The sequence below is a fragment of the Danio rerio genome, chromosome 18 (genome assembly GCF_049306965.1).
Source record: "Danio rerio strain Tuebingen ecotype United States chromosome 18, GRCz12tu, whole genome shotgun sequence".
In the NCBI taxonomy this organism is placed as follows: domain Eukaryota; kingdom Metazoa; phylum Chordata; class Actinopteri; order Cypriniformes; family Danionidae; genus Danio; species Danio rerio.
The window spans coordinates 19349141-19493319 of NC_133193.1; the positions used below are offsets into that span (position 1 = coordinate 19349141).

Genomic DNA, 144179 nt, shown 5'->3' on the forward strand with positions numbered 1-144179 from the left:
AAAAAAAATAAAAAAAATACACGAACGGAATTTAAAAACCCGAGGAAAGAGGAATGATTTATTGATAAATATCACAAGGTCTGGTGGGGATACTTTAGTCTGTCTCTGTCTCTCCCTCCATCTCCGGCTGTCATCCCCTGCTCTCCGATAAAGAGAGTTTGAGAGCTTTTCATTTGAGAACACCCCCCTCCCCCTTTTCTCTTTCCTCAGTGCCGACACATTGTCTCAAATCCAAAAAATTCATTATTTTTATACTCCCTCTCCTACCCAAAGCGTGAAAGTTGGTAGTCATGGATTTTTCTTTTTTTTTTTCCCTCTTTTTTTTTTTTAATTCCTCACTCAGGATTAGTTCTTAATCGAATCAGCTATTTTCACAGCCAATTCACCGCACACTCTTGGGTAAAGCCTTTCAGCCAATCGTTTGACTGCTGTTTCCCTTCTGTCCTCTCCCTCAGTGTTTGTTCAGGCCAATAAGCTGCAGCAGCACATCTTTGCCGTCCACGGACAGGAGGACAAGATATATGACTGCTCCCAGTGTCCGCAGAAGTTCTTCTTCCAAACTGAGCTCCAGGTGAGTAAAAGGCAATGCATGGCAGTTCAACAAACGCATGGCACAGTATGAGCCCAACGATTATGTTTGTCACACAGGTGGCAGTTGAGTACTTTTACTGCCCATTGGTACATTTTAATGCCCCTGAAACTGGTACATTACGTGTTCTACTCAAAAAGCTATTTTTACTGTGACTCATTTGTACATGTTACATATAGTTATAAAGATTAATCATCATTTTGTAAAAAAAAAAATATATATATATATATATATATATATATATATATATATATATATATATATATATATATATATATATATATATATATATATATTATTTCTGACCTAAAAAAAAAGAAATGCTGTTTTCCCAGAATTCCAACTTGAAGATTTTCCAATGAGGTAAATTGGTGGATAAAAACTGGGTCACACTTTATTTTGATGGTCTGTTTGTTGAATTTAAGTTACATTGCATCTACATGCCAACTACTTCTCATTAGATTACAAGTTGACATTTACTTGCAAAGTTTCTTATAGTCGATTAAATGTCTGTTAAAGGAGCAGTATCAACAGTATTAAGCAGACAGTCTACTAATGCACCATCAAAATAAAGTGTTACCTAGTTTTTTACTTCATTAATGGTGCTAAAATAATTTTGTCTTTAATTTATTTGCTTCAATTAAAGTCATTGATGTAGTGATTTTCTTTGTAGCTGTTTGGTTTGATTCGTGACTTCTTTCAACATGAGAACGAGTCTACTAATACTCAAATGGACCATTAAAATAAAGTGCACAAATTTCATGTTTCTGTTATGATTTTGTATAAATCATAATCATTTTTACTTGCATTTGGTAATTTTATTATGCAATAAGTCCAAATGAGACCAAAGAAGAATACAAAAAATACACATTAATTCTTTCCTAAACATTGACTGAATTTATCTCAATGGTTTATGAACTAGTGTTTTCATTTTTTTTATTGTAGAGGCCACTATTACACACTTTCTAAAATGGCACAGAATCTCTAAACCCAAAATAAGCAAAGAAGCATCACAAACAAGTAATAGAAACATTACATCAATCAAAACTGCCTGCATTATCGAAAGAAACCCACACTTTTAGGGGTGTTGACTATCTAACTTAATATTTTCGCTCATAATTCTATGTACTTTAACTGCCTCACCAAGTAAAAAATGTTGTATTGGATTTCCTAACTGCAAATGTCGCTAGTTAACACATTCAATGCAACCCCAATGGTTGGGTCGGTTTATGGTAAAAGTACCGGAATTAATTCAAATACTGTGAAAATCAGAAAATATGAAGTGTAAGACAAGAAATTATTTAAAAATTATCAAAACAAAACATTTTTGAATACTAAATCATCTTTATTTTTTGAAGTATGCCATAAAATATTTCAAATTCTCATTTAACACGTTTTCTTGTGATTAACGTCATTCTTTCAATGACTTTAACAGTCATTATTCAAAACAGTCCAAATATGGTCAACCATTTGGTAGAGCAGGTAGTTTAAATGGTTAAAGTGATAGCCTAGAATCTATGTGTATCTTTGTTGACTATTGGGCTGTCATTGCCCAATCAAAATCAAGTATTTCAAAAAGCAACTTATTTATTTTATCCGTCAACTGTACAATGAATGCTATTGTAGTAGCAAAATGCATTTCTGCTTTGTGATGTTCAGGAATATAGTGGGATTCTGTAGTCGATCTCAGTTAGCCCTGATAGACACAGATGTGACACAGATCACAGCTAATAAGGGAATTAAAGGAGAAAACAAGGTGCATCCTCAAGCCAGTAACGATTAGACCCATTACTCTGCAAATCAATCACACCACCTGCTGTGACTGCTGGAACTCACATTTATCCACACGCACACACACAAGCATCGTCAGGGCACACAATTGGGAATGCTGTCCCAGGCCCACTCTCACTCACATTTGCAATGAATATACAAAAACAGACTGTCAACTATTGACACTGTGTACTTGAACACACACACACACACACACACACACACACACACAGACACTAAAGTACAATGATTCAAAGTTAGGTTTTAGGAAAGCAAATGTAAATGAATATATGTAATGCAAGCTACAGTATAATCCAAGCAAATATGTTAAGTAAAGTGAAAAAATGAATTATTGTTAGTCAAAAATAAAATAATTTTGTATGTCATTTGGTCATTTTAGAATATAAATGTTTAATATTTTATTGTTTCCTAATTTTGATGATAATTTTGTAGAGGTTTCTTGCAGGTTTGTGTGCATTTAAGGTCACCTTTATTTTTTTCTCACATTTTATATAATATAATTTCTCACTGAGTCTCAAAAATAATTTATTTTTAAAAGCCCATTCTGCTCTGATTGGTCGGATTGGCCAGTCTGTTGTTATGCAGTGAATGTCGGAAATGAAATTCATGATATGAATATGTACAGACTGTAGAGCAGTAACAATGGCGTTGATTTTACAATATCGGTTTGAGATGGAGTCAAATAATAAAACCTTAAAAGGTCAAGTTGAGAAACCCAAACCTCAGCTGCTTGAGCAGGACATTTCGCAGAGGATAATAACCAATAATACTCGTTTCTGTTGAAATTATGGACACAATGGCCAATCAAAGATTAGTCACAGCATTTAGATTAGTCACCACTGAAAATGCTGCCATTTTATTGCGTTTATGTGCACTCATTGACAACACTAATAAGCTACAAATTAAATACACTTAAAGAGGAAGTGAAGCAGTCAGTCAAGTTGATATTATTTTGTAAATTAGTTTCTACTTTAATGAACATATATTAATGAAAATATATTAAACAAACTTGATAAAAAAAAAAAACATTTAGAAGAAAATGGCATGTTGTACTATAGTTTTTAGAGCTAAGGCGCAATCATCTTGAAATATCGCTGTGTTTAACGTCAAAGAGTTGGATCCATTCCCTCAGCTAAACAGATACACTAGAAAATCATGTACTGAACACTGAGACTTTTCAGCCTAATTTAACCCCAGGCATGAAGTTGTTGGTTTGGGGCTGGTGCAAATACTACCATTAAAGTTTTGTCTAGTATATAACTATATATATATATTCTATTTTTCTTTCCTTTTTTTCCATTTTAATGATTGATTGTTTGATGCACTTTGGTCCACACTCTGTATTACGATGCCTGCCTGTATATCTGGGTTTCAACCATGTTTTCATCGAGGTTCGTTGCTGACGTAATGGGGGGTGGGTACTTTCAATTTTCACTTATACAGCCCTCACTTCTTTTCATGTTCAATTCAAGATTGGTGGAGATTTTCACATGGCAGGTTTTTACATCCTTCGTACATGTTGAGAAATCGAGTTATTTGACTTGATATGAAAATATGTCTTGACATAATCCACAAAGAAAAGCGTGAAGACATGTGCTTTAATCGTTGCATTAGTCTGAATGTAAATCCCCTCGTCAGGCAGCGCTGGATCAGTGTGAGAGAGTGGACCAAAGTGCATCAAACGAAAGCTATTAAAAAAGAAAAATTGAAATTGTGTATATATTAGACACAACTTTGATGCTTGTATTTGCACCAGCTCTGCGATGCACATCCACAACTTTATGCATTGGGTTAAATTAGGCTTTGCAGTGTCCGTTTTTAATCCTTTACTTCCACTGAATCTGTTCAGCTGAGGGAATGGAACCTACCCCATGATGTCAGACACAGCAACATTCCAAGATGGCGGCACCCTAGCTTTAAAAGCTACAGTGAAACGTGGCCGTTTTTTTTTTTTTTTTTCATTGATCGAGTTTGTTTAACATATTTGGATTAACGTGGAAACCAATTTACAAAATATTGTGAACTTGACTGTTTCACTTCCACTTTAATGGTTGGCCAAAGTAGACATTATTCATGGACTTTTCATTTTTATTGAAGCAGACAAATGTTTATTTGTTCTACTTTGACCTTTTTACAACTTGGCAGGGCTTTTACATTTACAAACAGCTACATTACACACTGCATGAAAGATTATATTTGAAAAAGCATAAGTACCTTTACTGCAGTTGAGAACAACTCTAACACTACGTACTGTATAGGAAGAAGTATACACTAATCACAGTTCAGATGGCCCTGAACAGAGATACCATATAGACAACTGTATGCCCTACAGGTTCACGCTCAAGTTCACAGCACAATCTGATGTCTGACAGCTCATCAAAAGCTGTTTGCCTACTGTAACAATAACACATTTTTCCACTTGACATTTTTCCTTTCCAGATTCTTTCTTTCTTTCTTTCTTTCTTTCTTTCTTTCTTTCTTTCTTTCTTTCTTTCTTTCTTCTGTCTGTTTCTCTTTGTTTCTTCTACTGTGAAAGGTACAATCTCTCTCTCTTTTTCTCTCTTTTACTGAAGCCTTTATCTGAGTTCCCTGAGGGATGCCCTGAACCCCTCCACTCAGAGACTGACACACTCACACACACATAGACATTAGTGAGGAAGCACTGCCACACACGTTTACAAAGTGCTGCCACACACTGTACACTTTTTGCTGTAACTTTTCTTTATACAGTAGGTATAACACCGTCAGACCAAATGTCTTTTGTCTTTTCAAACTAGCAACAATTCAGGCTTTCTGGCATTACCAATAAACTAAAAAGATTGATATTTGGGTAATTTATCTATGCTAATCTCAGTGTTAACATGAATCATTTATTTTTTGACGCATTTAAATATAAACACCCCCTTAATTGACTGTTTGGTAGCAAATACAGCCTGCTTCTTTATTGGCCAGGAGTTTTGTGTCTTCATCGCCCAACAAAAAGATGTTTTTGTATAGAAATACAGACATTCCTGGTGGCTGTGGTTTGGTTTTAAGCACCTCTGGATGTTTCTGACCCATGGTAATGATTCCCAGTGGATGCAGGCATGGCAGAGCACTGAGACACATCTGCTGACTCAAGTTTAGCTAGAGATATCACAGAGCTGTGAGGTGAAAAATAGTATCAATTTAAGCAGCAACTCAAATGCAGACGTCTCAGCCAAGCCTAAGGGCCAGTCAGGATTTAAATCTCACATACACACACACACACACATTCCTCCCACGCTGTCCCTTCTAAAGGAATAGAACTAAATGTACTGGTTTAAAAAGTTGCTGCTAACTGGTTGATTTCCTCCAAGGACTTGTCTTTAGTGGTGCAACTCTACACTGTTATAGTGTCAGCCCTGTATACAAGGTACTTGAAGGATTTTTACAACACATTTTAGAGTTTGTCTTGATATTCTTGGTATGGAGGAAACAGTACTGGAGAGGATAAAATGTATTAGTTTGAGATTTATAATTGTAATTGTGTGCTTTAAAATAATCTTCCAAGATTCCCAAAAATTCATTCCCAGTAAATAATTCATTTCCAGTTTTTTTTCCTTTAATTGTAAACTAGATATTATGCAATACAATCTGACCCAATCCTGACTCAAAACTTCAGACACCCAATCCTGACAGGAAAATGATTCTGAGGTCCATTGTACCCTGTTTATACAGCAGATCTACAGGTGTGAGTGTGAATCCTGCTTAGAGCATTTCCTTTTCCCCATTTCCCCAAATTCTCCATTTAAGTGGCCAAACATACTTAAAATGTCCACTAAGAACAGTTATGTTAATGTACTAGGTCAGTGGCAGTATATGAAGGCGATTGTTTCCCTCTTGGTTTCTCTCTCTCTGTGCTGATTATGGGGCAGACAGATTGAGTAGGGGCCAGACTGTGAATAACTCACCCCACAGTGGCTGCCACGGGCCGCTGGGGTCAGCTGCATTCTGCCCTCGCCCAAGTTACATTCATCTTCGTGAGCTATGGGCCACCATCCCTGCAGCCCCCTCCAGTGCCCGCCTGTGAGTGTTGGTGGGTGGGTCTTTATAAGTAGCAGGGTGTGAGGTTAATAGCTTACTCAGGTCCATGACTTAATATTTTAGGGGCTTGGGGGTGTGACCTAAATCTCCTGCATGGTTCAAACACCCCACCCCTCCACATGAGCCCCCGGCCGTGGTGTGACAGTGATATAAGGCCGGCGGCGCTGGGCATATGGCCGGTCAGTCCATTTAGCAGCAGGGGGAGCACTGGACCCTGTCGGTCACTGTCTGCCTCACCCTGAGGCTGGCCAACCGAGGTACTCGCACCAGCCCATGGCTCAGCGGGAGCACCCCATCATCCCATCCGCTCCACCCCCCGCATTCACTCCGGGCCTACCTCAGAGGTGATGCCGAAGAGGAATAGAGCAGTCAGATGTACAGACAGCTCCATTCCAGTGTCCGCGTTTTACCCTGCTCCTGCCCAGGTGAAATGAGACTTGAACATACGTGTACGATGTTAACAAGACTGAATGGATGGACGGGCATGGCCTATGTGCCCTAGCCAGCATGGCCTCCCATTGCGGCCCCACTCTGAGTTAATCCTCGCTATCCCAAGAGTTTTCACAAGACACGTTACTGTATCATCCCCCGCTCCCTTATGGCAAACTTTGTTTCCATCCTTTATCTTGTCTCTAATTCTTTCTCTCGTTCGTACTCCCACCAACTCCCTCCCTTCCTCAAACTGTTTCCAACTCTCTCTCTCTTTCTCTCTCTCTCTCTCATTCGCCTTTTTATGTCTCTCATTCTTTCTCCCTTTCCCATTTTCTTTTTTTCCTGGCTCCCAGAAGAGCCAGCCCCCATGCATATTTTAGCCCCTCTGTGTTGCCCCCACCCACCCCTCTCTCCCCGTCTCCCTCTTTCCTTTCTGCCTCTCCCTGGTGCCCCATAAATAGTGCAGATGTAAGCTGGTAAATAAGTGATGCTTCGCCCCGATCAGCGCAGCTAGACCCACTCTGCTGGATCCTCCACTCCTTTGTTAGAAACTTCAGAGACTTTTTGTGTGAGCAAGTGTGTGTGTGTGTGTGTAGATTTTCTTTCAGTTGTTATTTTGTTTCCCCAGGTGAACTCCCAACCGCCCACCCTTCGGCCCTTCCATAGGCACTGCTGTCACTCTCTGACAGCGCGCCTCATTTTTACACACTGTCGGTTCTGATTGAGCCCTCCAGGGGGCGCCGCATTCCCCCCACGCCCTGTATCCCTTCCCCGCTGGCATGTATGCACACACGTGGGTGTACGGTATTTCCTTTAGCACTGGTTAATATTTAACTGTACTCAGCAGTTTGGATGGATGGGTGAGTGAGTGTGAGAGTGTGTATGAATGCGGGAAGGAGGGGGGTCTTTGCACTTGTTTGTTTGTTGATGCCTCCTTGTCTCCCCCCCTTGACATTGCCAAAGTGTTGAATATTTGAGGGCTGCAAGTTCTCATACAGCACTGAGTGGAGTGATGTAAGGGGGCGGCAGTCATTCGGGCGTACACGCTCACTTGCTTTCTTACACATTTTCCTTTTTTTTTTTAACAGAGCTAGAGGAAAGCTTGTATGATTTTATGACTACAGTTCGGATTCTGTTTCGCACATATTGGAGACAACCTCTACTGTTATTGATTATATTCTGGTTTTTGTTCAGATTCCTAAACCTCTTATATAGGTTTGGAGTCCGAAAGAAAGAAAGAATGAAAGAAAGAAAGAAAGAAAGAAAGAAAGAAAAAAGAAAGAAAGAAAGAAAGAAAGAAAGAAAGAAAGAAAGAAAGGTTTTTTGACCTAAAAATCTGCATATTAACATGATTTCTTAAGGAATATATGACACTGGAAATTTTAGCGATTGTTACCAAATTCCATTTGTCAGTTGTGAGAATATACATATTTATTAACTCTATTTAAAAATGTAAAAAAATTATATTCAACACAAAGTTGTTATCAAAATAAATTCAGCCTTGATAAGCATTAGGGACTTTTTATCAAAAACATTATGCAAATCTTACTATCCCCAAAACATGTTTGAATTATACTTGTGGTGGTAGCCGGATTAAAATAAGACTACTTTTTTTTTACCCACATCACATAAATAGTTAACTATATTAGACAAACAGTACATAAATAGATTTTTTATAATATTTTTATTTATTAAGAAACTGCTTTTCTTTTTAATGGGTTTAAGTTGAAAAATAAAGAAATCCACCATTTATTTTACTCTTATGCTATTCAGGAGTCATGTGCACCTACTGACAGGTAAAATCTGCTTCTCTCTAACGTTGTCTCTCATTCAAGTTTAGGTTGCTTTACTGCTTCACAGCATTTTGTACAGTATTGTCAAAGCATTTTAGATGTATAAAATATGCATTATATTAATAATCAAATTAATAAAATATACAGCAAATGATAACTAATTTAAATAAAAAAGGAATAAAATAAGAAAATATCTCAAAAAATGATAATAATTACATAAATAAAACATGTAGAAATCAGTTAGTTAGCCATCTTTAAAGGTTAACAAATATTTTGCAGCCAATTTAGATCTAATTTTGTCCTCTCCGACTGTTTAGTTAAGTTTTTCTGAGTCAATTAGATTACAAAATGAATTATTTAACATTTCTCTCATGGCTGTGCACATATATTTGATGACAACTTTAGAAAGCGAAAGCAAAAACAAGTCTTGCACGCACAGTAGCTACGAAATGGGTAAACGAGACACGATTTTCCACTACTTAGTGGAATGTTTGGTTATATTGGGTGGATAAAAAAATATATGTATCAAATTGTGTCACTAAATATACATGGGCGACCGTTAATATACCTGGGCCGAATCTATTTGTGGCAAGCACTGATAAAATGTAGACAAAAAAAATTATTATTATAACTTGTTGTATACCATACTGACAATTTTTTTCTTTCTGGTGAGTAAAAATGTGATCGATTGACCAATACTTGGACTGGTAAAAAATCTGAGATCCAGAGTAATATAGACGACATGTATTTATGTTTTGTAGTAGTTATAAACCACACAGAAAAGAAAAAAAAAGACGCTAATGACACCTTAGCAACAAATGAATCTCTAAAAACATCCAGCTGAGTCATTTTGTTAAAAATATAAGATGAAACGAAAATGAATATTATTAAATGAGGCGATGATCACATTTTTCCTCATGTAGTCTACATTAAGAAAATCAAGCAGTTAGCAAGTGTAGCATCTCTGAAAACATGCACAAAATCTGTTCCATTGTATGTCATATTAGATTTCTAATGTACGTGGAGAGGTTGTCTGGTGTGCTTTGAATCTGGTTTTGTGTGCTGTAGATATTGATATAGGTTTCTATTGTGATGCTCAATTTTATTAGTGCCAGTGTGTGTGTGTGTGTGTGTCCCAGCTGCCCTTGCGTCTGGAGTGGCAGTGTACGTTATTAGAATGGGGATCTGGGGGACTCTCTTCAGAGCCCTAACCCCAACACACACACACATGCCTACAGCTCCTCAAATCCACCTTACCTGCTACTGATTGGCTGGCTCGTCAAGAGGTCGTCAGGGGACTGCAGTATAGTGTCTCCAGCTAAGGCTATGAGCCCTGTGTTTAGAGCAGCTCCCTCTCCTAGACCACAACATCACTGAATCTGCAACCACAAGCTGACATGAAGAGTCCTAGGCCTCGGAACTCTCTGATGGCTTTAGTGCTGGGATATAAGAGCGTGGCAAATAGCGGGAACGCAGCCAAGGGATGATAATGAACTAATGAAACTACCGGCTAATGCATTTCTGGTTATCTAAATATGTAGGTAGTCGGTGAACCAAATGGGAAATGTGGAAATGTGTCATGGTGTTACCGACTTGCATTGCCACACAGTTTCCGATGAAAATTCTCCAGGCGGTGGGCATTCGAGTAAACTAGAATCGGAGGGGACATGTTTAAGTTGTTTACCTGTTTGCATTTGTTTTGTTGCTTTGCCCTTGCTGAGACGAAGATTCAAACAAAGCTCCGGCCTGGCGAATTCAAATCAAAAACACTCACCATGGGGCAGCACTAATCTTCAGAGTAAATCAACACATTCACATTCATTTATTACAACGTGGGACACCGGCGTCGGGCCTCGAGCGCGCACGTGCGCGTTTATGTCGAGATAAAAATGAAGTAAATGCCTTTTTGCAAATTTTCCAGCTAACCCACCCACACTCCTGATTCTGTCACGAAATACCCCTGCTTAGAACAATCTATAAAGTGGAGGAAGGAAGGGAGGAGGACGTGGAGGGAGAGAGAACTTCAGCGGGATGGCACATAGGGAGATATGGTGTCTGCGCTAAATTAAATAATTTGGGGACTGGCATGAGAGGGAGAGAGGGAGGGGGTAAGAAAGAGCGAGGGGGAAAAAAAGAGAAAGATGTGTCCACTGGGATCACTATAAAGCGTTTTCTCATATCCGTCTCTCATGGTAGCCTGTTCCTTTAACGCACAGACAGAGCGAAGGATGTGTAGCGACGCAACATGAGAGAAAAACGAGCTGAAATGAAAATGTGAAGACAACAGAAGAAGGAGGGGGTGTGTACGGCACATGCCCCAGTCAGATATGACAGTTGAGCAGGGTTGTGCTGTGGCGCTACAGCTCTGCGCTGCGTGGTGTGTGTTGTTGTCTCGCGTGCGGGTTGCCAGCTCGGGACTGGAACTGTCGTGGCTGTGACAGTGACGTATGAGTATAAGCGCTGTCGGTGAGACGACTCTCGCTGCTCCACACTCTCAACGCTCGACGCACACGCGCGCGCATGCACACTGAGCGCAGCTGTGATCTGGAGGGTTTGGGAACTGTGGATACTTCACTCTGTTTGCCTCGCTCATTAACATAGCATAACAGATGAGAAGACTTTATCTTAAAGGAGTAGTTCACCCAGAAAGTACGACTCTGTCATTATTTGCTCCCTCATGCCGCTCCAAACTTGTGTGGCTTTCTAGACCAGGATCAGGGATCACTGAGTAGGGATCAGGATCAGTGTATGGACAAAATGCTTTAAAACAGGTTTCAAGTTATCACAGAACAAAGTCATGTAAGTTTGGTGAGACAAGAGGCCACAATTAGTTCACATTTATTTAGATTTTTCAGACCTCTAACTTTCTGTTCAATCTCAGGTTTATATATGACTTAATAGACTCTTTCAGGGTTGTTCATTAAAAATAAATAAATACTGTCTATATATGCCAACATAGACTCACTCTCATGGTCTTCCAGACCTGCATGACCTTCTTTCCTCTGGAAAACAGAAGACACTTTGAAAGAAAGATTATTTCAAATGCAACTTTTCCAACTGACTTTGTTTGGGGGAAATTGATATTTTGTGTTCTTCAGAATAAAGTCTGTCAGATGTGTTTGAAACAATATAAGAATCAAACTGAAGTCAGACTGAATTGGAAAACTTGTTAAGTTTTTTTAGCACAGAGATTTGTAAAAACAAATCTACAGATTTATACCGAATGATTTTAGACTGTAGCAGCTAAATTTTAGAGCAACACTTACAATTAAAACACTTTTATTTAAGCCTTATAATGCAAATCCAAATTACAACCACTTGGTAAACTTGCTTGGTAAACAAAGCTACAGTAGTTGTACATCCACTAAAGACAGATAATATTACTTTACATGTACAGTACGACACTGTGGTGCAGTGGTTAGCGCTGTCACCTCACAGCAAGAAAGTTTCTGGTTAAAGTCCCGGCTGGGTCAGGGAGCATTTCTGTGTGGAGTTTGCATGTTCTCACCCTGTTCTCGTGGGTCTCCTCCGGGTGCTTGGCTTTCCCCCACAGTCCAAAGACATACGGTACAGGTGAAATGAATAAACTAATCTTGCCTTATGTATGTTTGTGAATGAGTGTGCATGGATGTTTCCCAGTGCTGGAAGGGTATCCGCTGTGTAAAACATAAGCTGGATAAGTTGGTGGTTCATTCCGCTATGGCAACCCTTGATGAATAAAGGAACTAAGCCAAAAAAGAATGATAAAACGTATAGTACATCATCAAAAAAATATGCATTCTATTCAATAAAATTACTGAATTATTAGAAACTGGTGGTTCATTCCGCTGTGGCGACCCTTTATAAAGCAGGGATTAAGACAAAGGAAAGTGAGTGGGGACGTGAACATTTTTAAATTAATAGAAAAACTCAATAAAAGTATATTTGCACTCATTTAGATTAGTACAATGGTCTCAAACTCAATTCCTGGAGGGCTGCAGCTCTGCAAAGTTTAGCTCCAACCACCTCCAACTCACACCTGCTGAATAGTCCATTGTAGTCATCAACACCTTGATAGGGTTGGAGCAAAACTGTGCAGAGCTGTGGCACTCCAGGAATTGAGTTTGAGACTCATGCATTAGTACATATAGTGCATCCCAAATCACATACTTATACACTATTCTATGCCATTTTGTAGTATAAATAGTGTAAGTAGTGCGTTCACTCTGAAAACTCTAAAAATAAAAAGTGCACTTTAATTACCCGGATGATGCACTCATTCAGCCATTAAAAAGAAGTGTGGAATGTTGGACACTTCACGCACTCAATGGTCGCAGCTTTGCTCACGTAGAGCTACAGTATGGGGTGCACATGTTGGATAACTATTTATTTTGCATTGTGAAAGCAAAATTTTCCCATAAGAATGTTTATAGCGCCTCCCGCTGGCGATTATCACGTCAGGTATTATTTGGTATTTTGGTCATTTATTTCACTAATTCGGTAACTGTCAAACGTCATCAGGAAAACTGTTTGAATTTCCGCTTTGTACAAAAACATTGGTGTTCCATTTGTGACGACACTACATACATATACTGTTTAGTGTGTAAGTGCATGAGTGCAAAGTGTGCCATTTGGGATGCAGCTATAGATTGAATGATGGGCTCAAAAATTAGTTTTAATGCGAACTCCATGTGGACTTACCTATCACTTAAGACCAAAGCGGTCAGTTTATGTGTTTGTTTAATTTCATTTAAATGAATTAGTTAAGTTCATTAACATTTATTTTCACTTATTTTAAATTAGATTTAGATTGTCATCATGATATATTTTAGCCTTTCATCTCTGACAGATCACACACGGCAGGACAGATCTTGTAAAATGGCAATAAAGAACAACAAAAAAGCTTTGGTTTCACATGCAAATGGCCTTCACAAGGATAAAAAGAAGTGTAAAATGTGGCCTTTTTCAAAAGTTACCTCCTCACTCATTCTCTGCCTTGCTCTCTTTTCTCTCAATACACAGACACTGGTAGGGGTCTCTCTCAACCTGACACTTTGGTTCAGCAGCTGGAGTCTGACAGCACACTCTATAAATCACACAGCTCTGACAGCACACCTCACACACTCTCCTATTCTCTTTTCCTCCTCGCTCGCGCTCACACTCGGCCTGCTAGGCTCACATATCGTTGTGACAACAAAGTGTTGACGTTGACTGGCTGTAGATAACACACACTAGCCCTCTCTCTCTTTCTCTCTGCACGGCGCAGCGTTCACCGCGTAATGCATTTTTTCGCTCTGTCTTAGTTTAGGGCTGCTTTGGAGTCAAAACCTCCTCCCTGAGGGGAAGCAGGGAGGGTTTTAGTGAGGCTATGACATGGAAAGAGAGTGTGTTGTACTCTGAGTGCATCTCTGAGTGGCAGAACACAGCTAGCGTAGCGTAGCCTAGTGTTAGCCTAGCGCAGTGCTATCACCCATGACACGGCTCTAGTGAGGCCACCGAGCTCATCTAACATTCGAACCTCTACACTCCACAGATCTCGCCAAAGACACAAGCGTGTGTGCATGCATGCGTGTGTTGTTTTCTTTATGTCTAGGTGTTGTTGTTTTGATGCTCACAGAATTTGTGAGATTTAGTATTCTTAGAAAAGAAAGAACAACATGTTCGTTTTTTCTAAACGCACAAACTTCCAAATGATCTCTCTTAACTACTTAGTCAATGTGAAATTGTAGATTTGACTTTGTTTATTGGCACTAAACAGCAGAAAATCATAGAACACTGAAAGTCAAATTGACTGAATCAGTAATCTTACAGAAATCAAATTTAAACCTGAAAATAAACTTAAATCTGTGCAAATAATTTAACTGATCATATCAATTAACCAATCTTGACCAATCAGTTTTGGTCTTGACAGTTCAATACATTTTAAACAGTACTGTACTCTATTATTATAGATTTATTTTATTATTAACACAGAGAAGGATAAAATCATTGGACATTGATATTTATTTATTCATTCATTCATGCATTCATTTTCCTTCGACTTAGTCCCTTTATTCATCAGGGGTCATCACAGTGGAATGAACTGCCAACTTATCCAGCATATGTTTTACATAGCGGATTCCCTTCCAGCTGCAACCCAATACTGGGAAACATACACTACAGCTAATTTAGTTTTTTAAATTTACCTTCAGCACATTTGTTTGGACTGTGGGGGAAACCGAAGCACCCTGAGGAAACCCATGCAAACACAGGAGAACATGCAAACTTCACACAGAAATGCCAACTGACCCCGCCGTGACTTAAACCAGCAACTCTCTTGCTGTAAGGCAACAGTGCTAACCACTAAGCCATTGTATCGCTTTACATTTATTTATCAGGAATTTATAGAATTATTAATATATTTGCTGTATTGATTTTATAAAAAAAAGAAAGAGTAGAAACCATAATGATGTGAAATTATAATTACGAATCTTAAATTATGATTTTAAATATTTAAATATTCTATAATATGCTGCATATTTTAGTCAGTTGTTTGGTCAGTTTTTATAGTTATTAGTTATAATTATTGTATATTATATTAGTTATTATAGTTAATATTATTATTATGGTTATCAATGCATTTGCTCTTCAGTATTTGGACTTCAACAATATAATTTAAATCACAGTGAATTGAAATTAACTGAACTTAAACTCTGAAAACTGGACTGACACTGTTTCAATTAACTAAACTTTTATGTTAAGCTGCTTTAACAATCTACATTGTAAAAGCGATATAGAAAAAAAGACGAATTGAATTGAATTAGCATTATTATTATGCTGTATATATGATCAATATGTCATGACTAGGGCCAGACACAATCTTTGGACTTTTGTAAAAATCTGCAGATTTATGTGGAAAGATTTTGTGAGTATCATAAGTGAAAACTTAATACATGAAATAAAAAATAATAACATTTTAACCTGTTATTTAATGTGTACAATGCAAATTCAATTAGATCCACTTGTTTGGTAAACAAAGCAAGTCTCAAATAATATATCTACTATAAGACAAAAAATATTACTTTACAAACTGTATTGTACATAAATAATATGAACATTTCAATGTTACTCTAATCATATCACAATATTAATTAAATAGTTTAAAAAAAAAATAAATATAAATTTACTAACATTAATAATACATACCATTAAATACATCGACTCAATGATGGGCTAAAAATCTGCAGATTTCTGCGCGCGCAAATTCCATGTGGGCCTAGTCATGACAAACTATTTTGTTAATTTAAAATAGTAAAACATGTTAATAATATTTCAATGGGTTATATGCACAAGGACTTTTAATTTCCAGTAAGTCAGCTCAAACACTTCTGGTGAACTGTCATGCCATTAGAAAAATCACCACGTTTACAATTTGTTTCTTTAAAAATCAATGACCTTCCATGCCTGATTGATATACATATAAAGTGGGTCTCAGAATGGACAAGACCTCAACTTTTAAGACAGTGACAAATGTTTTACAGTGAGTAATCTTAAAAGCAGCTATGGTTCTTGTTGTACAGATACTGTAAATGTTTTTTCAGGATTTTATGGTTGAATGATTTATTTTTTTTATTGAAGTAAAATGGTAAGGTTTCATCTGTATGCTAGTCTTATGTTGCTGTTTGATGCCTGCAGAATGTGTCAAATGTTATATTAAAGACAGCCGACAGCTTATGTTGACTTTTAGAGCCAGCGCTAGTAGTCTATTACTGAAGATTACATCATCATGTTGCTTATGTACATCATCACTGTATAATTAATCCCCTGTACATTTAGTATTCATTTGGCAACCTGGTGCTTGACAGAAGCATACCAGTGTTGGATATACAGTATGTATGAGTGTAAACAGTGCTTGTGTGGTGGCATTGAATTTGCACGCGTGTGTGTGTGTGTATGATGAATGTGAGAGGCCACTCTGGAGCATAGGGGTCAGTGGAGGTCAGTCATAGTGAAATCTCTCCCTTCGCACCTTTCAGAGAGAACAAAACGCCAATACTGATTTTGACTGATATCACCTGCATTTTCTTCTCTGTGATGCTCGAGAAATAAACTATGTCCATATTAGACTGGGGGGTTTGTGTGAGCTTTAAGTTGCACACAGGAAAATGAAGACCTGTTTAAATTGCACATATGAATATTAAGTTTAAAATGGTTTTAGACTTACAACACTATATTTTAGCGAATTTAGGACTTTTTACGGTTTAAATATTTATTTTTGAAATTTTAAGACATTTTAAGATTTTTTTGTCCTGTATAAAGTCTAAAATTTAGCTCATAATGGTCTTAAAGGCTCTAATAGTCCTTTGTAAAAAAAAAATTGTAAATTCAGGGTTGTATTTTGTTCCATAACAGCCCTTCCCACCGAAATAAATTAACAAACAAACTAAATTCTAGTAAAAAAAAACAATTACAACACAGAGAAAAGAAAAAAAACCTTTACAGTATTGTATACATTTGCAGTCAGACAATATCAATTGTACAAATAATTTAAATAAATTATTACCTACATCATAATACAAATCAATAATCCCTATATTAAATATTTTATTTTCTCTCATTTCAAATAAACCAGATCGCAGATCTTCATTGAAGCTTTGGGTGGGGCTGCCGATTTCCTCTCATTTAATATTCTTCTTGCAAATAAAGTAGCGAAGTCAGTAATATTTTTCTCTTTATTTGTTAATGATGTTCAGGTACACCCAAAATGACTGTTTTCACATTATTATTATTATTATTATTATTATAACTACTATTATTTATATACATATGGAAAAAATCTGCCTTGTCACTTTTACACCGATCACACACGTCATCAATATCAGAATATACAGTTGAAATCAGAATTATTAAAAATTAGATTATTTAAAAAAAAAATTGTATTAAATATTTCCCAAATGATGTTTAACAGAGCAAGGACATTTTCCCAGTGTGTCTGATAATATCTTTTCTTCTGGAGAAGGTCTTATTTGTTTTATTTTGGCTAGAATGTTCAAAAGATCAAAATTATTAGCTCCTTGAAGATATTTTTTTTTTCCGATATTCCACAGAACAAACTATTGTTATTTTACAGTAACTTGCCTAATTACCCTAACCTGTCTCATTTACCTAGTTAAGCATTTAAATGTCATTTTAAGCTGGATAGTAGTGTCTTGAAAAATATCTAATAAAATATTATTTACTATAATCATGGCAAAGATAAAATAAATACATTATTTGAAACAAGTTATTAAAACTATTGTTTAAAAATGTGTTGAAATTTTTTTTCTCTGTTAAACAGAAATTGGGGGAAAAATAAACCGGGGGGCTTATAATTCTGACTTCAACTGTATTTTAGAGTTGACACTTGTTGTAATAGACCTGATGAATAATTTTAAATTGTATAAGGTTGAGGTGTGCGCAGGTAGTGGATCTATTTATATTACTCAAAGCCTCGTCCCATGTTTCATCAGGTTTTTCAGTTCCAATGTCCTTTACCCATTCTGCAAATATTTTCATATCCATTATTAATTGTACATTATGGCTATTACAGTGATCTGTATAATTCAGTTAATTAAAAACCTACTGTTTATATAGGTCATTAATAGGCCCACACGAAATCACACAATCATTTAGTCTGTCTATTTATTTACTTGTGTAAATGCGTAACTATATTTGAGTTTTATAATTAATTTCAGTAATATTATTGACTGATATGAAAATGTGCATTTGATTTATATGCAACACAGTTTGTAAAGTAATATTTTCTGTCTTTTAGTAGATATATTATATGAGAGACTTGCTTTGTTTACCATATAAATGGATCTAATTGGATTTGCATTTTAAACATAAATAGAAGTTAAAAATATAATTTTTTAATTTCATATATTAAGTTTTTAGTTACTTTATTTTCAAAATCATTCTGCATAAAGCTGCAGATTTTGTACAAAATTCTCAGCAGAAATAGCAAATAACAACCTTAATCATTGATGACTGAATTATACAAATTACTTTTGTAACCATTATACACAATTAATAATGAACTAAATAACTATTTAGATATAAATTAAAAACGATATAATTATTTATGCTACTTAAAGCAATTTTGAATTGTAATCTTTTACATTTTTTCACTAAAATTGATAGTAATCAGAACAACATTTTTATTAGTGTGATTTAAATGTACATTTTCAGCATCCTTACTCCAGACTTCAGTGTCACATGATCCTTCAATGTTGATTCACATCTGCTGACTGGAAATGTAGCTTTGAATCACACTAATAGTCACACTATTGTTTAGTTATTTGTAAAAAACAAAACTATTCAAAAGAAAGCACTTAATTTAAATAGATTTATTTTACTATATTAATATTTTGTATTATATTTTCCTTATTAAAATAAATGCTGCTTTGGTACTGTAATCTTCTGAGCTGTAGTCTACTCCTCTTTATTTCTTACTCAATGAGGTAACTGGGTCATCTGTCATAAGCAAATTTATGTTTTCATTTTGGTTCATTCAGATTTACACACACGCCTCCAGAAAGAGCAGAGCAGCCGGACAGTGACATAGGGTGTAGTTCACTTCAGTACGACAGGACGTAGTTGCAGGGAAGCTGCTAAATTCGGGCACAGGCAGTCTCTGGGTGGAGAATGGTGTGAGTAGGTGGGATGAGGGAATCCAGGGGCAGGGCAGGGGGGCATTTATTTGTAGCATACTCCCAAGTGAGTTTCCTGTCTCTGGGAGGTGAGAGCTGGGAGCATATGAAGCTTTAAGACAGCCCATCTGCTAGTCTCCGGCCATTGGAAGACTGTCAAGCAGCTCTAAAAATAAGCTACTCTAAAGTGCACCAGGCGGCAAAGGTGATTTTTCATTTTGTGTTAAAAACGGAGCAGAGAGGGACAGACTCGCGTCCTAAGAGCAAAGCGGCACTGGCAACCCTTCCACCACCTCACACACACACACACACACACACACACACACACTCGATCCCTCTCTCTCCCCTGCTTCTGACAACTTTACTCTCTCTTTCTCTCTATCTCATTCATGCTCCTTTTCTTTCCTAACCTTCTTTTCATATTATTATTCTTTCTATCAGCTCCAGGATTTCCTCTTCTTGTCTGTGTTTAGCTGCATAGACAGCAGACAGACGCAGCAGAGAGCACTTTAGAAAACCCATAGCACTGAGACACACTGTCTGTTCATTTGTGTCTGTGTGTGTAAGACTAAACTGTAGTGCCCATTGGCTCTTTTCCATTTTATATTATATTATATTATATTATATTATATTATATTATATTATATTATATTATATTATATTATATTATATTATATTATATTATATAGAGAGAGGGCGAAGCAGTGGTACAGTAGGTAGTGCTGTCGCCTCACAGCAAGAAGGTCGCTGGTTCAAGCCTAGGCTTAGTTGGCGTTTCTGTGTGGAGTTTGCATGTTCTCCCTGCGTTCGCGTGGGTTTCCTCCGGGTGCTCCGGTTTCCCCCACAGTCCAAAGACATGCGGTACAGGTGAATTGGGTAGGCTAAATTGTCCGTAGTGTATGAATGTGTGTGTGAATGTGTGTGTGGATGTTTCCCAGTTATGGGTTGCGGCTGGAAGGGCATGCGTTACGTAAAAACTTGCTGGATAAGTTGGCGGTTCATTTGGCTGTGGCGACCCCTTTTTAATAAAGGAACTAAGCCAACAAGAAAATGAATAAATGAATGAATTATAGAGAGAGAGATAATGTATGAGAGAGGGAGAGAGAGTGAGGGGGGAGGGATTTTTAGTCACAATCAGTTAGTATAATATAATAGAATTATAATATTAATAATTATTTCTACATAAATATCATTGAAAAACATTTTTAAAAGTTAATAATTAATAATCTTATAAAAAATTAATTGATTAATAGTAAAATCACTTACTGTTTTACTCAAAATACATCTTGTTAAATTATATATATATATATATTAGATTTATATAAATATAAAAAAATATCTTTATAAGTGATATATACATGTATCATGTATCTTTCTTTATGTGCATTCCCAGAGGGCCAATTTACTCTCATCTGTATGGAGCTAATAATATGCCAAAACTATTTGAATTTAAATTGTGTTCATTTGAATTATTGAAATTGTAATTTAATAAATCAGATTTATTACATTTTTATATACCGTTAATATAAAAACTTTTTTTAATTTGAATTTCATAACATCTGAAATTTAAGACAACTGAATATTTCAAGGCTGAATTTTCATTCCTTCATTCATTTTCTTTTCGGCTTAGTCCCTTCATTATTCCGGGGTCGCCACAGCTGAATCAACCACTAACTTATCCAGCATAATTTTACACCGTGGATGCCCTTCCAGCCGCAACCCATCCACACACTCATCCACATACACTACAGACAATTTAGCCTACCCAATTCACCTGTACAGCATGTCTTTGGTCTGTGGGGGAAACCGGAGCATCCGGAGGAAACCCACGCGAATGCAGGGAGAACATGCAAACTCCACACAGAAACACCAACTGACTCAGCCGAGACTTGAACCAGCGACCTTCTTGCTGTGAGGCGACAGCACTACCTACTGCACCACTGCGTAACCCAAGAATGAATTTTTTAGATGAATTTTCAAACTTTTCAGACTTTTTGTTCTGAATTCATAGACTGCAGATATCCAGTTTGTAAAAACACAGTTTCAAATTTTCAAGATGAAGAAATTCAGAACATCAAATTCAATATCTTAAAATTCAAGCAAAAAATTCAGCAGAAAGTAGGTCAGGGGTCATCTACAGGGAAGAGTAGACGATCACCGAAAAGTCAAACTAAGCATTTTGGCCAATCACAGAGCTGCGTGAGTTTCATTGTGTATGTGATGCTCAGGAGGACACAATTCTTCTGCAAACTGACTATCGAGGGTGAGCTATTTTGAGTAGCTAATTTAGGTGTGATTAATCAGATTTATTCAATTACAATTGTCAATATTTAAAATGAACACAATTTAAATTCAGATTGTTTTGGCAAATTATTAGCTCCATAGATCTGAGCTCATCTCATAGTCATCATCAGTAATGCCAAAGAATCCTGTTACAAAAGAAACAGTTTACTGTCAGAATGGCCACCCTCTCCAAAACACTCTTCCCTCTCTTTTTCTCTCTCTCTCTTTCTCTCTCTCTGTTCGCTCTTGCAGAACGAGCCAACACATTAGAGTTTCACTGACACTGCACTGTCCCCAGGGGGCAGCACGGAGCCTGGAGCCAGGGGCCCTGCGGCACACACACGCTCACACACACCAACAGCCCTGATTGAAAGTGACATGACAGCCGCTCGGTCCGGCTGTATGTGCATGCTCTGTGTGTGAAAGAGGCTGTGTAGGGAAACGTAGATTTGATTTTCCTTTATCTTTATCTCCCCTCCGCTTCACCCCCCCCTTCTCTCTCCTCCTCCTCCCCCTCGGTGAGTGCAGCAGTCTCGCAGTCACTGCATCAGTAATGTGACTGGGCCATATTTCCCAGGAGTGCACAGCTCCGCAGGATTTAGCCTCTCTTTTATAACCAGTTTAGGAAAACAATGACAGCGTAGATATTGACTGAGCTTGCAGGGGCTGTTCTGCCCGGTGCACAGCCTCCCCCCGCTCCGTCGCCAAGCCAAGGGGGGAACTGGAATGGAGGCTGTTCTGTGCATTACGCTATGCCCTCCTCACGTCACACTATGCACATCACAAATAAAACTACTAAAACCACACTTGAAATCGCCAGGAAGTTGTCGCGTTTCTGTTGCAACAAAGGCTTATGTTTTGTTCGCTATAGTCACAAGCTCAAGTCCTCATACCACACTATTCGCTTGTTGAGTCCGACCTCACAAATCTGAGTTCAAATACTCTATCAGATGTCAGAATCAAAGCAAATGGTACTAATGCTTACTGTGTGCTGCAATACTATTGAAAATCATAATCATAATGTTTATATCTATGTCTAATCTCAGATGGTCAGACGGTGATTCATCTTTTATAAATCATTAAAATAATGGTGTGTGGAATGCAGCATGTCCAGAGACTGATTTAATGTGAAATGACTAAACAGTAATATTAAATGGATATTATGAGTTTTTTCAGTTGATCTGAATAGAGGCTTGGACCTGGAAACAGTTTTCTATATTTTATAACTTAAAGGGATAGTTCACCCGAAAATGTTAATATTTAATCACCCTCAAGTGTAGGACTGGGTGATTTGGCCTAAAATCAAAATAATTAAACATTTTAACTCGATTACGATTAATGATTATTTTATTTATTAATTAATTTATTTATTTGTTTTGCCCCTTATAGTTTACAGAGAAGTTTTGTAAATTAAATATACTCACATATTACAAGTGAGGGATTTTTGAATGGTGCATTACCTGATTTAAAAATATTTAAAGGAAACACACATCATCTATTATCTATGATTATTTATTGAACATCAACACTGAACAACTGAAATTAAAACAACCATTGCCTGAAACCAACAGTCACTTTTTTTTTTATTAACTTCCACTTTTGGAAACCAAATTAATTATTTTTAATGCATCACAGTGGTGCAGTGGGTAGCAAAATCGCCTCACAGCAAGAATGTCACTGGTTCAAGCCCCAGCTAGATCAGTTGGCATTTCTGTGTGGAGTTTGCATGTTCTCCCCGTGTTCGCATGGGTTTCTTCCGGGTACAGTGAAAAGACGTGCTGTATAGGTGAATTGGGTTGGCTAAATTGTCTGTAGTGTATGAGTGAATGAGTGTGAATGGAAGTTTCCCAGTGATGGGTTACAGCTGGAAGGGCATCTGCTGCATAAAAGATATGCTGGATAAGTTTTCGGTTCATTCCGCTGTGGCAACCCCAGATTAATAAAAGGACTAAGCCGAAAAGAAAATGAATGAATGAATAAACTATAAAATAAGCAGCATTGCTTCTAAATTAAGTAACTCTTGTATATCCTGTAAATAATATTTTAAGCAGTGCATTTCTTGAATCTTCTGTAAACAAAGATTTTATTCATTTTTTTCTTTTCGGCTTACTCCCTTTATTACTCCGGGTTCGCCACAGCGGAATGAACCACCAACTCATCCAGTATATGCTTTACACAGCGGATGCCCTTCCAGCTGCAACCCATCTCTGGGAATCATCCATAAACACTCATTCACACACATACTCTACGGACAACTTAGCCTACCCAATTCACCTGTACCGCATGTCTTTGGACTGTGGGGGAAACCGGAGCACCTGGAGGAAACCCACACGAATGCAGGGAGAACATGAAAACTCCAGAAACGCCAACTGACCCAGCCAAGGCTTGAACCAGCGACCTTCTTGCTGTGAGACAACAGCACTACCTACTGCACCACCGCATCACCACAAAGATTTTAATGGAAATAAAAATGTTATTGTAATAGAAAATATGCCGTCTCTGGTGCAGCTTTCAATCATCATCAATGTAGTGCAAATGTACGACGTGTAGTTACATTTTTTTTTGAGAGGTGAACCGCCCGAAGGCTACACCGGACCATACCCGCCCGTGCATTTGATGTAGAAGTATAAAGTAGCCTTAATAAAGCAAGGTCATGTGACTCTAGATGCGTTAGGGAAAATAATTGTAGAAATTGACCTAGAAAAATTTGATCGATTATAGATTCTGAATGTTGATTTCGATTACTTTTTGATTAATTGCTCAGCCCTACTCAAGTGGTTCCGTACACGTTTTTTTTTTTCTGCTCAACACAAAAGAAGATATTTTAAAGAAAGATGAAATCCTGAAACCATTTACTTCCATAGAAAAACAATTACTATGAAAGTCAATGGTTTCCAGCTTTCTTCAAAATATCTTCTTTAGAACTCATAAAGGTTTAAAACAAGGATGGGATTAATGTTTGAGTGAGTTATCTTTTAATGCAGTAGTGTGCACTAATACAGACAGTTTATAGTAATAGCACATCCAGTCGCAGCTCTACCACGACAGTTTAAACAGTCAGTGTTGCCCACCTCTCTTGCTCTAACTTCCCCCTTCAAGAATATATCAATTACAGCTGCATTGCACTGATGTCATATTGCGAGTCATTATCAGATTCAGAGACACACACTATTCTGGCGATCGATCGCCTGCGGCTTAATCAATAGTGCTGCCCCCGACGACGCGCTCGGATGAAGAGAACAAACTGCGACCGGCCTGAAAATGTGTTTGTTCCAACACACTGATTAACTAATTTAAACAAGTGTTGCTGGTTTGATCGCCCACACATCAGCTGCCATCTTTCAAGAGAGATATCGGAGCGATGGAAATAGATGTGTTGGGGGGTGTGTTTTTGTGTGCACTGGGCAGCTGAAGTGCGACAGTGTGTTGTGTTTCTGAGTGTGTGTGATTAGACAGAGCAGATGTATGAGACCGCAGTGGCTCGTATATGCTGGAGATCATGAAATAACCCGAGCGGTGGATGTTGATTGTGTCTAGTGGCCATGTGTGTGTGGGGAGCCAGAGCGCATGTCTTTTGTTTTAGTGAAGGATCCGTGTGTGTGTGTGTGTGTGTTTGAAGGAGGTTGTGTACTGTATGTTGGGTCAGGCTCCCCGCACCCCTCCACTCCTGCTGTGCAGTTTCCATCAGGCCACTGCAGTGCTGGTGTAACCCTAGACCCCAGGGAACAACACTGCCTCTGTCCCTCCACCTCCAAATCAATACAGCTCCACACAACCCTGACAACCTGGGGGAAACCATACACACACACACTCCCAATCTTGACACAAATGTGTAGACGCATATAAACTTGATCTTCATGCATTATTTGCGAGAAGAAATAAAGATGCAACAGTAGAGTAGACAGATGCACATTATTGAACACAATTGTTTTCCACCATATGTGACCCTGGATCTGGGTTAATTTTTGGGAGCCAAATAACAATTCATTTTTTTGCCATATAACATTGTATTAGTCAAAATGATTTTTTTATGATTTTTATGATTATTTAGGACAGAAATCATTAGTATATTAAGTATTGGTTATGTTCCATTGAGATATTTAGTGCATTTATTTATTTTTATTATTTTTATTATTGCTAAAAAAAAAATTTTTTTTTTCCCTTTGAGATGTACCTCGACCAATTATTGTCCTGTCCCAACAAACCATATGTCAATGGAAAGCTTACTTATTTAGAGACCATATAAATCAAAATGAAGTTAGACTTAAATGTATACATGTTTTATCATTGGTTTTTTACTGGGACGCGGTGGTGCAGTAGGTCGTGCTGTCGCTTCACAGCAAGAAGGTCGCTGGTTCGAGCCTCAGCTGAGGCTGTTGGCATTTCTGTATGGAGTTTGCATGTTCTTCCCGTGTTCACATGGGTTTCCCCCGTGTGCTCCGGTTTCCCCCACAAGTCCAAAGATATGCGGTACAGGTGAATTGGGTAAGCCAAATTGCCCATAGTGTATGTATGTATGTGTGCAAATGAGTGTGTATGGGTTTCCCAGTGATGGGTTACGGCTGGAAGGGCATCCGCTGTGTAAAACATATGCTGGCAAAGTTGGCGGTTCATTCCGCTGTGGCCACCCCAGATTAATAAAGGGACTGAGCTGAAAAGAAAATGAATGAATGAATGGTTTAATTATACACTACCTTCCAAAATCTTGTCAGAAAGTTTTAGGTTGTCTTCTTGTTGATCATTTGGTATCAATAGTGGCTTTTATGGAAGGCAAATGCCTCTGGATAACACTTTTTTTTTGACTGAAATAAAATATGATCATACCTAGATTTTTAATTATTTATTTAGGACAGTAAGGTCTGACTTTGCTTAGACAAAGTCACCTAGCAGAAATAATGTACAGTATAGAATATAAAGTTATGGTGCAGTGGAAAAATAATTAATTTTGTGTATGACTCCCATGAGCTTGGACAACTGTATCCATCTCTGCAATGACTCAAATAACTTATTAATAAAGTCATCTAGATTGGCAAAGAAAGCGTTCTTGCAGGACTCCCAGAGTTCATCAAGATTCTTTGAATTCATCTTCAGTGTCTCCATCATCTTACCTCAGACGTGCTCAATAATGTTCATGTCTGGTGACTCGACTGGCCAAACCTGGAGCACCTTGACCTTCTTTGCTTTCAAGAACTTTAATTTTTTAACTTTTATTTGTTGATCTTACAACTGGGATCGACGACAAGACTTTTGTCAGGCAGTGTATATCTTTACAGGACTTTTTTTGGTTGGTTTTATAGTGGTTGGTGTTAAAGTATAACGTACAAATGAAAGAAAGTGATTTGACACAAAACTGGCAGTGTTTTAGCGAATCCAAGTCCCAGTATTCACCAATCAAAACCTAAAAAAATCTGTCTTGTAGTGTGAAATACTTAATTCGTCATTTAGGACGCATAAACTTGATCAGCAGCAGTATCGAATGAATTGAAATGAAATGACTTGAGATTATTATTACTGTTATTAGTGTTGTTATTGTTTTTGTTGTTACCATCATCAGCCTAAATGAAAAGATAGGCGACCCAGATGTTAATTTGGTCTCACGTAGAGCTGTGGCATCAGCTATATTACGACAGTGGCTGAGCTGCGTTTGGCTCTGCGGCAGGTGAGGATTGACTTTGGCTTTGTGGGGAATAACTGATAATTGATTGAGCAGCAGCATATTCTTGGGGACTCGGCTAAGGCAGGTTTGGGTAAATTGGGTCGTTAGTTGCTCCTGACATGTGCGCATGTGACAGTGCGGGCAGGTACGCCGTATTGACTCATTGCTCATTGTCATGTGAGTCCCAGGATCGTTTCACCGTGCCGTTGCTTTTTCCTGTTCCGTTTTGTTGTAATTCCAATATGTGAAACAGGTGCTTGGTGATGAGGACAAATGATTTGCAATATGTTTGGGTTTTGTCCGATGTGCACCTCCGTCTCGTTCTCCTCTCCAGAGCTCAGAGCGAGATATAGACAAGGCTGGCCTCTGCTGGCAGGGGAACAGCAGCGCAGGCAGCGTCACGCTAAAGAAGAAGTGCTTTGCTCTCATAATGGGGTCAGTGGCTCCCAGAGAGATGCGTCTCCTCGCTCAAGAGCCCTCCTTGTGTGCGTCTCCTCTCTGTTCCATGCAGGAGGGGCGGAAAAGAGAGAGAGAACGGGATGGAAAGAGAAGGAGGACGCGAGACGCACATTCCCTGACAGGCTGCCATTGATTCGGTCTGGGGTTTTAAGACCCAGTGGTTTGGCCTTCCTCAGATAGAACTGCCCATCCCCTTCTTTCAGCAGCAATCATTTGCAAAATATGTGCACTATGATAAGAGGCTGAAGAATAAGTATTTATCAACCAAAAACCATGTTTAATCCTTCAGATTTGTCTCCCCCTATTCCGATTTTTTTTATCAGGGCATAAAAACCACAGCCTATCTCTCTTGGAGAGATTAATCTGGGAAAGGAGCTTTGAGAGGGAAAGTGGGATGATTGCCGGCTCTTCTCTGGGAATTGGGTTTATGGTCCAGGGAAAAGCATGCGGAAAAGCAGAGCTGCCGAGAGACAGCAGCAACACAATAACCATTTAGCCTGTGCATATCTGCTCCTGTTCAAGCCCTCACGCAACGGCTGATTGATCTGTTTACATGATCACGCTTTTAGGTCATTGTTCCTCCTCTTTCCACCATTATGGCTTTCTTTTGTGCGCATCTGTTTTTGTAGCGGTTATAGAATAATCTCTTTTAAAAAATTATTTTGGTCCTTTTAAAATGCTTTTGGTCCTTTACAATGAAAAGGTTGAGAAGATGCATTTGCACAGTTTTTATTGTATAAATCTATCAAATTAATAAACACATTTTTAAGAATGTTTTATATATGAAGAGTTTAGATGCAAAAACCTTTAAGTATCGCCAGAAATTTCAATCGAAAATGAGCATTAATCTTGGCGTCTTTTGTTTATGTTGAATTATTTCACTTTGAAGACTTTGAAAAGAACTTATTATTTTCCATAAAAGTGAAATTACTCACCCTACACACAGGAGCTTGATAAAATGCTCATTTTTGAATGAAATTTCAGACAGCGTTTAGAAGTTTTTGCATCTGAACTCTTCATACATAACATTATATTTTGCGTGTCAAAATCAGAATGTACCCATAGCTAACTCACAGAAGCATAGTGATAAAAATGTCTTTCTACAATCACACAATAAACATTTATCAATATATTAGTATACACATATTTACAGTTGAAGTCGGAATGAAACCCCCTGAGGTATTAGCCCCCCTGTTTTTTCTTTCCCCAATTTCTGTTTTATGGAGAGAAGATGATTTTTCCAACACATTTCTAAACATAATCGTTTAATAACTCATTTCTAATAACTAATTTATTTTATCTTTGCCATGATGACAGTAAATAATATTTGACTAAATATTTTTCAAGACATTTCTATACAACTTAAAGTGACATTTAAAGGCTTAACTAGGGTAATTAGGTCAACTAGGCAGGTTAGGGTAATTAGGCAAGTTATTGTATACAATGGTTTGTTTTGTAGACAATCAAAAAATAAATAGCTTAAAGCAGCTAATATTTTTTACTTTAAAATGTTTTTTATTTAATTTAAAACTGCTTTTATTCTAGCTGAAGTAAAACAAATAAAACTTTCTCCAGAAGAAAAAAATATTATCATACATACCGTGAAAAATCCCTTGCTCTGTTAAACATCATTTGGGAAATATTCAAAAAAAGAAAAAAAAATTCCAAAGGGGGCTAATAATTCTGACTTAAACTGTACATGTATAATATTTATTCATTTCATTATATATATATAGCTGTTTGGTTTGCTTCATGACTTCCCGCAACATGAGAATGATTCTAATGTGCTCTATAGATGTTCTACAAACTGATGATGACTTCTGCTTCTGGGAACCCAAAAATATAAATGTCCATCTAAGATTCTCCACACACAAGCGCAAAAAATGGTTATTTTAGGAAAACTTCACTGCGAGGTTTCATGGAGGACTCCGAATGGTTATTTCATGGTATTGTCTTTAAAAACATCCTCCTTTTTAAACAGTGTAACGTGTTGTTTTTGTCTCCTACTTTTCTCCTTCTCTTCAATACAGAGAGCCTTGATATGTGATTATAAATGTATGTTCCATTCTCACGAGTCCATATAGTAGGAGCGCCTCATAACACAATGCCGCGATTTAAAAGATTCATAAACATGCGTGTAAGACTCCAGCATAAACAAATCAGCGCACTCGAAATCAAACGCAGGGCCAATGTTGTGTTTTTCCGCCCGGTACAAAAGTGTGGGTGGATGAATGGGTTCGCCAGTGCACACGTGCCCAATATTTAATGGGAGGGTGTGGAGAAGAAAGAAACGGCGAAGAAAGGAAGGTGTTCGCTCATGGCTTCAGAGCTTGAACTCCTCTGTCAAAGTGGGACTGCTAGCCTTGAGATGGATGGACAGGCCTGGTGGGTAAATGGAAAGAGAGATGGATAGAGGGAGAGAGCGAAGGAGACGGGTGGAGGTGTGGGCACGTAGCTTATTATTTCTCTCCTCATGTGTTCTCTTCTGTTCCCCTGCAGAACCACACACTGAGCCAGCACGCACAGTGAGACCGGGCCCCGCAGGACTCCCGGTTCAGCCTAGAACCCCGACCCAGGCCCGGTGGGGGAGGAACATTTCAACATCACAGCCAATCAAAGTGTCATTTGCTACTCACATGTAAAACTCTAACGATTCCGCCACCAGGCGCAGCTATTACGAACGGTGGGGAATGAATATTAATGGGATATGCTATTAAAAAAGAAAAGGAGAGGAAAAAAATAGGAGATGGAGAGAAAAAGGTATTCTACGTGCAGTATTTTTTATCGTCCCTTCTTCCCGGTTGTGTGTTCCTTATTTTCTCCCCGTTCTTTTTTGGTTTTTCTTGATTTTTTTTGTTTGTTTGTTTTGGTTTGGTTTTTGGGGGGAGAGGACTAAAGATGAAAAAAACAAGGAAAAGACACCCTCTGCCTGATTTTAATCTCTAGAAATACATATCTTGTCCTCTGTTGCTTCATGTATCAAACCTTCATACGTGCCAATTTAGTTCTTTTCAATGCATATATCCTTTTTGTTTGTTGATTTATTTGTACCATTTATTTCTTGCAGTAAATAGGTACTTGTGCTGTGCTGTGATTGCTTGCCAGTCGTAATATTTTTCCTTTCTATTATTATTGTTATATATTTTCTTTTTCTAATTACAGTAAAAAAAGACAAAAAACATATAAAGAAGAAAAAAAAGCTAAAAAACATAATGGTTTTGATCGGATTTTCCAGTACATGGGCCTTATGGATGTTGTAAAAATGAATATCATTGATTTCAGTGCAACTGGATGATGTCTGCTTTTTAAATGTGAATTAACCAGATTGCAATAAACTAGTACAGTTGAAAATAAACAAATAAATAAATCATGAATAAAGGGAATCTGTGCATCTGAAGTGAGTGTTCTTTCAAAGCGCGGATAAAGCGTATTGAAGCGGCTGAACTCCTCCGAGTGGCTGCGTTCCCTTGATGCCCTGTGAGCTCTATTCTTCTTGTCATGCTTTCTATTTAACAATAAATATCAGCCTGCTACAGTAATGCTGCTCATAAAACATACAATGTGCATGGGGGGAAAAACTTCTAATGACAAGGATGAAAACTATTGGACGGAGGTTTATTTTTACATTTAGAGATTCAGTCAATAAATCATGCTGACTATTTCAATGTGGTGATGTCATTGGCCTATGAACATTTCACGCTTGTTATCAAATTATTTCATAACTATAACAAGAGGCAATTCAATCGTAACTTCATGTTAAAACAGCCACCATAACAATATTTATTAATAAGTGGCTCTTTTTGGATTCTCGAAAGCGATAGAAATTAAAAATGTAAAACAGGAAATATGTTGGGACCATTGTTTTTGTTTACATCCCTCAAAATGGTCTATATGCAAGTGGATATGCTTATAGATGATAATGTGTCAAGCAGTTCTATAATAAATATTGTAAACATTACATTTCATCTGCCAAATGGGGAGTAAGTTCATATTGGATCACTATACCCAGCAAACAATTTTGAGTTTAATAGACGTCTAATAGATATATAAACTTAGACAGCTTGGCTAAAACAAGGCTTACCTTGGGCTGTCAGTGAAAATCTAGTAGACATCTAAGAATAGCCCAAAACTAGACTAGTTGTCGGTTAGGCACTTCATATGTGTAGTCATTCATCTCTGTTTATTTAATGACTAGTTTTGGCCTATTCTTAGACGTCTTTTTTTATTTTCACTGACAGTGCAAATTTAGCCTTGTTTTAACCAGGATTACTATGTTTAGACATTTATTATGCATCTATTAGACATCTTTTAAACACAAAAAAGTGACTTTTGCTGTTTGTTCAAACGACTTATTTAAATTGAGCTGAATTTTTTTTTTTTTTTTTGGGTCAACTTAATTATTTTATGTTCAGTCCACTTAAATTTGTAAAAAACAACAAATACTTTAACTTAATTTCTTCATGCTGTTATACAAATCAATTATGTGGAAGCAATTTTTACTGATTTTATAGGAACATCTAAAACAGGGTGTCTGCGGGGTCTTAAAGAGTATTAAAAGTTGATAAATCTATGTAGAGAAATTTAAGTCCCTAAAAAAGTATTTTAAAAAGTCTTAAATGCTATTTTGCAATGTATTAAATTTGATATCATTTTTGATTATGCAATGTATGGTTGTATGCTAAAGTTTGCCTGAATTTAATCTGTAAATATCTGGATGCTGTGTAATTTATACAATCAAAAAAAATCCTGCTAGATTTGACATCATGCTGCTTTGTTTACTGCAGTAACCAAGGCAACGCCATTATTTCTGCAGTTTTATAAGTGCCAACCTGCTGAATTAGCTAGATTAAATGGATTTTTATTCAGTATATGAATAATGTTTTAGTTTTGGATTCGTTTCTTACATTAATATTAAGTAAACGTACTGTAAATTTAAAATCTTGACAGTGTTTCCAGTTGAAACCTAATGTGGTTATAAAGTCTTAAAGTGTATGGAAAGTGTCTTTAAAAAGGTCTTAAAGCAAAAGAAAGCAGGTGAATACCGAATGAGAGGATGATCACTGGCGTGCACAGGTGATGGGATGAGCATCTCTTTATGTGAAGTTAACAAGTGTTCTGGGACCTTTAGCCCGGTCAGATTACTGTGCATTGTTTTAGATACATGAGAATAATTCTTTTTTTTTTTTAAGAAAAGTTTTGTTGAATTAAAATGTGCATGTATACAGCTGTGTTTTGGTTGTTTTGACACTTTATTTAAAATTTATGGCTAACATAATAATTGTTTTTTTATAAAAAAATATTTATTAATTTATGGTGTGGTCAGAGATAAATTTGGTAAATCCTTAATTTTGAGCTCTGAAAAGTCATGTGAGCTCATACTCTCAAAAAAATTACTAATTGGCTGAACTCAATTTAATTGAGGGCAGGATTTCCATCCTATAACTTTTTTAGCTAAAAAAAATAAATAACTGTTTACACAAATAAATGCAATTGAGTTGGTCCAACATGAATTTAGCAAATAAAAGTTAAAAAACATTTGTATTTTTATTGATCTCAAAGCTCTGATAATATGTTTGTCTATCATGTGTCGTACATTTTGAAGTCTCTTAGTTTTATTTGAAGTTATCCTAAATGAACTAAAAGAGACATATTTCATGACTTGCATATACAGTTGATTGAGACTGATCTCAGAACTCGCTTTAGGACAATTATTGCTGAGCAACAAACTGCATTTTTGCTAATAAACCTGCCAACACCCAAAGCATGGCTGCTTCTGCAAGGTGATAATCTCAAAATTTAAAGCACTACTTGAACATCTTCTAAATCTTCAAACTTAAGTGAAGATAAAAAGTCTCTAACTAACAAGTCTTTCTATTTGCTTTAAACATCTCAGATGACTTTAATTGTCAACATTTCCTTCTCTTAATTTAATTCCATGCATTGCAAAGCATGCTGGGAACTACAATTTCTCTTACCAGGTAGCTGAACCAACACGATTTCTACCTGTTGTCACAACATAAAATGCTTTTATTAACATAATGGTTTACAAATCTAAGGGGACTGAACATGAAACAAAGAAATTTGCCAATGAAGTAACAAGGATTGTGTTGTTGTTGCTCATTTTAAACATGTAGCTTGAACAAGCAGCAGTAATCATTTCTTTGAGTATACACAACACAGAAAAAGTTAAATGAGTGTGGACACAACAGAAAATCTAAATCAAGTCATGTCAAAGTCACATTTTATACATATAAAATATATTTCCCAACAACAAAATTGTGGCTAGTGAAAATGGCGAGTGGCTAGTAAGGTTGGAAATCTACTAGCCACAGTGGCTGGTGATCAAAAAGTTCATGCCAAGCCCTGTTAATCATGAATACAAACAGTGACTGCATTAAGTCAAACGAGTTCAATTTGATTTAAAAATCATGTAAAAATGGCACCGTGTACGGTGGTGCAGTGGGTAGCACTATCACCTCACAGCGAGATGGTCACTGGTTCGAGCCCAGGCTGGGTCAGATGGCATTTCTGTGTGGAGTTTGCATGTTCTCCATGCGTTCGCGTGGGTTAAAAAAAAAAAAAAAAACGGAAAGAAGGAAAATCTGATTGATAGTGTCAACCTAAACAAAGACTACACATTTCCCTCAAAATTTTGTGTTGTGATGTAAATAATGAAAAACTGAGTGCTGATGGCCGGATGATTTAATGTTTGTGACTTGGGGAAATAAGCACAGAAACGTCTATTTAAAGTGGTCTTTCTTCTTTCAGCGGTGCAGTTTCTGCTTTAATTGCATCCATGTGTTTAAGCAGCTGGTTCGGCCGCTGAGTCTCATAACTTGAGCCGGACAGAAGGTCGGTGCTGTTCCCAGAAATCAGCCATCGGAACGCATCGATACACTACGGGCCCCTGAGGGCCTCTGAACCTGTTCGCTTTGGGAAAAGGGGTTCAGCACACCATCTGAGTAACTCCTAAATACTCCAAAATTGGACTTCATGAACCATCCATACTATCTGATCTTATTGAATCTCACCCTTAACTAGGGCTTCAGTTGTTTTAATATTCATGGACCTCACAGTTGTCTCAAACATGTGGATTTTGCAGTGGTTAGCACTGCTACCTCACAGCAAGAAGGTCGCTGGTTTGAACGCATTCATTTTTGCGTGGAGTTTGCATGTTCTCCCCATGTTGGGTTTGATAAAACTAAAACTGGCCGTATGTATGTGTGTGAATGAGTGTGTATGAATGTTTCCCAGTACTGGGTTGCAGCTGGAAGGGCATCTGCTGTGTAAAACGTATGCTGAATAAGTTTTCGGTTCATTCTGCTGTGGTGACCCCTGATGAATAAAGGGAAAAAGTCGAAGGAAATGAATGATTGAATATTAGCAGCCAATGACTATCAAAGTACAAGGTTGTTTACAGTCAATTAAATAGTGCTAATAATGCTTAAAGTCATACTTGAATGTAATTTCAGAGAGAATATTAAAAGTAGAGTGTTAAACAATATAGAGACCTTGTCACAAGTTGCCACTGAAGAATTGTGCGAATATAAAACTAACATCACCTCAATGTGGATTTTAAGGGTAAATGGAGATTTCTACATGAGGCCAAAGAAATGTCTGGCAGAAATAGAATCAGTCACCATTCAGTGAGTTTATTTTCCATGAGATGAAAGTGAACAGTTCTGCCTTGAGTAAATGATGACGTTATGTTTGCATTGGAGGAACTGTTTATACTTCTTAGAGGTAGCATATTTATAGACATGGGGGCGTTCTTGTTGTGTGTTTAATGCGTATGAATCATTGATTCATGTTCTGTATTTGGTGCAGATGAATAGTGTTTCAGTGTTATGTAAATGTAGTGTGTAAAAGGTATAGTCAATTATAAGCAATTGTAAAAATTGTGTTTTGTATTAATTATTATAATATTCGAGATATGTGTTATGTTAGCAAACCAGTTAAACTGTCTGTCATTCCTGAATATTGTCAGTCTTTACAACATCACAAAACACACGATAAAAGAAAAGATTTTCTATAGTACACTAATTAATATATAATTATACCCTACTGAAAAAAAAAGGCTGGTTGGCTGGTTTTAGCTGGTCAACCAGGCTGGTTTTAGAGGGGTTTTGGCCACTTCCAGGCTGGTTTCCAGCCATTTCCAGCCTGGTCTTAGCTGGTCAGGCTGGGAGATGATCAGCCAAAACCAGCTATGTCCAGCTTTAACCAGGCTGGTCAAGCTGGTTTTAGATGGTTTTAGCTGGTCACTTTCCAGCCTGACCAGCTAACACCAGGCTGGAAACCAGCCCGGAAGTGGCCAAAACCCCTCTAAAACCAGCCTGGTTGACCAGCTAAAACCAGCCAACCAGCCTAGGCCAGTTTAAGCAGTTTTTTTTCATCAGATTCAGGGTAATTACATTAAATTTCCATTTTACAGCATTATATAGGATAATGCTTGACAGATTTGTTTCCAAACAACATGTAAGCAACGTGTATGATGTATACAATTAATATGTTTGCGACAGCTTTAAGCTATTTGTGGAGTTTGTTTGAAATATTTATAAATCATTGTCCATGCCTGTGATCGCCGGTACATAATCAAACAGACACTTGAACATGAGATAGCATGATTATCTTATCTATTTCTTATCAACAGGTAGCACAGTAGTCATGTGTACTCGTATAATTTCACTAGAGGCGTTTGTGTCTTATCAGCGTCTCGAGCACTACGATAGACTCGCATGAGATGTTAGGGACCGTTGGTAAAACCCCAGACATGATTCGCTGACATTAAGGGGCGACGCCAGTATAATCCTACAGATTTTGTAATGTACATTTGATTAAACATCAAAAATCGTTTTGTTGATTATGATAATTCTTAGATAAGAGTAGCCGGTGATCAAAATGGCTTTTTCCTCTCACACTATAAACGCGTCTTTTACGACGGTCCCTAAGATCAGAGCACAGCAGCAGGCAGAGGAAAAGTTTTGCGAATATTCACTTTATTCAGGCTGTCGGACAGTTTAAAGAGCTGCTCAGAGTCCCCGCCGGGAGCAATATTATCTATCATTTGCCTCATGAGATGAAACAAGGTAAATAATAATTATCGAGGTATGTTTGTTTATTATAGCGGAGTGGTAGACAGGCAGTTCGTGCGTATTTTAGTTCCGGGTGTGTTTCGCTGAAGTAGGAACCTCAGTGGGTTTACCAAGAAAGGTGTGTCATTCACCGCTAAACCTGAACCCCTGTGTATTAATTACTAAATGCACGATACAGGGTCATTATTAATGCATTTTCTCTGAAAACTGGCCATCATAAGGGACCATGGCGGCGGCGTTACTGTCAGAGACGGAGATCAGGCATCGGTCTATGGCGGAGGAGGATCCGAACGGGAATGAGCACGGGGCGGCCGCGCGCAGCACCGCACCTCGCTGGGGACCACAGCACGCCGGGGCCCGACAGCTCGCCAAGCTGTACTCTCCGGGTAAGACGAGCACGTCAGCTGTCATTACACACATCTGTGTCAATGTGAATGATCCTTCTACTACTGCACACGGCAGCGTCTACGGGCCAGACTAAGGCCAGGAAAGCACACACACACATCCAAAAGTTGCTTGTAGTCTTATGTGTAGAGGTCAGTTTGAGATCAATATCATGTGACAGCTCCATCAACATAATGTATTGAATGTTGGTGATTGTTTAACATTGAGCTGCGTGTATATGACCCCGTTTATGGGTTGCATGTGTTGTGCATGTGCTACTTTGTAAAACTTGTAATTGCAGCTGTCAGGGCAAAGTGTTCAGAATAAGAGGATCATTTTATAACACTTCAAGGAACTCAAGATTTAACGCTTTGTCACTGTCATATTTTTAACACTTTGTCACTGTCATATTTTTCTAATTTTCCATTTTTATTATTATTTTTTAAAAGTTAATGATATATTTAGCAGGAATAGAATCAGTCAATGCATGTATTTCCATTAAGTGAAGGTGGACAGTTCTGCCCTGAGTAAATGATGAGTGGTGTTGCACACTTTATGCTTTCCTGTGCAAAAGTGGTATATTTTTAGATATGGGGGCTGTCATGTTTTGTGTTTAGTACAAATGAATCATAGCTTCCGTGTCTGTATTTGGTGCATATGAGCAATGGCTCTTTTTTCTTAAATGCAAAATTGTACGTTTTGGTGTTATTTTCAAGTTTGTAAAAGTCATGGACATATATAGACGATTCTAGATGATTTTTATTTTAATTTGGAGATATCCCCCAAATTAAAAAAAATGTAATAAAATTGTTGGTTTAATTCTAAGAATCAGTTACTGATATAAAGATGAAATTGTTCTCCGTGAAATATATGAAATGATATTGATAAAACATTACAGTATGGTCCCATCAATAAAATGTTGTTAATGCATTATTTATTTATGAGGAATTCATTTGTTATTTGATATTGATATTTGATATACATGATATTTAATAATCTTTGTAAATGCTGATTTAATAAAAAGAAAATGTTAACTAAACCTCACTGGTAAAGGAAGTACAGATACACTATTAAAATATGAATCCAGCTTTCCCTGAGCAAAAGTAGTACAGTACTTTTATTTTTAAGGATGTAAAATAAAAAAATGGTTATAAAAGTAAAGATTGGCGATGAATCATATATTTATTCCTAAAATCACTGGACAGACTAGATTATTATTATTATTATTATTATTATTATTATTATAACCTTTATTTTACCAGGTAAGTCACATTGAGATTAAAAATCTCTTTTACAAGAGTGTCCTGGCCAAAATTAGGCAGTATACATGTCACATGGGTCTAACAGACAACAAACAATTGACAGTTAACATGAATCACACTGTTCAATCTGTTTCAATTTCTAAATCATTTATTCTCTTTTTTTTATTGAAAGCATTTACTGAAATAAATTCTTTAAACTGCAACTTTGTTTGTAGATTGTTCCTTGCAAAAGGTGCTGCATATTTAAAACCCTTTTTCCCTATCTCAGTCTGCACTTTAGGAACAGACACTAAATAAATATTCTGTGACCAAAGACCATAGCTAAGGGCTTTTTACAAATGTAAATCTGTAGATATGATGAGAGTAAACCCAATATAGATTTTTAAACAAAGATATGCCAATGCTTGAACCTACAAGTAGAAATTAGAACTATATAGAGCAGTGGTTCTCCAACTTTTTTTTATGTAGTACCACCTCAAAAAATTATTGTTTCTCCTAGTACCACCATAATAGGCACTATTGAAATACAGTAGCACACAATGAAACAGCAACAGCACTGCACAGTTGAAAAAATTAGGCAGATTAATTCCTATTACTAATACTATTTATTATTGTCAGCCACTTTAAACATTATAAATAGTTTGAACATTAACACTGTACTCTACTTATGTGTAAAAATAAAATGTTAATATTTACATTAAAATGTGCTTTTAAAAGTTAAAAATAAAAGGTTACTGTTCTTTAAAAGTAAAAAAAAAACTCCTGTACTCAAATGTAAAGTATTAACATATACTGTAGTAGCCTATTCATCAACACCTGGAAATGTTGCCTATACCTCAGAAATGTAGGCGATATGTCTTAATATTCATACATAAATAATTTTTGATAAATTTTGAAATATATGTAGCATGTACATATGACATATTTGATTCCTCCGCGTAACACTGGAAGGAAGCATGCATACCACTAGTGATGCTTGTACCACAGTTTGAGAACCACTGATAAAAAGCATACATTGAGTATGTTTTTATTTTAATACCAACATCTTTTACACACAATTAAAATTAGGATACTCATAAGTCAAGTGTGCAAGAGAGTCAAATAATCTTAAAGAGTACCTATGATGAAAATCATCTTTTGTGAGAAGTTTGGGCAGTACTGTGAGTAGGTATAGTGTTTCCACAGTCATAATCGAGTGATATAAACTCAACAGGTCTTTTTTTAATTTATTTTTAATTAATTAATGTATTTTTTTCAATTTCCTGACATTAAAATAGGATCCAAATCTCTCCCATTTTGAGGCCCACTGCAAGGCGACGTAGGAGTGCGGTTTTCCTGCCCACCAAATTGATTGACAGCCGTGTATTAACATGTCTCCGTATTAACACGTATACTTGTATCAACAAGACATGACGTCAGAAAGCAACTGGGATTAAAAGATCTGTTTATCTCTCTGTGATCATCAATCATCATCAAATGTGATCAAGAACGAGCTTTACAAGTTTAAAATATTTTTAAAACAGTGCATGTTTGCAATGAATTACAGCGATTTTACCGTCTTTACTTTATCACCACAGCCGCATGTCAGTACAATTATAAAAGGAGACGCTTCAATCCTTGTTTGTGGATGTTAAACCAGGTTTATTTTGTAGATGAACATAACGAATATCCATACAGCAGTGGATATTAAAGTGCATCCTGTCACATTTGCGTGCAAAAACAGTGCAATATTAAACAGGTGCGCTGTGTCTTTGCATGTGTGCAAACTTTATGTGTGACTCATCATTGCAGAAAGGCTTGAATTTACTCCACAACAAATACATCAAATAATCATTGGGAAAGTTCCTACTGTATTATTTTCACAAACGTTACTTGAGATCTGCTTCCTTCATGTCTGTCACTGTGCTGTTTATCTGGCGCAGCAGGAGACTGAGACACAGTCTGACAGACATGTGGGAACGGTGGGTGGGGAGAACTATCAATAAAGGCACAGGCCACAAAAACAGCTACATAATGTTCAGAGCAGAAAAGTCTAATATTCTGAAAGGTATAATAAGTAATCTGATGGGTGTTTTGAGCTGAAACTTTGCACATTCTGGAGAAACAAAAGACTCATCTTAAATCTTAAAAAAGGGGTAAAATAGGTGCCCTTTATAATCTGATCACGTATATATTCAATATGAAAATTAATATAGTTTGGACAAAATAAAAGGCTATAATCTCATATAATGCTCTATCTTTCATTTCGTGATGTCACAAAACTCATTGGTAATACTTTTTAACGCAGTTAGAAACATGAAATATCTTGCATTTTATTTAGCAATATTTAATTTTATATATCAGACATTTTTTAGAAAGTGTTTATATACTTTATTATTGTTTTAATATTTTTAAGTTTAGTCAAACATCTAAATAAAGGGAGAAATATGTTCATATATGATTGAGTACATTCTATAATGTAAGTCCTTTACATGTGACCAACTATTAATTGGTTGAATGAAATATTAAGTGATTGAATATCTTGCTATATGGCGTTATCAAGACAAATCAGTGAGATGACTTGTTTCATGTAATGAGATTTGTGTCATATCGCCCAGTCCTTCTCTCTGTGATGCATTGTGTTATTATTTATATTCTTTATTTGACTGGTGAGAAGTCAGAAACAGGCCACCAAATAAACAAATGAGTGTGTGCTTTATTTTTTTTCTTCATTCCAGTTTTGGCTTAATGGAAAGCCGCTCCATCTCTGCACATCATGAGCCGGAGATCAGCAGCGTTAGGAAAAGCCTTTAACCCCCAATCCAACCCAACCCCACTACAACACACCACAACACTCACTCGCCGGTCAACCACTATACTCTATCAGCAGACCCAGGTTCATCATGCCATGGGATGCTTGTAGTTTTGTAGCCGCAATTAAAACTACATTGATTTAACTCCGAATGCTATTAAGAATGATAATGACCACTCCATTTTCTCTGGCAATGCACCCAGCGCGTCAAGCATATGCTACCGCTGGCGCGTCCAGCATGTAAATTACTTGGCCATGTTGCGAACATCTGAGAGAAGTTTTGCGAGGTTAATAACATAATGTTGTGGTGCATCTCTCTGTGAACGAGAGGTTGGGTGGAATTGTGGATGGGATTTTTTCGGATGAGCTCAGCTGAGTTTAGTATCCACCAGCTGTGAGGTGCATGTCAGTGAGGCTTATCTGTGGGATTCTCAAGGAAACTATGCTGGGATTGTTGTTTTGCTTGTGCTGTGGGTTACATGCTGTTTGCTGCTGTAATTACCACACTTTTAAAGTTTATCGTCCATGACATACTGGATTTTGGTTGGGTGGGAAAAGAATATTTTGTAGTAATTATAATGAATTGTTAGGCTGCACAATATTTCATTTCAGCATCGATATGGCAATGTGATCATTCGCAATAGTCAAATCGCAGGATATATGCAAAGTTGAGTTTGTATTATAATTGATCATTTGCATGTGTTTTTGATACATGTGTTCATATAATGATTTTAAAAACATTCGTGTATAAGGAAGTGTTCCTTTTTTGACCTTAACTGGATAAATTTTATTGAATTAGTTTTATTAATCAGTTACTGTACTTGAATACTGTTAGACTCGGAAAACGATAAAACACTTTATTTCAGTTGTATCTTTTTCTTGATTGTGTTTATAGATTGTTATGCATGAAGATACACACAACACATGCAAATACAGAAAGGCACTGCAAATAGCACAGACCACAATAAAAATGCTTCGGGTTCCTATAAATTTTTTTTTATTGTTTATTATATTTTATGGAGATGCAAATGGTAAAGATAAATTCATCAACCTCTGACTAAACGTGTGCATGAAAATACTCACAACACATGCAAATACAGTAACTTACTGCAAATAGCACAGACCACAACGAATATGTGTCAGGGGACCCCAAATATTTTATAGATTGTTTATTATATTTTATGGAGATACACTCCCACTGCAGAACCATCCCAGTCAATCAAATAAAATAAATTATTTCCAAATAAGGATATGAAATCTTTTATGAAGGTAAAAATGTATTCATATTACAATATATATCACAATGTTAATATTTTTTCAATAATGTGCAGCCCTAATCAATTGCATCAAATATAAACTGGTATTCTTAAGGCAATTCTGGACTTTATTTACACTAATGCATTTATAATATTTAATATGCATTCAGACTTTGAGGTCACTGACATTCGTTTTCAGCTTGCCTTTCATCTTATCTTACCAATGATGCCTTTATTTGATAAAATTAATTAAAAAATTAATTAATAAAAAAAAAACCCGTTGTATTATAAAATATAGTTTCAGTTTTTAACTTTTAACTAGGTGTCAGTGTCACATGATCCTTCAGAAATGTGATGTATCGTCACCTTGGAATTATAAGGTTCTATCTGCATTCTGAATGATTTTGAGATAATGAGCTTTAATGTTTTTGCATTCCATAGCAAACAGTAAATGTGTAACATTGTTATTTATTTTTTTAAATAAAAAGTCTTAAAATGTAAACAACTTATAAAAAAACATCCCATAATGTAATTAAGTTGTCGTTAAATCAGTAAGAATGTCAATAACTCAATTTTGACAAAAATGTCAGCTAGAACCTTATAAATCTAAGGTGACGATTAATACAGTTGAAGTCAGAATTATTAGCCCCCCTTTGATTTATTAATTTTTTTTCTTTTAAAAATGTTTCCCAAATTTAATTTAACAGAGCAACGAAAGTTCCACAGTATGTCTGATAATATTTTTTCTACTGCAGAAAGTCTTTATTTGTTTTATTTTGGCTAGAACAAAATCAGTTTTAAATTTTTTAAACACCATTTTAAGGTCAAAATTATTAGCCGCTTTAAGCTAAATTTTTTTTTGACTGTCTACAGAACAAACCATCAATATACAATAACTTGCCTAATTACCCTAACCTGTCTAGTTAACCTAGTTAAGCCTTTAAATGTCACTTTAAGCTGTATAGAAGTGTCTTGAAAAAAAATCTAGTCAAATATTATTTACTTTCATTATGGCAAAGATAGAATAAATCAGTTATTAGAAATGCGTTGTTAAAACTATTATATTTAAAAATGTGTTGAAGAAATCTTCACTCTATTAAACAGAAATTGGGGGCAAAAATAAACGGGCTCTAATAATTCAGGGGGCTAATAATTCTGACTTCAACTGTATAGGGGTACAAGCGAGATGTTTGTGAAAAGTGTGTGTATTCATTTATATTAATTCTTATAAATAAAGTTATAGGAATTGGTTGTCTTTCATTTTTAAAATAATGTTGCCACAGAGCGGTGTCATGTGCTCTCAAAATGGTGATGACTCATGCTGGAATCAAACCCTTTCTGTTGCCATTCCTGAATCTTTAAGTACAACACATCGCCCAAAAATGCTCTTGTCCACCACAAAACCTTGTATATTTGATTTAATTCAATACTTTATCCACGAAAAGTCTTGAAATCCAATGGTAGGTTTCCTCGAGAGATGACTTCTGACGGAATTTAGCTTGCTTGAACTGATGCTGAACCGCGGTCCATCTGGAAAGGCCACAGAGAGCAAAGGGTTGAGCCACAGAATATAATGTCAAGGATGCTAAAAGCAGACGCTCCGGAGGCCTGTCTGAGGGTGGTTTGTGCTCGTGCGAGTCTGATATGAGGTGTGCGGGAATGGCGTTTGGAAGTGTTGAGGCTTACTGGTGAAAAGGGATTGATGAGGCTTCAGTCTGCTCAATGAAGCCTCCGGCTCATTACTGTAACCCCAGGACAGCGAAACAGCTGGACGCCTCTCCCCGCCATATGTCTGCGTGTCATGCACCACTGACTGCTCTTTGTGCTTCTTATCCCACTTTACAGATTCACCGCAAAGTAAACAGGATTTACAGGCTACTTTCTGTTTCCCCCATCGCCTCAGCCAGCCGCCATGCTCTGGTTGCCGGGGTGCTTGCCGCGTGTGTGTGTGTTTGAGAGAAAAAGAGATCAATATAGTATTACATTGCAAGATCTAGTTTCCTATGCAGTCAGCGGTCTTGACTCCAATCGGTTAAGTCCGCTTCTTATTTGTGGCAGGCTGATGTCTTGACTACAGAAAAGCTTGAGCTGTGCGGAGAGAGGAATATAGAGGCTGTAAATGGCTAGACTGCATGATAGACACACTGACCTACAAGTGCGACTGTGATTTAAGCTTATCAGCTGTCAAACACTGCTATATTTATTTATGGTAGCAATCCTGCAGATAAGCCAGCAATGTGTCAACATTGCACACCAAGAGCGATGCTTTCCTTTTGTGTCGAAATTCGTTCCACTGTAACAGTCCACTCGAAGATACATTCCTGATATACAAGCACTTTTATGTTTGATGAGGATTTTTTTTATTTATTCCTCCAGGCTTTGAAGTTAAATTAAAAATATGTGTTTTAAATGAAACACACATATTTATATTTAATCTTGCTGCATGGAAACAAAGCTGTATTCACAAGGAACAGGACTGATACAGTGAATTGAGGCAATAGCTACTATGTGTATTTTTGCTGATCCACTTTTCTTCATTGCACATTGTTTTATTAGTTGTTAGAAGAAGAATAAAAGGTAATATCTATATGCAGATTTGCTTTATCGTTTTAGCAGTACTGGTTAATGTTAAAACAGTTGAAATGGTTACCAGAATGGCAAGAGAACAACAGTTAAAATGTAGTTGATCGTAGAAATGTGGGTGTTTGCACAAGCTTCAGAGTTTACCTCTATTTCCAAGTCATGCCATGTTTGTTTATATAACATAGCACCTTATGCTGTAGATTGCTTAATAATAGGCAGGTAATAAGCCAGTAGTTTTATAGCATGGATTAATGCTGCTTGATTTTAAGTTATTAACTGATCATTAGTAGTTATAAAGTATGATCTTATTCTGCATTCTCTAATCCTACCCAAAACCTAAACCAAACTTCTACCTCACTAACTATTAATAAACAGCTAATTTGCCATTTATTAAGCTAGGAGTGTTAGTTAATGGTTTGTTAATACTGTGAATTGTGACCTAAACTAAAGTGTAACCCAGTATTGCTTTAGGTAACACTTCATAATTACTCACTATGAATCATTTATTGAGTATTAGCAAATAGTTGATTCATTATTTATTAAGCATTAACTCATACATATCAATACATTAATAGATGTTAGCTACAAATGCTGTACTTAAAAGCACATGTATAATGTACTTTATGATTGTATTTTCATACTTTGTTTAATAATTTATTTTTCATTGCAAAATTAAATGTTATTTACTCACCAGTTATTTAGGACTAGTTGGTGTTTTTTTTTAATCATTCAGATTGCATAAGTAAATAAATAATAAACTATTTAAATTAGAAACTATACTGTACATCTTATTTATCTGGCATATATTAATAGTCACTTTGTATGTTAATAAATGCTTTACTACCTCAACTTCAGTTTTGTGAATTTTTATGCTTTTGTAAATCCCTTATAAATGACTACTAAAAAATCTAATTACTGTAAATTGCTGAGTAACAGGAGTGTCGAAATATAAAATTAGATAAAACAACAATATAATAATTTAACTATATTATATATGATACAACATTTGAGTGTTATTTAGCGATGTTTAAAGTAGTTTTATTTTAGAAAAGATTGCACATATTTATTGTTAATTTGATACTGTTTTATTTGTGTATCTTTAATTGACTAGAAATGAATAAAGTTGTTTGTTTTCTATTTTTTCCTTTTTAGTATATAACCAAGCCTCTAATTGTCATTTATAAGGAATTTCTAAAGCATAAATAGTCCTCGCTTTAAATTAGGTCACAAAACTGGATGAATTTAAGCATTTATTAAAACACAAAGTAACTATTAATATAAGCCTGAATAAGATGTTCATTTGAATAGTTTATTATTCATTTACTTACACATTCTGAACAATCTTTAAAAAAACACCAATTATTCCTATATAACTGGTTTGTGAACGTGCCACCTCTTAGCATATTCAGTTTAATATATACACTTTAGTACTTCTCCTTTTCTATCTCTTTCAATTTTTCTTTTTTTTTTCCTTTTTCTTTTCATTATTTATTTGACGTAATACACCATGCTGCCAACCTCGACCTTCGGTACTGACCTGTTTATATGCTTAATTTGTAAAATGAATGCACATCACATATTGTTTATGTGCATCACATACTGTGTGTTGCACAATATGTGGGTTATAATGTGATTTATTTTTATTTTTTAGTCAATTTTGTACTGTTAATTGTTTTTGTTTATAAACTTGCACAAAAATCTATTTAATGTTAAAAAATGGTTTGTACATAATACTTAATTCAGAAACGGAAAAGGAATCAGTAACAAAGTATGAAGACACAGTCATTAAGCACATTAAACGTGTTTATAAGTCAAGAATACAACATTTGTAGATTTGGTTATAAACTACTAACATCTATTAATGTAGAGTTTAACAAATAATGAATCAGCTATTTGCTAATGCTTAATAAATGATTCATAGTGTGTAGTTATAAAGTGTTACCTTGCTTTCTTTCAAAACATTCCATTAATCTAAAAACAGTCTAACAATTTTTTGAGGTCCAAGTTGTTAGTTCTGACAGGGTGTTTGCAGGGTCTGAAAAAGTAGTAAAAGTTGATTAATCAATTATGGGAAAATTAGGGCCCTTTAAAAGTATTAAAAAGTCTTAATCGGGTTTTTACAAGTTCTTAAATTTTGTTTGTCCAAAGTATTTGACTTCAAAAAAGCATAAATATATATATTTATTTTCTTAGTTCCACACGATTGATTTGGGCTGAGTGTGTCTGTAATGCTCCTCTTTCTGAGTGATGTCATGTTATTTGCGACAATTGTGGGAAGGTGTTGTGACGCTCTCCGCATGTAGCGATACCATAGAGCGAAACAGACGGCAAAATGGGAAAATGTAAGTTTGCGTACTCCTGGTTTTAGTAAGACGAGTTCAAACTGTGGTTGAAGCCAGTCGCTGAAAACAATGGCACAATTTATTCTTTCAAGCTGGGTTTCTTCCGAGCTTATCTTCCGAGTTCTGTTGCATGGGTGCTCCATTGATTTATTTAACTACAACTGTTTATTAAGTTAAAGTTTTGATACCGATTAGAACTTGAAGTGGTGGAGTCTTTAAATATTCTGAGAAGGTCTTTAAAAAGTCTTAAAAAGGTATTGATATTACCTTTAGGATTCCTGCATATACTCTGATCCCGAATACACTGCATGGAGCAGCTGCTACAGTGGTTGCATCAAAACCCTTAAGTTTTCAAACTGAAGGTCTGGGCACTAAAGTTATACAAAGAGTTCTAATGTGAGGATTTAGTTGCAAATGTGCCTCTGTCAATGATGTCTGACCTGTTTCCTGACCAAATGTTTGTTTTCCTCTCACTTTAAGTGGTGACATCTTGACCCTGATCAATCTGAGGTCATATGGTGGCCTTGGAGATGGAAATATACTAAAGACGTTCACGCTGAGTGCCTTTTCTTTGCAACTGCTTTGTCCAAGTGACCTTATGCTCTGTGCACTTATCTCTCTATCATGTTAATCTAATCTGACTGACTCTGAATGCGATCTGCCATTGATTCATTCACCCGTTTCGTTTCATTCATAGATGTTGGGAAAGGGAAAGTGGCTGTAATCAGTGTTTCACTGTTAGTTCTGTTTATCCAAAAGTCTCTTAAGCTGCAAACCAAAATAACAATTATGTTTTATAAGGGATCGTGTGAGATTTAAAAACTGGGGAAATGATTGCGGAAAAGTTTGACTTTGCATGACAGAAATACAATTTCATTAATAACTGAATGCAGTGCTTCCTACATGATTGACATATACTTGCAGTGTAGTTGGATTGAAGCACACCTTGTACCCACGGCACATGGTTGCCTACAAGTGACAAAAAAATGACTATTAACAATATTTTTTATTTATTATGACACTGTTTCTTTTCAATGAGTGGAAGGTTTTTTTTTAAAGACTGTTAAAATAGAAAAAGAAATCCAGTATTTGTTTTACGTTTATTCTATTCAGGAGCCATGTGCACCCACTGAAAGGTAAAATCTGCTGCTGACATTTTGTACAGTTTTGTCAAAGTATGTTAGATATGTAAAAAATATGTAAAATATCAACATCATCAAATAAAATTTTGATGAATTAAACCATCTATGGAATAAAAATCTTTAAAAAGTGTAATAGTTACAAGAATAAAAAGTGTAGATTATTTAATTATGGCAAATGCGTCAACTCTATCCTGCCCACAGTTGAATGCTGCTGCAAGGCTTTTAACCGGTACCAAAAAATATGACCACATCACACCAGTTTTACGCTCTTTGCACTGGTTGCCTGTGCACTATCGTGTCATTTTTAAAATTCTTCTCCTATTTTTTAAATCACTAAATGTCCTGGCTCCTTCCTACCTGTCAGACCTGTTGACTGAACATCAGCCTGGTCGGTCTCTTCGGTCATCTAACCAGAGACCTTTATACATCCCAAAGTCGAGGCTGAATTGCAGGGGTGACCGGGCTTTTGCTGTAGCTGGTCCTAGATTGTGGAATGTTCTGCCCCTTTGTATTCGGTCTATATCATCTCTGTATGTTTATTTTATTTTAAATGTAGGTTGAAAACTCACCTTTTGGATTTGGCATTTTATCAGTGAGAATTGTTTGTTTTTAGCTGTAATAACTATCAGTGAGAATTTTTTTGTTTTAGCTATAATTTTAAACGTTTTCTTTGTGATTTGTTTTGTTCAGCACATTGGTTAACCTTTTGTTGTGTATAATAGTGCTATATAAATAAAATTGACATTGACATTTGACATATGAGTTAATTAGCCTTTTTTTATCGGTGTACATATATTTTGCAGCAAGTTTAGATGTCATTTCATCCTCTCTGAATAAATAGAAAAGTTTATTTGAGTCGTTTAGATCAAAGAATTAATCAGGGATGTGATTCTTCCGTATGAATATGGATTTTACATATTTTCCGAGCTCAATGGGGCAGCCCATTATACATTTGCGTAAAGTTTTATTATTTTTTTTAACAGGAATTTCAGGGATGTAATTGTAGACCTACCTAGGCTACTCTGTATATAACAATGATATTTTGTAGTCCTATAATTTGTCGCTGACAATTGCTTTGAATAGGTGTGCTGCTGTGCACTTTTTCTGCGCTCACCTTTGCATGTCATGACCACGTGCGCTGTATTTACATTTTAAATACAGCTGCAGGACCCACATTTGTTATTATTCTCTGCAAGTCATCTGTTCTTAAGTCTTCATTAATTCAGTGCTACAGCCTATAACACCTCAAATTCCTGAAAGTGTCATAAGGTTGGATGATGCTACAAATTTATAAAAAATACATTTTATAATTATTTAAAGCTATTAAAAACAGGGACTAAGCCTAATTTTTTATTTCAGGGTGGCATTTTAAAGTATATTAGGCTGCTCATTTCAGCTGGACGTAATATTTTTACAGTTGGAATTGTTGACTGACTAGTAGTTTATTTATCACATTGGAGAGTCGACTAAATTATAGGGAACGTTATATTCTGTGGACACAAGAGAACTATGTTAGTGATGCCAGAAAGCGAAAACAAAAACCAAAATCCGGACATTCTAGGAAATTTAGAAACCCTGGATGGACACATTTTTAAGTCTCAAAAGCGCACATCTCTGCAGAACATGTGAGATTGTCTGTGGGGGAGTGTTGACAGTTCTCACACACACAACTAGGAGTAGGAAACATGTAGGGCTAGAGGAGATTTTCCACTGGTTAATCGATTGTGGATGTTTGGCTATTGAATACAAAAAAAGTGTAAAAAGATGATAATAATGAAAAAATAAATGTCATTAAATATACAGGGGCCGCAGTTAATATACCTGAGCGGTCCACCCAAGTAAAGTCTAAAGATGGGAAGCACTAAAATGAATGTAATCTTGGTAAGCAGAAAAGAAGCTTCTTTGAATAAATCTCACCGACCCCAAAGTTTTGTGCTACTTCACATTAGTGTATCTCCCATAATATTGTATAATCAACTGTCCTAAAATACCAAAATAACTTCTTTTTTTGTTTAAGTAGAGTAAAATCTCCCCAATCGCTTGGTTTGGCCTTTATTATATAATTAATGTATCTTGTACTGTGTTCTGTAGCTTGTAAGCTGTGACCCTTTGTGTCTGCTTATCTGATCTTGGTAAATGTAGCCGTGTCTTTTACTTCACCCTCACACACTGGCATGGTAATCTCATAGCAGAATATCTCATCACACCCCATGTTAATAGTGAGCAGGCAATAGAGGTATTGCAACATTTGCATGTAGAAACGTATAGTTCTACAAGAGCCTTGGCAACAAAAGGAAGCCGTTGATGTTTCCGCTTGTAGGTGAGTGCTCCGGTGAGTGGCACAGGGCCAAAGGTGTGTGTTACAGTACAAAGAGTAGACCAGGCCGAGGAGTAGAATGAGACACCGGACACGTCTGCTTGACACTGAGCATAACCCTGCCTTCAGTTCTGCCACTGTTTTACACATCCTAAACAAACCAACAGTCTTACTCTGTTCAGCTCTTCATTCTGATGAAGGTATTCTCAATAGTAAGAGCATGTGCTTCTAATATACTGTAGATGCATTGGGAAAGAGTTTAGAATGATTCAACATCAGTAATATTTCTTCAACACAAAATCAGCATTAAATGATTCATCATGGATCAAGTGAAACTGGAGTAACGATGCTGAAAATTCATCTTTAAATGACAGGCTTAAATAGTTTATATTTTATCTGTGTGTGTCCGCGTGCATTTAAAGTATGACTTATTTTGCCATACAGTGAAGAATATATTATTGTTATTGGGGCTGTCAAACTCCCAATAAATAGGAGGAAAAAAGAATATTTGATGACTGTTGCAGTGTACTCAGTCTATTCTTAAACATACAGTAACATTAGATGTCGTAGAAAGCAGCTATGAAAATGTCATGTGTACATTTGAATATTCATGGATAGTCTGCTTGGGTTTTGACAGACTATGGTGCTAATCCCTAGTCATTCACTTCCACTTTATGAAAAATGGCACCTTTGCAGTCTGCTAAACTTCATTTGTGTTAAGCACAAGTTTGCTTTACAAGTATTGAAAGTGAAGCCAAAACATTTTAGAGCCCCCTGGTGGCTGGCTGCACTATAGGAGATAAAGCCACCCTAAATCTCTCCACCCCCTCACTCACACCACTGTCCTCCATTACAGACATCATATATTCTTCAAAATATGTTATTTTATTCTCTGTGTAAAAAGAAACTCAAAGTTTTGGTACTATTTGAGAGTCAGTAAATGGGCTATATGCACATAAACTTTTCATTTTAGCCAAGCAGCCTCAGGACTTGTGGTGAACTGTCTTTTCATTACAAAATCGCAAAGTTTAAGGTTTGATTTCTTTAAAGGTTGGTGATCTTCACTGCCTGATATATATACGATATGAAGTGGGTCTCAAACTAGACGAGAAGCACTGCAGTAAATTCTTTTTCCCCCCGCCATGTCTTTAAAATATGACAGTTTATTTTACCCCAGTTTTCAATGGAGTTTCTCATCTGCTGATCCTGAAGCCTGGTTTATACTCAACACGTCCGCTTGTTCGCTTAAGTGCGCACGGTGAATGTGACGTCATCGCAGAGTTTGTGGATGTTTGCTTTGGGTGTGCGCGACATGATTTCAGTTGCCGGTGCGCACAGCATTTTTTGAGACTCGAGCTAACACGGTGTGCGTGGCACCATGTTTGATTTGAATTGAATATGAACCACTCTGAAGAGATTTTGTCTGAAACAGAACGACTGTACAGACATCTTTATGATCCCTGATCATAGAAATAGCCAGATGAGCAATAATTCTTGGCTAGAAATAGCAACAACCTTGGGAAAGAAGAAAGTTTTTGTTAAAAGGTTTGGAAATACCTGAGGGATAAGTTTAAGGTCAGTTTCTTTTGACCGCCCTCTGTCGTTTTAAAGAAAATCACAACAACGATTGCGGCAAGTATAAAAGCCTTGTCCCTTACGTGAGGTGCGCGCGCAGTCAGTGAAGGTACACAATGCTGTGCCAGGCGAAAGTATAAATCCAGCTTGACGGCGCTAGCAGTTAACAGTCTTTCATCTCGCTTTACGCTTGAACAACTAAATGAATGCTTAAGTCTATTCAACTGAATGTATTGTAATTACATTACATTATTGATGCTGTAAAAGGAACCTTATGACATTGAAAATAGCCACATAAAGCTTTCACCGGAGGTTTATCATTGGCTGAAAAACTCTAGCTGTGCATAGAGCCTATTTTAGGAAACTTTCATGTTTTGAGGGTTAAGTTTTTCTTTGTCACACTTGTAAAGTTGTATGAAATCCAGTTCAGAGCTTATTGTTAGGCGTTTGCTTGAAACCAAAATAACCAACCCGAACTCCTTTTCCCCAAGAAGCAGCAAAACATGTCAGACTTTCCTGAGTGTCGGTTTGTAAATTACACCCGGGTTCTTGCAGATTCTGTCCTCTCTGTGGCAAACTGCAGACTCTGGCTAATGGTCTGTGCAGCCTGATGACCGCAGTTTTTCTTGCTAAAGCTGCTGGATGCAGCTTTCACTGATTTAGAAAGCTGAACACCTCTGGGTGCACAGCTTCTCTAATCTCATAGTCACCTTCTGACTGCAGAACTATTGCATTTCTAACTTGATTTCTCCTGAAGTTCACTCACACCGGTCCAATCAAACACTTAAAGTTGCTTAGCCGTGTAATCTTACTACACCCGACCCACTGTCAGGCCAACACTGCCCCCTGGCAGCACCAGATTCCAATCTTTACTGCGTTTTCTTTTCGGTCTACATGTGCTTTGGAGTCCCCTTACTCGGTGGAGCCTGACCTGCTGTATAATTCATCCCACCTTCCTGATGAACTCCAGCCACATTGACCCTGATGTTCCCAGCGAGTGCTTCTGGCTCTCCAATGCTGACCCAGAGGTCAAAAGGTCATAAGTTCAAGGTTTTGAATGGTAAGCTTATGGCCGTACACTTGAGCAGATCTTCTGACCCCAATGACCTGGGTCGCACCGGAATCAGACGGTCAGTTTGAGACGTAAAACGCCTTGTGTTGTTCACTGCGCCACTCTGTCCAGCATGAACCGCACACCGGCAGCGTAAACAAAAGCCAAGTGGGCTCTCGAGGGGAAAGAAAGAGAGAAGAAAAGAGAGGGAAACGGAGAGACGAGGAGGAGGGGAACCTGGCTACCTGCAACCTCTCCTGCTGGGCTTCTCAATTATACACACACCAGGGCAGCTAAATGCATTAGGACCTCAGCTGTATACACCATACAAAAGCGGATTCGCTCACACACACACACACACACTCACACGTGATGGAGAGAGAAAGCAGTGGGGATGAGGGGGGGTCAAATGCGGCATGATGTTAACAGTGTACACGAAAAATAGTCTCTTTTGCATGCCTACACGCACATAGAAGCGTGCCAGGGCGCCCAAATACATTTGGACTGGAACCACACAGCCTGTTATTAATATTTGATGGAGTTCTCCATCAGCTTTCTGTGTGAATTCAGGTGGTTTGTGGCAGTTGGGGACAGAGACAGTGGGTGAGCCGTATAATTACTATTATCTAAATTCCATTTCTGAACGCGGCCCTTCCCGCGCCGTCCTCAATCAGCGCTGTATTTAGTATGGAGTTCTCGGTGAAGTGGCTCCGCTGTGAATTTTCAATATTTAAAATCCACTCTCTGCATTTTAATCCCTATCTCCCTTATTAATGAATTTCAATCTAAAGGCCATAAACCTGCTTAACACTTTGAGTTCCCAAGGTCAGCGGCCCAGATTTGAGTTTTTTTGTAGTGAAGATGTGAGAAACATGAGTTTTGGTTTACTCTTCAACGTGTTTCGTTCAGTCTGTCCTGGTTGATTACGAACAACCTCTCGCCGTGACCTTCAGCACTATCCACTCTGGAGATTTAGAGATATTAAAAGGTATTTGTGTGTGTGTGTGTGTGTGTGTGTGTGTGTGTGTGTGTGTGTGTGTGTGTGTGTGTGTGTGTGTGTGTGTGTGTGTGTGTGTGTGTGTGGGGGGGGGGGGGTGGTCTCAGGGGTCTTTCCTAAGTCTGTCATCTGTGGCCCTTATCAGGGTCAATCTGACTGGATGCACACACAGAAATGCATGAATGTTTCTACCTACCATTCTCTTGAAAAATAACCATTATGAATGGGAACAGAGAATGAGTTCCTCTGAAGATTGGCAAAGTTGTTTTAGGAGCTATCCTCAACTTTAGGATCACGTGATTCTTCATAAGAATCATAAGATTCTGCTTTGACCCTCAATAAACATTTTATTTTATTATTCATGTTAAATACAGTTGAGCTGCTTCGTTTTTGTGGTGACTATAAAAGATTATTTGATGAATAGAAGGTCAGAGCAATTTTTTTATGTGAAGTGGAATCTTTTGTAACATCTATAAATTAATGTGGTCACTTTTTATTAATTTAATGCAACCTTGGTAATTAAAGTATATCCAAAAGGAGTCTGTAAGTTGTATTCATTCATTCTAAAAAAACACACACAATGCAGGAGTGTTTACAGTAGTGTGTTGCACTGTACTACATACTGGATCTAAAGGTCCATACGAACAAACATACATAGATTCATACAAATTTGATAAATAGAAAACTGGTTTTATTATTTCATATTTGTTGGTTGCACTTGAAAACATACCAGGGTAGTTAGATTTAATTAGTCAGTGAGGGCGTTTACATGGACACCAAAAATCTGATTTGAATGCAATTAAGACAATACTCTGATTAAGAGTCTACCATGTGGGGCGGAGGGGGCGTGGGGGGTAACTGGAGCTCAAGCTCCCCCTTGCTGGAGCTCTGCTCTGCCCATGTGGCTCCACAGTGAGTACCACTTGGTTAAAGTTGCCAAATTAAAAATGAAAGTCCAGAGGAAATGTGGATAGCATGTTGTCACATTGGCATTGGTCAAACTTTGTACTATAACATGTAAAACAAGATCATGAAAGGAACGTTCAAAAAGCAACTTATGTAAAGACGTCACTCACATTATTGTACTATTCAGATTAGGGCAAATAATTTGATTACTGATGTCCATGTAAACGTAGTCAGTCAATAATTTAATGAATCAGTCAAAAGACTTACTCGTAGTTTGAATTAATTTGACTTGATTGATTTGACTCACCAAACAACATAGCAGGATTGATGAGTTGTAAAAAATGTTTTAACTGATTCCTCAATCTTAAAACTTTTGATTGGTTCTTCTGCACATGTGATCCGAGCGCATTTTTGAATAACGTAACTTTTGTCCCTGGAAACAAACTTTTTTGTCCAGTCCAGTCCGCTTTCGTCTCTCTTTTGTAACAAAATAACTGTCTATCAGTCCTCACATACTTTACTGTTTTTGAAAATAACGATGCATTATGTGGCAGTGTGTGTGTGTGTGTGTGTGTGTGTGTGTGTGTGTGTGTGTGTGTGTGTGTGTGTGTGTGTGTGTGTGTGTGTGTGTGTGTGTGTGTGTGTGTGTGTGTGTGTGTGTGTGTGTGTGTGTGTGTGTGTGTGTGTGTGTGTGTGTGTGTGTGTGTGTGTGTGTGTGTGTGTGTGTGTGTGTGTGTGTGTGTGTGTTGTGTGTGTGTGTGTGTGTGTGTGTGTGTGTGTGTGTGTGTGTGTGTGTGTGTGTGTGTGTGTGTGTGTGTGTGTGTGTGTGTGTGTGTGTGTGTGTGTGTGTGTGTGTGTGTGTGTCTGGGTACATGTGTTAGCGTGTGTGTGTGTGTCCCAGGTTTAGCTGTCCACTGAGAACAGATGAAAGCAACAAGGCCTGTGACTGATCCATTTGTCCTGATCAGGGGAATTCTACCTCCCTCTCTCTGACTCTCTTTCTCTTCCTCTCGCCATGTATGACCCACTTTTCCTGTCTCTCCCTTCTTTCCCAAAGTCCCCTCTGAAGACAGGCCTACAGAGAGCTGGCAAGGGGACAATGTGTGTGTGCGCCTGTGCCATTATGTATCCCGCTAAATATAATTGTGTGCACTAATATGAGGTTCATTTTCCTGGGCAGTATTTGATGTTCCTAAATCAATACAGTTTCCTTTTTGCCCACATGTAGATGCCCTTGGCATTGTTGGGGGGGAGGAGGTGAAGTGGAGTAGAGAATGGCTCAGTCATGGCATGTTGGCAGGACTTTGTGGCGTGGCCGGCCCTCTGAAAGGCTGCTATTCTGAGTCTGTGAGTTGCTTTTTGTCTGCCTCTCCGGAGGAGGTGAGAGCCGTTCTTTCAGTGTCGCGGCTGCGCTGAGAACAGAGGGGCCCGCGCACCACCGCAGCCCCATCAGGAGAGCCCGTCGAAGAAAAGAGCCCTTTGTTCACCAAGGATAGAGACAGAAAAAACACCCATCTCTCCACAGCACAAACAACACATACTGTTCACACTTGCTGACTTCTGCTAGCGTGACAGGTGATAAACCGCCATCATGCCCCCCCACACACCTCCCCTTTTCATCTGCACTCACCCTGTCTCAGCACGGGACCCAAGCGTCCTATCAGACGTCCCGTCACCCCTTAAAAGTTTCAAAAGTACTCATTAATAACAAGATTAGTTCATCCAAAAATGTCTTTTCATGTCTTTCTAAAACTTTGACATTCAGGAGGACACAAAAGCAGATGTTTCCTTAAATGTGGCCGATTGCTCTTCTTCATGTAATAGCAGTGAATTTGGTGATGATTCAAAGTGTGGCTGCACAATATATCTTTTGAGCATCAATATTGCAATGTGTGTATATGCAATAGTCCTATCACAGGATGAGTTTATTTATTAAAGATTAAATTATAAATATATTGTTCATTCATTCATTTTCTTTTCGGCTTAGTCCCTTTATTAATCTGGGGTCGCCACCGCGGAATGAACCGCTTACTTATCCAGCAAATGTTTTACGCAATGGATGCTCTTTCAGCTGCATTCCATCACCAGAAAGCATCCACACACTCTCATTCACACTCATACACTATGGTCAATTTAGCATAACCAATTCACCTATAGCACATGTCTTTGGCAGGTGCTCGAACCAGCGACCTTCTTGCTGTGAGGAGATCATGCTACTCACTGCGTCACCTTCAATATAATTATTTCTACAATGATGACAATGTTATTAAGTTTGATTGTTAGGTTTTGGAAATATTACTCAGAGATTTTGGTCTATATTGACATTATTGCAAACCAGTCTGGCCATTCTCCTCTGACCTCTGGCATCAACAAGGCATTTGCTCTCACAGAACTGCCGCTCACTGGATATTTCCTCTTTTTTAGACCATTCTCTGTAAACCATAGAAATGGTTGTGCGTGAAAATCCAATTAGATCAGCAGTTTCTGAAATAATCAGGCCAGCCCATCTGGCATCAACAACCATAACATGTTTAAAGTCATTTAAATCACCGTTCTTCCCCATTTTAATGCTCTGCTTGAACTGCAGCAGATCGTCTGGACCATGTCTACATGTCTAAATGCATTGAGTTGCTGCCTTGTGATTGGCTGATCACAAATTTGTGTTAAAGAGCAGTCAGACAGGTATTCCTAACAAAGTGGCCAGTGTGTGTATATTACAGCAAAACAAACTTTTATAATGTAAGATTTTTCCAATATTGCTCAGCCCTAATTCTAAAGTGTTAAATGTTCAGAAGAATCACAAAAGTATTAAACCTAGTAATCTCTCATCTGCATTATATATGACACACTTGTTTATTCTAGGTACACTGTGCATTTTGTCTGTCACTTTAAATGCATGAACCCTTTGAAGCAGTGTGAATTCTGATTGCCTATCAGTGTTTTTATTCTTGACCAGCTGGAAAAAATCCTGAAAGAGAATACAATAATGCTTCCTCTGTGTCATTATCATTATAGTCGTGGAATAGACGCTGCTGTTCTATTGCATATAGAGGCACTTTTTATTAAATCTTTTTCTGTTCTTCTTGTTATCATCCTCAGTATGAACAAGGCTGTAATCAAAAGTCAAGCCAGTCTAATTGCTGAACAGATCATTTAGGAGAGTTTTGCGATCTGGATCAGCTAATGCATTGAAAAGATCTGACCATCTTTTAGTCCATTTGAATTAAATGGGGTGGAGAATTTAAATATAGATTATTCAAAATAATCATAAATCATGACCTGTTTTCATGTTATGTTCACGATTTGTTCTGGTACCGGGCTTGGATCAAAATCTGAACTGTACTGTCTCCTGCTCCAATGGTTTATTTAGTCTCTTGGTTACTGTAGTTTTTTTAAATAACTAGTCAACTCGAGTGGTTCTGTTGGAATATGCAATCAATTCCATGCATGTTCAATTAAAAAAGGTCAGGAGAGGTTTTTCTTTAAGGTTTAACATATTAGCCTTTTTTTGTATACAAATGAATAATTCAATTTGCAGAATTCTGTTATCCTGAATGGAATACAAGAGTTACATTCAGTTGGGTGCACACTTTTTCCTTTCCTGACTTATATTGGCATCTGATATTAACAAGTGGAGTTTAGTGAAATTCGTCACTTGTCAATTATTCTCCTGTCCTCCATTGGCCGCACCCATACATACATCCTCTTTTTCTACTATTTCTCTGCACAACATTAAAAAGCATAAGACTTGCAAATTCTGTGCTTACAGGAAGTTTCACTGCAAGTTAATTTTCGACGAGCCTCATCTACTTCTGCAAAAATGCTTCATTAGTATGCAAAACATATCACACTCAGAAGAAGTTTGGCTAGTATATATATATTTATATATATATATATATATATATATATATATATATATATATATATATATATATATACAGTTGAAGTCCGAATTACTAGCCCCCCTAACTTATTAGATTGCTTGTTTATTTTTTCCCCAATTTCTATTTAATGTAGAGCAGATTTCTTCAACACATTTCTAAACATAATAGTTTTAATAACTCATCTCTAATAACTGATTTATTTTATCTTTGCCATGATGACAGTAAATAATATTTTACTAGATATTTTTCAAGACACTTCTATACAGCTTAAAGTGACATTTAAAGGCTTAACTAGGTTAATTAGGGTAGCTTGGCGTGTTAGGGTAATTAGGCAAGTTATTCTATAACGATGGTTTGTTCTGTAGACTATCAAGAAAAAATATAGCTTAAAAGGGCTAATAATTTTGTCACTAAAATGGTGTTTAAAAAAATGTAAAACTGCTTTTATTGTAGCCGAAATAAAACAAATAAGACTTTCTCCAGAAGAAAAAATATTATCAGACATACTGTGAAAATTCCTTTGCTCTGTTCAACATCATTTGGAAAATATTTTAAAAAGAAGAAAAAATTTCGAAGGGGGCTAATAATTCTGACTTCAACTGTATATATATATATATATATATATATCACCTTAATCAATACAAATGCAACTGTTTAATAAAAAGCAAAAGAGACAAAATTATGTTTTAAAAATTTTCTTCACAAGATGTAAACTTTAATTGTGACTTTAATAATTCATTTTAGTAATTCCACATCAACATCCACAGTAATTCCACATCCACAGTCAACAAATCAAAATTGAAGTGGCTTTTTTTCTAATAATAATGTAACAAGAAAAGGTCTGTGAGCATTAACATAGGTTCAAACCGGTTTGATTTGAACAAATCATTTCAGTTTCACCTGGATCGGCTCATTCATTAAAAAGATCCTTCTGCCTTATTACCATGAATTTTTAAAGTAGGATAAGATCGTAGGGCATCATAAGACTGCACAATTAATTTTAGATGATTTTTGTGTGCAGTTGTAATCAATATTTTGATTTGAATTTTTAAAAAAAAATATTTCCCAAATGATGTTTAACAGAGCAAGGAAATTTTCACAGTATGTCTGATAATATTTTTTTCTTCTGGAGAACGTCTTATTTGTTTTATTTCGGCTAGAATAAAAAGCAGTTTTTAATTTTTTAAAAACCATTTTAAGGTCAAAACGATTGCCTACAGAACAAACCATCGTTATATAATAACTTGCCTAATTACCCTAACATGCAAAGTTAACCTAATGAATCTAGTTAAGTCTTGAAATGTCACTTTAAGCTGACTTTAAATATATAAATTATTATTTTTTATAATAAATATATAGAAGTGTCTTTAAAAAAATATCTAGTCATATTATTTACTGTCATGACAAAGATAAAATAAATCAGTTATTAGAAGTGAGTTATTAAAACTATTATGTTTAGAAATGTGTTGAGAAAAATCTCTCCATTAAACTGTAATTGGGGAAAAAATAAACAGGGCTAATAATTCAGGGGGGGGTAATAATTCTGACTTCAACTGTACTTTTCATAGACTAAAAAAATATGGACGACAAGACACTGCCTTCTTCCTTAGAATGAATTGAAGAACACCCAATGAAAATGCTGCAAAAGGAGCCTTAGCACACACAATAAATTGTGGGATTAAACTTCCGACCAATTGACTGAAGGTCTTATCAACCACACCCCCTGAACTTCTCAGTCAACTGCAAATAACTGCACTGTATCAAAGGCTTGCTAAAATAAAGACAAGCACGTCCATTTAAAAACACAATAAAATGAATGCAAAGATTTCATAGGTTTGTTTATTAGTGTTGTTGAATTAATGAAAGCATGCAGATGTGTTGTTTATTCTGCAACAGCTATAGGGATTAACCTGGGCACTTTTGGAGTTTTGTGTGAGAGCGCCCTCCGGTCTTTGGAGGAGAAACACTGCAGATCAAAGACCCATGCTTCCTTGACAAGATGTGCATGATAATCGCAGCTTTGGCTAAATCACAATTGAGGTTTTTAATTTTAAATTATCATGCAGCTTTATTATTTATACAATCTTGCTGCAGCAAAATGGTCAAAACTCTTGAAAGTCAAATCCATTAGATTCAAGAATGCATCATTCCAGTTTTGTAAAGTAGATTAGATTAAGATTTAACTTTGTTGTCATTACATGTGCACAATTGCAAGGCAACGAAATGCAGTTTAGGTCTAAACAGAAGTGCAATAGCAGCAAGTGCAGGATATAGGTATAAGTTGAAGGTCCAATTTTGGCATAAGACAATAATCATTTTCAAGGTATACTGCGGTTTGGAAAAGTCAAGGTTTTAAAACCACCTATGCGTACGTTCCTGGTACATACTGTATACGATTTTTTTTTTTTTTTTTTTTTTTCAGGACAACAGTATCTCCAGCAGAAAAAATATCCAAAGATGCTGTTTTAAAATGTAAATAATCAGTGCTTTTAAAACTAATGAAGACAGCAGAAGTCCAAAATTCATTTGAATTATTTAGCCTGACACGTTGCTGCTCTAGCATAAACATAAACACATCTTATTTTTTACTTTTACAGCTTTAGTTGGTAAATTAACACAGTAAATTTCTAGTTTGTTGGAGTACCGTTCAAATACTTTTACTAACAGATCAGCATTATACTCTTACTTAAGATGCCATTTTTTTCACACAGTTAGGTCAATCTGCATTCTCCAGGTATGCTCTATATGTAAAGAATAAGCTTCAAGATATACTACATATAAAATTCGTATCATCTATCGCTATATTTAAAAATATTTTAAAGACTGTCAATTTCGAATAGTACTCATGTTTAAACCATAGACTGTAAAAGATATGGACGTAGTATTTGTGACGTCACCCATAGGTTTCTGAAGAACGCAAAAGAAGCTACAAGTAGGCATGGCCAAAGTCTCTATTTTGTTCACATGTCATCGAACCGACCGGGGGATACCAAACGAGGGCAAAGAGGCGGAGCTACAGACGCCCGCTAGCATTTTGCTTAGACAGGCTTTCTTTGGGAGAAACCCATAAACCTTCATTACCTGCCACTCGTTTGTGTTCTGACCACATGTGCTTGGTTGTACACTATATCAGTAAAGTGTTTAGTTTTTTAAAAACACTGTTGTAATACATTGAGCCACTAAACATTGCTCTTATGATGTTTTCTACAGGAGGACAGCGCAAATTACTTCCAAATATTTTAAATATAGTTTGTGTTAGTAAATGCAAGGCTATTTATGAAATCCAGGCATAAAACTAATCAAGCTGTCAGTTTCTGGAGTGCATTCAAGTTCTAAAAAAATATATATAAATGATCTTAAATAAAACAAACACATTTATAAAGACGGTATAAGTATATAATTTCACTCACCTGGGAAACGGAGGCCACTTGAATGGTTTGTGAGTACAATTAAGGGCACACAGCATGCCATATCATCCGATAATTGTAGGAAATAATTCCAAAAAGCAACTGACATTTAAAGCCACATAAAACAACACAAAAATACGATGCATATGCCGAGTTCAGCGGCTAATCAGCCAGAATCAGGTGAAGTGACGGCCTAGCTGTCATTTAAGTGGCCACACTCTTAATTATGCAAACTTAATATAAAGTAAACGGATGAGCTATAAAAAAAAGTTCACCCCCTCACATTTGTCATGAAGTGTAATATTAGCTATATGAACCAAAATTGTTTTTGTAGCAGGCTGTAAACACCTTTGTTTCTGCTGTAAAGTTGGCCATTTAACAGTGGGATCAATAGAAATCTGCTCTATTATGGAGCCAGGACTAGTGGAATTTTGATGAATTGCAATTTTAGTTACTTCTGTATTTGCGTCAAGAGGGAGAGCGGGAGGTTGCCGCTTGGTTTTAACAATTGATTATGCTTTATACTATTTTTGTGCATGTCTGTGTGTTGTGGCATGTATTTTTGTAACTTTGTCCTATGCTGCCTGTCTTGACCAGGACTCCCTGGTAGAAAAGGTATTGCATCTCAATAGGACATTCCTGGTTAAATGATTAAATTAAAGCATATAAAAAAAGCATATAAATATAAAATTTATGAAATATATTGTGTTCAAAGGGGAAACGTTTTAGTTTTTTACTGAGACATTTAAAAAGAGCATATCTCAGAGCAGTAACCATAATACTGTGAAACCGTGATATTTTTATCCAAGGTTATCATATAGTCAGAATCTTATACAGGCCCACGCCTAGTCCAATTATAGAAGACTATGGGTAATATTTATAGAGGAATGTACAATGAACATCTATCAAGTCGTATTACCGATAGTCAGATATTTACAAACAGATGAACATACTGTATAGGCTGCTATCAATAATCAGGGATATACAAGTAGAAATGAACATAATATACAGGTTGTATTGCTATAAACAGGCATTACAAATAGATATGATGTGCGTCATACATTTACAAATGTAAATAGTAATCAGGTAATTTGCCATTCAAAGTTCATTACCTTAAATGTGCTTTTTGACACTTTTGGTGCTTGATTTACTATCATTAATTTCATGTCTGATTTTTCAAGGAAGAACGGAAGTCAAATGAGCTTGGAATGACGAGGTTGAGTAAATGTTTTTTTGTGAGAACAATCCATTTGCAATCCACAATGAACAAAATGGCTTACACAGGAAGTATTCACCTGGTTTTTTAGGTGCAAGCTGTGCTTCTGTGTATGAGCAGGTGAAGCTCAAGGATGGACGATGCCGTATTACAGCCTGCCGCAGAAACTTGCGCACATTATGACAGAGCGAGAGAGCAAGAATGCCATTAGCATTCACGGACGTTGTTTGGCACTCCAGTCGCCCCTCTGCGTCGAATCAGGCGTCGTTGATTAATTTCAGCCTATTAGCACCCCCTTCCCTCCCCCCGCCCCTCCCAGGTTAATTCCCCATGCCAGCGAGCTGGAAAGGGGGCTGCGGGTGTGAGCGATGGTACAGGGGGTTGCAGGGGAGCACGTTGTTGTCAGGACTGTATTAATGAGCGCGTCGCTCAGGTCTTGTGGACAGGGGGACGGTGTTCCTGGCTGCGCACGGCGACGGCGGCTCTGTCGAGGCCTGGCCTAGTTTCTGCCCTCACCGGGGAGCAGGAGGATCCAAGGACTGACGCTGATCACCTGACAGCGGCCCCAGTGTGTGCTTGCACATGTCTGTGTGTAAGAAAGAAAAAGGCACAAAAAGAGAGGACGCAAGTGCTGGAGTGGGTAAATGTTTTTACTTTTTAATTTCAGGTTTCTGTCTCTGAATAATTTTGGAAGTTCTCGGAGACGGTGTCATGCGACGTGTTGAACAGCAGTAGATATTTTCCCACTTTTCCCTTCCGTGATATTCCGTAATAAGAGCTGTAAAATTGTTCCTCAACAAAAAAAAAAAAACATTACTGTAACTGCGCTTGCAGGCAATTCTCATTCAGATTTCCACACCACGTTCGGGGCTGCTGTGATATTGTTGTAGAGAAAGGGGCACAGTGTCTGGTTTTGATCCCTAACGGTCATACACCTCGGTGTGCTGCACCTGGACTCCCTTATCCCTCCACTTCCTGTTGAGCTACTACATTTAGACAAACCGCTCCATTCATTGCTTTGTTACAACATCAGCTGACCTCAGATCATCTGTTCTCTTAGATATTCACTGACATTTAACACTAAATTAAAAGCACCTGTTTTAATGTTTTGTTCACACTGTACTGGCACAGGGCATGAGTCAGAATCTCAATTTTATGGTCCCCCGCCCCAATGGTGTATTTAAAGTCTCTTGGTCACTGTCTGTTTATAAAATAACCATTCTACTGACTCTCTCGTGGTACAGAAAGCTCATTTTACCCAAGTTGTAATCCTGCAGTTTACATCATGAGCTTGTTAACAGTTTACAATAAGGTTCAGTTTTTGGCTCAGTATACAATGAGGGAATTACATCAACATTTTTCTCAGAAAACATATTTCTAAAGGTGCTATTAACTTGAAATTTTCCCCTAATGTTGGTAACAACCAAAAAACAAACATATATGCAACAAAAATAAACCTAACTAGTTTACAAATGATGATATGTGTAGTAAAACTGAAATGATGCAAAAAAATGTATTGAACACATGAAGAAAGGGAGTTGTAGAAAGGCTGTGAAGGCCCAGACAGCAGCTGAAATCTCTCAGTAGTTATTCAGCAACCCTTTGCCCTTCGTCAGTGTAAATAGTGTAAATGAAAGTTAGCTGTTTTAGTCTAACGCCCCATTCACACGGGGCTTCAGTGTCAACGGTTGACTGAAGGCTTTTCTAAAGTTGTGGCTAACGTGATCATCTTAGCAGCGTCAGCCAATGAAATTCAGTCAGCAATAGGCCACTGTCTAGCTGGTGTATTTGCATACATACTGAAGCTTCTTTTAGCGCTTGAAAAGTTGAGCTAGTCCCAACTTCTGCAGCGAGCAACGCCTCTAAAGTGGCGCCGACGGATCCACAATGCAGTTCGGCAACGCCTGACGTCACCCATTCAAAGTGAATGGGAAGCGTTGACGCTGTAGCCCTGTGTGAATGGGGCATAACATCTACATTAGTAACATGATGAAGACAAAACAAGAGTGGAAATTTCAGCAATTCACACAGTCAAGAAAAATCTTGAATGGTGACAGAGAACGAAAAAATAAAGCTCTAGAATGGCCCAGCTAATCACCTGACTTGAATCCAATAGAAAATACAAAATAAAGATCAGATTTTATAGGCGAGACCGACAGAGCCATCAAGATTTTTACACTCTGTTGAAGTCTGTGAAAAAACTCGCAGCTGAGCAGTTCATGTGACTTCTGTCACGTTTGGATCTCGGCATGAATTTTCAATCCAAAATCATAATCAAAACATAAAGTCATAAGGCATCGATACAAAAGTACAAACAAAACAAAATAAACTTAGACTAAGCCAAAAGCACAGTGACAGGAAATATATACGTGACAGGAAATAACTATACATATGTATAACTATAGCTGTTTCTGAACATGCGTTCTTGTGTTTTTGGGTAACATCATCATCAACTGCCATGGTTCAGTTCTAAAACCCAAGACTGCAACAACGGAGGAAGTGTGAAACTTCCCAGATGTGTTCTTAATATCAAGGATGCAGACTTCAGCGCAAAACTTTTTCGAGAAGTCCCAGAAGTCATTGCGGCTGAATGAAGAAGGTGGGAAGCGCAGCATTCCATATATCTGTAGGTTTATTATTAAAGTTCAGAGATATAACTTATTTGTCTCAGGAGTTTTCCTAAATAAGTCGGTGAAAGTAAACATTACCATGAAAAAGTTTATTAAGGCATAAACGCATTAAAGCTGTTTATTTGCAGAATTTTTTATTCAATTTAGCTATATTTGTATTGTGCAATGTATATTTGTAAGGTCTTTATGCATAGTATATATTGTCAAAAGGGGAACAACAATAAATCATTGTAGTTCGTTTTTCCGAGGTAACTTGGCAAGACCGGTCTCCACAAGAACGCAAGTCCGTTCTCAGCATTCTTGGAAGTGAGAAATATATGTATGTATATATATATATATATATATATATATATATATATATATATATATATATATATATATATATATATATATATATATATATATATATATATATATATATATATAAATATATGTATGTATATATATATAAATATATGTGTATATATATATATATATATATATATATATGTTTGTGTATGTATATATATATAAATATATGTATATATATGTATATATATACATATATGTATATATATATATACATATATATATATGTGTGTGTGTGTGTGTGTGTGTGTGTGTGTGTGTGTGTGTGTGTGTGTGTGTGTGTGTGTGTGTATGTATGTATGTATGTATGTATGTAGGTATGTATGTATGTAGGTATGTGTGTATATATATATATATATATATATATATATATATATATATATATATATATATATATATATATATATATATATATATATATATGTTCGGATAACCAGTAATAACGAGAGTCAGCTGTACATGTGTGATCAGTGGAGAATGGTGACTGGTGTGTGTAATGGCATGCAGGGAGTTGTAGTTCATGAATGAGTTTGTAGTTCACCAGCGATCTTTCAGGAAGTGATCGCTTGTGATCATGACAACTTCATTCTCCATATGAAAGGTGTCTTTTAGCTGCAATCACCCAAAAAAGCATTTATATAAAATATTGAATACATTTCAGTAGTTCAGTACTTTCATCTTGTGTTATTCCATTGTTATTACACACAACTCATTTTTCAGATTTTATTTGTTTATTTTATATGTTTGTTTTGTTTGGGTTTTTACCTAAATCGGGTTCAATTCCATGTCAACAGCTTCTTTAGATATATTATTACCAGGAAAAAAACATGACGTGTTCAATACTTATTTTCCCCACTGTATGTCTTTGAGAGCCAATAAAATCTTAGGAATAGAATGATGTGTTGCCTTTTATTTAGGCATTCATTTGGGTATTGGGTCTGTGTGTTTTCTAAAGATTCAATGAGCAGTCATTTAATTTTTTTTGCACAAAAGTGCTTATAAGAATCAGTTGATGCATAAGTACAATAGTTCAGAGGCTCCTTGGAGTGCAACTATAATCAAAAGACAGCTTTCATGCTAATCCTGCAAACAACAGTCAATTGAACTCAAGTCACCAAAACTCCAAAGCAGGGACACACGCTGTTCAGTTATGGATGGCATCAGTTGGTGCTCTTGAAACCGCACAAGATATAACACAGGCCTGAGAGTATATTATAAGAACTGTGGTCCATCGTTCAGGCTCACGGTGTTGGCTGGCCCACTGAGGCTCTATAAATAGCTGTCATCAATATCTTCTTCTCAACCTCCTCACGTTCCCAATCCACTCAGGACGGCTCCTCTAATGGCATTAAATTTTCAAAAGAGCTGAGTCCACTGCGTCTCTCCATGCCCACATCCGCCCAACAGGAGAGCGAAGGAGAGAGCGATGGAATGAGAAGAAAGAGTCACAGTAAGAAAACGAAGCATGTGCTAGACTGCGGCGAGATTCTGAATATGCAAGGTTTTAAAATGGAGATTGAATGTAGGCTGTGGAGAGATGGGGACATGTAGATGTGGCCGGTGTCCATATAGACTGATTCTCTGCTCTGTAGTGAATAATGCATTAGCACTTTAATCATCCTCCATGGCCGCCCGCCGTGCCACGCTGCTGTCATGGTGGTCCGAACAGTGCCCGTTGTGGCCTCTCCATCGGTGCCCTCTGCCCTGACCTGGGACGTTTAGCTGTGTCAGGCAAACGCGCCATGGCAAGAGATCCTGACCCTCGCCTCTGCCTACAACTTGTCGTAGTCTAATCGATTACTCCTGAGCACACAAGATAATGGGACACACACACATGGTTACACACGTTCAGCTCGTCTCCTGTCCACGACCCCAATGACCTTCTCTGCTTTTGAGAGATGTCAGTTCTCTGACCTCGCTCTGGACACTGTAGTTAAATATACTGTTACTAAGGAGAATTAATCACATTTAAATGATGGCACTTTAACTTTTGGTGTATATCTTAAAGGGAGAGTTTAACTGTCAGCATTTTCATCTTCAAGTCTACGAGTTTCCATCTTCTATTTAACATTTTAGGATGTTTTTGAAGGTTTTGGGTAACCCATCTTTTCTTGGTTCCCAGCTGGCTTCCATACAGGATCAGAAATTGACTTTTTCTCTTAAGTAACAATGTTTGCCTACGGTATTGAGTTCCAGGGGCATTTTATATCTTTGAAAGTAAAAAAAGGGGAGCTGTGCTTTGACGGCAATGGGGTTTGTATCATCTGCTTAAATTGAACGCTTCCAAGTTGCACAAAGATGCTTTATTTTATTCTTTTGTAATGGTTATTGAAATAACAGCAGAGTTTTATGCCATTGCAGCAGTTAGAGACTCATACCTGATAAATATCATGAAATGGTGACTAAAGTTCCCCCCAAAAATAAATTCTCTGCTATTATTTCATCAGCCTTCGTTTGTTCAAAACATATTTGAGTTTCTTTCTTCTCTTGAACACAAAATAAGTTATTTCTAAGCATGCTGGTTGATGGTACCATTGACTTTTTATAGTAATTTTATAGACTATGGCTACCTGCATGAGCAGATCAAAATAACTTATAAAGGTTTAAAACCACATAAGAGAGAGTAAATGATGAGGTAATCTTAATTTTTTTCCCTTTAATTGTTAAAGGGCCATGAAACCCCTTGTCTCAGCGGGGTGTTTTCACACCTCTAGTTCGAAAAAAGTCTGGAAAGTCAAGTGGGATAGTCCAACTTTGTTTAGGTGGGAGTGTCGAGTGATGAAAGAGGGAAGGGTTTGCATGAAAAGGGGAGTTTCAGTACATGAACGCTGATTTTCAAGGAGGCAACACAATCACAGGTGCAGGGGACTGATGTGAAAAGCTCTTGGGTAAAAAATATTCCTTATAAACATATTTTTGTCGCGTGTAATCGGATCACTGTTATCCACACATGTGGGTCCATACGCGAGCTGTGCTTTCATCGTGGGGAAATGGAAACAAAACCTTCATTGTGGCACATTTATAAATGCAACACTGATGACCCGTGTCTCCGAACAATTCTTTTTCTTCTTCTACTTGTTTGAATTACAGTTGGCGACACAACGTGGCGTCTCTCTGTGCACTGTGACAGGTAAAAAGAGTCTTCGAAGCTATTTTCATGCATATTAATGAAGTTGCGCCTTATTCACAATAGAGAGTGCTGATTGGTTCGAATTTCGAAACAAGTCTCTCATGAATTACTAAACAGATGTGCTGAAAACTCAAAAGACGTCACTTTGTACCAGCCTTTTTTTTTTTTTTGTATTGCTGTGATATTGCTGTTATTAGCTGTCATAAAGACATCTGTGCACCCCATAATCAGTCAAAAGTCTATGTAGTAACATGGGCGAAAACAAAGAGCTGTCAAAAGAAACAGACAAAATTGTAGAACTTCACAAAGCTGAAAAGGGCTATAGGGCAATTGCCAAGCAGCTTGGTGAAAAAATAATAACTGTAGGAGCACTGGTCAGAAAGTAGAAGAGGCTAATGATGATTGTCAACGTCCCTCTGACTGGAGCCCCACAGAAGATCTCTCTTCGTGGGGTATCAATGATGCTAAGAATGGTCAAGAATCAGCCTAGAACTACAAGGGAAAAGCTGGTCAATGCCGTGAAGAGAGCTGGAACCACCGTTTCCAGAGCTACCATCAGTAATACATTAAGAGATCATGGTTTACAATCATGCATTGCAAGGAAGGTTCCCCTGCTTAAGTCAGCCCATGTCAAGGCCCATGTGAAGTTTGCCAGAGACCATCTGGATGATCCAGAGGATTCCTGTGGTCAGATGAGACCAAAGTAAAACCTTTTGGTCTTAACTCCATTCGCCGTGTTTGGAGGAAGAAGAATGATGAGTATCATCCACAGTGAAGCATGGGGCTGGAAGCATCATGTCTGTGGGTGTTTTTCTGCACAGGGGACAGGACAACTCCAGTGTATTAAGGAGAGGATGAGCAGGGCCATGTATTGTGAGATTTTGGGCAAAAACCTTCTTCCCTCATTCAGAGCATTAAAGATGGGTTGTGGCTGGGTCTTCCAACATGACAGTGACCCAAAGCACAAAGCCAGGAAAACCCAGGAGTGGCTCCGTAAGAAGCATATTTGACACAGTAATTTACAAAGAAATTGTAAAAAAAAAAAAAAAAATGTACAATGTGATTTCCGGGTTTTTATTTTTATATTCTGTCTTTATTTCTAGATTCTGTGTAAAGCACCTATGGTAAAAATTCTAGACCCTTCCATGATTTCTAAGTAGGAGATATTGAAAAATCACAAGGTGATCAAATACTTATTGACCTCGCTGTATATATGCTTACAAAAAATGTGTTTTGGTGTTTCGTGACCCTTTTGTGTTGTCGCACAATCCAAAGACATGCAGTATAGGTGAATTGAATAACCTAAATTGTCTGTAGTATATAAATATGTCTGTGAATGAGTGTGTATGGGTGTTTCCCAATGCTGGGTAGCGGCTGAAAGGGCATCCGCTGCATATGCTAGAATAGTTGGTGATTTATTGCGCTGTGGCGACCTCTGAAATACAGACTAAGCCAAAGGCAAATGAATGAATGTAAAATTTCACATATAACGCATTTGGCATATACATTTAGTTTGTTTTTTATTTTATTAGCAATGAAATGAAAACGTGTGCTCATGTACCATTATGTGTTTGTTATGTCTGTAGGAAAGAGACTCCAGGAGTGGATCTGTGTAATTCTGTGCCTCTCACTCTTCATTGTAAACCTCTCCTTCCTCTTCCTCAACTTCTCCACTGTGCACATCTACAGAATCATCTTTGGCATCGGTAAGTCTTGCATTCTTCACGTTTTTCATGTCTTTTACCTTTATTTCAGAGCTCACTGATTCAATCCTGTTTTCATTCTCTTAAAGTGACTGGTATTGTGACAGCAGACTTTGCCTCTGGGATGGTCCATTGGGGAGCTGATACATGGGGTTCAGTGGACATCCCAGTAATTGGGAAGGTAAGGCATGTACTGTACATACTGTAGGTCATATATGTACATTACTGGTCAAAGATATGGAGTCTCTAGTTTTTATTCCATGTTTTTTTTTTTTAAGAAAATTATTCTGTTCTTTAAGAAATTTTACATTTATTAAATGTTAAAAAAGGTAAATATTTATTACATTTTTAAATAACTGCTTATTGTATGTAGTTTCAAATTTAATGATTACTCCAGTCATTATTGCTTTTATAAATATTAACGTTAATAATAATAATAATGATATTAGAGTGATTTCTGAAGGATCATGTGATTCTGAAGACTAGAGCAATGAAGCTGAAAATTCATCATTTAATCACTGAAATAAATTATTAAATTGTAATCTACTTCTAAACAGCTATTTTATAGTGCAAAAACATTTCACAATTTTACAAATTTTGCTGTATTTTTCATTAAATAAATGCAGCCTTGGTGAGCAGGAGAAGTTTATTTTAAAACATTAAAAAATCCTACTGACCCCAAACTTTTGACTGATAGTGTATATATCATAACTGTCACTATAAAACCTTGGCATATTAACAGGCATGCACATACATTTTTTGGTCTGGTACTCCAATCAGTACTTGGAGATTTTGCTTAGTCGACAGTTTAAGCACAGCTATACTACATTATGTCATATTCATATACAAAATAAACAGACGGTTTCCAATATTTTGAAATAAATGTGGCATCTGTGTATATATTTAGCACATGTTTTTATATCCTGAAATTTAAACATGAACTTGTATTTATAATTTACATGTATTTGTAAGTATGTGATTTGCATTTAGTGTCATATACTGTAGCAGGGGTTCTCAAACTCGCTGTCCTGCATATTTTAACTCAAACTTGCCTCAACAAACCTGCAAGGATGTTTCTAGAAAGCTTAGTAAGAACTTAATTAGCTAGCCCATGTTTGTTTGATTGGGTTTAAAGCTAAAATCTGCAGGACACCGGCCCTCCAGGACAGGGATTGAGAACCGTTGCCATATAGCATATTTCTATATGCACAACTGCATGATCAGCTGCAGGTTGTGGCCAGTCCCCAGTATGTGCACAAGAGAAATCCCTATAGATAATATGAGGTAATATGGAAACAACGCTGTTGACTGCAAGTCCGTCCGCACACACAGAGACCAACTTTATTTTACATTATTCTTCTAAGCCGTGGGTCTCAAACTGGATTTCTGGAGGGTCACAGCTCAGCAGTTTTGCTCCAACCCTCATCAAACACAGCTAATTTAAATAACTACTAAGTACCCTTCAAGATTACTATGGACTATTAAGCAGGTGTGAGTTGGAGGTGGTTGGAGATAAACTATGCAGAGCTACGGCCCTCCAGGAAATGAGTTTGAGACCATTGCTCCAGGCCATGAGCATGGAAAAGTTGCTTGCGAACAAATGTTGTGTCCAGTGCCATTCTGATTCACAGTCAAAAAAATTAAATCTGAGGAAACGTGAACTAAATCCAAAGCTTACCAGTACTGCTACTTGTAAAACAAATAACTTACATTAACACATTTAACACATTTGTTAATTCTTACCAATGATATATGGGGAAATTTTTTATGTTACAATAACCTGTTTAACATGGTCCCAAAATCCCTGCGATGACACTGATATGCAAAAGCACTTCTGTTGTACTGCATCTGGCCTGAATTTTTACTTTTAATCACACATGTGCAGCTGCGTACCAGTTATGTACTACCCTGCCTTTACATATGATTGGCTGTGGGTATGTGTGCACGTTGGGTGCACTGGCACCATATTTCCCGTACACATGCATTGGCCACACACTCATATGCGCAGTGTGGTCTCTAAGCGTAGTATCTTGTTTGATTTTAACAAATTACCCTGTTTAATTTTCATATCAGCTTTTGCTCTATTGGCCTGTTGTGGTTTACCAGGCTCAAAAACGGCGAGTGCGAAATGCCATCTCCACCCTGGGGACTTCAGCCCTTCCTGCTTTCCTGGAGCGCCACATCTTAACCCCACCCACACTCAACCCCAAAGGGTGCAGGGCATACTCGGGAGGGTTGCATTAATGCATAGTACCGTTGCACTCTCCTTGCCCAATCAGAGAAAAGGTCACCCCCTCGCTGTCCAATTAAAAAGCACTCGACACTTGCTTTCTGTGTCAGACAAGTAGGGGCCATGAATCTGGGAGCATTTATGTGTTTTTATGCTGACAGGGGTCATTGTGCTATTATGTGGAATAGGGCAGTAGACTGGCAGTGGAAAAATGGCCAACCTAAGCTAAATCCAGTCCCGCGTGCCAATTATTAGGCTACTACTGAAAGTATGGACTGTTAAATTTGATTATGGTGAAAAGAAATGACAAGTATACAGGTTTAGCAATGATCAGAATACACTCGACAGTGAATGTGGCCATGAAATTTTCACAGTTTGAGACCTTGTCCTTTGAATAACACCAATCTTTTCTATTGTTCTCTGGCTGATGTGTGCCATATAAAGATGGAGTCCTGTAGGGCGGTATTGTGCTTATAACTGCAAGATCAAACTGTCTGATACAGTATGTGTGCATGTATTTTATTTTTAGGAAATTGATGTATGGTGTATATATGTCATACAACTATTTCCTTCTAATTTTTTTTACAATTTAAAGTACTTGAAGTCTAAATATAAAAACTGTGCCTGTGTGAATGCGCGTGTATGTGAGGGAAAAATCTGTTAAGGCATCAACAATTGAAGCATATGTTATGCAAAACGGCTGCCAGTATTTCCAAAACAGATAGCCTGAACATTATAATGTAATGTGTGTGTATATCTAGCACATTTATCATGTATGTGTCACGGAGGCCAGCTAGTAAGTGCTGTGCAGGTAAACCTCACTCCTCTGACTTTTAAATGTGCTCTAGCGACGGACACTAGAGGCCATGGTTTTTAGCTTCCTTGGTAGAGCAACCGACTCCCATGCGGAAGGTCGCCGGTTCAATACCAGCTTGGAGCGGGTTGGGTGGCGTAGGACCGGCAGGGTTAAATACGGCCATACACCCACAAAAGTGCCTCACAATCATAAGTGGAGTCTCTCCAGACCAATGTGCAGCCTCCACTTGGATGACGTGTCAGTGGCGCCTGTTTGCTCACCACACACCAGCTATAGATGGAGTGGAGAGGCAGTGATAATGCCAATTCGGAGGATTGGGAGGCCATGATGGGTAAGGGCTGATGGAAAGAATTTTGGCCAGGACACCGGGGACGGGGACTTCTTTATGAGAAGTGACATGGGATTTGAGAGTCAGGACCTTATTTTAACGTCTCATCTGAAAGACTGTCCACTTACTGACAGTATGGTGTCCCCTTTACTATACTGGGGCATTAGGACTCACTCAGCCCCTGCTGGCCGGTCTAACACCACTTCAAACAGCAACCTAGTTTTCCCATGTGGTCTCTCATCCAGGTACTGACCAGACTCAGCCCTGCTTAGCTTCAGTGAGTAACCGGTCTTGGGCTGCAGGGTGATATGGCTTTGGCTGTGAATTATGGATTTATGGCTGTGACTTTGGATAAAGTCAGATTCTAAACACTTCTTTTTAATCTTATTTTTTAGATTTTTCTTTTTACCATTCTGTAAATAATAAAGTAGTGTCAACAGCTAGAGGAAAAAATATTATAAAAATGGACCGCATGTTTGCAAATGATGAAAGGTAACCATAAAAGGCCTGTTTAATCTCACTGAGTCAGAAATGGTTATTGTGAAATTGTAAAAAAGCAACAAATTTGTGAAAACGTCTTTTATTTTAAGTATATTTATAGAACAAATGCATATTGTGCAGAAAAATAAACAAAAAGTGTATTTTGCATATTTTAATTCGGTATCACTTTATAATAAGGATCATTAGTTAATGCATTTACTAACATGAACTAATCATGAACAACACATGTACAGCATTTATTAATCATAATTGAACATTTACTAATGCATTTTTAACATTCAAGTCCATGCTTGTTAACATTCGTTAATGCTCCATGAGTTAACAGGAACTAACAATAAACTACTGTACTTTCATTAACTAACGTTAACTAACATGAACAAATACAGTAGTAAATGTATTCTTCATTGTTTGTTTATGTTAGTAAATGCATTAATTAACATTAAATAATGAACCTAATTATAAAGTGTGACCTTTAATTCTACTATTTTATAAGTAAAATGCAGTACGAGAGCCCAAAATCTCAAAATTGCGCCTTGTATTATGTATCGTACCCTAGAAAATCCCTTTTGTCATCCACCATGACATCATGGGTGCGTTTCCGAAAACCATTGTTAGCTAAATAAGGTTGCAAAAATAAGGTTTGTTCCATCATTACAAACATAGTTTGTTTATTTTGGCATTTCCCAAATCCATCATTCCAATGAACATTTACAAACTGCATCGCAAACTTGCACGCTTGCAACCACATCTAGAGCTGTGGTTAGAAGCTTAGTTCCTGGCTGTGTTCTATTCCAAGTTTTCCCCTCTTTGCCCTATTCCTTTAGAGCATTCTAACATTTAAACTTGGAATGATTTTAAAAAACAAAAACATTAAGGTCATCTCTGATAGGTGTCATTTGATTTCAAAGTATTTTTACAGGTCAGTTTTATGGTCTTCATATTGACAATTTCGCTCCCTTCGCAGTGCACTTTGAAAACATTTATGCCATTTTGTACACTGCCGTGGCTCATTATGAAAGCTAACGGTCACCAATTATTTAAAATCAGAATTTACGTTACGTCTCTGAAGTTTATGACCAGGGGTGCGTTTTCCAAACAACAACATAACTCACGGCTGAACTATCATAGTATGATGCATCGTTTGGGAAAATAACGTAGTGTCAAGTCTTTGCAAAAACTCATAGTTTCTCTGTCGCAGATCTATCATTTTATCCGTGCATTGAAAAAATTCAATATTAGTTTTGGTAAAAACTTGCACTCGTTTTTCATATTAGTTGAAATGTAAACGATACGTATAAGACCGTTATATGTTTCCTTTACAAATATTAATGAAAATATTACATATTCTATTCTAAATTAACATACAATCACTTACAAAAGTTAACACATATTCTAATATCATATATAAATCATATAAATAAATAAATAATGAGGCTATTTATTAAGAAATAAAATTTAAGATTTATTATTTATTAAGAAATGGAAAAAATCCTACTTTAATAATAAAATTAATAATATTAATGATGATGATGATGATTGCTATTATGATTAAGTAGGATATATATATATATATATATATATATATATATATATATATATATATATATATATATATATATATATATATATGTGTGTATGTGTGTGTGTGTGTGTGTGTGTGTGTGTGTGTGTGTGTGTGTGTATTTATTTTTATATATATATATATATATATATATATATATATATATATATATATATATATATTTTTTTTTTTAGTCTACTTTTACAATTTGGCACATGCAAACCACTGCAGAAGTGTTCCAACTATATAGTAATGTTAACCTACTATAAATTAAAAGCATTAACGTAAGCTATGTTTTTTTGTTTTCACAAGCTTTGGAGACATGACATAAATTCTGCTTTTAAATAAAAGGTCACCCATAGATTTCGTCATGAGCCACGGCTGTGTTCAAAATGACATCAATGTTTTCAATATGCACTGCGAAGATCGCTGAACTATAAAAACATTTTGAAAGTAAATGACACCTAAGAGAGATGACTTCATTGCTTGTTTTTTTTTTTTTTTGTAAATCATTCTAAGTTTAAATGTTAGAATGTTCTAAAGGAAAAGGGTGTAGGGGGATAATAACGGTCAATAGAACTCAACCAGGAACTATACTTCTAACAATATAGTGGCGTGGTTGCAAGCATGCAAGTTTGCGACGCAGTTTGCGAATGTTCGTTGGAACGATGGATTTGGGAAATGCCAAATCAACAAACTATGTTTGTAACAACGGTACTTGCGACCGAGGGTTTTTGGTAACGCACCCCAGTATATCAAAAGTTTGGTCCCACTTTCCACACCTAGTGTCCAGCTTCTGCAATAGGGCTGTATTTACATGGTCATGGAACCGCAGAGTCTAACTACATGGCCACGAGTTTGAGACAGAGAGCAGGTCATGTGAACGGCCTGTCTGTCTCCTGCTGTGGATCAGGGCGAGGGGCCCGCGTTCTCTCACTTTCATCATGGTCCGTCTGTGCTGTAAAACGGCTCGGCCGCTCCACCCCACCGTGAAGGGGTTTCCACCAGCTCCGCAGCCACCGCCGATCCTTCTGCTGTCGAGGATAATTAGGATCGGCCACCTGGGAGTGATCGAACTTCAAAAAAAGCCAGGGAATTTACAGACATCCAGAACGCAGCGCTTTAAGACCCTTAACCAGCAGATTAAAGGCAGCACTTAGCGGACCGATATATATGGCTTTTTGTCCACATGTTCAAACAAGAAGCACCAACTTGAGGGAGAATCATTAATGACCGTGATTAAACAGGCACTTAAGAGCAAAGAGCGCGGGGAGGAGGGGTGAAAAGGCAAGAGAAATGAAATGGATCTCTCATGTGTGCTCTGGGTTAAGGGTGGGGGAGGACAGGCTCCGGTCTTCGGCTGGGTTGCCAGGGCAATCCGAAGATGTGAGTCGTGATTAGGCAGAAGGCGGGTGAGGCGAGGCGAGGCAGGCCGTTAAACGGTGTGGGATTAGCGGCGGCGAGGCGCAGGTTTGCCGCAGCGTGCCGGTGAGTCGACATGCACGCCGTGTGCTGTCTGGGGCTTAGCGCTCTTTTAATCTCGCGCACAGAGAGACGGAAAGGAAACGAGGAGAACAGGAGGGAACATAATTGTCGAAATATCAACAGATAGTTTTCTCCGCTCCAGCAGAGTGTCGCCATGCGCTCTCAGATATAGGTGTGATTGAGTTCAGCCCACAAACACGCGATAATGACATTTTTCCCCCCGCGCTCCGTCTCTGAAACGCTATGGTAATGTGGCTCCAAACGATTCCTCCTTTTTATGTGGGAAATAAATTACCTTCATTCTTGTATTTTCCTTTGTGCTTATACGATCCTTTCTCTTACTCCCTTTCATTTTGCGACACCCGCGCGCTCGCAGACGGGCGCCCGTCTCAAAGCAGCGCTCCTGGGCGTGAGTGACAGGTGCTGCTGGGTTATGGTTTTTCATGATGCTGGATCGGAGCCGTGGGGAAGTGCTGTTTAATGCCAGGTTATCTCTCTGCTCCGTAACGCGAAGCTCGTGCTGCATGCGTCATCTTTCATTTAGGCCCTAGTACCGCCAACACACCAATTTGCGTCTATCAGTCAACATCTAAACCTACCCAACCCAGCCATACAGCCAGACCACGGCAAAGTAGGCTTTTTTACATTTCCAGTGCTGATTGTTGGGGAACACATACGGAATAGAATCAGACATGCATCTGGGTCTGGGTCTGTGATGTGGATATTTATTAGTTGCTGGGTTGTTAGACCAACTATTACTGTATGCCGTTCATTTAGACTATTAGACATGTTTTACACATTGCAATTCCACGCACTTCATTTCATTGATATGCAACAGAATGTAGTTCGTTTTATTAGACAAAATTCTAAGTTTGACAGATTTTTACGCTACAAACTTTCTCCCTGCTAAATTCTAATTACATCCACTATGAAACTAGTCAACCATTCTAATTGACTGGTCAAATGTTGCAGTGCACTATTCTGACAGCTAAAGATTACATCTATTAAATCTTTGTTGTAAGGGAGAGTTACAGTAGGGGAGAGCGAGGACCAAAGTACCATTTTTTCATTCATTCATTTTCTTTTCGCCTTAGTCCCTTTATTAATCTGGGCTCGCAACAGCGAAATTAACTGCCAACTTATCCAGCATATGTTTTACGCAGCGGATGCCCTTCCAGCTGCAACCCATCTCTGGTAAACACCCATATACACTTATACACTACGGACAATTTAGCTTACCCAATTCCCCCATACCACATGTTTTTGGACTGTGGGGGAAACCGGAGCACCTGGAGGAGACCCACGCGAACACGGGGAGAACATGTAAACTCCACACAGACACGCCAAGGCTCAAACCAGCAACCTTCTTGCTGTGAGGTGACAGCACTACCTACTGCGCCACCGCATCACCCCACCATTATTCATAAAAACCTCATTTTAAAAGATAATGTTTTTAACAGAGATGTTTTGTTTTACTGTGGAAACTAACTCACAAAAGTGCTCTGTCATAATCAGGTGTTATTTTGTGTCAATGTAGAACAATGCCAATAGAACCCCACTTTAAACATAAGTTACACATTGCAACCCCATCAGCAGGGATGAAAGTATGTGTTACTTTCGGGTGGGTCAAAAGGAACAACAATGTTTGCTAGATTTACTGGCTTAATCTTGTTTATTTTAAATATATCTGACTATTACCTACACTAAAAATTATTCTGCAAGATTGTTGCAAACTATTTGTTTGTTGAATTTAGACAAACAAATGAAATTTAGTAATGTTAAAATTTATTTGTTCGTTAAAATTCAGCCCAAATGTATTTATAATCACTTTAAAAAAAGTTAATCCAAGGAATCATCTTTTTAAAAAAATGTCAGTGTAGTTAATGTTAGGTGCAAACATATTATGTCCTTTATTTTTGCTAAAAAAAAAAAAATTAAAATTAAACAGCATTTTCATTTTACAGTTCAGTTCCATAAAATGTTTCAATAGCGATTCAACAATGCAAAATGTAAAAAAAAACATATGCAATTTTAGAATTCGTTTTATTATTTGCTGTATGCATTAATTTTATAAAACGTATGAATCAAAACACTGAAAACTCTGTGTAAGTGAAAAATAAGGCATCGCTATTATCAATGGGACATAAATAAAAGTGTTACTTTTGTCCCCACAGGAACTCTTGCCATTTTATGCTGATCTACTTTTAAACTGAAAACTTAAGAATGTGTTGTTGCACTAAATAACCTGTAGATTGATCATTGCTGTGGTGCACGAAAAGAGAAACACAACTTGTAATAAGAAAGAAACAATCGCTACAATACTTTACTTTCTGCCCTAAAAACTGAAATTAGGACTTAACCGCAGGACACAGTCTTGAAATCAGGTGATATTTGGCAGCTCCATCAAGGGTCGCATGCTGAATGTGCTATTAAAGCCAGGAAAGCAAATGTTATCAGGGCTTTAAAAAATCGCTTTGTTACTTTCGTCCCACATTTAGTCCACGCTCTCCCCTATAATGGCAAAATGGTAATCTAAATGTAATAACCAGGAATTTGAGCTAGCACAATACAGTTTTATAGTTTGATAAATAAGTCAGTAGGGTACAAATGATACAAACTGATATCATACAAGCTTCCCCAGTTGATTGATCACATTTGAGAATTTTGTTTTGTTTTAAATGAGACAATATTTATTATAATACAAATGCAATTTGTATTATTTAAGTCAAATAATTAAAGGGTCACAAAAAAACAAAACACTTTTTTTATGTTGACACATATATATGTTCCACTTTGCTAAAAACACTATTAGGACATATATTTCACAAAAAAGTGAAAATTGGTTACTATTGCATTATTTCGAGCAATTTTGTTGGTGAAACTATTTTAATTACTATGACTCTTTTAAGAAATCTGGGACTATTTTGTATCTCTCCATGAATTATATACAGTTCACAACATATATAAGTACACCCCATTTTGAAAATTTAAATTTGTATCCATACCTCAGGGAATATTGGCAATGTATTTTGGTGCATTTACACAAAACAGATTTTCATTCATTTATCATTTTTCTTTTTGGCTTCGTCCTTTTATTAATCCGGGGTCGCCGCAGTGGAATGAACCGCCAACTTATCCAGCACGTTTTTACACAGCGGATGCCCTTCCAGCTGCATCCCTTCTCTGGGAAACATCCACACACACACACACACTCATACACAACAGACAATTTAGCCTATCCAATTTACCTGTACTGCATGTCTTTGGACTGTGGGGGAAACCGGAGCACCCGGTGGAAACCCACGCGAACGCAGGGAGAACATGCAAACTCCACACAGACACGCCAACTGACCCAGCCGAGACTCGAACCACATACTGTGATTAATTATACAGATATATTTATTAAAATAATATTTTTGTCACCAAACATATTTAGAAATTGAAAGGTAATACAATTAAATTCAAGCAAAATATTGCTATAATAAATTTAAAAAGCATATAAATCTGGGTGTCCTAGTTTTTGAACCGTTATCGTAAGTTATTTTGTTAGATTAGCTCCAGATTTGGCTACAGTACTGACTAATTTAAAAATGTGAATTCAAAAGATAGATTTGTGAGGGGGTGTACTTGTATATGCTGAGCACTTTACTGTAAACTGAATGTTGTCAGTGTTAATTAGTAATACATTTGAAGAAACAAATTGTACAGATTTTTATGACAAACTTTATGCAACTAAAGTACAACATACTAATTAAAACACCACTTCTAAAGAGAGAGAAATAAAAGCTTTACATAAACTTCAAAACCTTTCTAAACAACCAGTCTGCTCATTCATTTTGTGTCATTCTTGTAAGTTACAGAAAAAATGATCAATTTGGCCAGGGTAAAAGAAGAAAAAAGCATGCAAGAGTGTCAAATGTGTCAGATTTCAGAAATAATTGTTCTGAAGAGATTTGCAGATTTTTCTCATTTTCAGTAATCAAACTTTAAACAGTGTGTCTTGTTGCTATACGAAACATTTTATATTGAACTTCTCTTTTTCTTTTCTCACCCCAAACTGCACATCCAGTATGTAGCACTAAAACAACTGTACAGTAGCTTCTATTCTGACCCTGCACTGTCTTTATCATAGACGTACCCATTCATTACCACTGGGTAATGGATCTAAATCACAGTCCCAGACACCCCTACCCATTTTTTTTTTCAATTGAACCTTAACCTCCCTTCCCTCTGCTCCCCCATCTCTCTTTACCTCTCTCTTTCCATTCAGGCATTTATTCGCCCATTCCGGGAGCATCACATTGATCCGACGGCTATCACACGGCATGACTTCATAGAGACTAATGGAGACAACTGCATGATCACCATCCTGCCTCTGGCCCACATGGCCTATAAATTCCTCTCCTACCCACCAGGTACACACACACACACACACACACACACACTTGCATACATCCACTCACTTTTCCATCGTGTGGTGAAAGTGAGTCAGCGTGACTATTTTAGAATCAATGAGTGTGACCCGAGTGAGACTCCTTGTCCTGGAGCCGTCAATGTGTCCCACATTCATCTTAAAATACCTCAAAATTGGGAAATCGACGAATGAGGATATGGTTTGAAAAGGGTAAAATGTTCCCAGTTCCATTTGTACCCTGCATGGGTTACAGGAACAGCTCAGCCAAAAAAAAATTAATTGTCATCTTTTTAACTCATGTTATTCCAAACCTGTGGATTTCTTTCCTCTTTATAAAAGCAGAGGAGAAGTGTAGTTTAATGTCTTGAGTGCATCATTTTTTTTTTTTTTTATATGATCGAAGCTAAAAATATAAAGCAGAAAAATACCAGTGTTAGCAGATATTAAAAAACATGCTAAATGAACATACTTGTTTATCTGAAAAGCAATGCATTGTTTTGGTCTGTGTAACCCAGCCCTCTGCCAGTTTACCCAATTATATTTCGGCACCCCGGGTGGCCTTGGCAGAAAAAAACACATGTAACTTCAGTCATGAAGGCTACCTCAGTGTATGAAAGCCTGGCTGAAAATGTGACCTCCGGAGGACAGTAGCAGCCTCCAAAAAAAGAGACGCAGATGTAGTTATTAAAATCCACAAGGATTTGTTTATTTTTAAATTAAATGACTAGTACAAAAGTAAGCATTAGCTGCTGTTGAATTTAGAACTTGGGGTTCGTCTCAATCGGCACCCTTGTTTAGTAGTCAATTCACTAACCAGGTTGGCAGCAATTTTAAGTGCTGTCTCAATTGCAAAATTCTTTCCGTTCACTAAAACTTTTGCACCCTGTTAGGTCCCGCACTGTGAAATTCAAGGCATAGCGATACACATCATGCACCGTTAAAGGAAGTTCAGAAGTGCAAAATATGAATCACGTGGTCTAAACCATCAAACTTAATGACAAATGAGAGATATTTTTCTAAAAACAATCTATTGTTTATTTATTTTTAACATGAACGAACAAAGCTAGGCAAGTTAGGGAAAATCTAGCAAATGTTTATTATTATTTAATTGTTGAAATGTTGCCTGCACATGAAGCAAATCAAATATTTAGCTATAATGTTCTTTTAAAACATATTAAAATAAATAAATGAAAACAATAAGTTTTGTTGTATTTTATAAATTTCAGTTTTGATGATGACGAGGATGTTTTCATGTCATGACCCAATGTGTAGTGAACCTAGCTCCTGTTCTTATCAATGCCCAAATACTTGCACACAACCTACTGATGAAGATCTTCGGGAGCTAGTGGTGCTGATTGAGACACAGCATTGGAATATCACACATGTTGTATGGACCCACTTAATTGGCCTTTTTTTTGGAGCTTGACTGTATTTATCCCTTTTCCCATTTGAGATTTTCCTGTCGTTCACTTGATGCCACAGAATGACTTTTATTCCACTAAAATATCAATCACTGATGATCCGATCAGTCAGAGGGATATAAGGTCAATGTGATTGCTTGACGGTTAGGCTAGTACTTAACTAAAGGGTTGAGGTTTGTCACTTTAAGGCATATCGTATTAATTTGCATATAATTTTCTCTCTCTCTCTCTCTCTCTCTCCCTCTCCCTCTCTCTCTCCCTCTCTCTCTCTCTCTCTCTCTCTCTCTCTCTCTCTCCCCCTCTCTCTCTCTCTATCTCTCTCTCTCCACTCTTATTCCTCTATCTCTCCCTACACCTCTCCCTTACGCTATCTGTCTTTCCCAGATGCCCTTGCAGAGTCCTACCCCTGGGAATGTTTTGTTTTTGCGTTGGCGGTTTTTGTAACCATGACTAATCAGATCCACAAGTGGGCTCACTCCTACTTCGACCTGCCACGCTGGGTCACACTATTGCAGGACTGCCACCTAGTGCTGCCCCGCAAGCACCACCGGATCCATCATGTGTCGCCGCATGAGACTTACTACTGCATCACTACAGGTACACTACTGATAGGCACTCTTAAAGGGCTAGTCCAGCTTCAAAATGGCAATTGTCATCATGCAATAGAATAAATATATATAAACATAAAAAGTGTACATCATAAGTGTCAGTTAACCCTGTTGTGTCATTTGTAAAATTCTCCTTCTGCAGTGTTGTCCCAACACTCTTCTTTTGGGGAGGGCACTTTTAGAGCTAGCTAAAATTATAACTTTCTCTGATTTTGATGGTAATCTAATAATGTGCACCTTTTGTGAAGCTGCTTAGGAACAATTATTATTGTAAGAAGCGCTATAAATTTGTACATGAATTGAATTGAAACAATAGAGGAGGAGTGCCAAACTCAGTTCCTGAAGGGCCGCAGCTCTGCAGAGTTCAGTTTCAAACTTGCTTCAACCTTAAGCACTTACCTGTAGGTTTCAAGTCTGAAGGACTCAATTAGTTTAATCAAGTGTGTTTAATTAGGGTTAAACCTTAACTGCAGAGCTGTGGCCCTCAAGGAACTGAGTTTGACATCCGTGCAATAGAGCATCAAGATGTAATGGTTAATTCCAGTCCTAGTTAGGCTTAGGCACTACACAGAGCCAAGTTTTGTTGTTGTGGATTTTGTAGCTAGAAATATAGATTTGTAGTTACTGGTTAGAAATAGAAATATATTAAATAGATTAGAAACTGTCAAATGTTGAAAAAAGATTCATTTGATCAGAACAGGTCATTCCTGAAGCAGGGAACAGTCAAGGTAAAGGTCAATAAAATTGATCTTGTGCATCTTTAGGAGAGATCCACAATGCACTGTTCGCTTGTAGAGCACAAGCTCCTTCAGACTTATGCTCGCTCCAGAAGTTTATAAACTAGTATTACAGTAAAGTAGTGCAGAGCCAGTGCTTTTTGTTTTTTAATTTTGATGTGAGCAGCAATTAATAGCCAGTGCAGATTGATGAAAAGAGTTGTTTTCATTTTTTTGGGCTTGTTAACTCTCAACGCCATATTCTGGATTAGTTGTAAAAGTTTGATAGGCCTGGCCAAAAAGCCTCTCAGAAGAGCACTGTAATAGTTAGGCCGGAACAGAGCTAGAAGTTTGACCTGTGTAGCATAGGTGGGAGGGTTTTAGGGCCCGGTATACACTAATATGTTTTAGTTGTAAAAATGGTGTTTTAGAGTGAAAAATGATCCACATCCATACTGCCGTTTCATCTAGTGTTTCTGAAAAGATCTCCATTCACACTGCAGCGCTGAAAAGTCACATCACGTGACCACACACACACTCTGGCATGCGCCGAAGCATATGCGCACGTCTAAGCTCCAGGCAGTCAGCGGTTGCTTTGAGCACACCTCCCCAGGTGAGAGCAGCGCTTGTCAGACAGTTTATCAAGCATCTACTGATGGATGTCATCTCACTAATGTTGTTGAACGTGATTTTTAATTCATCTTGTCTCTAAGGACTCTTCTGTCTTTTGAATCTATTACTTTTTCTCAGGTAACACATTTTGGCTGAGCACAAAGATAAGTTAGGCTAATATATTAATTTATGTAACCACATACACTGATTTTGCACATTTGACTGGCTGCTTGCCTTTATTTCCTATATTGTATAAACCTATTGTATTATTGATTGCCATTTTTTATTATTAATTAACTGATATTCAGCAAAAGAGAGGGTATGTTTCAAAATTTTCAGTAAAAATTAAAGGAGGCAGCAATGTTATAGGCTCCATTTTGCTATAAATATACGAACAGTAAAGATAACGGTCAAATAAACATGTAGCTACACGATACCACAACATTTTTAGTGTCTGTTAAGTTGTTAATATCAAAATCAAAATAGGCAGTTTCTTAAATCATGTTTTCATTTTATTGCTAAGAAAAGTGAAACAGCGTAGCCAGGGTGATGTGAATGATGCTATAAAGTACGTTGTTACCTTTGAAGATTTGCCCAACATGTCATCAGGAGTTTGTTTTCCATTTCAAACTTGCAAAGTCTTAATATTTATATATTATATTATGTTACAACAAAGACTTAATATTGAGAAACAGCCCCAATCACATCTGTTTTTAGATGTCTCTGCTTTCCCCCATCCAGCAGTGTTTTAAAACTCGAAAACTCTGGTAACCGTAGCTATTTGTTTTTAAAACTAAAACGTATTGGTGTAAACGGGGCCTAATTTTCCTAATGTTGTGTGAGGCAAATCTGCAGCACTGGGGAGTTCAGGTCTAGAAGTTCAGCTAATCGTCAGTCACTTTTCCAAAGTTGGAAGTCTTGGAAGGAGTAATGCCATGGTCACACTAGAGTTTCAGCTTGTAAAATTCTGTCATATGGCGCTGAGAAAAGGGGCAGGATTAAACATGATTATTAGACATTTAAAAAAGCGAGCGATTGGTCCATGTTTTAAATTTCTGTACAGAGCAGTCATGTTTTAATCTTTGATTGGTTTCATGGAGTCACTTGACGTGATTTTTCAAGGTTTTAACACAGCGAACTGCAAAACTTTTCACACAAGCTTGCATATCTGGTCTGCTGCATTCGAATTGTATGAAAGGAAGTCGATGGGGCAAAAAGTGCATTGTGACCACGGCTTATTAGTTTATGCACCTAATTAGACTGCTAATATGCAAATCTTTTAACAAGCATGAAAACCCTGTAGATAAAAAAATGTACAACATATAACTAAATGCTTTCAATGTGGCATTTAAACACCAAGTTAAAGTTAAACTAGTTCAAAGCATTTTAGACCTTTTACATTTAGCATCATCCACTGGTGGTTGAAGCAGCAGAAATGCAGGTGTAAACAGGAGCCATCATTTGTATAATACACTGGAAACGTTCTTCATGTTTATAATAACATGATTGTGCACAAATGATGACAGATTTTCCTTTTTTTGGTTGTACTATCGTTTAGTCCTGTGGGCATCTTGACAATAAGAGTTTGGATTGGATTCAGATGAGGCAGGTTAACTACTTCTGAGAGCCTTTAATGTAGCTGATCATGTTAACCTACAGTATCTGGCAAGGATTCTTCCATGAAGCGTGGCCTGCATCGCCAGTAGCTGTAGAGAGTGGGTTAAAATAACTTTTTTAAAGTCAGCTGATCGTGTGTGTGTTTGCTCGTAAATGTGTGTGTGTGTAAAGGCATTAAACTCCCATGATAGCTGGAGCACTCAGTATGCGGCGTGTGTCTCTGGGAGCGAGGATGCTTGTGCGTCACCCTGCGCCCCAGTGGACGACAGATGTGTGTGCGCACGCATGCTCCAGAGCACAGACCGGTCCTTTTGACCCTCCCTCCTTCCTTTCCACTGCTGCTCCCTGATCCCACCGGGAGACGCTGATGAAGGGAGAGGAAAGGCTCCGCGCACATACACACACGCGCACGCTTGGGAGTCTCTCTCTGCATGAGCCCTGCTCCTCCACCCTCCCTGCCCGAGTCCCCCAGGGGCCAGGACCCGCCTTTGTGTGTGCCAGTGGCTGACAACCTCCATGTATATTTAATGCTAACCTGCTGTCAGTGCTAACAAATAGGCCTGCGCAAAGGGGGGGTGGGGGGCGGTGTGGGTTTGACAAAGATGAAAAATCAAACAAACATGATGAGCTGTTCTGCTCTCCTCCTGCACCAAAAGGGTCACTATAGAGAGTGGGTACACACACACACACACACACACATGGAGCTGACACAGACGTGACCAAAGAACAGTGTGGTGCTTATATACTGAGAGACAAGGGCGATAGATGGCCATATGATGTCATAATCAGAGATTGGTGGAAACAGTGCTGTGGTAGGTGGCATGGTGCAGGAACGGTGTGAGGTTCTTTCAAATGCTACTGGGTTATTTTACTGTATTCATATTCTCTTGCGTTGAAGAATGTCATTGTACCTGCATGTTGAAGGAAATATTAGGATATTTTGAGTTTTTTGAGATTAGTTGCCTACTTTCACGTTAAAACTTATATAAGACTGTAATAATTCTATCACTGTGGGACCATTTGGAAAATTTTAAAACTGCATAGTTTACTATTTCATGTAGAATCTACTGTAACGTACTGGAAATAGTTTGCTAGTAGTTTACTGTAAATTAATTGTTGGAAGAATACTATATTTACATTTACAGCACCATTAATCCTTACTGTAAAATAAACAGTAATTTTCACAATGCATTAATAAAATACAGGGTAACACTTCAAAAAATAGTTAAAGGGAACCTATTTTGCCAGTTTTTCGTTGTGCCTTAATCTCTGGCTGCGTCAGATAAACATCACAGTGACAGACATGAAGGAAGCAGATCTTGCGTAACGTTTGTGAGAAATACTACAGTAAGAACTTTCCCAATGATTATTTGATGTATTTGTTGTGGAGTTAATGAGTCGATGAGAACAATGAGTCACACACAATGTCGTTACAAAGTTCACGTATGCGAAGACACACACTCACAGACACACACAGTGCGTGCGTTTAATTTTGCACTGTTTTTGCATGCAAATGTGACCGGATGCACGTTAATATCCACTGCTGTATGGATATCCATTATGTTAATGTACAAAATAAACCCGATTTAACGTCCACAAACTGGGATTGAAGAGTCTACTTTTATCATTTTTATGACATGAGGGTGTGGTGATAAAGTAAAGACGGTAAAATTGCTGTAATTCATTACGTTTTAAAAACATGTTAAACTTGTGAAGCTCGTTCTTGATCACATCTGATGATGATTGATGATCACAGAGAGATGAACAGATTTTTTAACCCCAGTTGCTTTGCTCACGTCCTGTCTTATTTATGTGATTATACACTTTACTAAGGAGACATCTTAATACGCGGCTGTCAGTCAATTTGGTGGGCGGGGGAACCGCACTTCTACATCAAGTTGAGGTGGGCCTTAAAATGGGAGGGATTTGGATCCTATTTTAATGTCAGGAAATTTAAAAAAAGAGACTTGAGTTTATATCACCCCAATATGACATTGGACACACTATACCTCTACACAGTTCAGTCCAGACAGCTTACAAAAGATGATCTTTATCACAGGTGCCCTTTTATGTATTTACTAATATGAACAAACAATTAGTGATACATTTATTATGATATTTATTCATCTTTGTTATCGTTAGTTAATGTTATTTAAGTTAAATAACGTTAGATGTTAACTCACACTGGATCAGCTAATGTTAATGAGCACAACTTTTAAGCATCCGGAGGAAACCCACACAAGCACGGGGAGAACATGCATGCTCCACACAGAAATGCCAACTCACCTTGCTGAGGCTCGAACCAGTGACCCTCTTGCTGTGAGGCGATAATGCCTCCCACTGCGCCACCGTGACGCTCCATATTTTAATTATGTGTTACTTATACATTAGTTAATCTTAAACTATTCTGAAATGTTACCAAATATAGTAACATACCGCATAACTACAGTAAAATACAGTTCATATTACAGTTAAATGCTGTATTATTTACAAAGAATGTTTACAGTAAATCCCATTTTAGTTCTGAAGTTTAAAGAAAATCCATTTTAATTGGTGTTTAGTTTAAATTTTACAGTAACTGAACTTAATTCCTAGCACGAATGTAAGCATAGAAGCTGGAATAATATTCAAAAAAGAAAGAGCTTGACGTCGTTTCAAGCTTTTAAAACATTTGTTATTATTTGAAACCAAAATTAAGATATTTGACATAAATCTGAAACGTTTGGGTCCTTTCACTAATGTGAGTTCCACCAAACCTTCCCAATTTAAAAAGCTCACGAACAGATTGTAATTGAAATTCATAATAATTGTGTTACATGTCTTCTAAGTAAGGTTTAATAAAAGACTTTGATTTTAATAAAAGACACAGCTTTGTTCAAATTAAACATTATGTATATTGATAAGCTGTAGTTGCTAAACATGTACAATATATGAAAATATAGCTATTGTGTGGATATTGCTGTGTAAACTGTAGTCAAAAATGTTTTATTCTTAAAGATTTCTTTGACAGAAAAAAAGCAGATTGAAATATTATGATTTTTTTTTAGATATAATGTCTACAGTATATACAGTGAATAAAGAAAGTAAATAAATAAATGAAGTAGAGTAGCATCATGAAAATTCAGTTAGAATATGTTCAATATTTATTCTTTATTGGAAACATTTTCAAATTCTCATTATTTATGTTTTTTCATTATATTATACAATTATTTATATTTATTATTTATATTTTTATGTTATTATTATTATTATCTATTTATTATATTAAATAGTTTGCCTTAGAGCTCATCTATGACTGTAATTGCACACATTCACTTCACGGTTCTTTATATTTTAGAAATGCAAATATTAGATTAGTATTTAGAACATTTGATCAGCAAATACAGGCTCAAAATGTCCAACTGTCTGATTAATTGGCATGACTGCAATATCAGTGTCACTTCTTTGAACTTTGTCCTGCACGTTTCTCGTGTTAAACGTCTAAATGTCTTTTGCATGTATAGTTGAAATGGTTTTCTTGTCAAAGCCCTGTGGAATGCATGTGTGTCTGTGTGTGTGTAGTAGAGGCGGGCTGGTTGGGGGTGGGTGCTGCTACATATTTATAGCAGTAAGTGTGTACATTACTCTGCTGCTCGCGCCTGATCTTCTGTCCGTCCCCTGAGAGTCTCCATCCAGGAGCTTCTGTGTCTCACCGCTGCTTGATGCCGTTCTCTGTGCTTCCCCTCTTTCTTTCTGTCTTGCTCTTTTGTCCTTGCTCTCTCCTTTTTTTTTCTTTTTTTTTTTTTGCCTGCCTTGCCCTCTTACTGTTCTCGCTCTCCTGCGTTTCTCTTTCCTCTTGGTGTGTTTTCAGAGAAGTGTGTCATTCAGCCAAAAGAATGGATTTGTCATGTTGATTTTGCACATCATCCTCTTGTGCTTATTTTTTTTCTTTGTCGTTTGAATTCTATGCTTTTTAGTTTAGTTTTTTTAGTATTATTTCCCATAAATTAGTAATAGTTGAAGTTTACATGTGTTATACTGTTATTTATTAATAATGAAGTTCACGGAAATGTGATTACTGAATGTTCTTTCATTGTGGACGGCATTTTTTGTATTATAAACACCATTATGCTGTTCAGTATTTTGGGGTCAGCATGTTTATGCAGTATTTTTGAATGTTTTTGCATACTAAATTGTCACTTATTTGATAAAATACAATAAAAGCAAATGTTATTGTAATTTAAAATAACAATATATATAATAATATTTATATTTTCATTGTATATTACAATGGAATCTTTTTACATGAAAAATAGGTTGTTAAAATGAATCTAGTTTTGGCCTTAGAAATATATTTAGAAAAAGATCTTCGTGCAGTCCTGTAGGCAGCCTGGTGAAAGGGGTGGTTCTTTTTCTTCAAAGGTAGACCTTTTTGCTGTTATTTGCCTCATTTTTTATTTAATTATGAGATTTAAATAATGCATTTTATTTTTTAACTGAGTTAGCTTGTCAGAGGGTCATCATAACCACATGTTTTTAGCTTTATTGGACAGGACAGTAAAGAGTATTGACAGGAAAGTCTGGGGAGCAGAGAGAGGGGAAGGATCGGCATAGGACTTTGAGGTGAATCAAACTCAGGTCGCCATGAGCACCGGAGTGAATGTTTCGACGGACTAACCACCATGGCATTGACGCCGACATAACCACACTTTTTGATGTACCTAAAGTATTTCCTAAAGATTTACAATAAAGAATTATAAAACAATACACTACTGATCAAAAGTTTAGGGTCAGTTTTCTTTTTTTTTAATTATTAATTTTGATTTAGTAATTTAAATAAAATAATTCTGTTCATCAAAGCAGCATTATTTAAATGTAAAAAAAAGGTATTTTTTAAATTAAATACTGATTTATAAAATATTTATTTATGACTTTATGTTTCAAATAAAATTAGTACTCCAGTCATTATTGCTTTTATTACTTTAATTCATTTTTAAAATCACTGGTATAAATGATTACATTAAATAACTACTTCTAAATAGTTATTTTTTAGTGCAAAAACATTTCATAATTTTACAATTTGAACTGGATTGTTGATTAAATAAATGCAGCCTTTGGTGAGCAGGATGAGCTTAATTTAAAACATTTAAAAATCCCACTGACTCCAAACTTTTGATCGATAGTGTACTTGTTTTTAAAATACCTATTTATCACATCAAATATAATTAGAAAAGAAATAGGAATCTGTCGAAGTTTTAAATTAAAAACTAGTCTAAAAACTATTGTTATTTATATTTAACCTTCCAGAATTTGGCCGTTTCAAAAAAATCAAACATAATAATAATAATAATAATAATAATAATAATAATATTAATGTAGAGCTTCACAATTTTTCTAGCCTCTTTTGTAAAAAAAAAATGAAAGTACATTTGAAAATTCATGGACGACACCAATAGCCAAAATATTGTTCAAATGAACTTTAATATGGGCCGATTTTGGTGCTTCATATCTTTTTATTGGTCTTTTTTTCTTTTCTTTTAAGGATAAGGTCCAAGATTTAGAATCAAAGTTACTTGTAAAATGTTTTCTCTAATTAAAAACAATACAGTAGTGAAAGATGACTTCTTTTACGTCAGATTATAAAATGAAAGTAACTGTTAGCATTGGCCAACTAAGTCGTCACACCGAAGCGAAAGCAAACAGAGGATTCTGCTTGGAATGCCTTTTTTTATGGGTTATTTTCACTATTTATGATGGCATAGCAGTCAAAATAGGACAAGTGAGCTCTTCTATGGGACAAATTCTGGACCTTTGTCAGTGAGGGGTTTTCCGAACCACCCGAACCCACCTGGCTATGGGCTTGAAATGTGTATTTGTAAATATGTGAAATATGTAAGGTGTGTGTGTTTAATATTTAGATTTTGAAAACTTGATCTTTTTTTATATTTTGTAAATAAATCCCCTACAGGAAAATTATCATATTTGAAATTTTGAAGACATGTCTTTATTAATGTCTAAAATAAAACACAAATGAACATTTTACACAAAACCAATCAAAGTTATTACTGCTTCTCTGGATTTCCAATCAGCTTGGAAATCCAGAGAACCAGTAATGACTTTGATAATGAGCAGTATTACATTTTATTATTTATACTTTTTTTTAATCACTTGTGGTGCTCAATATCAACATTTGGACTATCATAACTGTTCAAAATATCGTACAGTTTAGTGTTTTTAAAACATTTTGAAATGTTTCTACATTTTTGCATTCTACAATTAATATAAAAAAATAATTTGACAGCCTTTATTCTTTGCCTGATCTCATGGAGAAATGAAACTATTTTACATTTTGTCAGTTTAGTGGCTAATTCATAGGAATTTGTACAAGTTCAGTCGTACAAAAATGTAAGATTTTAAAAAGGTGTAGCACCCCTAAAGCAAACAATCATTTGGGGATGAGCAAATCATACTAAAATGTACGAATGAGTACCACTATGAGTTAGCCACTAAATCAAAAAGTTACAAATTGTAATGAGATTGTGTTGTTATTCTATGCATAATTTCTTTAAATATGCATTATAATTATTATTGGTGTCATGGTAACCCCACATTTATACATCTTTAGCTTATTAATAAAATGCTGATGTTAGTCCACAGCACATTTGCTAATGTCAACAGCTGCAACTTTTCATTGTCATTATAGAAAATGAGGATATCAACATTAACAGCTATCTATAAATGCTTTACAACTATTAATACATTTATGTACTGTCTGGTATAGTTAATGAAACCGTAACCCTTTACAATAAGGTTGTATTAGGTAATGATATTTAATGCATTTACTAACATGAGCAAACAATAAACAATACATTTATTGCAATGTTAGTCAATGTTAGTTAACAGAAATACAGTTGTTCATTGTTAGTCCATGTAACTCACAGTGCATTAACTAATGTTAACAGGCATGAATTTGGATGTTAATAATGCATTGATTAATGTTGAATTTTGATTAAAAAATGCTGCACAAGTATCGTTCATACTTGATACATGTTTGTAAATGCATTAAGTAATGAACCTTATTGTAAAATGTGACCACTATTATATTTTTAAAATGTTTTTATTTTAGTGGTTAAAGGATAAATTATGTAACAACGTGAGAAGTCCAGTTTTATGACTTGCTTCCATTGCTATAGTGTGTGCATCACTTAACTCATGAATGTATTAAAGTGGTTTGTTTAGATTTTTCCCTCTCTCCATCACATCTTGCCTACGGCACCAAGCAAGCCTCTGCCATTGAAGTCTCTTCATAAACATTGTTGCATGACACCTCTGCGTCTCTGTCTCCATCCTTCTCTCCCTCAGGCTGGTTGAACTATCCGCTGGACAGAGTGGGCTTTTGGCGGACAATGGAGTGGCTCATCGAGAGACTGACAGGTCAGAGGCCACGCAGTGATGACCTGGCCTGGGCTAAGAAAACTGACTGACCGGGCCAACATGACTGAAGCCCTTACTGAGGGCGAGCAGGAACTGCATATGGGCCTTACCTAAATACCCCAATATGTCCCTCCGTTTCCCTCAAACCTTCTTCTCCACAGCAAACCACAGATTACTGCTCTTACTGTGGCCTTTTTTCTCTCACACCGCCAGTTCCTCCTCTGTGTTTTGTCAATGTTCACACACAACAAGAAGATGAGGTATAAAACGGTGGGTAAAGACTGACAGGACACACTTTCTCTTAAAATCCTTCACATGCACAGCTTTTCTCATTTGAGTGTGCAAAATGTATGTTTTCTGGAGGTTGGGCTCTCCAGAGGACTGAAACCATGTTGTGATTTCCCACAGCATGGTTTTCATAGCAGTGCATGGAGCGAGAGAAGCAATTAAATGTGGATTTGATTTTGGAAAATGCGGAAAAAGAGCAAACATTTCTTCCAGTTTCACAAGAGGAGGCGTTTAAAATGCTTCCTTCGTTTGGACGGAAGGACACACCGAGGATGGCTTTGTTAAAACGCAGGGAAAGGGTTTTGTTGGTCAGTGCTTCGTTGACCCAACTGAATGTTTTCCCTGAATGTTTCTGACTGAGCTCGTGTTGGCCTTAAGTACAAACCCATTACACTTATTTCTAATCAGCTTACCAGGGCTTAGCGGTGATGAACATTGATTGCGTCTCTGGTGTGTTAGTGTGACTTGTTATTGATATATGGAGTAGTATTAGCAGTCTAGCTAGTGATGTCCTCCTGCTGTATTGTGGTACGGCGGTTTAGCAAAGGTTGTGCTAACAAAAGGTCACTTTGGAAAAGGTCACATTGAATCGGGATTTTTAAGTTACAGAGCTTTATTAAAGAGAATCATTAATGTGTTTTATTTTTTCCTTTATTTATATTTGCACTGTATATGACCAGCGATACATTTTCATGTGAAATTAATGCGGAAATCGGCCAAATATGATCCTATTTTCTTTATTGCACATATGCAGGTGGACACAGGTTTCCTTCACAGAGCACACTTGTATGAATTACCTGCTGATTTATGTCTTTCCGGTTGATAAATGGAGAGAATATGACTTTTTAACGAGGTGTTTTGGTACGGATTTTCTCACATTCTTAACTGCTTCACAGTCTGGACTTCATGTGTTTTGACATTACGGTGTAACCGTATTTGTATTTGTTCTTAAATGTCCATCTTGCAGCTAATGCTCGCTGCTAGTCTGCCTTAAACCAATGTTTTTATTAGCTGTTTGATTTAATAAATCTCTAATAAATACGAGTTTGATTATTCATTGTTTTTTATAGGTCACGGGTGATTTTTAAATGTAGCTCATTAAATGTAAAAGTTGGAGCGATAATTTAGTTCTCTTTGTTAAAATGAGACTATAACAATTACGGAGCTGTGCGAAGATAATTGCACCGGAAATCTGCAGGGTACTTTAAGGTGATTTAACAATGAGTCACAAACGTCTTAACGCTCGGTTCTGCTCAAGTAGGAAATGTTTATGAGAGATTCAGGGGGGTTCATTCGGCAAAGCACGAAACTGCCACCTTAATTTAATAATTTGTTACAAAAAAGGATTGGAATTAGCAATTTATGTAAGGCGGTCGGTTGTGAGGACAGGAAATGGTGAGGTAAGAGCTCCCTCTGGTGGCTGAAGGATGACCACACAGCTCAATAAACGACGCTCTGCATTTTCAGACTAGCTGACTGGGCATTACTACTACTATGTTTTTTGGACTTAAACTGTGATACCATAGTGATTCTATATTTATTCAAGAAAAAATAGTTAAGTGTAAGAGTAGCTCTAAACATTTTTCAAATTGTGTTTAAAAGTACTGTTAGTGGAATGGACTTTATCATTATTATTATTAACAATGTGCCTAAAAGTCCTGGAAATCAGGCTCTCTTAAAGAAGATATGCTTTTTTGGTAAAATCCCTACGTCCCCTCCCCACTCTTAAAGATAAAACCTTCTATATTATCATCTGTGATTCCATGAAAAAAAACTTTAAGATAAATGGAACCTCTATGTTATTAATAGTTTGTTTGCTAACTAAAATGTTCTTCTCAATAATGCTTGTGTTCTAGAATAACAATTCTGGGGTTCCTTCAAGTGAAATCAACCTTTAAAATCACTGTGAAACCATACATTTACATACAGTGGATAACTGAGTATAGCCCATTTTAAAAATGAATATTTGTATCTGTTTTTCAGTGAATAAATGCAATGTATTTTGGTGCTTTTAAGCAAAACTGATTTATTAAACAGATATATTTATTAAAATAATATTTCAGTCACCAAACATATACAGAAATTGAAAGATAAAACTATTAAATTCAAGCAAAATATTGCGAAAATAATTGCAACCATTTTTTTCTTTCTTTTTTTTTTGCTTCTCTTGATTTTTCCTTTTTTACATTTGTATATAATATTTTTCTCTAATATATGAATTTGGGTGTACTAGTTTTGGGACCATTATCGTAAATTATTTTATTAGATAAGCTCTAGATTTGGTTTCAGCTCTGACTATGTATATGCACAGATAGATTTGTGAATTGTGTACTTATATATGCTTAGCATTTTACATCAATGCCTCATTCTGAACTTTATTTTTTATTTTTTGCACAATTTGCAAATCAACATTTTCTGTTGTTGAGGTTTATCTCATTAGTTCAGGAATTGAATTATCTGGTTTTACAAATAAAAACAAATAAAACGTTGGCACAATGACTGTTCCACAATGATGGATGAATTGACGTGTCTGGAGTAGACAAGCATGTCATCTGTTCTTATTTATGGTCCCAATGCTCAGTGTTTATTTTTTAAGAATGTGACACAAAAATAATTTACAACAGCTTTAATGAGAGAGTTCACCTAAAAATACTAAGTCTGTCCTCATTTACTCACCATCCTCTTGTTCCAAACCTAAAAGACTGTATTTTGATAAATGTTGGATGTTATTGACTAATTTATGTTCAACTCATAAAGGTTTAGAACCCCTTGGCTGCGAGTAAAAGTGTAATTATCAACGCCATCATCAGTGTCTTTATCAGAGCTGTGCTGTTTGTCTTGTTTGGAGCAGTGATGCTCTGGAGTGCTGCTTCTAAATTCTCTTGGACCCACCCAATCACCCCGATATAATATTAATAATATTCTGAAAAGTAATATGAGATATAAACATTTGATATTTCAAAAGTGCTGCGTATAGTAAAAAAAGTCATAAAAACAATCAAAAACAGTTCAATAGAAACATTCATTCATTTATTCATTTTCCTTCAGCTTAGTCTCTTTATTCATCAGGGGTCGCCACAATGGGATGAACCGCCAACTTATGCAGCATTTGTTTTACAGTGGATGCTCTTCCAGCTGCAACCTAGTACTGGAAAACATCCATATACATACAGTTAACACTCATACAGTACGGCCATTTTAGTTTATTCAGTTCACCTATACCGCATATCTTTGGACCGTGGGTGAATCAAAGTTGATCAGTTCTTAGCTCCTAACCATTTGCTTGCCAAAAAAGAAAAATCCATTTTAATGATAAATGCATTGCAAAACATGTTTTAACCCAATCTTAAGTTTAAAGTCACATACTGTAAACTGTCCATGTATTGGCAGTTAGCATCTGCTGGTGGTGAGGACTGGGCTTTTCTGCCTGGAGACGGTGAGCAAGGTGGCACATTCTTCTTTTTATGTAATGTTATTGACATTAGCATAACTTAATGTCTACAGTATATATAGGACAGGAGTAGAATGGGGAATATCTTCTTACCCTTGAGTACCTGAATGTAGTGGAGGTTACATAACTGCAAAACAAACTCTGAATGCAATAATGTACTATCAGATTACCCGTGATTCAACCCCAGAAATTCACCAGTTAGGGAAATTACAGAACTGACTTTAAAGCAGCAGTGTTCCTGCTAGTCTGTCATGAATATGCAGTCAGTTTTGTTTTATTTGTATACATTATGGCTCCCAATATTGCTTTAGGACTAAAAAAAAAAATAACAGTGATGTTTTGAGCATACTCTTATCCAAAGAAAGATATTTATTTACAAAAGTAAGAACAAGTACAACAGTTTATAGTTTAATCCTAAAGTAGGCTTGTTTAATCCCTATTATCATGTCTTGTACAATTAAACCTGCTTTGATGTTTTAGTTGTTGTAAATACTAGTTGATCTATTTTATTTGGCTGGATATCAAGCATTGATTTTATGTTAATATTACACTATACACTACATGACAAAATACTTGTCATCCAAGTTTTAGGAACAACAAATAATAACTTGACATCTAGTTGATCATTAGGTATCAGAAGTGTCTTATATGAAAGGCAAAGGCCTCTAGATTACTTATTTTACCAAAATATAATATGATCATGCCTTGATTTTTATTAGGACAGTAAGGTCTGACTTTGCTTAGACAAAAGTCTTGTCACGTAACAGCAATCGTGTACAGTATAGAATATAAAGTCATAGTGCAGTGGAAAAAGAATTAATATTGTGTATGACTCCCATAAGCTTAGAGGACTGCACTCATACATTTCTGCATCCACATCCATGATTTCTGAGAAAATCTTAGGTCCATGCATGTTCCAAAAGATCTTCTGCAGTATATGTGATCATTGAGATGCTGTTTAACAGACCTACCTTTGCCACTTTTCCAAATGATCAACTAGAAGTGAAGTTATTATTTGTTGCTCTTACAACTAAGATCTACAACAAGACTTTTGTCAGGTAGTGTATGTGATACATTTTTCTGAGTGGCAGGTGTGATCTTATATGAAAATTTATATTAAATTGTGACCTTTTTTCTATAATATTATAGTTTTACTTAAATGTTTAGCATATAATAGTGGCTTTGGTGAGCAGAAGCGATTTCTTTGAAGAACACAGTAAAGATGGGTGTAAAATGTGCTTTACAGTGTTTTACATTTTTATTTTTCTGGGTTTGTCCTTTTACCAGAGCAAGTTAAAGTGCAATGCTAAGCTGTGATGTTCAGTCACTTTAACACCTGTTTATGCTCTTTTTTTGTATGAAATAATCAGGCACTTAAACTACAAATTTAAAATATCAGAAAGAAGTCACTGATATGATGCATCAACATCGAAATGTTTGTTAGGATACCTTCATAAATAATCTATCTAAACCCATGCATAATATACTGATGCCATCTGCTGTGCCAGTCTGTGATAGACACATAAACAGAGACTGACTGCGGTTGGCTGTGAAGTATTTTGACAGTTTTGCAATGATAATAATGATAATCAGATATGGAGAGACAAAGCTAAATATTTTCTGTAAGAATGTGCTGACAAATGGACAGACAAAATTTGCTCAACCATCTTCATAACATTTATTAGAGTGGTACAAACACTTTCCTGTCTTTATTCAAAGAATTGCACAAAGAGGACTGGAACTGATTGGGAGGAATGCATGTAAAGGATAGGATAATGCTGCTGGATGTGAATTCACTTTATTCACCTCAGCTCATTGCAAGTGAAAGTGTGCTAATCACAAGGCTAAGTTAAAACTAAACACTGATGATTCTGTCAAAACATTTGGAAAGGAGTGTTTTGTTTAACAATGTGTGATGATCGACCCTTAAAAAAACAGCCGAAAATAAAGCTTTGACAATGAAGATACAGCATGAGTCAAAGTCTGTTTTAACTGATCTAATTGAGTGTACTGTAATTGGCAGTTGAATCTCAAAGGAAGTGATTTAAAGTGTGTTTGGTACAAAATCTTTCGCAAGCAACATTACTGCAGCTTAAAGATGTTAAGTTTTGTTTTAGGGGATTATATTCAAATGTGTTCATTTTTGTTCAAACAAGAGAGTAATTTTATGCCTGTTCATTAAGTGATTACTGCTGCACTGTAAAAAATAAAGTTGACTCAACTTAAAATTGTAAGGCAACTTGCTGCACAGCTTTCTCTTTTTTAGTTGACTCAACTTTTAACCCTGCACTTGACTCGATTTAAGTTGTCAACTCAAAAAGCTCTGCAGCAAGTTGCCTCAAAATTTTAAGTTGGGTTAACTTTTCTTGTGTTATAGTGGAAAAAGCAACACTGCAGTATCTTAAGCAGATACAGCTAAATGGTTCTTTAAATCTATATTGGTTGGCATTTAAAATATTGGTTGGCATTTATTAAAGGCAAGAGCACAAACTATATATATATATATATATATATATATATATATATATATATATATATATATATATATATATATATATATATATATATATATATATATATATATAAAATGAGTGTAATAATAATGATAATCAGATATGGATTGACAAAGCTAAATAATAAAAAAAAAAATATGTTGGAAAATGGGCAGATCAAATATGCACAACCATCTTCATGCCAGTTAATCAAGCATTTTTTTATCATTAAAAATGTAAAATCATTATTTAAAGCAGTGTTTCTCAACTTTGTTGGAGGACCACCAGCTCTGCACATTTTCCATGTCTCCTTAACCAAACACATCTGATTCAGATCATCAGCTCATTAGCAGAGACTGAAAGACCTGTGATGGGTGTGACAGACAAAGGAGACTTAAAAAACGTAGTGTTGGTGGTCCTCCAGGAAAGAGGCTGAGAAACAGATTTAAAGTAAAACTTTATTTAAAGAATTGCACAACGAGGACTGGAAATGATTGAGAAGGCATGTAAAGGGTAGGATAATGCTAATTTTAAGTTTGTTCATAAAAGAAGTGATTTGGTTTCTGCTAAAAAGCAACATTGCAGTGTCTTAAAGCATGTTGGATGTTTTAAATATAAGTTGATATTTATTAAAAGCAAGAGCATAAACTATGTTGATGATGGAGATACAGAAGTAGTTGAATGCTGTCCATAGTTATAGTTGTTCAAATAATTTTAATTAGGGGATTATGTTTATTTAAAATGGCTAAAATGTGTTATTTCATGACTGTATTATATTTTGTATTATAACATATTTGTTATATAAAGAGTATAATTTAATGACTTCCAGTGTCTCAGGTACAAAACATGGTCTGTTATTAGGATTATTCTTTCAAATATTTCTTCATATTTCTTAAAATCAAGAGTGTAATTAGTAGTTTTTTTTCAGTCATTTGTAGGTTAAGTACCAAAACTGCTAAAAAGCAACTTTACAGTATTATCTAAAACCAGAAACACTAGCAGTTTGCTTGTGTTAAAAAAAAAAAAAACACTGAAAAGAAACATTGCAGTATCTTAAATATGTTAAGATCCGATATTGCCCCTAAGTCCAATACAGCTGATATATGGATGTTTAATTGATCACTATAGGAAGTGAATCAGTACAAAATAGTGATCAAAAAACAGTGATTCACAAAAAAGTGATCAAAACATGATGAACGACGACATTACAGTTTCGACAGATATCAGCTGTCTCCATGCGTGTACTTTAATGAAAGCCTTGATTATGTTAGATGGAGAACAGTATATTTCTTCACACATTGTTGTGTTTGGTAGTGTATGGGTTGAGGGTGTAGCAGACTGACAGCATATACTGTACAGGGTGAACAGCAGTGGTACAGAGAGAGACAGAAATGTACTGCTGATTCAGGCCACTAGAGACTCCAGTGCCGTCAGCCTGTCAAATCACACACAACTGTCCCTCACTGTAGTCTAAACTACTGGAAGTGTTCTAGCTGAAGTCAGCAGACAAGTGCATGTGGTTCTCCTCCAGGCCTTTAGATGGCCCCCTTGCACCTCTTGTCTGACACCTTTTCTAATACAGAGCAGATGTGTGATGGAAAGTGATTTTGAGGTGAATTATCTGTTCTTTACAATCTTTACTTGTTTATCGACTTTATTCTACACAAATGAAAGCTTGTTTTGGGTCTCTTGCTAAAAATAACCATATAGGTTGATGAACGTTTGTATAGCTACAATTTGCACTATGAAAACCAGGGTTATAGCATTGTTAGTTTAGCAAAACGATGGTTAATTTGTTGGTTATTCAATTCATATTTCAGCACATATACAGGTTTTGGTTCATGAATTAGATAAAGAGAGATGCTGGCAGCTTGAATCTGCATTTTTGTAAGCTACATAAGTTTTTCCCCAAACAATCCAGTTTATGTTGTAAAAAAGATTCAAACCGGTTCTTTATAGTTTTATAATTATTTTACAAAATAAAGCAACTAAACCAAAACATCTCAGATTGCCCAGACGTTTGCAATGAAAGGTAAAAACTTACATTTTTCTCTCCAAATACCTCCTAAAACCAAATTGTTTTGACTATGTTGTCACGCTGTCAATCTGTGTTTTGCTAATATGTCATGTTGTTGCTTTATTCCAGTTATTTTTTTAATTTAGTAAAGTTTTGCATGTGTCCAATATTAAATTTAGCAAAGAGGTCAATTCTGGTATGTATTGCCTATATATAACTTTATTAATAAACCTCTTAAATTTGATCAAAATGTCTCTTCTTAATATATTGAATCATGTCTTTAGTTAGGTGACACTTTAGTTAATTATAAGTACTAAAAATAATTTTACACCTGCATAGAGTGCTCTGTTTTCGGCAGTTTTTGTCACAGGTGAGCAGAAACTTCCAAACCTGTGAACTGTCAAAAATTGCCTGTGATTTGAGATGTTTTCAGACATTCACAGGGACAAAATTCTAGGGTTTCATGCAGTGTATTTTGCAGTTTTTTTTCTTTTTTACACCTAATATTCTGTCCTTATCAAATATACTTGAAAAACATTTCCTCCAAGAACATTTCAGTGAACAGTTCTTTAAAGGGTTTGCTCACATGTCTTCTGCATCAAATCAGGATGTGCTTTTACTATAGGCAATACAATGCTTGTGTGTTGTTCTGCTGACTTCAGCGGAAAATAAATCATACTGCTCAGAGTAAAAGTGCACCTTGTTCTGAAGTAGTAGAAAAGATAATGATGAACAAAGTTATTTTTACAGGTTTTCTTTGGGGCACAAATCCACAAGTGTTTTGTATGATTACAGCTAAACCACTGAAATCACTTGAAATGTTTTGACAATGTTTTTGTTTCCTTTTGTGCACTTTGAACGTCTTGAATCATTTCTATCTGTGGAGGATGAGAGACCTGTCAGATTTCACCTAAATATCATCAATGGTGATTGTATCAACATAAGGGTGAGTGTCTGAAACTTCGTTTTTTGGTAAGCTAATTCTTTAAAGAAGTGTGAAGAGCTATTCCTCTACAAAGAACCCTTTGTTAAATGGAAAGTGTCCATTGATGTTGTAAATATATAACCAGCCTCTAATAAAAAAAATTAATTCTTTTTTTTTTTTCTAATCACACTTTATAAAAACAGTCTGCAGAAACACTTTGATTGACATTCATTGTACGTGTTGTCAGAGGGGGAAAGTCTCCCCCTCATTACATAGACAGCACTGAGTGAGAAGCAGCTGTCCGCCATTACAGTTTTACCTGTACCTGCTGAAGATAATGTCAGCAGTAGTCTCCATAGACTGCCTTTTTCTGAGACAGTTCTTTTGACATTTTCCATTTTTTGCAGAGATAACTTTGGTCCTGGTTTGAATCCGCCACTATGCCAAAACATAGTCATTTGTAGATCGGCGCTCTTTTGAAAAGAACACAATCTCATTTGAATTTAAAGTGCCAGTCACCAAAATGGCACATTTTAGATCAAAGCTTAGTCCCTTTATTTATCAGAGGTCAGCTTAGTCCCTTTATTTATCAGAGGTCACCTCAGCGGAATGAACTTATCATTCTTATAAACTTATTGCAACTTATACAGTATATGTTTTAGGCAAGACAAGTTTATTTATACAGCACATTTCATACACAATGGTAATAAGTGCTTTTCATAAACAGTAAAAGAGACAAGCATAAGAAAATAAAAACAAAGAATAAAAATGATTAAAAATAGAATTAAAATGTGTGTATACAGGTTATAAAAGAATGAAAAAAAAGAAAGACATCATCTGTCAGACGTACAACTCATGTGCTCATTCAGTAAAGGCACAGCTAAACAGATGTGTTTTAAGTCTTGATTTGAATGTGTCTAATGTTGGAGCACATGTGATCATTACTGGAAGCTGATTCTAGCAGCAACTGGTGCAGTAGCTGAAGGCAGATTTACCCTGCTTTGACTGAACTATTGAAAATGTGAATTTATTTGATCTTAAAGATCTGAGTGATCTGTTAGGGTTGTATTCCATGAGCATATCTGTAATGTATTGAGTTCCTTGGCCATTGAGTGATTTATAGACCAGTAATAATGCTTTAAAATCTATTGTGAAATTAACTGGGAGCCAGAGTAAAGACCTGAAGACAGGTGTGATGTGCTCTGATTTTCTGGTTATGGCAGCAGCATTCTGGATAAACTGCAACTGTCTGACTGTCTTTTTGGGAAGGCCAGTGAGGAATCCATTACAGTAATCCACTCTGCTGGTGATTAAAGCATGAACAAGTTTCTCTAAGTCCTCACTGGAAACAAAGCATCTAATTCTTGCAATGTTTTTGAGATGATAGTGTGCTGATTTAATTACTGCTTTGGCATGATTACTGAAACTCAGATCTGACTCTAGAATCTCACTAAGATTCTTGACCTTATTTTTTGTTGTTTAACCCCTAGAGTCAAGGTACGCATTCAACTTGAGAACCTCATCTCTGTTCCCAAATACAATGACTTCAGGTTTCTGTATGTTTAAATGAAGAAACATTTAGCACATCCAACTGTTCATTTCATCAATGCATTGGCACAGGGTGTTTGCTCTTGTAAAAAAGTGGCATAATAGGCGCCCTTTGATAGCTGTTCATGGAACTGTCGATGCCAGTAAAGAATCTGATCCCTTCCTTTTATGGAAGTAAACTGCAATTTGTGTTGACTTCAAATTTCATGAACTGGGAAAGCACAATTTTTAGAGCAACTAACCCGTCTTCTGGGTTTGAGTGTATGTGTGGATATTTGCTCAAGAGCCAAAAAGATAGAAAACATATGAAGTCAGAGTTAGAAGAACAAATCTGGGTTTACAAGAAATATCAGTGAGTGGTAGTATACATCTCTGTAGCTTTGCAGGAAGTATAATTACACTTATAGCATCCCTGCTGTCCGTTAGCCTATGCTCTGATTGCCACTCTAATCAGTGACTGATTAAGTCCTCTGTTCAAAGCTCCAGGTCTGTGTGAGTCACTGGCCTTGCTGTACACTCTCCTGGGTCCCTTGGGGGTCTCTCTGATTGGGTTTTAATTTGCCGGTCAGGGGTTGGCACTGATGCTTTATTAGCTCGGCGACTGGTTGAGTTATGTACAACGCCGCTACGTGCTATTGATCCCTGATTTCTGCTGCAAGGTCATTGTAAGGAGAGACAAGGGAATGGGTTCATCAACAACCAATAATGGCACCACTGCACTAAGGCTTACCTGCAGACGCTATACATTAGCATCAAAGATTCGGTTTAATTGCTGGCTGTCGCTTCATTAACGCTGTCAGGGAGGAGTCGTGTGTACAGATTGGGTGACTAGATTTATTCTGTGAATGAAAATATTGTGAATTTTAGTCTCTGTAAAGTATCATCTAAACACGATCATGCTCATATGATAAAACCTGACCAAAGGCTGGAAAGCTGAGATCTTTCTTTCTTTCTTTCTTTCTTTCTTTCTTTCTTTCTTTCTTTCTTTCTTTCTTTCTTTCTTTCTTTCTTTCTTTCTTTCTTTCTTTCTTTCTTTCTTTATTTATTTCTTTCTCTTTGTTTGTTTGTTCATTCATTCATTCTTTCTTTTATTCATTCATTCATTTTGTTCTTTCTTTCGCTCATTCTTTCGCTAATTTTTTCGTTCTTTCTCTCTTTCTTTCGTTCTTTCTTTCTTTCTTTTTATTCATTTGTTTGTTCATTCGTTTATTTTTTTTTGTTCATTGGTTCTCTTTCTTTCTTTCCTTTTTCCTTTATTCTCTTTGTTCGTTTGTTCATTCATTCATTCTTTGTTTTTTCTTTTCTTTCGTTCGTTCATTTGTTCTTCAGTCTTTTTTGTTCATTCACTCTCTTTCTTTTATTTAATCTTTCAATCATTCATTCTTTCATTCTCTTTCTTTTTCTTTCTTTCGCTTCCTTCGTTTGTTCAATCATTCTCTTTCATTAATTCATTTTCTTTCTTTTTCATACTTTCTTTTATTTGTTCGTTCATTTGTTCTCTTTCTTTCATTCAGTTGTTTATTCGTATAGTATATTTCTTTTCTTATCTAGTTTTGGAATTTAATATTGAATTATACAATACATATTAAATATAATATGATAAAATTTAATTTAATATTTTTTGTAAATTATGATATAATTAAATTATAATGTTTCTGCATTTAGAAATATAATATAATATAATATAATATAATATAATATAATATAATATAATATAATATAATATAATATAATATAATATAATATAACCTTGTCAGAAAGAGTATAATTTTGTATTATTCATTTTTGCAGGTTTAGCATTAAGAGCATTTAGGTGCATTGCCAATTGCATAATGATTTATATGAGGCAAAATATTGGTGATGTGTCAGAGAGATTGGGTGTGAGAGATTGGCAGCAGCTCTTTTCCCCTGGAGGTCTTGTTCTTATCAGTGTGCTCTCAGCCCGAGACAGACCTGCTCTAATCCCAAATAACACACTTCCCTGAGTTTTACCACACAGCCGGATGATGTCATCCTCACTCGTGCACTCTGACATCTCTGTATTCATCTCATCCCAAGGCCTGATGGGAATTTACAGTGTGTGTTTGAGAAAGAGAGAGTGGAAGAACACAAATGCATGTTTGTGTGTCATGTTTAAATCTGTTACTCTGCGAAGGTAGAAAGACAAATGACTGGCCCTGAGGAAAGTAACAACACTTTCCTCCTGTCATTCCTCCCTCATCTCATCACCTTCTCCCCTTGATGCTCTCTCGTTTTCAGCAGAATGCACAGATGCCCTTCACCTAGGTCACCAAGGTCTCCTTTCCACCTCTTCTGCTCTCTCCTTCTGCCTTTCACACCTCGACCTGCTTCTTTAAACTTTTCCTCCCCAATTCTCAAGTTCCCTCATATTTCCTTATTTCTTCATGCTCATAAATCCCAATTAGCCACACATTTGCATCCATGCCTTTTCTCCTGGGCTGTATTGCCTTGCAATCTTTCTGCTTCCCAGATTCTCTCATTATGATTCTTCATAATGATCACATGGCATCTTTGTTTAAATGTTTAAGTTCCTCTTAAAGGGGACATGTCATGAAAATTCAGTTTCAATAATCGGGACACCAATTCTTTTATCAACTTTTTCAAAAATGAAACATTAGTCATCCAGTATTCACTCGACTAGTGATGTAGGAAGGGGATCATATTTTAATGTTAGACTCGATTTAATCTGCAAGTTTCCACTCATAGTGCTGTTGCTGCACTGTGGCATTTCTGATTACTCAGTGAAGCAGTTAGAGCTGTACAAAGTCTGCACCAGAAATAAAACGTTGCAGATGTTTTGTTGTTCGATGCTGGACCAAAGAACATAAGAGTCTCCAAAGACTCCTGACGTGGTTAAATCTAGTTTTTATGGATATGTGCCAAAGAGTGTCAGTAATGTGTCATGCAGCATACTTGCTCAAAATATATTTTGCACCTGACTGTTTCTCAGTGAGGATCTGTTCAGTGTTGTTTCTGATGAATGAGTCAATACTGAGTCTGCATCCGAAATCATTTACTACTCGAGTAGGTACTACATTTGAATTATAATTTACCACAGGACCACTGGAAAAGTATGTTCTATATAGTATGAATGTGAGTATGGAGACGTACTACTGAACATCCTTCATTTGTCATTATCGCATGACTTACCTGCATCAGTTTCATTGCTTCACTCCCATTCATGGCATAGCGTGGCATCCATTAGATGCCCACTTCAGAATCTCACTCACCAGAAGTAGTAGGCCATCCAGGTACTTCTTGCCTATACTGTATTTTGCAATGCAGTGAATTTGGACCTACTACTTCATGTGCTATATAGAAGGGAAGTGTGCAATATCTGACGCAGCCCAACATTTCATGCTTCCCGCTGGTGACCTGCTCACATCTGCAGATTCACCACGATGGAGAAGTCTCCTGCCTCTGGCACCTAGACTGCAGCTCTGCACAAGAAGTTTGGCCGGAGGAGAAATGGCTGTGCCCAACAGCCTGTTTTTTCTCAAGGTTTTAACACCTTCACTTTCGTCAATTGGTGAAATTTGTTCCTTTTCAATGTCACCACTGGCTTGCTAGGTTTGGGACTTGTAGAGCTGTATATCGATGGATTTGCTTTTCAGTGTTTGGACTTTGAGCAGTGAAAATTAAATCACACTGAACTGAACATACTGAACTTAAACTCTGAAAACTGTAAAAAGTTAAAGCGCTATAGAAATAAAGATGAATTGAATTGAAATCATGCTTAAATCCAGAACTATGTTACTTTATTTTGTCAATGTTTTAAAATTTTGGAGTTCGCCAACATGCTACTGTAAATGGCTAACATAGCTAAAGTTACCACTGTCTCAGTCTGTATTCACAGTAATCAGAACTGTTAGATTTATCCTAATGCCATTAGCATATGATTCATAAACACACATTTATAATGCACTGTAAAGTCAGGTGGTGGACTTTTTAAATGTTTTCGGTGAATATAAGATAATTATAATAATTGTATGAATAATTTGTTCATTTTTAAAGACCAGCAGATGATAGTCGATGAGCTTAATCTACTTCACTTTATAGCAACTCCCTAAATGTTTCCACTAAGCATTTAGAAACCTCCAGGTGCAGTCTAGACAGCCTGATCTCACAAGGAAATGTAACTATTTTACGTTTTGTCAGTTTAGTGGCTAATTCGTTGAATTTCAGTCCTACCAAAATGTACGATTTTTAAAAGGAGGCGTGGCACCCAACCCAATCGTCATTGCGGGATAAGCATCTTATTTTAAAATGTATGAATGAGATCATATGATTTCATACAAATTAGCCACTAAATCAAAAAGTTTTGAATTGCTGTGAGATAGCTGTCACCTCTTCCTCTCCATTATTGTCTAACTTGGATGTGAACATGTAAGGCTACACTTTGTTGCAGGTCATTTTGGCTGTATGAGAATCACTTGTTTTCGTTGTTTCTGGACTGTCAGATTAGCATGTAAAGGCTCTGCCCTCTTGTAGAAAGCTGCAGTTCATTTGCATTTAAAGGGATTACTACACATTTCAAACTGATGCTGAAACATATTCTGGAGACATCAGAGATTTATTTTATAATCTGTTATTTTATAATCAGGAACAATTTCCTAAAATGAAAATAATTTATACAAATATTTTAAATAAATCATAAAATAAATATGTAATTTTAACCCCCATTTTATAATGAAACTAAAACTTTTTTAGTTTTAGTGTCTGTGTACACCCTTGGAAGGGGCATACGTCACTTTCATTAACAACAAAAAAGAGGGATTCACACAATAAACAAAGATATTTTACAGTTGATGATTAAACAAAGATGTGTGGTGCACATTTTACAAGAAAATCCTATTTTCCTACATCTTTCTATTTAAAAATATCAAATTTATTTAAAGATTCAATTTTGATAATTACGTTATTTGTGAGATTTAACTTTAAAAACATTTTATGCATTTAAAAGTAATGTTCCAGAACTTTTACAAAAACATTATTATTATTATTATTATTATTATTGTTGTTGTTACATAGAATGCAAACACACAAAGAGACACAACAAATATTACTTTAAAGGGAATTTTCATTCAAGAACACAACTTTTCTAAGTGAACCATCAGCACGCTAACCAAAACAGCACTTACCATCATTGTCCAGAAACTAATCATCCACTGTGTCTTTCCCTGATCTCAGAAAGTGACCACAGGCCCTGAGTGTCTGAAACCATCAGAGTCTCTGCGGGTCCTGTAAGAGTTGAGCAGGCTGGATGTGGGCCTGCTGGTCTAGTAAAGCTGAGCGAAGGGCTAGAGGCCTAAAGTGATGTGATATCACTGACAGAGGACAGTATGACGTAGTGCTGGACCACTGCTTCACCACAGACACTCAAGCCTTCAGGCTGCATGGGCTTATAGTGACAGTGAATGAATGTGATCGACTCTGAGCATGTGTGTATGTAGGCTATGTGTGCATCATGGACCACAGTAATAGACTGAGACCCTCTGAAATCTAAATCATGTGGTAAACTTTAATGTTGGCTAGGTTTAATATTAATGTATAATTTTGTAAACCGCATGATGTTGTATGTACCTCTTGTACCACATGTAGTTTTGGGCAATATTTAACCTTTATGTCTTGAGACAGTTTACTCTAAATACATTTGATTAAGCCAATACAAATGTTTTTAGGATGGCCCTGTAATTAATCTTATAAGAACAAAACTGATCATATCATAATATTATCATATTCAGGTTTTGGCATTAACATCTGCCAAATGCGGATAGATTTTAGCTGTGGCAGGTTAGGCAGATGCTCCCACTAGCCACTTTGGCTGGTTAAAAATAATAAAAATTGTAGTTCATCAAGAAGCAGCATAACTAACTGTTAAAATAACCATTCACACGAGCAAAAGAATGCAGGTGAATACCGAATGAGAAATGATCACACGCACTGAGACGCAGGCTTTCTTCACTCACTCATGACGAGGGCTTTAGTATCGCATGCATGGCTGATGTGATGCGCATGAGAATTCGCTTTTGAACAGATTATTAATCATACTTTCGTTATAGCACACGATATGTTTTACATCTGCTTTTTGGTTTACAGGTATTTTTTATTTATGGTTTAATTATACTTAACAAAAACATTGGTTCAATAGGAGAATCGCTTCCCGATTTTGTATAGTTAACTGGTGATCTGGGACCTTTAACCTGGACAGACTACCGTGCATAGTTTTAGATACATGACAATAGTTATTTTAAAAACATTTTTTTAAAAGAAAGGTTTTGTTGAATAGAAAGTGCATGTAAAGAGCTACATTTAGCATGTTTTAATTTTTTTAAATAGTTAAAATTTGTAGCTAAAAATAATTAGTTATTTGTTTGTTTACTTTTGGTGTGTGGCCATGAAACCACAACCCATTCGCTCATGCACACAACAAAGTAAAATGAAAGAGGCAGCATGTGGATGTTACACAAAATCTAAATTAAGTAATTTTAGCATGCCAAAGTCGAATTTATGCATATAAAATATATTTCCCAACAACAAAATTGTAACTAGTGAAAATGCAGAGTGGCTACTAACGTTGGAAAACTACTAGCCACAGTGGTTGGTGATCAAAAAAGTTAATGTTAAAGTCAAGTTAACGTCAAGCCTTGATCATATTATATTTGGGGCTGTCATTTTATGCACGCAAAACTGAAAAAAATGACATTTTTCATTTGTTCAAACTACAAAATGAGCTGAAACAGCACAATTCTTGTTATTTTTTGGAACAACTTAAATGTGTCATGTTCAATCCACTTAAATTTGTAAAAACTAATAAGTTAATTTAATTCCTCCAGCATGTCCCAACATAAATCGATTGTGTGTATCCCAGCAGTTTTTTCTGTGAAGAGTGCCATTTTTAGCACATGGGCATGATTAAAATGTGATTTGCAGATATACAACAGTTTAACAAATTTAAGAACTTAACATCAAGTCAGTTACATTTTAAACAGTTTTGTCTTGCTTTTTTCCAGTGCCAGTGCCTGGAAGTTGTTTCGGTCAAAGCCGGCAAATTTGTGCAACATCTGTGCTTCTCAATGTAAACACTGCTGCATTTCATTCCTAATTTAATCTATTTTTGAAAAAAAAAATCAAGTTTGCAGATGAGTCAAACATGATCAGTTCATAAACACAGCACAACATTTCTGAATGAATCACCTGCTTTAAACAAATCATTTGAATTACTTTTTTAAATAAATAGTTCATTAATACATGGATTTACTGCCACCTAGTACTAGCTGTTTAGTGTTATACATTTATTTTTACATTTAAGCCAACCCGATTTCACCAAGTAGGACGTGTTCCTGGATTAACATCACGTGGATCCTGGAATAACATTCCAATAAGCAAAATCAAAATGAAGGTATACATCTACATTTCATGTTAAGTTTAGTGTTACGGTTAGGTTTATGCACTAATTGTCTTCCAACTATTATTCCCCTGTGATTTTGCGAGTAATTTACAGTTATGGTTGGGTTGAGGGGTAGGGAATAGGCATGGATTACGATTTTGAGCAAAAACGATGTTCCAGGATCAAGTTAGATGTTATTCTAGGATCTAGGGTTGGGCATCTAAGCTATAATGCCGATCCGATACGCATCTCGATACAAAGAATACGATCCGATATATTAGTGATACATTTGTGACATATTGCGATGCAACACGATACGATTCACACCCATATCACGATACGATGCGATATTTCAGCACTAACTAATTAGATCAAGTTTATGAGATGATGTGAAAGAGGATGCTGTGCCATTGAATGAGTTTGATTATTTATTAACCAAGCAAAACCAAGACTTTTTTACAAACTGGCTCTTCTCTCAGAGCCAGAGTGTCAGTTTACAGTAGAGGGGCATTTTAGAACATATAGCACATATTATTTAAGTATTTTCAAGATAAACAGAATGTATAAGTGCAATATATATTAAAAAATATATATATTTGCACTCTTTCAACATAAATAAATTTAGCATTGCACAACAAGAATTGTGATTTAACTTTTCAACTATGAAAATAAGTTTTACAAAGATATATTTTGCCACTGATTATTCAAAACTTAAGGTCGTGAACTAGCAGTGTTATGCTACGTTGAAACATCACTGTCACTGTAAACAACAGGCTAATAAAAATATAACAAACCAGCAATCTTCTTGCTGTGAGGTGGTCAAACTACCCACTGTGCCACCGTGACACCCATTATTTTTATCATTATTATTATTAATATTATTATTATTAAATAAAAATTAACAGGAGGAGGTGTTTAAAACCTTCGTTCTCCGTGACACTAGGCTGAATATCTTTGCAGATGAACAATGCAATAGCATTCGTTATTGGCGTAGAGCGAGCAGAACTGTTGCGCATGGAAAAAAAAACTTTCAATGCTTTTCTCACCACTTTTGGAGCTGGTTGAAGCAGTGCGAAAGCCGGGGATGCAGAAACACTAGAAGATGCTTTCACAACAACACCGTGGCGCCGCTTCAAGTGAGATATCAGATTAGTCATACTGCCCGCGTATTTTACAGATGCGCGGCACATTTTGCAAATTGCATCTGTCCTGTCATGTCGTCCATCCTTAAATCCATAATGTTGCTTGCCATACTTTAGATTTAAAACTCAGTGGGGAATAAAATGTTTGTTTTGCTTCTCGCGCTTTCTGAGGGCGCACCACTAGCTTCATCCGCACACCTGATACACTGAGTTGTAGTGTGTGCACATCCGCAAATCCGTTGCTAAGGCTTACTTTATGTAGGTCGATTAAATTATGCGCCAAAAACAGGTTGACAACACTTGTTAATAAATAAAAAATACATTCTATATTAAAAATATAAGCTGTATCTCGGAAAAATCGATGCATCTCGCAAAAACCGATGCATCTCGATTTGCTTCCAAAATTTCATTCATCCTCTGCTGCTCAACCGATGCACTCGCATCGTGCACGCGCATGACCGCGTATCGATACATATCGGTTAATCTTCCCATCCCTACTAGGATCGCATTGTAGTTGGCAAAATTATGACATGCATTCAGTACTCAATTTGTGAATTGTGAGGTCCCAGAACAGATCGGGGTAACGGATCAGGCATGTTACCCCGAGAATGGAGAGGTGTCGCGCATGTAAGTGGAGAGCAGGGGAGCTGAGGTCGCAGGGGTTTGGCGTGTCGCGGACAAAAGTGAAGAGGGTTGGGGAGGGTAAGTGAACTGTGGGTGGGGGAGGAGGACGGTTGAGGAGGGGGATTGGTCAAATTAGGTGCCGGTTTAGATTTCAGAGCATATATTTTCCGGCATATATTTAGCCATGACAGACCTAAATCAATCAAGTTATACCAAAAAACAAACACTTTAACATTTTGTTTAATTGTCATTATTGAACAAAAAGCAAATGTCAGAATTGCACACCTCTTGCAGGCAATCACAGTTTAGAAAACTTCTATTCCAAACTGACTTTTAAATCATAAGGTCATGCTATAAATAATTCTTATTAGTGTGGCTGAATGTTTTTTTCCCCATCATTCTTTATTGTTATCCATCAGGAAAATAATATAACACAAGGTATTTTAAAGGGACATTGGCATCAGTAGAGCATCTTTGTGTTCTATTCCTCCTGGTTATTTTCTTTTTCATTTCATTCTATCTTTTTTCTTTGCATTCTGTTAATATAAAAAGACAACAGGCACTGCACAGTTGTGGTCTGTTCTTCTGTTTTAATTTCCAAATGGCTCACACATCTCTTTCCAGTTTTTTTCACATAGGACTTTAAACCATATCTTTCCTTTTTATTCTTAATCTCTATAAGCAGTATTTATTGGAATATTTTCCAGAGCTGTGAAGTATGAGATCTATCTGTCCAAATAAGAGAAAGCGCTTATCAAACATTGCCTCCTAAAACAACTGGAGGCAATAACCCTATCAACTGTTAACCTTAAAAAATAAAAATAACTGTATAATTTGACACACTTCAACAGGATTTAGCACTTTTAACATCCACAAGCTTCATTTAAATCGATACAATTACCATTAAAACCTTTCAAATCTGATTTCCGTTAGCAGTGATAGTTAATTCCTGAGTGAGAAGTTTTGTTTATGCAACATTTACATATGTTATATACAGTGCTCAGCAAAATTGAGTACACCCCATTTTAAAAATGAATATTTTTACCCATTTCTCAGTGAATATAGGCAATGTATTTTGGTGCATTTAAACAAAACAGATTTATTAAACAGATATAATTAAATAAATAATATTTTAGTCATCAAACGTCTTTAGAAATTGAAATATAATACAATTAAACTCAAGCAAAATACTGCAAAAAAAAAAAAATTACAACCTACAAAATTTCAACAATTTTTTTTTCTTTTTTGCTTTTCTTGATTGTTACTCTTTAAAAAAAAACTGTATTGGTTTACTAGTTTTTGGATCGTTATCATAAGTTATTTTGTTAGATAAGCTTCAGAGTTGCCCTCATTACTCTCTAATCTAATGTATATGCACAAATATAATATTGTATAGCTTCTGTATAGAGCACTCTATATATATATATATATATATATATATATATATATATATATATATATATATATATATATATATATATATATATATATTCTATATAGAGTTCACTCCTGATAAACTGTTCTTCTTTTTCAAGTATTTCTAAAGTGATGCGTAATAGACCAAGGATATTTTCACAGCATTTCAAATAATATATTTATCTTCTGGAGAAAGTCTAATTATAATATTACTTCTTTTCTATGTAGAAAAAGAAAACACTGTTGTACAATGACCTGCCTCATTAACCTGCCTTAACCTAATTAAGTTATAACATTAAATTGCACTTTAAGCTGATTTCTAGTATCTTAAAAAAAGTTGAAAAAAATATGCACTGTCATCAAGGCAAAGACAAAATAAATTAGTTATTAGAAAATGTCTATTAAAATAATATGTTTAAAAATGTCCCTCTATTAAATAACACTTGGAAAATATTATCAAATTAAATTTTAAGAATTTTAAATTTTACAGGAAGGCTAATAATTTGTTTTATATATATATATATATATATATATATATATATATATATATATATATATATATATATATATATATATATATATATATRTGTGTGTGTGTGTGTGTGTGTGTGTGTGTGTGTGTATATATATATATATATATATATATATATATATATATATATATATATATATATATATATATATATATATATATATATATATATATATATATATATATATATATATATATATATATATATATATATATATATCATGCCACCTTTATAACATGCGTTTTTAAAGAATAATATTGTATTTTAAATGATCTTTAAACATTATTGGCAGTAATTAAGTGTTAACTCAACTTGCTCAAAACATCATGGGACACAAATATTAGATCTATCGAATGTAACACTAATGAACTAAAGCTTATTGGGTAGCTAAAAATGATCCCCATTAAATATACTTGTCTAACTCCAAACATATTGTTTAAGTAAAATATAAATCAACAGAGGACAAAAAAATGTGGCTTTATTAGCATGTAATGCAATTAATTTCAATTCTGTCCACTAGATGGCAACAATTAAACAAAATGTCTAATATTCTCTTCTTTCCTCGCCAGCAGACAGCAAATCTCTGAGTCACTATGCATTCATTTGTCCGTCATTTATCCATCCGCCCATTCATTTATCGTTATTTTTGCCCTTTTTTCTCTTTTGTTTGCCTGTCCTTTGTGTCCGTTCATCTGCTTATCCATTTCACTATCTATCATTTGAGTTTATTACGCCTTTTTCTCTCAACAGCTCGATGCAGGTGTGTGTGTGTGTGTGTGTGTGTTTCTGTGGGCTACTTTGACAGCCGTGCTGAAGGCCTGTCATTAGTGACCTTTCTCCAGCTGTAGTGAGTTGCTCCTCATTGGACTAGCAGGAGGCCGTTCTGTTTCTGTTTCCTCACCAGAAACAATGAGAAGGGGGGAGAGAGAGAGATGTGATGGAGGAAAAAACAGTGAACAAGAGGTTTCCAAGCAAGAAGAGACTGAGTTATGATTTGAGTACAGCCAGAGACTGGTAGACCGACAGGGCAAACTGAGACATGGAAAGAGTTTAGGGAGTTGTTTTAGTGTTTTTGTCTTTCTTGTTTTCATCCAAAAGATCGATTTTACCCCCGTATTATGCTGGTTACACTTTTTTTCTATCTCTCCTGTGGTGACTAAGCATGTGTGTATCTTTTGTTTCTTATAGTGTCCCCATAAGTATAGTAATACCAGTAAATTTGTGGTGATTTTAAAGGGATTTTAAAAAAAAGATAAATTAAATGGAATGATGTATCTTGAAAATGTAAAAATGCAGATTGTTTCCTGTGGCGGACTTTGTAAGTGGAAAAACTGACCACTTCGCAAGCAAGAAATCAGTTAAACAGCATCTGCAGTGAGGATAAAGAACTAGCATCCTCCATTAGGCCACTTTACTTTCTCTTTACTTTTACTCTTTACTTTCGTGGAGTAAGGAAACAGTGTTGTACGCACTCCACTGAAGACATCCATTAGTCTACATATTTAATCATGATTGTTAAGTATAAAGATTTGTTTCAAAACATGTCCTATTCCTTTGCCTCATATGATTCAAAATCTAATCTAAGCTTTTTCTGGACAAATCAAACCTTGTTTTATTTTAAACAAATACAAATATGCATATTATAAATAATACTGCTAATAATAGTAACATTATACAAAAGCAAATTGTCATGAATAAAATTAAAAAAGCACCTCCTGATGAAGAAGTCACGAAGGTCGTGGTTTTATATTTATGTAGAAAATAATTTTTGTAATATTTGAATTATTTTTCATTTGTGAAGACATTTGTGTATTGCTGTACATCCTGCGGGCATTAAGCAATGTGCACGTTTAAGGCACACAACTAATGCGATTTGCGCTGAACTTTAGACCTCCTTTCAGCTGATCAATTGCGAAGTCTATTTTCGTACCTCAAAATAGCAATGAGTCCGCAAAGTGCTGCAGATGGATTTACTATTCAAACAACGTGGTGCAAAACGGGAAAATTAGGGTTGTGTTGGTCTGAAGATCGCACCAAACAGGTCTTGCGCCTTATTGTGCCAGGTGTATGATAGGACCCTTTATGTCTTTGGGAAGTCCCCATAAAGATAGCTGTACAAGTGTGTATGTGTGTACCTGTTTATGTGATTTTTTTTATGATGAAATGAAATTGTAAAATGAGATGGAATGGCTTAGTTATTCATTATTAAGATTGTTTACATGCCTTTTGTCCTCATAGTGTACAAAACACAAATTTTTTCTTTCACACAAAAAAACAGGTCTTTTAACATTCAAAATTTTTCAAAGGGGGGGGGGGGGGGGTGACATGGTGGCTCAGTGGTTAGCATTATCACCTCACTGCAAGAAGGTCACTAGTTTGAGTTGGCGTTTCGGATTAAATTAGCCTTACTGTATAAGTGTGTATGGATGTTGTCCAGTACTGGATTGCAGCTGAAGGGACATCCACTGCGTAAAACATATGCTGGATAAGTTGGCAGTTTATTCCGCTGTGGCGACCCCTAATGAATAAAGGGACTAAGCTGAAGAAAAATGCATGAATGAATAAATTTGTCAAAGATTTTCTGTGAGGTTTGCGTTTAGGAGTGAGATAAGGATATATAATACGCTATTTTTATAGTATAAAGTGTGTGTGCGTGTGTGTGTGTGCGCGTGCTTGTGTGCTTGTTTTTGTCTATATGGGATACAAGGATGTGTTGGGTAATTTGTTGTAGTGTCTCTTGAGCTTATAGCCAGACAGACATAAATGCACACTATGCCTTGTGTAATATGTTGTTTGGCTCGCTGTCTACTATTGTTCAAACTTTTAGGGTCAGGAATGTTTTTTAATGTGTTTAACAGCAGCACTGTGAAGTATTTTTGCTGTTTAAAGTAACTGCTTTCTTCTATGTTTTGAATATATTTGCAGTTCATTACCTGTGGTGTCACAGATGACATTTCAGCAGCCACAGATTCTCCAGAAATCATTTCCATCTTTTGTCATAATGCTGATCTTTTGTCCAGGAAATATTTCTTATCATTTTTAATGCTAAAACAAAAGTACAGCTTCATTTGTTTGTGGAAACTATGATGAATTATTTCGTTTTAGCATTCATAGATGAACAGAATTTTAAAATAATAGCATTTATGTAAAGAAGATGAAAATGTAAACATATTTACAGTCAATATCAATTAATCAAATTCCTTCATGATTAAGTCTTATTTGATAAGTTTTTTTTTAATAATATTTAAATAATATCTGTCAGAAAGTAAGGTCAGATGTCACAAAATGTTTTGCCTATTCTTTCTTTTCTTTCCACGTGATTATTTCTTTGCTCCATAGAATACAAATGGAGATGCTTTGCAAATTTGCTAATTTAAAAATGCTGAATGTGGTAATGTATACTGCTCGGACCAGGAAAAAATGTGCCATATGTGTTTCGTAGATGTCCAGAAGCTAAACATTATTTAAAATGTTGTTATTACTATTTAAAATCATGTTTTCTGTTTGAATATTATGCAAAAATCAGGTTTCAGCAGCCATTGTTCTAGATTGTCTCACGATCCTTCAGAAAGTAAATAATTATGCTGATTTGTTACTCAAGAAAATTTTGAAATGAAAATATTTAGTAAAAATGTAATCATCTTTGCCATCATTTTTAATTAAAGTAATGTTTTATTGCTGATTAAAAGTATTAACTTAAAAATATTAACTTTTATATAATGTATGTCACACCATGAGGTCAAAGGACAGATGTTGTTAAGGTGTTGCCTCTATAATAAATATGATTTATCTTGTCTTCCACATTTGAATTTCTTTTCTCCATGGAACACAAATAGAGATGTTTTGCAAAATGTTAAAGCTGCTCATTCCTATACACCGAAAGTGATTTACTAGAACAAAAAGTACTATGTGTTTGTCTTACATCTCCAGAAGCCATTACAATAGATTTATGTGAAGGCTGCAGTTTATGTGGTAAATTTTATGTGGATACTTGAACTTTCAAAAGATATCAATTTAAGGACAAATTTCTTAGAACAGCAGGTAAACAACCTTGTGTGCTTTATTTTACCAGTTCTGCACTTGTAGAAAGTACATTTGTGGTCTTGATATACTTTTGATATACAGAAAAGAATAAGTTGTATATGAATGTTACATAAAGTCTTTCTTTTTATATGCTTTTGTAAAACATTTAAAAGCCAACCTTTACTTTAAATGTTCCTGAGCCAAAAGCGGAAAAAGACAAAATTCCAACAACAGTCTATTTTGTCTATGGCCAGCCTGTTTTCCTCTCAGCACTTTTCTGTTACCATGACATCACATCTCTTTTCTACCTTTTTATCTCTACCTCTTTTCCATTCTGTTCTCCACTTTCACTCATCTGTTTGCGTTTCCTCTTCATCTTCGTCCTGTTGGCCTCTACATTGCTGGATAGGGATCAGTTGAAGTCTGGAAAAGCTGAAGAGTGTTTCTCTCTGCAAACCAACATCTTTAAACCGTCTATAATATATTTCTCCCCAGCCCCTCCCTCTCTCTCTCTCTCTCTCTCTCTCTCTCTCTCTCTCTGTCTTTTTTAAATGTGGGTAAAGAGTGCACTTCAGGAAGACCTCTCTCGGCGCAGTGTTAACATGGTCAAGTTCTCTCTTATCTTTGCATACATTTAGATTCATTAGGATGTATGAGCGAGACAGCTTTTTGTCTTCAAAATCATTTAAGGTACTTTTTTACACTCTCAAAATGCAAATTGCTACCTGATTGCAACACGCGTCTTAACAGTCTAGTTTCAGAATGCCTTGGTACACAGTGTTCTTTTCCTCAAACAGAAGACAAGAATGATTTTACGCTGGTATTTATGCTTTCAGTTATTTAAGTCTGGATATCTATCTATATATCTATCTATCTATCTATCTATCCATCTATCCATCTATATATCTATCTATCTATCTATCTATCTATCTATCTATCTATCTATCTATCTGTCTGTCTGTCTGTCTGTCTGTCTGTCTGTCTGTCTGTCTGTCTGTCTGTCTGTCTGTCTGTCTGTCTGTCTGTCTGTCTGTCTGTCTGTCTGTCTGTCTGTCTGTCTGTCTGTCTGTCTGTCTGTCTGTATTTGTTTTTAATTATTCATAAATAATTTAATAAATATTACAAGGTGTATGCCTCTTTAAGTTAATAAATAGGTTGATATTTATTAACTAATTTTAGCCCACTGAAGATAAGCAGGGCTGTACCCAGTCAGTACCTGGATGGGAGACCACATGGGAAAGCTACAGTACACTTTAAAAATTAACTCGAGATCTGTTACCACTATATAGTTTAATACATTGTTGTAACTTCAAAAATCTAAATTGCTGTCAGGTTTTCACAACAGAAAAATATTGATAATAACATCAGCTTGAAAAAATGCGGCTAATTTAAAAGTAAAAATGTCTGTCAATTAGTTTGAAACAATTTTTAACTTGTAGCAACCCAAAGAAATAGGGTTTATAACTCAATTTTTCCACACCAACGGAGTGTGGTATGAAAAATCAGTAAATCAGTAGATATGAATGTACAAATACATAGGGTAAGCCAGAAAGTGAATTTAATTAAAGCTGTAAATATGATAATAGTTAATTGCACAGGCACACTTACACAGATAGCATTCAAATTTTATTGTATGCTTGATTGTAAATTTGTAGAGACAAATTTTATTGTCTCTGATTATCCCACTCACGCTTGACACGTCACCTGCCTCGTAGGCCCTCAAGGCTCTCGGCCTTGCATCACTCGCCACACCTTACATTTCTGTGCAACTGTTTTCAGCATTATTAATAATATAAAATTGCTAGAACTGTTTGAATCCTGAGAAGTGGCCATTCCATATTCGAATATATATATAAAAAAAAGACATGGAGACAATCTGACAGACTGATTGATACTTTTAGGAATTTATTATGCTTGACAGCCAAAGTACCCATCCAGTCAGCTCTCCCACTAGAAACCTGTCCCTCATGAATTCAGTCAAGTGTACACTGCGCTTGTTCACAATTGTTGCTATCAGAAATGAAGCTGGAGCTTGAGATGTACGACCCTAATGCTGACTCAACCCTAAAGCAGACACTGCCCTCCGTTCCAATGATTCATCTGGCAGGATCTGATGAGCATGTGTTTACGCGCATGACCGCCCTTTAGTCTTAGCCATTTTTTTTTTTCAGTTATTCTTTAAAAATTCCTATAATGCACATACAGTATACAGTGTCCTCCACTGAGGAAGCTATAATTAGTAAATATAAGCAAAGAAGGTTGTGAAGAAAATTTCTTTTTCATTTAAACTGATTTATTTTCTCAGAATATTAACACAAAAACCTAAAGATGCTTGTTTGTGTAGGTTTCCTCTGGGTGCTCCGGTTTTCCCTGCAGTCCAAAGACATAAGTATATTGGATGAACTGAATTGGCCATAGTGTATGAGTGTGTAAACATGAGCGTGCATGGGTGTTTCCCAGTTCTAGACTGCGGCTGAAGGGCCATCTGCTGTGTAAAACAGTTTGCTGGATAAGTTGGCGGTTAAATCCACTATGGTGAACTCTGATAAATTAGGGACAAAACTGAAGGAAAATGAATGAATTTAAACAAGCAAATTGAGAGGAACTTAACTGCATTTTATTTGTTTAAATTCAGCCCATATCAACTGTTTGCAACAATTTTGCAGAAATCATTTTTTTCAGTATATGGTAGGATTGCAGTTGTGTATTATATTTAGAAAATAACTTTCAATCTTGCAATCTCACTTGAAAATGTTGTAGCCAATCAATTGCTGCTTGAGGTGTGCATATTAGGGTGCTTTTACACTAGCACTTTTAGCCCGCACCTGGGTTCGTTTGGTGTGAAAGTAGTACAACTATAGTGTGAACGTGTTCTTTGAACTCAGGTGCACACCCCTGAACTGTACCCGATTCAGTATGAAAGAGGTGGTCTGGGCTATGGTTCGTGTAAACTTATATGGTTCACTCCTGATATGAACTTCTGCAGACATCGCCTGGTTATGAACATTAAAATTTTTTTGCTGCAAGTCGCTCTCTGTATTTTGATTTTGGTAACAATCAAATGTTGTTGTCAAATGGAATGTCACAGTCAGTGTTTTGTAGGATTGGCTGGATTTGACTGGGACACTCACTGTTTTTACACTTATTTACCTGATTGATGTACATGAGAATGAGGAAAAATGGTGTTTAAGGTGCACAGTCTGTCATTTCTCTTATGCTATAGAATGGAAATGTATTCATATCATGTTCAATATCATTTTATTAATGTGAAAGTGTCTGTTTTACAGTTTTAAAGTCAAGTTTTATGTAAGTATGTTGGTGTACTTCCATTTGAATCTGAATATTGAGTAAGGGTGGTGCTTTTGAATCATTTCCTTGTAGCAAACTAAGAGTTGTAGGAAGGCAAATTATCATATGCGTTTGTTTATATGGCAAAACATTTCTTTATTGTCAAGAAGGTCCATACAGATTTCAATGGCAGATACTGATAAGACCAGGGACTGTGTGTGGACGTTGGGGGTTTTACAATGTGGTCACATGTTGATTGGTCAGTTTGTATGTCTCAGTCTCTTTCCCTGCTCTGCTCTTCTCCTGCTATGAAATCTACTGCTATCAGGCCCTCTTTGAGGCATACTCCCTGTTTTCTCCCACACTCTCTCGTAGTTAACTTTATTTTACATTTAAGCTGAGTTTAATTATTATCATGTTTTTGTCATTAAACATTTGATCATTTTATACAGTTATTTTGTAACTAATTCAGTTGTAATCATAGCAAGTTATTGTCATTAGATCATTTCATTTTCAAGTATTTGTAAATTACTTTTGATTTAACATCAACACTTAATTGCTCCATATTGCAATACAATACAATAACATAATAGCAAAGCTCTCCCACATTTTTAGCTATTATAACTGCCCTTATTTCCGTTTTTGGTTTAAGATTGCAGAAGAATGGTTTGACTAGATATGTGTAGTTTTCACCATCATACTGATAACTATTAGTCATTCTGCAGAACTACAGTTCAAACCGCTGTAGTTAAAATACTATTCTTACAAATAGGACATGGTTAAGAGTAATGTAGCTGAAGCCGTTAAACTGACATCAACAGAGAAGGATCAGCACTATAAACGTGGAAGCAAATGGATAAATCTGATTGAAGATTACCAAAACAAACATCTTTTTTCAGAGTGGATTTTGCACAAATGAATAGCTCATCTGAAGAATAGTGTAAAGAATGTGCTCTCGCAAAAAAAAAACATTGTTCATTTTGATTTAAAATGGACTTTAATGAGCGACATTTGGAGAAAATTGTAAGTTGCTCATCAGGCTGAGTGTCAAGCAAGTGTGTATCTGTGACACTAGTGCTGTTATTACCAAGGGATCAGAAGTGAAGATTGTTCCGTTTCCCATCAGCAGTGGCCCTGGTATCGATCTTTTCTGTCAACACGCCACTCCTATACTCTGTTTACTGAGGACACACACACCTCGTGTGCTCAGTGCAGACTGTATCTGCATGGTGGCCGGGGCTGCTGAGTGTTTACAGTATTTAAATAAACAGTCTGGCATGTCTCAAACAGAGATACACATGCTGACACACTGTAATCGCATGCAGAAATACTTACATGAATGCATTGCTGCTAACTGGGGACTATAACTGCCATGAACACTAAGGGGAACATAAAGTTTTTAAAGTTTAGCCTGATTTACTTCAGCAAACTTTTTGAGCAATGTTGCAGGACAACTTTGGGAAATTATCCCAAAAAGAGACAACCAGGTGAGACACAGGGTAACTAATGGGTTACAAATACAGTATTGTTGCCCATTTTTAATAGAAAAGCAACATTGCAAATTTGCCCAGCAACATTGCTCAAGAAATGGCCCACTGTATCATCAGCATTAGTGTCTAAATGACTGAAATGGCCAATCAAATCAAAATAGGTGGAGCTTTACTGTTCACAGTTATTAGACTGTGGTGACCATGCAATAATTCTGTTTTTATTGGTAAAGGAGTTTGGGGTGAGACTTAACAAGGTATTCAGTTGATGACAGCTGTTTCATGATAGAAATGTAAAACAATCTAAATTAAGATCCTTTGATGCAAACAAAAATTTACAAATCATCAAATTTATTTTTCTGATTTGTGTTTTTTAGCATATTATACTCAGTCATTCTTACATTTAAAATACAAATAGTTACAGATTTACAGTTTTTTTAATAAAATAAACAGTTCACAATTAAAAAAATGCTGTTAATTTACTTGCCTTCAGACCATCTAATATGCAGATTACATTTTTCCTCAGTAGAGGACAAAATTGTATAGTTTAATTTAACCTTTTTTAAAGATTCTTTAAATTTTTCCTCAACATTAAAATTGTTTTTAATATAATAATAACAATTTCTTACATTTATATAGCGCTTTTCGCGACACTCAAATCGCTTTACATATTTCTGAGGGCAATCTCCTTATCTACCACAAGTGTGCAGCATCCACCTGGATGACGCGACGGCAGCCCTATTGTGCCAGACCACAGACCACACACCAGCTGATTGGTGGAGAAGAGACAGAGAGATAAAGCCAACTATGATGAAGGGATGGTTAGGAGGCCAAGATGAACAGATTTAAACCCCTACTCTTTTTTTTGAATGACATCCTGGGATTTTTAATGACCACAGAGAGTCAGGTTTAGTCCCCTTCTATAAACTGGGGCGTTAGGACCCACACAGACCACAGGTGAGCACCCCCTGTTGGCCTCACTAACACCACTTCCGGCAGCAACCTAACTTTCCCATGTGGTCTCCCATCCAGGTACTAACGGGGCGCAACCCTACAGTGGCCATCCATATGAGAGTTGCAGAGAGCTGGCTGCCAGTGATATTTTCCCCAACATATTCATTTGGGTATTCTTTATTTGAGTTGATCCTAAAGTATTTCTTGAAGTTATTTTGTTATTCACTCTAGTTTTGGCACTGACTAATCTAATGTATACACAAATATATTATTAAATCTGAAGCATCCCTCCTCCTAAACTAAATATGCTAAAGCAACAGCTGATGACATCATTTACTAACACATTTACTATGGTATTAAGTGCCATACTATACTATCTCATACATTGTACTGCATAGGAAACATGTAACATCCTTTTAGCTGGGTTGAATGAAATGTGGATTTTGCCAAAGTAGTGTGTTGCAGTCCAGAGACACAAAAGCACAGATTGTTTTTCATTGATGTGTCATACACACTGCATCAGGCAATGTTGTAAACTTTAATGGCTGATGTCATCACCTTTTTTGGTGATTGTAATTGAAATTCAAGCTCAAGATTGTACTACAATTCATGTTGATTGTTGTGATTTATAACATATTGTACAGTACATACAGTACCTTTTGAATGGCCATCAATGGAGAAATGTGTTTTTGCTGCCAGATGGTGTTATTGCAGTATTCACCAGCAGGAGCTACCTGTGTCACATTAACAGCAAAACCTTGACCCTTTAGTCCTCACACCTATCACAGTCACCCTTACCCTTAGTACATAGGGAATACATCGAAAGTCTGCTTTTATGACTTAAGTTTTAATTGAGTTTAATTGAATTTTGTGTTGTTGTTAATAGCAGTATTATTATTATGGTCACATCTTTACAATAAGGTTTTATTAGTTAATGTTTTTACTAACATGAACTATGAACGATACTTGTACAGCATTTATTAATCATAGTTCAACATTTACTAATGCATTAATAACTTCCAATTTCATGCTTGTTAACTTTAGTTAATGCACTGTGAGTTAACTGACGAATAATGAACAGCTTTATTTTCATTAACTAACTTGAACTAACATGAACAAATACTGTAATAATTGTATTGTTCATTGTTTGTTCTTGTTATTAAATATATTAACTAACATTAATTAATACAACCTTATTGTAAAGTCTTAACATTATTATTATTAAACAATCATTTTTACTATTATTATTTTATTTTTAGTATTTGTGAAAAACTGTAGTAATGCTTTCTCCTTTGAATATTTGTTGCTCGAATATTTTCATTGTTTTGGAAATTATTAATAGCAGTGGCTCTTGGTAATGGAATGTATCTTGAAATGTGATATTTAGTAATTAGGGTTTAAAAAACACTTTTACTTTATGGTTTTAATAATTAAACCATCTGAAAATATTGAAGATCACCTCTGCTTTCCTACAATTCCTGTCACTTCTAATCCAACTACAGTATTTGAGAAGTTCTCTTTCTCACCTTATTTCGCTCTTCACACATATTTTTGCACATTCTTCTGATTCATATTCTTGTATGAAAACTAGATGGCAGGTTCATTTAGTGGTGTGAGCTATTTCTGTGAAGGATAATTATGTAAAATTGATTGAATGGGCATCCTAATGACTTCCTTTCTTATGTATTTTCTACTTTTGATTGTATAAATACTATTTTAGGCTTGTTATAATAAACGTATATGGTTTTAATGTAGAAATCACATTATTCATTCACAGTTTCTAGATGGTTAAATGAGGGGTAATGTCTTTCTAAACATTTCGAAATCTTCAAAAAGAGAGAGCTGCTGGTTAATTTAAATAATAATGCAGAGCATTTATTGTGTTGGAAGAGCTTGTTCATTGTTTACAGTGATACTTTGTATTTTGTGTTGATTTAAATATAACAGGCATAATTGTTCAGATGGAAGCTAATTCAAGTGAACTAATTAAAGTAAATTAAAGTGATTAACATAAATGGGCTTTTATATTGCTAGAAAAATAAGCTTTTATAATCACTGCAAATGTGGTCCAGAAAGCAAATATCTCAATTCATTTTAAAAAGTTTTATTTTCCAAACAGATTCACACAGGCTTAAAGAATGTTGGCGTTTAAATGTTTCCAACTGTCCCTTCATACTGAGGAGGACATTATGAATTTTCATTTTATGAGGGGGTGGCACGGTGGCTTAGTGGTTAGCACTGTTGTCTTACAGCATGAAGGTCACTGGTTCCAGTCTCGGCTGGGCCAGTTGGAATTTCTGTGTGGATTTTGCATGTTCTCCCCGTGTTCACGTGGGTTTACTCCAGGTGCTCCAATTTCTCCCACAGTCCAAAGACATGTGATATAGGTGAACTGAATAAAATAAATTGGCCAAAATGTCTGAGTGTGTGAAGGAGTGTTTATGGGTGTTTACCAGTACTGGGTTGTGGTTGGAAGGGCATCAGCTGCGTAAAACATACAGCGTAAAAAAACAGAAAAGTTGAAGGTTCATTCAGCTGTGGCGACCTTTAAAAAAGACACTAGGGGCTTTATTTTAATGATCTAGGTGCAAAGTCTAAAGCGCAGGGCTCAAAAGCATTAAGGGTGTGTCCAAATTCACTTTTGCTATTTTAAGGACGGAAAAATCCGCTCTGCACCATGGCACATGGTCTAACAAGGTTGAGTTAATTCTTTTAATGAGTTATAAGGGTGTTTTGAGAATAAAACAATCAAAGTTTCATCTCCCATTCCATCCAAGAGTCTCGCCATGGCCCATTTGCTATTTACATGTATTTACTAGTGTAAAAACTGAACACTTCACTTGTGAGAAAACAGATTGTGAGTTAAACAGATCCTCTGCAGTGCGAGGTTAAAGCATGAGCCTTCTCTATTTGGCCTCTTTACTTTCACTTTATATCATTTGTGGATAAAGGCTGATTTCTACTTCTGCGTCAAACGCCGGCGTATGCTACGGCACTGACGCATAGCCCTTTGCCGTGGCCGTCGGCGTCGCTGACTTGCACCTCTCAAAAAATGTAACTACACGTCGCAACAACACATAGCGCAAGCTCTGTGATTGGTCGGCTTGTTAGCGCCGACGAGTCTGGGCGGGACAGAGAGCCGCGCGAATGGCGCGAGCGATTGTTTACAAGTGTGGAGTCCCGTGAAGGAGCTCCGGATGGAAAGTTTTGTTCTGTGTTTACCTCATGGTTAAAGTTGTTGCACGTCTGCCGGTTCCTGCCTCAAAATGAGCGAGTTTGAGTCACTTGTACATCCAGGAAGTGTTCAGAAAAGCAAAACAGAAGCGAAGAAACTCGACACAGAGGAACATTTACATCTTACTGCCCACTAGCGTTTTGGAAGTGTTAATGCAGACCAACAGAGACAGCGCGCAGAAGTATAAATGCACAGCTGCGCGCGTTGCCTGCGCCGTGAGTTACGCCGGTCACTTGACGCAGAAGTATAAACCAGGCTTAAGGGAACGTGTTGGACGCGCACTCACTGAAGACATCCATTAGCCTACATAATTAATTTCATTTAAGCACAAAGATTTGTTTCAAAACTATTTCTAAATTCAGTGCTAATTTCTAGCAAACGAATAAATGAACAATAATAACAAAGTGTGGTCAAAAATTGAGTTTTAAGTTTTGATTTGAATGTACCGAATGTTGGAGCATATCTGATCATTTCTGGATGCTGATTCCAGGGGGGGCACAGTAGCTGAAGGTGGATTTACCCTGCTTTGACTAAACTCTTGAAAATTCTAATTTATTTGATCCTAATAATCCGAGTGACCTGTTAGGTTTGTATTCAATGAGCATATCTGTATTGTATTAAGGTCCTGGGCCATTTAGTGATTTATAGACCAGTAATATTGCTTTAAAATCTATTCTGAATGTAACTGGGGGCCAGATTAAAGACCTGAGGACAGGTGTGATGTGCTCTGATTTTCTGGTTCTGGTCAGAATCCTGGCAGCAGCATTCTGGATAAACTGCAACTGTCTGACTTTTTGGCAAGGCCAGTATAAGGAGGCCATTACAGTAATCCACCCTGCTGCTGATAAAAGCATGAACAAGTCTGGAAACAAAGCATCCAATTTTTGCAATGTTTTTGAGATGATGTTAGACTGTTTCAGTTAATGCTTTGACATGACTACTGAAATTTAGATGAGGAATAGGTCAAGAAAAATCGTGCCGCCTTATTTTTTAAGGACAATTTAACTTTCTAGTGATCTCGACTTTAATCAAACTGACAAAAATTTTGTTAAGATTTGAACAAAACATTGTTGAAACCTGATTATCTTTTGTTGTCTTGACTTTCGGCATAATTTAAACAACTTTTTTTGCAACTATTATTTTTAAGAGTCGAGGACAGGAAAAGTTTCAAAACAATTTATTTTTTCAAAACAATTTATTTTCTCTTTTTAAATATTTTGCCACTGATTTCTTTTTAATTGTAAGTAATTAACTTGTAAGTTTTCACAAATGTCATCATACACATGAGAATATATAACTTTATCACAACAAGAAGGTCACTGGTTTGAGCCCAGACTAGGTCAGTTGGCATTTTTGTATGGAGTTTGCATGTTCTCCCTGTGTTTGTGCGGGTTTCCCCCACAAGTCCAAAGACACGTCGTATAGGTGAATTGAGTTAGCTAAATTGGCCATAATGTATGTGTATGAATGAGTGTGTATGGGTGTTTCCCAATGATGGGGTGCAGCTGGAAGGGCATCCGCTGTGTAAAACACATGTTGGATAAGTTGGCTGTAAAAAGGCTAAATTGAAAAGAAAGTGCCTGAATGAACTTTGATTCATCTACATATATATATATATATATATATATATATATATATATATATATATATATATATATATATATATATATATATATATATATATATATATTTATTTATTTATTTATTTTTTTTTAACATTTTTTACATTTCATTTCATACATTTTTTTTAATTCTGGAGTCATTTTTTTTTATATATTTGGCATTTTTTAATGCATTGTGACGCATTCATACCTAAACTAATAAAGTAATGATTTTCTCTGTCAGATTAAGTTTTTAAATATATTTGTCGCTCAGTTGTATCTTGAGATACCGTATACAGTAGCCATAATCCTCAGTGCATCTGTCCGAAGTCTCTACTAGCATCATAACACAAATACAGTAAATACTCCTCCTATTACCTGAATTGCTCTTTCCACACAGCATCCCAGATACTCTTTTCCCCTCGCAGTCCCAAACTCTCCCTTTCAGAATCCTACTTTCTCTCTCCCAATTTTTGGTTTTCTTCTCTCCGTTCTCCATCTGCCTCCTATCAGGCTGTCTCTCTTTATTACGGACCGCCTGCGTCTCTCACCTTGTCCCCTGAAAACCCCACCTCGTGAATTAAACCCAGAGAGAGACGGAGTGAGCGAACAACCCAAACGATAGAGGACCGAGAGAGCGGCCAAAACCAGCGAAAGTGATGACAGGTTATTTTTCACCAGCCCTCCCTAGACTGCGCAATGCTGTTTTCTCTTCTCCTCTGACACATGGAAGATTTAATCTAGCTATCTCTGGGCGGCTCTTCCGCTCCTGTAACCAAATGAAAGCCATGATTACACGCGTTACAGGCGGGGGGGGGTCTGGAGGCCTTGGCTCCTAAAATACAAAACAAAAAAAAGGCCAGAGCAGCAGATTCGCCAGGCTCTGCAGGGTGATTCAGAGTGTTCATGTGTGTTTGCGTGTAAAACGTTGCCTTTATTGTTATGGAGGTTTATTGTTTGTGTGGCAGGTGGGAGACATCATGAACTATAAAAGTAAATCGCACACCGAGGACCCACACACTGCTGCTTTAAATGATTATTCTAATGACCTCCCTCCTCATCTAAATCTCTCCTCCCATCCTTATTCTGAAGGAGAAACACTTTGAGTAATATTACAGGCAGCAGGGCAGACGCACAGACTTCTATTTTTGTATACAATGTCATATGAGTCATAACTTGTTTACGGTGCTGTACGCTTCAAATTATTTCGTGCAGATTTCTTTTAGTAGACTCTTTAGCCTTTCCTGTGATTGCTGTAAGATATCAAAAGAGGGCACAGTTCCTTCAATTCATGCGGTTTAAAGAATTGTTAGAAAGCAATTCAATGATATCTCTTGTTTTGCCTTTGAGGGAGTTGTGTGACTGTCTCTTTAAGAGTCAAGTGAGTCCTATATCACCGCATGCAATATTTATTTTATTCCAGTGCAAGGTCTTAATGGTTATTTTCCCAGCCAGCTGAGTGCACCATAACTCCAGCGCAAAGCAGCAGAGAACACGGAAATCGGATAGATATTTTGCGTTTAGATAAAAGAATGTCTATTTGGTGATTTTTTTTGGGAAGGGGGATAAAAGCTTCTTATCCTCTTGTGATGCCATGACTACGCAGTTTTATTTTTGCAAACTCTGATTAAGGTGGTTTTATTGCCTGATTTTGACTGAAAATGTGCAATTTGAATAATTGAACTGTATTGTCAGTGGCTTTGGGAGCAAAGTGTTGGTTATTTTAAGTGTCCAGTGTACATTTATATCTCTTCATTAATGCCGAGTTCAGACTGCATGATTTTCAAAGTAGTCATGTCACAGATGTTTTCACACTGCATGACTATCCGGGTTAGCGTTTTGTCGCTGCTTTGTTTACACTGCAAGATGGATTGGCGACAGGGATATTCACATTGCATGACTTTACTATAGGAAGAATCGCAGACAGCTTCGTCCAAACTACTGTATGTCTCACAACCAAAAACACGTAGTATATCTTTTGTTATTAACTACATAATGAGAAAGAAGCCTTTAATGAGGTAGAAAATGTACATATTTGCTCACCTGGGTTTAAAGGGAATTAGCCATTCAACTTAAGTTGATAATAAACTAATTTCTTTCTGTATGAAACGTCAAACAAACACGGTTGCTCCTGAGTTCTGTCAAACCTCCACTAGTTTTTCCTCTATTTCGTGGGTCCAAATAAACCGAAAAAGAGCGCTTTTAACTTCTCCTCCAGCCTCCCGCTGGCCTGCAGCAGGTATACACACACGCACACACAAGTGAAAGCTGCTCTCTCATTGGCTGTAGGCGATCGCTGATGTTATTTTCAGTCAAAACTCAATTCACACAGCATGATTTGAATCGCCGACAGCTTCAGATATTTAGCATGCCAAATATCTCGCAGGCATCGGCGATTCTCTCAGATCGCTTCTTTGAAAGTTCATACTGTGTGATTGTCACTCACATGCACGAGCAGCGATTTGCCTGTGCTTTCAGGCATTTGTTGGCGATTTCTCAAACCTGTCGGCGAGCCAAAATCGGGGCTAAAATCACGCAGTCTGAACTAGGCATAACTTGATTAGAATTCTGTCATCTGGCTACCAGCACTGTACAAATGATCAGATTGGAAAAATAAGTACAGAGGTTGGACAATGAAACTCAAATGACTGGTTATAGACCACAATAATGCCTTAATAAAATGTAACCATTTTTGTTAATTTATAATTAACATTAATTGGCATCACTTTAAGTTGTATTTTCACTAATGTTCATTCATTCATTTTCTTTTCGGCTTAGTCCCTTTATTCATCAGGGGTCACCACAGCAGAATGAACCGCCAACTTATCCAGCATATGTTTTACACAGTGGATGCCCTTCCAGCTGCAACCCATCACTGGGAAACATCCATACACACTCATTCACACACATACCTTATGGACAATTTTAGCATACCCAATTCACCTATAGCGCATGTCTTTGAACTTGTGGGGGAAACCCGGAAGAAACCCATGCCAACATAGGGAGAACATGCAAACTCCATTCCGAAATGCTAACTGACCCAGTCGAGGCTCAACCAGCTTGCTGTGAGGTGATTGTGCTACCCACTGCGCCACTGCGTTGCCTATTCATTCATTCATTTTCAACCAGGTATTTATTATATTGTTAACAAATAATTATGCATAATTTCATGCAATCAACCCTAAATCTTACAGGAATTCTAAATCTTACTATATTGAGAGTACATGTAATTAATTAATGTTACTAAGTAGTTAAATGAAGTTTCACTGTAATAAGGGCACATTAAATTAAAGTGCAACCCATTATTTTGCCGTGTACAGTATTTGAATTTCAAGTCATTTTACCTTATTACATTAAAAATAGAAGTGCAAAAACACCTAGGCACTAAAACACAAAGGTTGTGGGTTCGATTCCTAAAGCAGGTAGCCTATAATTACAAAATGTGTACTATCAATGCAATGTTTTTTATTTTTATAAAGCCATCTGCCAAAAGCTTTGTGTTTATCAGAAATAGAGCATGCATCAGATTGTCACAGATTTGCAGTCTCATGTCATGCGCCACCCAGTGTGAGCAGAATCACTGATCATAGCGCGTTCTATTATTTTTAGTCACGTCACGTCACATTGCTTGTGTCTGGTGTAAACACAGTGTCAGTTCACATCAGGCTGGAGCTAAAAAATACACTGCGAACAGTAAACAACCCTACTGTATGCACACCTTTCCCCTTGCTGACACTGAAGAAATTGTGTAAAGTGGTGACACAGATGTACACCTTTCCTCGTGTCCTTGTACATCTCTGCTGGAGTGGACTCAAGCCAAACTCTTTTAAAATCACATTACCGAATCGCCTACAGGACAGAAACTATATTTCTGACGAGCCACCAACAGATCGCCAATAACAGACTAATGTGATTTGTCAAATTGAATTAACAACGCTTTACATTTTTGATTGGATTACCCCCTGCAAAAAATGGAGCAGTCCTCTCCTATAATCAAGTTAATCATCACTTTCACCTCAAAATGTGTAAAATGAAAAGGGAACAAGGTTCATTAAATATACAGCACAACATCCTCACGTTTTTAATGTGATTAGTATCAGTCTTTCATTTCGAAAGAGGAAACAAGCTAGCGGCAGAATCCGTAACTGTACGCCTCTCAATCCTATTTGGAATCGAAAACAGTTTAGCTCGGAGGATTATTTGCATTCAGTTGAATCTGTATTTACTCACCAAGACACATCTAGATGCTTGCTTTTTAGTTTTCCATAAACAAACAATAACTAAGGAATGTTTGGAGTTATGCGGGCTCCAAGGGAAAACATGTCATTTGTGAGGTGATAAATATTTTAGCGTGCTAATTACTTTGGTTGTTAACTTCTCCTTTTGAGAACTGAAGTGTTTGAATGCTAATTGTACTTTAACGACTATGTTCCAGGTAGCCCTGCTCTGCTGGGAGGGATCTGCACTTATCTTGATTTTCCTTTTCTCGTCATTTGGACAGACATGCGTTTTGTTGTTATGTTCTAGAGGTGTTTTCCTGCTCTAGCAGCCAGGCATTGAGAGCCAGCTGGCAGCAGCGCACACACCGTCACGCCTAACATGTCACTGACACACCTCTCTTTCTCTCTCTCTTTATTTATTTTTTTTACACCATCCTCGCTTCATGATGCAGGGAGATGGAAGCACCTTAGGCAGCAGAATGATGCAACGAGACCTGCGGGATGTGGAGTGTGACAGGACATTCCTCACAGGGAAGCTGTCACTAGACAACATCTGTCCTGACGCTCCGCTAACCTGACTTTCACTGTTCATCTACAGCTTCAGAAGACTGTCATGCCTATCCATCTATCTATCTGTCTGTCTGTCTATCTATCTATCTATCTATTTATCTATCTATCTATCTATCTATCTATCTATCTATCTATCTATCTATCTATCTATCTATCTGTCTGTCTGTCTGTCTGTCTGTCTGTCTGTCTGTCTGTCTGTCTGTCTGTCTGTCTGTCTGTCTATCGTTTTATCTATCTATCGTTCTATCTATCTATTGTTCTATCGTATTATCTATCGTTCAATCTATCTATTGTTCTATCATTCTATCCATCTATTGTTCTATCGTATTATCTATCGTTCTATCTATCTATTGTTCTATCATTCTATCTATCTATTGTTCTATCATTCTATCTATCTATTATTCTATCGTTCTATCTATATATCATTCCATCCATCCATCCATCCATCCATTCATCTATGTCCATTTATCTGTCTGTCTGTCTGTCTGTCTATCAATATCATTCTATCAATCCATCCATCCATCCTTCCTTCCTTCCTTCCATCCATCTATTGTTCTATTATCTATCTATCTATCTATCTGTCTGTCTGTCTGTCTATCTATCGTTCTATCAATCCATCCATCCATCCATCCATCCATCTATCGTTCTATTTATCTGTCTGTACATCAGGGGTGCCCAATCTCAGTCCTGGAGGGCCGATGTCCGGCAGTGTTTATCTCGAACTTGCTTCAACACACCTGCCAGGATATTTCTAGCAAGCCTACTAAGAGCCAGATTAACTAGCCCACACTGTAAAAAAAATCTGTAATTTTACGGTTTATTTCTGGCAGCTGAGGTGCTGGGAAAATACGTAAAATAACGGCTGTTAAATTACAGAAATGTCCTTTAATTAAAATTTCTGGTAAATTTCTGTAATTCAACCTCTGTTATTTTACAGAAAATTTCTGTAATTTAACAGCCATTATCTTAACTAATAAACTGTAAAATTATTTTTTTTTACAGTGCAGGTGTGTCTCATTGGGGTTGGATTTAAACTATGCAGGACACTGGCTCTCCAGGACCAAGTTTGGGCACCCCTGATCTACAAGTATCTGCCATAGGGAACTTGAACCAGCGACCTTCTTGCTGTGGGGCGACAGTGCTAACCACTGAGTCACCGTGTTGCCCTTGTATTCTGTCTGGATTATATTTCTGGCCTATGCATCATATTGTGCCCTTTAAAGTGACACTGACAACCAAAAATGAAAACTCTCTCATGTTCTTATCCTAATGTGGCTGCAGATTTTAGCTGTATGATTTTTTTTTTGTTTCAAATAAGCTTCAATATTTGTAGTCTATAAAATGCAGGTGCACCATACCCCTAAATTTTCATACTTTTCTCACACATATGTAATTTCTCTTCAGAGGTTGTGTGGGTTGCCATAATGTCATGTTTATGCAGTTTTTGATATGTGGATGACCATTCCAGAGATGACATGTTTTGTACTTGTGCCATTGCATTTTGTTTAGTTGTTACTCCTTTGATCATACCCTTGCTCCGTATGCCTGCTTGATATTTTATTTGATGTATTTCACTTTGATGATTCAGTATGATGAAACAAAAATCATCATTCTTGTTTTTATTTTGGCTTATTTACTATATTCCTTCCTTTTTAATTCTCAAGTTTAAAGTTGTACTTCAATGGTTTGTTTTCTGATTATTTACGCTTTTTTTCCGTTACAGGACCTTGATCTCTGTTCTGACAACTTTTAGTTGAAAAGTTGAACTAAAGTTACATTTTAGTAGTTTGAAATTATATGATGTCTGGGTTAGCACTGTCGCCTCACAGCAAGAAGGTTGCTTGGGCAGTTGGTATTTCTGTGTAGAGTTTGCAAGTTCTCCCTGTATGGGCGTGGGCTATAGGTAAATTGAATAAACTAAATTGTCCATAGTGTATGTGTGTGAGTGTGTATTAGTGTTTCCCAGTACTGGGTTGCAGCTGGAAGGCCATCCACTGTGTAAAACATATACTGGAAAAGGTGGTGCATTCCACTGTGGCGACCCCTAATCAATAAAGGGACTAAGCCGAAAAAAAATGAATGATTGAATAATGTTTGGGTTGGTGATGTAAATGATTGTCCAAAAAACCAAAACAAACAAATGATCTGCCAGTATTGTAACACAATAAGAGGAAAAATAACGCAATACGTTTTAAAAAAATACTTTAATTATAATCTGATTTTATGAGTTTTTCGAGTTTAGATTTGCGGATAACGTGAAGTGTGAGACGATGAACACATAACTGCATGTTTTAGCTTCCAGCGCTTTTAAGGCATTTTTAACAGCACACCACTGCAGTCTTGTGGGTGGCTGACCTTACTAAAGCTGTGCCTACAGCTCATCATCTCTTCTTTAGAACATTTCTTTTGATAAAGTGAATAGGTGACTTGCTGACTCCAGATCAGCATGCCGTCTGCTCCTGTTGAGATAACTGTGAGATACAGGTGGTGAAATACCTACTGTTTATTCTCTTTGCTTTCACCATAACAGCAGGTACCCATACGTTGGTGTGCACATAAAAGTATCTGTGTATAATTATATATTTTTTTCTCCTGTACCAGGTCCAGATCTGCAAATACTAACAAAAACACTTCCCTTTCATATGTGGCGTCCAATTTAATGAACTATCGGCTCAACTCTCGTATTCTCCTACATGCTTTGTTGTCGCTGTTTCTTTCAAATGTCAAGCTCGTCCTCTGTTCTTGTTTAGCTCGCCATGTCTCTTTTCTTGCTAAAACCTGCTCAGTGATCTCATTTATTAAATGTCATGTAGGAACTGCGCTGGCGCAGAATGAGCGCTGTCAGAAAAAATGAGAATCGCGCGGGCCTCAGACGCCACATGCCATCAACAACTCTGCGCCAAATATTTGGAGCAACAGCATATGTTCCCTAAGTTTGCGGCGTAAATGTTCTACGCAGACTTCTCCGTTTATTCACAATGCGTCAGCTGTTTCCCAAGACTGCTGTGGTAGATAAAGATTGTTGTATAGCCAGTAGTTATTCAATTGCCACAGTTAAACTATGGTGATTTTTATATCCACGGTATTGCATTAGAAGCATGTGGTATAATTGTTTTAAAAATGCATAATAAAAAGATATCTGTGCCAAAACCCGTAATAGGTTAAATCTATTTAAACCTATTTAATAAAAATGTATTTCTAGCCTACATTATACGATACATTAACAAGTAAAATGTGCTTTGCAGCTTAAATATAGTCTACCCATAACTGTCGTGAAGGTGGTAAAATAAAGGCCACCACACCAAGACTTGCGTTAATTAAAATAGCCTTTTCTTGAGCCATAGCTAAAAATACAGGCAGACTGACAGTTTAGTAACAAAATATCGCCTAACTTACTTGTAAATATTTAACATTTAATAAAAAATACACAAAGGATCTGCAAAAAAACGTCCAGGATTTTTATGAATATTTTTTAAAGAAATAGCCTACTTAACTTACAATAAAAAAATAGTTGCACATTGTAAATGCATGTTAAATTACATTCTTTATTTTTACTTTAAAAGCCCATATTTGTAAAGTAAAATTAAATTTCTTCTCCATTATATTGAATTTATTATTTGAATTTATTATTTTCCATATTTTAATTTTCCTTTCTAACAAAATCACTTTTTTAAGACGCGGTCTTCCTGTTAAAAGTTGACTAGCGGAAATATGTTGCTTATCATCCTTTTCCTCAGCAATAGGTGTCCGGTGGTGAGCAAAACAACTTTTTCAACTTCTTCCACCCGCCTTTCATGAAGCCAGCCTCCGCTGCGTTTCCGCGCGCTCCCAATCCATTCATCTTGAGTTAGAATTATGGCATGGAAGAATAAATTGCGTCCTTGTGTCCGGCAGAACGATGATAAAATAACGCGCCCCTATTTTCAGCGGATCGGGGTGTCATCCCCTTCTGTCTGCTGAGTAGGATCCACCTGTAAGATACTCCTTTTGAGGGGTGGGACCCCATCGGCGCTGTCACGAGAAGAGGCGGTCCATGCACTAGCTTGGAAAAAGGATTGGAAAAGTAAAGAGCGTCTCCTGCGCTGATTGGGGGCCCGGAGGGGAGAGCGAGGAGGGCGGGAGGATTGCGCTCACGAGCCTTTGTGTTTCACTTCTAATATCTCACATATCAATAATTGAGCGCGCGAGCAGACGGACCCCACGCGCTATGTATTCTACTGCGCGCGAGCAGGGAAAGGGCCTTGATCCGCTTCCAGTCGGCTCTTCTACTACGGACTGAAAGGGAACGAGTGGGGAAACTGTTTTAGTCTTAACTTGAACTGTTTGGAAGGACTTCATTGTACAGTGAGGACAGGTGTGGAGTGTTTTTGGTTCGGGATTTGAGCGGGCTGTGTTGTCTTTGAGAGAAGACTGCTGTTAGGTGCGGAGCGAAGTTGGCATGATGTTGACGTTGGTGCTCGGCGCAGTGTGGTTAGTGTGCCATGCATACGCACAGAACGAGACAGAGCCCATCGTATTGGAGGGGAAATGCTTGGTCGTGTGCGATTCAAATCCCACCTCAGACCCCACTGGGACGGCTCTTGGGATATCGGTGCGCTCGGGAAGCGCCAAAGTGGCTTTTTCCGTGGTGAGAAACACGAACCACGAGCCGTCGGAGATGAGCAATCGAACTATGGTGATCTACTTCGATCAGGTACAGTTTCAGTATGGAAAGAGGCACGTGTTTTGTTTAATCTTACTTTTGACGCGTTGGGATCAGTGGGATGTTTTTTTGTGTCACGGTTACAAATGCAAACCAGATCGCAAAATCAAAGAAATATCGCAGCAATGAAAGCTTTAACTGATACGTGTAATCTAGGGAGATGTCACATTTCCTTCCACTTCGTTAAAGGTCAATTACAGGCTAATGGCTTTCAATTATATCTAATAGCCGTGAACTTCTTTGTCGTGTCTTAAAACTATCCTCCATCTGCTCTTGTATGTATAATCAATTGATTTGCTGCTTTGTACAAGCGAGTTTTCACTGTAAAACTTCAAGAGACAAAACTTATTGTAATAAGGCGTTTTTAAGCGATGTTTGGCTTCGATTCTGATGTCTGCATCCTCCTTCAGGTACTGGTCAACGTTGGTAGAAGTTTCGACGAAGAAAGGAGCAATTTCTTCGCCCCGCGCAAAGGGATATACAGTTTTAATTTCCACGTAGTGAAAGTGTATAATCGTCAAACTATCCAGGTAAGTGCACATTCCTTAATGGTCACCATTCTCTAACGTATTTTTGGTGCACTTGGGGCATTGAATTAGTTGAGAAAATTGCTAAATCCAAGTCTTTCTTTAGGTTAATTCTTTGTTTTATTACCTCAATTAAAACGAGATTAACACTCAGCCAAAAATTGGCCCGCAGACAAGACTGGCGCGTGTTCAGGACCATGGACAGTGAATGCTCTGCTCATGACCGATTCGACTTCTGATTTTTCAATGTCTGTACAGCACTATATATATATATATATATATATATATATATATATATATATATATATATATATATATATATATATATATATATATATATATATGTGTGTGTGTGTGTGTGTGTGTGTGCGCACGCTGTCTTTAGCCAATTTACATGTACTATCAAAACGCTGCATCTCAGAGGATTTACAACTCTCTTTATTCCGTGCAGGTCGTGCTGAAGGCAGTAGTTTGGAGCTGTGTATACGAGACTCACACACACTAATAAATGATGTGATTCATAAATCTAAACCAATGCTCTCTAAGATCATTTAATTAGGACAAATTAAACATTTGGAAATAGTCTTGGGTTGGAAGGCCTTTTTAAAGTTTTATTTAATGTATGCTAACCGCAAGAATTACAAGACTGATATTTAAGCCTTGTAAACTTTAATATTTTTATCACATCATTACCCAAATATCATGTGTAAGGAAGAGCCTATTGTTCATAGCCTGTGTTGCGCAATAAGTGTGAACAGATAGACACAGTGTAAAAGATAAAAACAAAATTTTCTAATAATGCTCATCTAATGTGTCTGGAGCAAACAGAAAATGTAGTTTTTACACATATTGTCTATAATTGATTCCATGCTGATTTGAATATAGACCTTAATTTCAATTAGTTCTAAAGCCACTTTTTTAATGAGCAAAGTTGTACTGAACTAATCACATATGTTTGGTTAGAGTAATACAACTGTCTGTGTGTGAAAGGCTTTGTTCTTTTATGTACACTTCAGACTTCAAAGAAAACATGATTTCCACTCTGTTGATCAGGGAGGGAGGAACAGGCCTCTGTATTAGCATTCAGAACATAGGATAAACACGCACAATGATCTAAAAAGCTCTATAAATAATATAGCAACACACTGTATCTGCATGGATCTCACAAATCTGTATGGAAAACACACACCGTGTTTGTATGAATTGTTTGCTTGGAGAACTGCATGCATTGGGTAGAAAAATTCTTATAGTCGATCTTGTTCAGTACTCGAAGGACAAGTCGGTTTATCAACACTTGGTATTTCAATGTGGAAAAGCTTTTTTAAATTCTGGTCTGCTTCAGGCGACAATCAAATGATCCCATACTCGATTTAAAATTCCAGTCAGTTGTTTTAATTGTAAGTTAATTTAATCATAAATCTCACAAACATGTTTTAGTTAACACATTATATTACGTTAGCTTTAGGGTGCAAAACTGAGAAGACAAGCACAACACAATACAAATTGTCAAAGAAAGTTCTTCTCATGTAAAGCTTGAACTCTTTTCAACAAAGCAGCAGACAGCCATGCATTTGAATATTGATTGCAGACATACTGGCCAGATTTTATTGAGCACAATTGTCTTTGTCGCAGATGTGACAGACGGTAATTAAGAAAATTACTCTCTGACCTAAAATAATGACCCTGTGAATAGATATGACAAAGGAGCGGGAAAACATTTTGTCGTCGCTCATGTCCAACCATTATGTATGACTGAGACAGGCAAAGGGATGGAGAGAGAGAGAAAGAGGGGGTTTGTCCTCCATCACTCCACTGCGTCATTTGGACAGGAAGCTGTCTGTCGTTACGTTAAATGCAGCATTAAATTATGTGTTGCGAATTACTCGCATTATCTCATTTTTGGGGATCTTTTATACAATGGTTCATTTGTATGTTCTACATGTACACGAAATGAGGACGGAATTCAAATTACATAGCCACAAAGCTGGAGGATTGTTTTTTGGAAAGTCACCCAATAAAAAAAAATGAGTTCAATGAACAAATGCATGCTAATATTTATCCTTTTATAACAGAAATTTCTCATAGTGTAATGGTGTTTTCGCTCAATGACAGCGATCCGGATTTTGTGTATCTGATGGTCACGCACAACATTCAAAGGTGCCTTTTCAATAACCACAAGCTCATTGCTTGCTTGCAGTATCAAATGTCATTTTCGCTCTACTTCTGGCACAATCTGAGAATGGTTTACATTAAAACACACACACAC

The 144179-nt window shown here is 36.6% G+C and overlaps 3 protein-coding genes across 33 annotated transcripts in view; all 3 read left to right on the plus strand.

The window, feature by feature from the left end:
- The window catches only part of znf423 (zinc finger protein 423), a 218887-nt gene extending 187787 nt beyond the window's left edge, over positions 1-31100 (plus strand). For 27 of the 28 annotated variants that reach the window (XM_073929366.1, XM_073929371.1, XM_073929367.1 and 24 more), the window contains 2 exons: positions 456-571; positions 30217-31095. In XM_073929366.1, coding sequence (XP_073785467.1) covers positions 456-571; positions 30217-30246 — 146 coding nt within the window. In that variant the 3' untranslated portion in view covers positions 30247-31095. Of the gene's footprint in view, positions 1-455; positions 572-30216 lie in introns of all 28 variants that reach the window. The other variant, NM_001080030.1, reaches the window with a different exon arrangement.
- A 5618-nt stretch (positions 31101-36718) lies between these two features.
- On the plus strand, positions 36719-96791 carry si:ch211-212o1.2. Of its 3 annotated transcripts, none has more exons than XM_005159088.6 (7): positions 36719-36930; positions 37034-37198; positions 71620-71739; positions 71826-71917; positions 82929-83073; positions 84878-85090; positions 95388-96791. In XM_005159088.6, exons 2-7 carry the CDS (start codon positions 37039-37041, stop codon positions 95507-95509), a joined length of 852 nt encoding a protein of 283 aa, XP_005159145.1. In that variant the 5' UTR covers positions 36719-36930; positions 37034-37038; the 3' UTR covers positions 95510-96791. The 3 variants fall into 3 exon arrangements, with proteins under 3 accessions (XP_005159145.1, XP_005159144.1, NP_001073633.1); XM_005159087.6 differs by having other exon boundaries at positions 36719-36806; NM_001080164.1 differs by having other exon boundaries at positions 36923-37198; positions 95388-96790.
- Positions 96792-104521: 7730 nt separating this feature from the next.
- Positions 104522-144179, plus strand: part of cbln1 (cerebellin 1 precursor) — a 42186-nt gene continuing 2528 nt past the window's right edge. Inside the window, exons 1-2 of one of the 2 annotated variants that reach the window (XM_073929025.1) lie at positions 104522-104653; positions 141797-141916. In XM_073929025.1, the coding sequence (XP_073785126.1) occupies positions 104537-104653; positions 141797-141916 (237 nt within the window). In that variant the 5' untranslated portion in view covers positions 104522-104536. Of the gene's footprint in view, positions 104654-140847; positions 141378-141796; positions 141917-144179 lie in introns of those variants that run through there. The other variant, NM_001430964.1, reaches the window with a different exon arrangement.

Excerpts from the sequence above, each read along its gene's own strand:
- si:ch211-212o1.2 (XM_005159087.6), top strand. Across the intron at positions 71,918-82,928 it reads ACATCCCAGTAATTGGGAAG|GCATTTATTCGCCCATTCCG; the intron begins GTAAGGCATGTA and ends CTTTCCATTCAG. Across the intron at positions 85,091-95,387 it reads TTACTACTGCATCACTACAG|GCTGGTTGAACTATCCGCTG; the intron begins GTACACTACTGA and ends TCTCTCCCTCAG.